The sequence below is a fragment of the Zalophus californianus genome, chromosome 16 (assembly GCF_009762305.2).
Source record: "Zalophus californianus isolate mZalCal1 chromosome 16, mZalCal1.pri.v2, whole genome shotgun sequence".
NCBI lineage: Eukaryota > Metazoa > Chordata > Mammalia > Carnivora > Otariidae > Zalophus > Zalophus californianus.
In genome coordinates, this window is record NC_045610.1 from 38,575,039 (window position 1) to 38,696,005 (window position 120,967).

Here is a 120,967-nt window from a genome sequence, read left to right on the forward strand (position 1 = left end):
GAGTGGGAGCAAATACTTGCAAAAGACATAGTTTATAAAGGACTGTTATCCAAAATATACAAAGAACTTCTAAAACTCAACTAAGAAAATGAACAACCTAACTGAACAATGAGCAAAAGACCTGAAGAGATACCTCACAGAAAAAGATACACAAATAGCAAATAAGCAGATGAAAACATGCTCCACATCATCATGTTGTCATCAAGGAACTGCAAATTTAAACAACCATCCCAGGACACACCTATTAGAATGGCCCAAATCCCAAACTCTGACAACACCAGATGCTGGTGAGTATGTGGAGCAATAGGAACTGTGATTTATTGCTGGTGGGAATGCAAAATGGTACAGCCATTCTGGAAAGCAGTTTGGTGATCTCTTACGAAACTGAACATATTCTTACCAGATGATCCAGGAATCATGCTCCTTGGTATTTACCCAAAGGAGTTGAAAGCTTATGTCACACAGAAACCTGCACATGAATGTTTATAACAGCTTTATTCATAACTGCCAAAACTTGAAAGCAACCGAGATGTCTTTCAGTAGGTGAACAGGTAAACAAACTGCGGTACATCCAGTCAATGGAATATTATTCAGTGCTAAAAAGAAATGAGCTATCAAACCATGAAAAGACACAGAGAAAACTTAAATGCATATTACCAAGTGAAAGATGTCAGTCTGAAAGGCAGCATATTGTATGATTCCAATTACATAACATGTGGAAAAGGCAAAACTATGGAGATAGTAAAAGGACCAGGAATTGCCAAGGACTGGGGAGGAGGGAGGATTGAAGAGGCAGAATGCAGAGGATTTTTAGGGTACTGAAAATATTTTGTATGATACTATAATGGTGGATACATGTCATGATACATTTGTCAAAACCCATAGAATGTACAACACCAAGAGTGAACCCTCATGTGAACTGTGGACTTCGGGTGACAGTGATGTATCTATATAAGTTCATCAGTTTTAACAAGTGTACCACTCTTGTGGGGGATGCTGATGCAGGGGGAGGCTGTGCGTGTGTAAGGGTGGGGCACGGGCATATGGAAAACTTCTATAACTTCCACTCAATTTTGTTGGGAGCCTAAAACTGCTCTAAAAAATAGTCTATTTGTAAAAAAAAAATTTTAAGGCCATTACTGAGCCTTAATTTTTTTAAGTTTTTTTATTTTAATTCCAGTATAGTGAACATACAACCCAGCCTTTAATTTAGGAATTTTTTTTTTCCAGTTAAAAAAACTAGACTCTAGGGGTGCCTGGGTGGCTCAGTCAGTTAGGCGTCCGCCTTCGGCTTGGGTCATGATCCTGGGGTCCTGGGATCCGGTCCCTGCTCAGTGGGGAGCCTGCTTCTCCCTCTGCCTCTCTCTCTCTCATGAATAAATAAATAAAATCTTTTTTAAAAAAAAGAAATCTTTAAAAGATACTTTAAGCAAAATATCTTTTTTTCTGTTCTACTAAATACTTTTTATAAGACCTCATGAATGCAACACTAATGGCAATTTTTTTGTTTTGTTTTGTTTTTACTAATGGCAAGTATTAAAGCAAATTCCATGTGAGTAGATTTGGCAGGACAGTCATTGCAAAACCCTGGACAAGTATAAAAAGTACATCCCTGTGGGAAAACCTGCTAAAAAATTAATTTCCAGATGGTCAAAGTTCAGGCTTGACTCATTTGGACTGTTTTACAAATTGAAAACACTGAAACTGAGAAAACTCAGAAAACTATAATTCTCATTAATTGACTGAAATTATTAAGTAAACAAGCCTCAGGATCAAGGGTACTGGCTGGTCACTGAACAGAGCGCATTTCAAGCAGAAATGGGCGCTGTAATTTTTCCGGCAGGTGGCAGCAGAGAGCCGTAAAAGATCTTAATACGTCGTTCCCCGCCCCGCCCGCCCCCCACCCACCCCCCCGCCGCCCCGCATGAGGCGTGGAAATCCCAAAGGTAGAGGACTGGAAAGCACGTTAGTTGTCACAAAACACCTTCTTTTCACAGATGAGGAAACCCAGCTCCAAAGAGATTATCTGACCTTCCTAAGGCAAAATTCATTAAAATTCCTTGAAACATGTCAGGCTATGCAGATTTCATTTATTATTACATTCCATGCCATGCAAACACACTTAATTAGATATAATAAAATATTTCACATGGAATATTAAGGTTTGATTAAAAAGCCTTTGGAGTATTTCCAGAATGCTCTCTTTTTTTAAAGTTTATATTTTAATTCCAGTTACTTAACATACAGTGTTATATTAGTTTCAGGTGTACAATATAGTGAGTCAACACTTCCATACATCACCCTGTGCTCATCCCAAGCACACGCCTTAATTTCCATCACCCATTTAACTCCCCCACCTCCCCTCTGGTAACCATCAGATTGTTGTCTATGATTAGAAGTCTTGCTTTGACTCTCATTTTTTTTCCTTTGCTTTTTTGTTTCTTAAATTCTACATATGAGTGAAATAATATGGTATTTGTCTTTCTCTGTCTGACTTATTTTGCTTAGCATTATACTCTCTAGCTCCATCCATGTCGTTGCAAATGGCAAGAGAACTCTTTCTCTTTTTGATTAAAATCTTTAAAAAAGCCATGTGAAAGCTTTCTGGTAGAAAGTGCACTGAGAGAGAGAAAGTACAGATTGGGGAAGCAAACTTGAATTTGATTCTTCATCCATCCCATGTCTGCTGTCTCACCTTGAGTAAATAACCAGCTTTGTGTTTACTTATAAAATGGAGTGATAAGATAGGACTGTGTCATAGGACTGTGGAGTGATAATATAGGGTTGTGCCATAGGACTGTGGCAAGATTTAAATGAGATCTCACTTGTAATGTACTTGGCTGATCCATAGCAGACACTCAATGAATGTTACTTGCTTTTTCTGCCCACGCCAGGGTACACAGAAATGGAAAGACTGAGTATGTCATTACTAGGGCTGCCAGATAAAATACAGGACACCCAGTTAAATTTTAATTTCAGATAAACAGTAAACACTTTGTTAAGTGTAAATATGTCCCTAATTTTGTATGCTACATATTCATCCAAAAAAATTACTTTATTTATCTGAAATTAAAATTTAACTGGGTGTTCTGTATTTTTCCTTGCTACATCTGGCAACCCTAAGTTTTAAAGTCTCCTGATTTATTACAAAATGAATAATTTTGTAATTATTCATTTAAAGAAGTGTTATAAAATTTGCACTAAATTTTTAAATGCTTACATTTAATAAATTAGAATTCCAAACAACCACTTTGCCATATAACTGCTGGTCCCAAGATAACGAAAGGACTCATAACAACTATTAATTCTCAGGACACCTACAGGAAGGGTGGCCTGGTATGGAGACATACACTTAAAACTGCGTAACAAATGTTTTTATCTCTTTTGTGTGTCTTTGTGACTGTATTGTAATCTCATTTGGAGATGAAGTCAAATATCTAAGTTTGAGCTCTTTTGTGACTGTGAGGGCTCAGCCAAATGGCTCTCTGGCCCCCCATGATAAGCCCTACTCACTTTCTGATAGAATAGAGATACTTGGTACTTCATCCTAGAAAAATGCTTCCTTTGTCAAATATGACAGGATCTTTTATGTGGTTGTATTTTCCGTATTGTTTCTTTGTTGATGTTGGGAAAAAGAGAAAGCTAATGGGCTGAATGCAGCCAAGGGACATAGTGGCCCAATTTCTACCCTGTAAGGAAATGATGGAGCTGCAGGAGAACTTTAATATAGCCCAAAGGAGGGCACGTTCTCCTTTTAACCACCTGCATAAAGGAGAGTGATCGTTTATTAGGCTCTGAAGTTGTCCGTTCATCACGTCTCAAGACCATGGTGGTCATCCAATGGCTTCACAAAGGTATTAGAGAAGAAGTAGCCTAGACAAGTAGCCCGATGAAGCAGCTGGCCTCAATGTTTGACACATGACAAATTTACCGGTAAAGCCGAACTTTATTATTTTTAAAGATTTTATTCATTTATTTGACAGAGAGAGAGTGAGGGAGTACAAGCAGGGGGAGCAGCAGAGGGAGAAGGGGAAGCCGACTCTCAGCTGAGCAGGAGCCTGACTCAGGACTCGATCCCAGGACACTGGGATCCCAGGACCCTGGGATCATGACTCGAGCAGAAGGCAGACACTTAACCAACTGAGCCACCCAAGCGCCCCAAAAAGTTGAACTTTAAAGATATACACATATATTAAGGTTTTCTTTAAAAATTACATTTATTAACTATTGAATAAATAAAATGAGTAAAATACATGTAAGGAGTGAAGAATCACAATGTAAGGGACTCTGGTGTCTACCCCCCCAACTCAGTTTTAGAAAAAAAATCAGCATGACCTCTGAAGTTCCCTAGGGTCCCCTTCCTTCCCTCTCCCCTCGGAGGTAACCATTATCCCGAATTTGTGCTTCTATATCTCCTTGTTTTTCATTATTGTTTTAGCACGGGTTTATATGTGCTTAAAATTTTAAGAGAAATATGGCATGCATACAAAATCATGCATGCATGCATACAAATCATGCATGGAAACATATGTTTACTTTAACAAACAACAATAGGGGCACCTGGATGTCTCAGTCGTTAAGCGTCTGCCTTTGGCTCAGGTCATGATCTCAGGGTCCTGGGATCGGGCCCCGCATGGGGCTCCCTGCTCAGCGGGAAGCCTGCTTCTCCCTCTCCCCCACTTGTGTTCCCTCTCTTGCTGTGTCTCTCTCTGTCAAATAAATAAAATCTTTAAAAAAAAAATGAAAGTACAATTTCTACCAGTAGATGGTATATAGAAATGCCCTTGATTTTCATTTATCGGTTTTTGTATCTAACACTTGCTTGCTAAATTCTCTTATTAATTCTTGTAACTATACCTATAGCTTCTTTGAGATTTTCAAGTAAATAATCCTATTATCTATGAATAATGACAGTTTTGTTTCTTTCATTCCAATTTTTTAAAAAGATTTTATTTATTTATTTGACAGAGAGACACAGTGAGAGAGAGAACACAAACAGGGGGATTGGGAGAGGGAGAAGCAGGCTTCCCACTGAGCCAGGAGCCTGATGCAGCGCTTGAGCCCAGGACCCTGGGATCATGACCTGAGCTGAAGGCGGACGCTTAACGACTGAGCCACCCAGGCGCCCCCTCTTTCATTCCAATTTTTATACTTGCTTTTACTCTGCTGGTCTCCAGTACAATATAGAAAATCAGCCATTTTTGTCTTGTTTCCAGCCTTAAAGGAAATTATTTTTATTTATTTATTTTTTATATTTTATTTATTCATTTGAGACACAGAGATACAGAAAGAAAGAGAGAGCATGAGGAGGGGGAGAGGCAGCCAGAGAGGGAGAAGCAGGCTCCCCGCTGAGCCAGGAGCCCAATGTGAGGCTCGACGCGGGGCTCGACGCGGGGCTCGACGCGGGGCTCGATCCTGGGATCCTGGGATCATGACCTGAGCTGAAGGCAGACGCTTAACATCTGAGCCACCCAGGCGCCCCAGAAATGATCTTTATATATCACCATTATGCTTGCTAATAGTTTTTCTTTCTTAAAATCATTAATGGATATTCAATTCTGTCAGACTTTTTCCCTTATTCAGTTAATGCGATAAATTTCATTACTTGGTTTTCTTTTTTGTAATTTTTCATTATGAATAATTTCCAATGTACATAAAAGTTAAAGAATAGTAAAATGAACACACATATATCTATGACTTAGGTACAAAAGTCGTTAACATTTTATTATTTTTGCCTTATCTATGTATCATATCTATCTATACATACATGTGTATAAATTTAATATATATATATTTTTTTTCTTAACCATTTGAAGGTAACCTGCAGATATCATTACACGCCACCCATGAAATACTTCAGCATGTAGCTCCTAAGTGTAAGGACATTTTCCTACAAAAACACAATATATTATCACACCTAAAAGAATGAATAATTAGTTGATTTCTTAATATTAAATCTATAAGGCATTCCTGGGATAAATCCAACTTGGTAATAACCTATTACCTTTTTAAATATTGCTGACAAGTTTGTTAATATTTTACTTATCATATTTGCATCTATATTTGTGAGTGAACTTGGTATATAATATTTTTTCTGCATTCTGTCCTTGTACAGTTTTGGAATGTTGCTTTGGCATTGTTCTATGTATATCCATTAAATTAAGCTTGGTGATGGTGCTATTCAAATTTCATAAATACTTACGATTTTTTTTTTTTTTTTTTTGCCTGCTTGGTTTATTGGTCACTGAAGAGTGGTATTGCTTACTATCTCCCATTATCATGATAGATTTTCAGCCTCCACTTTTGGTCTGTCAGTTTTTGCAATATATTTTTTATCATTATATGTATAGTGATCTAATAATATTTTTACCTAATAACATTTTTTTTTTTGCTTTCAAGTACATTTTGTCTGATACTTACATAGTTATATCAGCTTTCTTTTACTTAGCATTTGCTTAGTGTGTCTTTCCCATTCTTTTGATTTCAATCTTTCTGTTCTAGGTGAGTTTTTTTAATAAACTGTATAGAGCTGGGTTTTTCTCTACTCTGACAATCTTTTAACTGCAGCATCTATTGCATTGCACATTGCTAATAAATTATTCTTTTCTTTATTTTATTTTTTTTTGTTTTTTTTTAAAGATTTTATTTATTTATTTGAGAGAGAATGAGAGATAGAGAGCACGAGAGGGAAGAGGGTCAGAGGGAGAAGCAGACTCCCTGCTGAGCAGGGAGCCCGATGCGGGACTCGATCCCCGAGTCCTGGGACTCCTGGATCATGACCTGAGCCGAAGGCAGTCGCTTAACCAACGGAGCCACCCAGGCGCCCTATTTTATTTTTTTTAAGTTTATTTATTTAAGTAATCTCCACACCCAAAGTGGGCCTTGAACTCACAACCCTGAGATCAAGAGTCACATGCTTTACTGACTGAGCCAGCCAGGTGCCCCTATTTTTCTTTTTTAAATTGTTGTTTATAGTTGACCCTCGAACAACATGGGTTTGAAGTATGTGATTCCACTTATACATGTTCTTTTTTTTTTTTTTACAGTACAGTCCTGTAAATATATTTTCTCTTCCTTATTATTTTCTTAATAATATTTTCTTTTCTCTAGTTTACTTTATTGTAAGAATAGAGTATATAATACATATAAAATTAAGTGGGTTTTTTTTTTTTTTGAACGACAAAGATTTATTTCTTGGTCACATTATATGTCAAATGCTAGTTGCTCATTTAGTGACTCGGGGACCCAAGGCAGTTGGAGGCTGCATCTCAACATGATTCTATGACCATCACAGCAGAAGTGAGGACTGGATGGTCTCACATTGGAAATTAAATATGCTAGCATAGAAGTGACACAAGTCAAAAAATAAGTATTAATCGACAGTTTATGTTATCATTTAGGTTTCCGGTCAACAGTAGACTATTAGTAGTTGAATTTGGGGGGAGTCAAAAGTTATACGTGGATTTTTGACTGCATGGGGAGTCAGTGCCCCTAAGTCCCATGTCGTTCAAGGGTCAACTGTATTTGTTTCTCCCTTTTGATGCTTATTCCTCTTCTCTTTTAACTTTTTTAAAATTACTTTTTATCATTTCACGTGTCTTCTTTTTTTAAAAAAATATTTTATTTATTTATTTGAGAGAGAGAATGAGATAGAGAGAGCATGAGAGGGGCAAGGGTCAGAGGGAGAAGCAGATTCCCTGCTCATCAGGGAGCCCGATGCGGGACTCAATCCTGGGACTCCAGGATCGTGACCTGAGCTGAAGGCAGTCACTTGACCAACTGAGCCACCCAGGCACCCTCATGTGTCTTCTTCTATTAGTGTGGAAGCTAAGTATACTATTCTCAGACTTTAAGCCTTTGATCTAAAAATGTGTCTTGCCTACTTAACTCATCCAAAATAGATCTTCATTCTTTTGCCTTCTTCCAAACACTGTAAGGACGTTAAAACACTATAATTCCCATCACCCATCTTCTGACTTAAGTGTTATTGGGCTGTGTGTTTGAGTTCTTTCTTGCTAGTTTGTTTTTTCTGTAAAGCTTCTATTACTCACAGCGGGGAGGGGGCTTGGTCCCCTCGGCAGCTGCTTTCTTCACGGTGGCCAGGACACTGCTCAGTTCTCTTGTTTCCTCTTGGCACAGATAGGTGTCTCTACTGTTTTCTTGATGAACTTGAAGGCCTGCCTGTCCTTGGAGACCTTGAGCAGCTCCCTGGTGTGGAGTTCATGTACCATTTAGAGCAACATTGCACACCTCTTGGATGATGTCCCACAGGAACGTGGTGTGCCTGATGAGGCACCGGAGGCCATAGCTGTGCGTTGGCTTGCTCACGTTCTTGGTCGCCTCGTGCCCCTGGTTGAGATCCATGGCCATGGGATAGCACAGAACCATGGCCGGACCTATACTGCAACCCCGGGGGGCCAGATAGCCTTCTGTTAGTTTTTCAATGCCATGGGAATTTATTGTAGTTTTAAGCAGTAAATAGTCGATCAGTAAAATAGATAGTCCATATTTGACTCATTATTTTACCACTTTGGTCTCTTTTCACTCCTTCCTTTATCTCATTCCTTCCATCTGAGATTACTTTTCTTCCACTTGAAATACATACTTTGAGGGGCGCCTGGGTGGCTCATTTGGTTGGGCGTCTGACTCTTGATTTTGGCTCAGGTCATGATCTCAGGGTGGTGAGATTGAGCCCCGCCTTGGGGTCCATGCTGAGCGTGGAGCCTGCTTAGGATTCTCTCTCCTTCTCCCTCTGCCCCACCCACCAGATTGCATGCACCTGCTCACACACTTTGTCTTTCTCAAAAAACTCCCAAAAAACAAAAAACATACTTTGAAATTTCCTTAGGTGATGCTCTTTAGTAGCAAATGTTTTTAGTTTTTATTTGTTTGAAATTCCTTCTTTTCACCTTTGTTTTTTTTTTTTTTTTTTAACTAGGGTCCACACCCAACATGGGGCTTGAAATCACAACCCCAGAGATTAAGAGTTCTGTGCTTTATTGACTGAGCCAGCCCAGCACCCTTCACCTTTGTTCTTTATAGATTTTCAGTGGGTATAGAATTCTAGGTTGATTGCAATGTCTTCTCAGCACGGTGAATTCCATTATCTTTTTACTTTTATTGTTGCTCTTAAGATATCAGCTATCAGTCTAATTGCTGCAGCTTTGAAGTTATCTGACTTTTCTCTCTGCATTTACAATCTAGAGTCTGTCTTTGGTGTTCTGCAATTTTATTATGATGTGTTGGAATGCAATTTCCTTTTATTTCTAGTAGGGATTCACTGGGATTCTTGAATCTGAGTATCCTTCCATTTCCCATTTTTTTGGTCTCACTGTGCTCAGCCTGAAACATTTCTTCAGATGTCTTCTAGCTCATGAATTCCCTTTTCACTGTGTCTGTCTGCTATTAAATCTGTCCACTGAGTTTTATGTTTTAATTATTACATTTCTCATTTCCAGAATATTTTTTAAAGATTATATTTATTTGAGAGAGAGAGACTGAGCCACCCAAGCGCCCTTCATTTCCAGAATTTTATTTACTTTTTGCAAACTGCTTGATCATTTTTGCAGTCTCATTTACTCCTATGAATCCCTTTTTTTATTTCTTAAAAGCTCTAAAATAGTTATTTTATATCAAGTTTCTAATAATTCCTATATCTAAAGTCTGGTACATCTGAATCTGCAGTCTGTGTTTCAGCTTCTCTTGCTCGTGGTGTCTTGTTTCCTTGGGTTTTATGATTTTCACTGTGAGCTTACATTTCTTAAAATTTTACCTGTGGAATTTTTGGGGGGACCCTGAGATAAAGGTGGGTTCATCTAGAGAGGATTTGCATTTGCTTCTTCCAGCACTTCAGGCACTTAGGACCCCTTTCCGTTAAATTTTCTGCTGAAGGCTTTTCAGATCAAACAACTAATACACATATAGGCTGTAAACTTGTGCGGGGCCTAGCTTTGGGTACATATTCTCAAGAGTTAGTTTTACTTTCATGTGGTACCAATAACCAAGATAGCCCATTTTGGTTGCAAACCCTCCAGGTGGAAGCATTAGATTTCCAGATCTGCCTTCATTTACAATAGGGTAAACTTCGCGATAAACCCATGGTAAGTTGAAAATATTGTTAAGTCGAAAATGCATGTAATACACCCAACCTGTGGAGCATCATAGCTTAGCCTAGCCTACCTTAAGTGTACACAGAATACTTACATTAGCCTGCAACTGGGCAAAACACAGAGCCTATTATTTTATAATAAAGTGTTGAATATCTCATGTGATTAACTGAATACTGTACTGAAAGTGTAAAATGGTGGTATGGGTACAGAATGGTTGTAAGTGTATCGATTGTTTACGTTCCTGATTGCCCTGCCCAGCTTCATGGGAAAGCGTCATACTGCATATTGCTGGCCCAGGAAAAGACCAAAATGCAGAATGTGAAGTATGGTTTCTATGGAATGTGTATCAATAATATTCTTAAAGTTCCTCTAGAAAATCCTCAGGCTTTTATGTGTCAACCCTTTTCCCATCTCTTTATATCATTTTTTCCCTCTCAGCATCCTGTCCTTTGAGTATGACACCTACTCACTGAATTTTAGCATGTGAACCTGATAGCTTGGGCTGATGAAGAATTATGTAACGTTTAGACAGAGAAAAAGATTTCAAGGGCAACTGAAGTCTGCAATGTTCATGCAGTTTTGGATTTGTTTTGTTTTGCTTTTTTCCTCTTGTTTTCTTTTATGGTTTAAAATTCAATTTTGAAACACTCCTAAGCAGCCCGGCTATTTATTTTCCTTGTTAACATTTCTGGTAAAGAGAACAGTTTAATGTTTATCAAAGGAATATTTTTAAGGACAGCACGATCACATTGGATGGTCTCCATTTTTAGCATGTCTGGTTTCAAAGCACGTCACTGAAACATTTTGAACATCTGATTCTCAGCATTTCATCAAATAACATGCTTTATTTTCTATGAATGTCCTGATTATTGCAGCCGGAGTCAAGAAAACACGGCAAAGAGGAGACAAGGTGGTGTAACCCTCTCTTTCCACTTCTCAGCTCAAAAGGGCTTTTTTTTTTTTCTCACTTTCCTTCTGTTTCCTAAAAGCTTCTCTGACCAACCCAGAGGGAGTCATCTCCCCCCGCCCTGAAAAGGAATGAAGATGGTATTCTAGTCCTCCGTACATCTTCTCAGGTGACCCATTGTATCTCAGCATCTTCTGGAACATCCCTTTCTCTTTTTTTTTCTGTCCTACCTCTCTGGCCTCTCCTTCTGACCACCTTCTCAGGGGCCCCTTCTCATCCACCTACTCCTTAAGTGCCAATGCTCCTGAAGGCTGTGTGAGAGACCATTTTCTCTCCCCCAGCCACATACTCACCCCCATCCGTGGTTCCAACCACTGCCTTATGTTGAGATGTACAAAGATAGATCTTCAGGTCAGCCTCCCCAGGAGCCCCAGATCCCATATCCAACTACCTGCCGAGTACCTCCACCCAGATATCCATGGGTTTTTCAACCCAATATGTCCTGAACTCAACACCCCACCTCCAACCAATATCTGCTTCTCTTTCTGCTTCTGTTCAAGCCAGAAGCTGGGTGTCATCCTAGACCCTTCCATTTCCATATTTCCTTCTCTCCTTCCTCCTCTAAGGCTGGCCAATTTTTTCATCACATACATAGGAATATTCGTCCTCTAGTCCATTACAAAGGCCACAGCCCCATCCAGGCTGGCTTCATCCTTTCTGGCCTAGGCCACTACATTTGCATATTAACTGGTGTCCCTGCTTCCCATAATGTCTTGCTCTAACCCATCCTGGGGTGGCTCCAGGGGTCCTCCAGAGTCAGTGTGCTAGAACACAAATCTCATATCGTTCCCTTGCTTAAAACCCTTTGCTGGTGCTCTCACCTTAAGGATATGACTAGAGATCCTCAGGGTAGCATGCCATGCTCCCCCACCCTGGACTTGGCACATGCCTCTCCTGTACCTTGCCACACCTACCCTGTGTCCCTGCACAGTGAATTGCTCTTAGCTTCCAAAGGCTCCAGGCTCTTGCACGCCAATCTCCTTTGCTAGGCATGTCTTTCTCCCTGTCAGCCTCCTTGTCCACCAGCTCATTCCTGTTTATCCTTCCGCACTCAGCTCAACATCACCAATTTGGGAAAGCCTCCCTTGGGTCGTACCCCTCTCTCTTCCTCGGTCTGAGCACAGTTCTGTCTTGGAGCACATTGGTCAGTAGCATGGAGGCCAGTCTCCTGGGTTGTGAGCTCCTCGGGGGGCAGGAATCATTTCTGTTCTCTTTGGGAATCTTTGGCACCGAGCACAGTGCTGCCAGAGCAGACATTTGATCAATAAATGTCTCATGATGGACTTTCTGATCCTGGGTTCTTCTGTTTATTAGATGTGTGATCTTGGGTGAGTCATTTAACCTCCTTATATTTTAGTAGAGATAATAATATGCCCCTCACAAGGATTAAACGAGAGAAAGCACATTAAAATGCTCTGTAGATTGCATTTCACTGCTTTTCAATGTAAGGACTTATTGTTATCACTTATGTGCTGCTTTGATTGGTCGGCTTTTCCAAAATATATACTCTCTTGACCTCCCCCCCCCCTCGGGTTTTGCTCTGCTCCCGCAAACGCCCTCGGTCACCCTCCTGTGCACCTCCCGGCTCCTCTCTCTCCCGCCTCCAAGTCTGTTCTCCTCTTACGCGTTCCCAAAGCCCCTCTTCCTCCAGCCCTTGCTCCCTCCCCGCCGTGCTCCTGCTGCCTTTCTTCTCCCCCGAGGCTGCCAGGGCCCTTCAAAGAGCGCTTTCGCGGCCGCCTCCGGGCTCTCGCCGCCCACTCCCTTCTCACCAGGCGCCATCTGGATCCCGCCGGAGCATCGCCGTCGCTGCGCCCTCGGAGGGCTCCGGTGACCTCCTGCTGCCAAATCCCGCGCGCTCGCTTTCAGACCTCGTCCCACCGGACCCGTGAAGCATCTGGTCCTGCTGGTCACCTCCCCCTTGAAACCGCCCCCTCGGCGGCGCCAGGCGGCATCTTCCCGGTTTCCCTCTTGGGTCTCCAACAGCTGCTGTTCCCTTCCCGTGGTGCTGGCGTTCCTCGAGCCTCTGCCCCCGGGGCCTCTGGTCTTCTCCCTTCCCTGCCCCGCGATCTCACCCACTCCCACGGTTACCGCTGGATCCTCTCCGCGGATGCCTCGGCAGCCCCTACTTTTCGCACCCAGCTTCTTCCCGAGCTTCCGGACGGCTTCTGGGGGCGCACCTGAAACTCAAAGTGTCCAAAATGAAAATCATCCTTTTACTGCCTTTTCCCGCCGACCTGCTTCTCCTCCTGGTTGTCTTATTTCTGTTAATGGCCCCATCATTCTCCAGGTCGTCCTAGGTTCCTCGGTTTTTGCTTTCCTCCCACTCGCCAGGCCCCAGATGCTCTTACTGACCGATCTGTGGCTACCCCCCCACCCAGCACACACACTTTCCCACTTCTAACTCCTCCACCGCTGCAGAAAGGCCTCCATCACCTCTCCCCAAGCCCTCTTCATAGCATATCACAGGTTTGGCTTTATTTCTTCCTTCCTTCCCCCTCTCCCTCCCTCTCTATTTCTTTCTTTCAGCAGATATTTATTGAGCACCTACTATGTGCCAGGCACTAATATTTAATGAGCACCTACTATGTGCCAGGCCCTGGGAAAACAAAGAATGCGGTGCAGGCCCACTCCCCAAGATACTGAGAGCCAGTTGAAGGCTTACATTCCAGCCAGGGGCCATGGTAAGTGAGCAGAAGAGTGTACACCCTGGGCCTTCTAGCTGATCTCCTGGCCTGTTTTTACCCTCCATCCGAGTCCATGATACTTGCTGTACCAGAGGAACATTCCTAAGGTCTGGTGATAATTCTTCCAGGTCCCTTCATTCGCTCTCCATTATCTCTGTTCCTCTTTGGCATGCATTTATGGATTTTCATCAAGCGCCCAGCCTGTTCCTCCAGATGTGCCCCCACGGTCTGTCTTCCCCCATAGCCCATCCTCTAAGTGGGGCTCTCTGAAAGCACTCTGTTCCTGCCTCTGTGCCTTTCTGCTTATAGTTCCATTCCCCCAACACCTCTACCCGTAAAATTCCTAACCGTGGGTCTATTTTCAGCCCTGACTCCAGGAGGCATAACTCTTTCCTCCGACGGTCTTCAGACCCCTTTGTCATCCACACAGTGTGCAGAAAACCAGTGATTCGGTGAGCAAACCTTGTGCTGGAGACGCAGAGAGCTACAGCATCACCCAGCCTTCTGGGGTCAGGAACTGGAGATGGAGAGCCGTCACCAGCAGGCAACCAGGCTTCCACAGTAAGGGGGGGACAGCCCAGAGTAGTTAGGGGGCAGCTCCAATTCAAGAAGGAAGAATGTAGATGGACCAGAGCCAGGGACCCTTGGCTAGGACTAGCACCACTCTCGTGGTGAGGAGAAGCTGAGAGTAGACCCAGTGTGTGGCCTCTCTAGTCTGTTGTACGTGGCAACGTACACCTCACAGAGTCCTGGGGAACATTCTACATCTCATGTGCCACCAATGCTTCCCTGAGTTCTCCAGGTCACCCATTACTGCTATCACCTTTCAACTCCCACGACGTGTTATTTTTACATCTGCTGTGGCAGTTGGTGTGTTCTGCCTTGGAGATCTGCTTATTAGTGTACTTTGTCTTATCCACCCTACTAGACTTCTCAGGACAGGAACCACAAGCCCTGTGGCATGAGAAAAGGAGGTTAATAAAGTATCTGCAGAGTTCAATACAGAGCCATTTCTTCCTCTTGGTACTTCTGGGGTGACTCACGAGGTGATTTACACACGCACGTGCACACATACTTTCTCAAGAAATACTGCTGATTGTTGAATCCAACTCTTGAAGGGATTATATATAGTCCCTTTCATAATATTTCAGCTTAAAATGAGATTCCAAACCACATGGAAATTGGAACCACAAAAATCAAAGCAAAATTAAAAAAAAAAATCAAGGATTAGGTTCCTGACACATAAGAACTCCTAGTTCAGCGTCTGACACATAGTAGATGTGTTGAATAGATGTTAATGGTGTTTTACTTGCACTGGACAGCCAACACAATAATGTGTTCTGGAAGAGACTGGTTAGGTGCCATTTTCTTTAGCTAGATGTTGCTAGGGGTAACCGGCAGGAAAAGTCTGGCCATGTGGCCAGGTGAGCAGGTCCTCCTGGTGTTGGGCTGCCAGATGCGCATTCTTAGACTTAGCAGATAGTGACTGTAGTCTCCCCAAATTATGACGGAATGCCACAGGCAGCCAGGGAATGCTTCACTTCCCCCTGGGGGCGATGGAAATCTTGCAGTTTTTCTGGGCATTTCTGTGATAATCTCTCACTCAGGGTCAATATTTTGAGGGAGTCAAGAGCACAGATTTGGAGGATCTTTCTCTTTTAGAGATACAAACTGAACTATTAATGGATAAAATGACATGAGGTCTAATGTTTGCTTCAAGATAACCCAATAGGGGCACCTGGGTGGCTCAGTCGTTAAGCGTCTGCCTTCGGCTCAGGTCAGGATCCCAGCGTCCTGGGATCAAGCCCCGCATCCTGTTCCCTGCTCAGCGGGAAGCCTGCTTCTCCCTCTCCCACTCCCCCTGCTTGTGTTCCCTCTCTCGCTGTGTCTCTCTCTCTGTCAAATAAATAAATAAAATCTTTAAAAAATAATAACCCAGTAAAGGCGGATGGGTGAGCACAGAGCAGGAACAGGAGCCCTGTGCTGATGATTGTTATGACCTGGTGTCGGGTATGCGGCTGTTCACGGCACTGGTTCATGATGCCTTTTTTGTATGTTGGAAATGTTCCATAATAAAAACTGGGTTTTGTTGTTTAAAGCACAGATTTTATAGCATGGCAGACCTGGGAGACCTGGGTTCAAATCCACTCTCTGCTATTTTTTGGCTAGGTAATCTGGTCATTTAATTCTTCTCAGCCCACTTTCCATGTTTCTAAAAGGTGATTAAGGATAAATCCTGGTTCACAAATGTGTTGTAAGTGTACAAAGCCCTTGGGGTGAAGCCCCGGGACGTGGCTGGCGATCAGTAATGCCACTAGGGGTTTGCTTGAGCCTAACTGTGCTGGTGACACCAACTTTCAGAGCTGATCGTGGCTGCTGGTGGATGGCGGGCCTGCCGTCTTGACCGCACGGGGCCTGCCACAGCTTCGCTACTCGACCTGGGGATCTGGGGGTCAAATGATAGGCTTCAGACCCTTTACAAATCAAACTCCTGAAGGGCATTTCTTTTATTATGTTTTGATAGTGAAAGTGGCAAGGAGAGGAGGGAAGAGGCCATGGTAAGGTCCCGTATGCCAATTCCCTTGGCGGTAAATGTTCTGAGTTCATGGCTCTGTTGTCACTGGGAGGGGGGCAGACCGGGAAAGCAGGCCCCTGACGTACAATGTCAAGGGAGCGGGGGGGTCCCTTTAGCAGATTGCTCCTCTTGTTTCCTGTCCTCGGCTTTCAGCCATGAGCAGGCAGCCAGCAAAGCACCCCGAGTCTTCGGACTCGGAGTATCTGTCTCCCTGGACACATTTCAGTCTCGGGCTGGCGAAGTGGCCCCGTTGGTTTTTGCAAAGGAGCATGTAGTGGAATAAAGAGAGTGAGGTCACAAGGAATTCGTTAGCCTCCCAGATTCTTCCTCTTCTTCTCTCTCTGCCTCTCCCCTTCCCCGACCCCCAGTCCCTAACCCCCAGCAATGTCTTTTTTTCCCCTTAGATTCGCTGAGCAAATCTGTCAAAGCCGGGCCAGAAGCTTGCCTTTTCTAAAGACACAGCGTTCAGCCCTCACCAGATGGGAACCTGTCAGCACAGTGAGCAGATGATTATCCTTTCAGCGGTGGGAGGCCTTCCCATGAATGGAAATTCACACATTTTTGCAGCTGTGGCCCCGTAGCCAATCAGGGAGGCCGTCCGTGCACATCAAGCAAGTGAGATTTACCTGGGTCAGTCTGCGGGATGGGCTGGGCAGTGGAGGAGGTGGGAGTGGCGTGGAGGGCAGATTAGGGCTCCCTTCCCCATGAAGCAGTGACGACCCTGCTGGACCCACATCTGAGATCTCTCCCTAGAGGCCAGTGCAAGCCAGCCCGTCCTTTTGGCCTAAACTCAACTTGGCTGCCTCCTCTTGGAGTATCCGGAACTCAAGGACAGAATTTAGGATGGACTGATTTCTCCTCATTTAGTGGAGGAAAATCCTAATAAGCAGGTGGCCAACGATGGGGCAAGCTGCCAAGAAAGGTAATGAACTCCCCATTACCAGAGGTATTCAAGCAGATGCTAGCTGTCTGCCTTCCAGGAATACTGCAGAGAGATGGCCTGACATGGATGGGAGTTCAGCTCTTACGCCCTCTGTCAAAGGTTCAAAATAGCCAAAGTAAAAACAATGAAGCACTGAAGCAGTAAATAGGAAAAATTTATTGTGCGCACACCAAAAAGGCAGTTTGCAAACTGGGAGCACTCGAACCAAAACATGGAACGAGGCTCAGGAGTATATTGCTATAAAGCAGGTTATTATAGTGACAAAGCTGTGACTGTTTATTCTTCACACCAATTGGTTACAATACTACAATTTTCAGTGGTTCCCTCATATCAATCTGGGAAACAGTTCAAGTTTTGCTTATCATTTCCAGAGGCACAAGCAAGGAATAATCCAGGTCAAGTTAGCCTTGCATAATGAGCTAAATTAAGCTTTGTCTGCATGACTAAGCTGGTTCTGTCTGCTCAGGGAACCTTCCAGACTGGTCTCTGTCTACCCTTGATTTTAACAGGTCCCAAAGCCTTCTTACCGCTGTAGGTTCTCGTGGGGACAAGAACATGAATTTGGAGTTATCATAGGTCCAGAGTTCAAGTCCTGGCTCCACAGTTAGTTGAATGGATATGGGCAAGTCACTCAATGCCTTCATTTAAAATAAATTATATAGGCATATTTTATTTTTCTGATAATGGATGATCATTGTTAAAAAATTTATTATGGACACTTTCCATCACAATACACACGGTTTTTTTTAAAAAATATTTTATTTATTTATTTATTTTTTAGATTTTATTTATTTGACAGAGAGAGACACAGCGAGAGAGGGAACACAAGCAGGGGGAGTGGGAGAGGGAGAAGCAGGCTTCGCGCTGAGCAGGGAGCCCGATGCGGGGCTCGATCCCAGGAGCCTGGGATCATGACCTGAGCCAAAAGCAGACGCTTAACAACCGAGCCACCCAGGCGCCCAAAAAAGATTTTATTTATTTATTTGAGAGACAGAGAGCTCGAGCAGGGGGAGGAGCAGAGGGAGAGGGAGAAGCAGGCTCTCGGCTGAGCAGGGAGCCCGATGTGGGGCTCAATCCCAGGACCACGAGATCATGACCGGAGCTGAAGTAAGAAGCTTAACCAACTGAGCCACCCAGGCGCCCCCACAATATATGTAGTTTTTTTTTTTAAAGATTTTATTTATTTGAGAGAGAGAGTATGAGAACAGGGTGAGGGACAGAGGGAGAAGCAGACTCCCTGCTGAGCAGGGAGCCTGATGCAGGGCTCGACCCCAGGACCCTGGGACCATGACCTGAGCTGAAGGCAGTCGCTTAACCGACTGAGCCACACAGGCGCCCAATATATGTAATTTTAACTTACCCTTTATAATAGCTATATGATTAACTCCTTTAAATCATAGCTTCTTAATCTGTAAAATGGAATAATAATGCAATCATGGAAATGATTCAAAGATCAAATAAGGGAATGGACATAAAGTGCTTAGCACTAGTTTGGCATCTAAAACACATTGATGACAGATTATTTGAAACCAGAGCTGTCCAGCAGAAATATAATGTTAGTCTCATAGGTAATGTAAAGTTTTCTAGTAGCCACATTAAGAGAGTGAAATTAATTTTAATGATTTATCTAACCCAACACATCCAAAATACTATAATTTCATCATGTCATCAATATCAAAATTATTTTTTTTAAAGATTTTATTTATTTATTAGAGAGCAAGCGAGAGAGAAACAGCATGAGAGGGGAGAGGGTCAGAGGGAGAAGCAGGCTCCCCACTGAGCCGGGAGCCCGACGTGGGACTCCAACCCAGGACTCCAGGATCATGACCTGAGCCGAAGGCAGTCGCTTAACCAACTAAGCCACCCAGGCACCCTCAAAATTATTAATGAGATATGTTTACAATCTTTTCTCTGGTATTAAATTTTTAAAATCCAGAGTGTATGTTACACTTACAAGCACCTCCCAATTGGGACCAGCTCTGTTTTAAGTGCTCAGACCGAAGAGCGCAGCTCGGAATCCTCCACCTCGGCTCTCCTTTGAGCTACCGTAACTCTGAGAGTTTAGTCTGCTTACCAGTTTAGGCTGTAAATGTCCATTAGACTCTCTTGTCCTCTGTTTCATGCGATCTCGACTTTCTCACAGACTCTGCCTTAAGTACCATAAATGCAACTAGCTCTGATTTTCTGTATTTCCACAGCTCTTGCTTGGCGGGGCTCAGGGAAAGGTGCCCAAGAAGCGTGTTTGGATTGACAGCCTTGGGAATCCAACCATGAGTAAAAGTCATGGGCTTCCTTCTTATCTTCTAGTTGAAATGCCTGTGAGATGCTTAGTCCCGCAGGACCACAAAAGACGCTCCATCAACTCAGCTGTCCTTGCCATATTATGGGTAGTGGGTGAAGTGGGAGTGCTAATGCAGTGTTCTGGTCAGAGGCAGTGGGGCCTGGGAAAACCATTCGGCGCTCGGAGTTGATCCTTTATCCTTACAGTGAGATGCTAGTTTCCGATGAGAGAGCAGAAGGCAAGCTGAGGACAAAGCACAAGCTGAAATCCCACAACCTCCCCCAACCTCCCATTCCTGGGTGGGATATGTGTGATATTCCTCCAGGAAACCTCCAACTCTCTTAATGTTAATGTGTGGCTAGAGGAAAAAACAAACTTAGTCTGATAATAGCCAGGCCTCCAGGATCCTGAGGGTCTTCTTTAGCAGATGAAAGTCCTTTTGAGGGGTGGCTCAGTCGGTGTCTGCTTTTAGCAGCTCAGGTCATAATCCTAGGAGTCTCGGGATGCTCAGTGGGGAGCCTGGTTCTCCCTCTGCCCCTCACCCCACTCTTGTGCTCTCTCTCACTCTCTCTCTCTCAAATAAATATATAAAATCTTAAAAAAAAGAAAACAAAAACCTGGGAATGCAAGCTGGGGCAGCCACTCTGGAAAACAGTACGGAGTTTCCTCAAAAAGTTGAAAATAGAGCTACCCTATGATCTAGGGATCTGAAGGGGCACCTGTACCCCAATGTATATAGCAGCAATGTCCACAATAGCCAAACTATGGAAAGAGCCCAGAGGTCCATCAACAGATGAATGCGTAAAGAAGATGTGGTCTATATATGTGTGTACACACACGCACACGCACACACGCACACACACACAGGAATATTATGCAGCCATCAAAAAAGAATCTTGCCATTTGCAACAGTGTGGATGGAACTAGAGGGTATTATGCTAAGCGAAATAAGTCAGTCAGAGAAAGACAATTATCATATGATCTCACTGATATGTGGAATTTGAGAAACAAGGCAGAGGATCATAGGGGAAGGGAGGAAAAAATGAAACAAGACGAAACCAGAGAGGGAGACAAACCATAAGAGATTCTTTTTTTTTTTTTTTAAGATTTTATTTATTTATTTGACAGAGAGAGACACAGCGAGAGAGGGAACACAAGCAGAGGGAGTGGGAGAGGGAGAAGCAGGCTTCCCGCCGAGCAGGGAGCCCGATGTGGGGCTCGCTCCCAGGACCCTGGGATCATGACCCGAGCCGAAGGCAGACGCTTAACGACTGAGCCACCCAGGCGCCCCAACCATAAGAGATTCTTAATTTCAGGAAACAAACTGAGGGTTCCTGGAGCAGAAGGGGTGGGAGGGATGGGGTGGCTGGGTGATGAACACTGGGGAGGGGATGTGCTGTGGTGAGCGCTGTGTATTGTGTAAGACTGATGACTCACAGACCTGTACCCCTGAAACAAATAATACATTATAGGTTAATAATAAAAAAAAGAAAAAAACAAAAACCAAACAACAACAAAATCTAGCACATTGAAAGTTAAAAAAAAAAAAGTCCTTTTGGACACCTCTCTTTTTCCTTACCTCTCCCAACCCCAGAGTATATATATAATCAGCCATTCCTCACAGCCCTGGTGCAGCTTCTCTTCCTGCCCAATAGGTCTTGTCCCCGTGCTTTCATAAAATCTCCTTTTTGCACCAAAGATGTCTCAAGGATTCTTTCTTGGCCGTGGGCTCCAGACCTCACCTACCTTCGGAACCTACATCAGGTTCCAGCCTGGCAACTTGGAAGCACTATGAAACTCAAATGATCACTGAGGTACTGAGACAATGGTTTTGCAAAACTAAGATCAATCAGTAAAGAAGCACGGTTACACTTGTACTGACCTCAACATCCTGCTGGGGCTGGGGCTGGGGGGAAGACAGCCAGTAGCGTGTCCTGTGTCCCGAAGGTCCCCAACCTGTGTGAGCCCCACTGGCCCTGCCTTTGGGGCTTGGAAGTGTGAAAGTGTTTTGGAAGCTGTAAAGCCCTCCACGAGGGATCTTTTTATTCTGAGTGAGTGTGGGGCAGGAGAGGGGTCCCGTGCGAGCTGAAGGGATGGGGTGCTTTGTTTCACGGGGGTGTAGGAAGTACGAGTGGCCGGGAAACCCGTGCCCATTCAGGTGCCTGTAATTGCTACTTGTCAAATCTATACGGTTGCCTGAATAGAAGGAACTCAGACGGAAGGAACAGAAACCACCCCTGTGGTGGATATTTCTTTAACCATCAGACCCCAGTAGCAGAAGGTCAGGGGTGGGGAGGGGGGCGGGGAGCCTGGAGAAGGGCCCATGGGCTGGGCGCTGCTCCTCTGAGGTCTCAAAGGCAGTTCCTTCCTCAAAAGGCCTTTTTAGTAAATCATTCCTAACAAAGGAAGGGAGAAGTTCCTTTGTAGCCTTTCAGTGCTTGATTCTCATCCGCCCTGGGCCCTGATCCCACCCCACCCACTCCCCTAGAGTGTTTATATTGCAGAAAGTGATTTTCCCCAGAAACTGAGAATCCGAATTACGGAGACCAGGCCAGGAAGGAATTCGTTCCAGAAGTGCTCCCAAAGCCTCTGGCACTTTGCTTTGCATTTCTTCATTTTGTGTCCTTTCCTTGTGCCGGGGGCTGACTGTGAGTCATCTATTTGGGTGCCGAGCACTGCGAGTTAATTTGTGCTTTTTTGCCAAATAACCAGAAACCGGCAGACCCAGCCCTGGGGCCTGCAATGAGTGAGAAATGCTTCAGTGTCCAAAGATCCATTGTCCTCCTTCTGGAAGCTGCCGGAACATCAACCTTCTCCCCTGAAGGAGAGGAAGCTGGCCAAGGGAGAAATGAGGATTCTAAATTTGGGTCTTCTGGCTATTCTGTGGGCCTTGAGATTAGAGGTCCCCTCTTTAGCCAGGCTTGGAGGTTATCCCACCCTCCCAGGGGCCTGTTAGCCTGTAGCCCACCTGAACGCGAGGCCTGCAAGGGAGCCACAACTGGACTTTCTTGGCTTTATGTGCCTTTGAAAAAAAAAAAAAAAGAAGGCTTTTCACCTTTTTTCTTTCCATCAAAATATCTGTGAGGGTTTCTCAGGTGAGGAAAAGAAGAGTTTCTGTTTGGGTTGAGAAGCATGTCTCTCTGGATCCCTGGGTGGCTCAGTCAGTTGGGCGTCTGCCTTTGGCCCGGATCATGGTCCCAGGGTCCTGGGATCGAGTCCCGTGTCGGGATCCCTGCTCAGCGGGAAGCCTGCTTCTCCCTCTGCCTGCAGTTGCCCCGGCTTGTGCGCGCGCTCTCTCTCTCTCTCTATCTCTGACGAATAAATAAATAAAATCTTAAAAAAAAAGAAAGAAGCATGTCTCTCCTACATTCACCCTTTCTACAAATAGGCAAAATGCCTATTGAGTGCCAGACCTCAATGTAGGTGCTTTATTAGTTTAATCTGTTTTTTTTTTAATTCCAATACAATATAGTGATTCAACAATTCTATACATTACGATAAGTGTACTCTTTTTTTTTTAAGATTTTATTTATTTATTTATTTGACAGAGAGAGAGAGACACAGCGAGAGAGGGAACACAAGCAGGGGGAGTGGGAGAGGGAGAAGCAGGCTTCCCGCTGAGCAGGGAGCCCGATGCAGGGCTCGATCCCAGGACCCCGGGATCATGACCTGAGCCGCAGGCAGACGCTTAACAACTGAGCCACCCGAGCGCCCCATAAGATAAGTGTACTCTTAATCCCCATCACCTATTTCACCCATCACCCTCCGATAACCATCAGTTTGTTCTCTATTGTTGAGTCTGTTTTTTGGTTTGTCTCTTTTTTTCTTTGTTCGTTAGTTTCGTTCCTTAAATTCCACATGTGAGTGAAATCACATGTTATTTGTCTTTCTCTGGCTTATTTCACTTAGTATTATACCCTCTAGATCCATCCATATAGTTGCAAATGGCAAGATTTCATTCTTTTTTATGGCTGAGTAATATTCCATTTTATATATACACTATATCTTCTTTTTTTTAAATTTATTTATTTGACAGAGAGAGACAGCGAGAGCAGGAACACAAGCAGGGGGAGTGGGAGAGGGAGAAGCAGGCTTCCCACGGAGCAGGGAGCCCGACGTGGGGCTGGATCCCAGGACCCTGGGATCATGACCTGAGCTGAAGGCAGATGCTCAACAACTGAGCCACCCAGGTGCCCAATATATACCACATCTTCTTTATCCACTCATCTATCGATGAATATTTGGGTTGCTTCCATAGTTTGGCTATTGTAAATAAAGCCGCAATAAACATAGGGGGTACATATCTTTTGGAATTAGTGTTTTCATATTTTTTTGGGTAAATACCTGGTAGTGGAATTGCTGAATCCTAGGGTAGTTCTATTTTTAATTTTTTGAGGAACCTCCATACTGTTTTCCATACTGACTGCACCAGTTTGCATTCTCACCAATAGTGCACCAGGGTTCCTTTTTCTCTACGTCCTTGCCAACACTTGTTGTTTCTTGTGTTTTTGATTTTAGACATTTGACGGGTGTGAGGTATGCTGCATTGTGATTTTGATTCACGTTTCCCTGATGACAAGTGATGTTGAGCACCTTTTCATGTATCTGTTGGCCATCTGTATGTCTTCTTTAGAGAAATGTCTCTTCATGTCTTCTGCCTATTTTTTAATTGGATTATTTGTGGGGTTTTTTTGGTGTTGAGTCGTCTAAGTTCTTTATATATTTTGGATACTAACCCTTTGTCCGATGTGTCATTTGCAGATATCTTCTCCCATTCAGTGTCTTTTTGTTGTGTTGATTGTTTCCTTTGCTCTGCAGAAGCTTTTTTATTTTTGCTTTTGTTTCCCTTTCCTTAGGAGACATCTAGAAAAATATTGCTATGGCCAATGTCAGAGACATTATTGCCTATGCCCTCTTCAAGGATTTTTATGCTTTCAGGCCTCACAATTAGGTTTTTAATCCATTTTGGGTTTAATTTTTGTGTGTGTGTATGGTGTAAGAAAGGGGTCCAGTTTCATTCTTCTGCCTGTAGCCGTCCGGTTTTCCCAATACCATTTGTTGAAGAGACTGTCTTTTTCCCATTGCATAGTCTTGCCTCCTTTGTTGAAGATTAATTGACCGTATAATCTTGGGTTTATTTCTGGGCTCTCCGTTCTGTTTCACTCATCTATGTGTCCGTTTTTGTGCCAGGACCATGCTGTTTTGATTGCTGCAACTTTGTAGTAGATCTTGATATCTGGGATTGTGATACCTCCAGTTTTATTTAGTGTAATCTGTTTTTAATTTAGGTTTAAAGGGAACTAGAAAAATAAACTCAGTGCCTCAGCTGATTTCTTACAAAACAGTCAGCCTTGGGTATTGAAACCTTCCAAAATTAATCACCGAGGGAAGTTTTCAGCAGTTGATTTCTGTAGGGTGAATTCTGCAATATCCCTTTCTCATATTCCTTTTTTGCCCCCTAAAGAACATGAAAATAAGTTAGTGTTTTGAAGATAAATATAGAAAGCTAAGAACGAAGAGCGATGAGAAGTTTCAGTGCCTGTTTTGACCAGAGTCACGAGAGCCAGCCTGTTGCAAGGATGTCTGTCAACGTCTATCCCCAGCCTGGGGTAAGTGGGAGGCTTTCCGAGAGGAAGATGAGGCCTGCTGGAACAGGTCACCCAGCAGAGCACCACCATACCCAAACATAAAGGCAACAGAAAGTGCCCGAAAATCCCCCCCACCCCTCCCCGGCCACCGCCCTCTACCGGGGATAATAAGTCCTGCTGCGGTTAGTAATTAACAAATAAAATTCAACAAATAAAAAAAGAGCCAAGGTCTTCAGTGTTATGTTTGTCTCCAAATTCTGGAATGCTTAACCCTCACAAAGCCTGATGAGCCAGGTGCTACTATTTTCTTTCTCCCCACCCCCCCCCTTTTTTTAAAAGATTTATTTATTTATTTGAGGGAGAGAGAGCGCCCATGTGCAAGTGGGGGAAGGGGCAGAGGGAGAGGGAGAGAGAGTCTCAAGCAGACTCCTGCTGAGCAGGGAGCCCGACGTGGGGCTGGATCCCAGGACCCTGAGATCATGACCTGAGCTGAAATCAGGAGTCGGACGCTTAACCAACTGGGCCACCCAGGTGCTGCCAGGTGCTACCATTTTCACCACTTGCATTTAACTAATGCTGTAAGCGAGCAAGGACATGGAGTCATTGTGTAAGGTCACAGAGGTGGCATGTGGCGTCACCAGCGTTCAACTCAGGCTCGGTGGCATGAGAGCCCTTGTGCTCACCCACCACAGGTGCTAGCTCTGAGAACCAGCAGCCTGGGCTCTCCGGCTTTCTGTGTGGTTGTGGGCAAGTCGGTCCCGGCCTTCACGGCCTTTGGGGGTCTCGGTGTTTCCCTCTGTAAAACGAAGGGATTGGGGAAGTGAACAAAGCCATTCTTGTGGCCTGGGCTCTTATAGAGAAGAAAACATCAGGCACCAGTCTCTAAGATGTGTGGCTCAGAGGATGGGAGGAACACCCCCAGAGGGTTCATTTCTAGAGGGCTAACACCTAGGGAACTGGGGGTCGGTCACTCCATCTGTGGGCCCTCCGAGATTTAAAGCTTCCACTTGAAACTGAGGCAGATGTTGCCTCTTCCAAGCCAATTCCACTCCCTGGCTGGGCAGTGAAACTTCCATGGAGGACGAGATCCCCAGGGCCTCTGATAGAGGGCGGGTCCAGATGTGGAGGGTAGGAGAGCGGGCAAGCCCTGGCCGCAGGATCCAAAGCTGAGGAATCCCACCAAAGGCCAACTGACTTCTAATTACCTTTGCCAAGTTTTAGTCACGTGGCCTGAGTGACCTAGCTGGTGACCTTGAGCAGATCCCCTCATAGGCTTTGCACCTCAGTGGCTGCCTTGTAAGGTAGAGCTAACAACAGATCTGCCTCATAGGTGAGGATCCAAATAAATCTCGTAACACCCTGCCTGGAACATAGTCAGCACTTAGTAAACGTGAGCTGCTAGCCGCCCCCCCCCTCGTCACCTCAGAGGACAAAAGTAAATAGATCAGGGCTTCTGTAAGAAAGTTCCGCCAATGTCCAGTTTTGTTAGTTTTGGTTCCTCCTTTACCATGAAGAGGGCTGAGTGCTTGTATCTCTGGAGGCAGAAGGAAGAGCTAAGTCAGCTGGGGAGATTTTGCTCAGTCCATAGAGGCTCTGGGGGGAGAAGAGAGGGGTATGGGCAGCTCTAGAGAGGGGACAGGGTGGGCCCTGGGGCAGGCTGCCCTTTAGGCCTTGAGGAGAGGCTCTTGAAATGACTTACTGTTCCTTGGGAGAGGGGAGTCCAGGCAAAGGGCTCCCCATTAGGCGCTTGATGGACCACATCTGAATTTGTGGAGAGCCGCCTATCTGTGAATTCAAAATGGGATCTAAACCGAGGGGACTATGGGGTGGGTGAGTGGAAAAGAGATGGGACTTCTTACTTCAGGAGGATTTTCAGCCTTTCCTCAGCTGGACACGGGGAGTCTTTTTTTTTTCTTTTTAAGTTTTCATTTCTTTTTTTTTTAAGATTTTTTTTATTTATTTATTTGAGAGACGGAGAGAATGAGAGAGAAAGCACATGAGATGGGGGGAGGGTCAGAGGGAGAAGCAGACTCCCTGCCGAGCAGGGAGCCCGATGCGGGACTCGATCCAGGGACTCCAGGATCATGACCTGAGCCGAAGGCAGTCGCTTAACCAACTGAGCCACCCAGGCGCCCACGGGGAGTCTTATACTATACCTTTTGGACCCTGGATCTGATCCCATGGTGGTGAGCCAATTTCTGGAGAAAAAAAACTGTGAAAAGGACAGACCGAAGCTGGAAAGGAAGGTTGGATTGTATGACCGGGAGTGTACGCTGAAATATTATTGGCCTGCCTTCAGATATTTCCTTTTCGGTGCTTTTAACTTTGTGGAAAACTGTGGGCATGGTTTAGCTATCTCCAGGGACCAAATGTAAAAGTGTCCTGTGAACATCAGAAACCTCGCCCCCAAAGCCGTTCTCTTTGGTTTCAGCAGTTCAAGTGAGGATTCCCCCGACCCACTTCCTTTCTCTCCAGCCCCATCGTGGAAAATGAAGTCATCGGTGGTCCTCCATTCAAGAAGAAAACCAGCGCAGAGGCACTGCCTTGGGTTCTGTAAAGCCTTGTGGAGAGCGCTTCCAAATCTTCGTGTGAGGGGGTCTCCGAGTGGGGGAGGGGGGAGCCAGAGGAGGGGAGGCAGGAACAACGAAGACATTTTCACCAAGCTCTTGGGATCGTGGAAATAAATGCCTGATACGCTCACAGTTTCGGGGATCCAAGACCGAGGATCTGAGGTCATTGTTATGCCTGTTTTTGAGGCTCTCTCCAGGCCCGGGAGGACTCTGTATACCCCACAGCCAGCTTCCATACTTAACCGTGAGGTTCTGGTGCTGCCCGGTGGTCCCCAGGGAACAACCTCAGCTGGGAATCCAGAGCCCTAGTTTTGGGGATTGTCTCGGCGACTTACTAGCCATGTGACCTTGGGCCAGTCACTTAACGGTGCCTGGCACATGGTAGGTGCTGCATGAGTATGGATCAAATTAATAAATAAACAAGTAAACCACCTGTTTGAACCTCAGTTTCCTTATCTGGGAAATGGGGGAATAATGCCTCCCCAATAGGCTGTGATCATGTAGGTAAAATTGCTTCCTAGAAGTGCTTCCCAAACTTCCTTGGGCTTCACATGAGTCACCTGGGGAGCTACTCAAGCACAGATGCTGACTCAGCAGGTCTGGGTTGGGTGGGCCTGACTTCTGCATTTCCAGCTAATCCTTCGGGGATGCCTATCCATACCACACTTTGAGTAGCTAGGTCCAAGACCCTAAAGTCCTTGAAATTATTAACCTTATCTTTTTAGCCCATGGAGTCCGGACAGTTGATCTAACTAACCAGTTGACCCAAGGTGCCCATCCTGGAGGGGTTTCCTGGGACATAGGACTCTCGGTGTTGGAACCAAGAAAGTTCCAGGCAGACTAGAACAAGTTGGTAACCTTATCAGGATAATGGAAAGAAAAGGGGTGCTTAGGTCTGAGCTGCTGTGTGAACTAGGGCAAGAAAAAAACTCAGGAGAGGCTGTTTGCTAAGGAGAGGAGCATCTTCCTACCCAGAGAAGTTGCGTGACTTGGTCCACATCACACAGCTTCTCAGGAACAAGGCTGGGGCTACAGCTCCCACCTTCTGACCAGCTACGTAGCTCGGCGCTTTCTCCACCAGTCCTTGCTGCCTTTTCCAACACATTCCTCCCTATTCAGCGAACACAGCACGTTTATTTATAAATCGGCTTGTTTGGAGCCTGAAATTGGGCGCAGCTGATTTTGGCTGTGAAGAGTTCAAATTTTTCCTCCCTTTGTTTTGGTTTGCTTCACCGTGTTTTGTGAACGAAAAACGCAAAGTAATAAAAGCACAATGAGGCCGCTAAAGTGGTTTGACTGGGAAGCCTCCAGAAATGTGGCAGCCTCATCATATGCAGATGGATTTTGTGTCTGTAGATGGTAGATTGGAAGCCCACGAGGTTTACTTCCAGGGATTTACAAACCCCAAATAAATAAAGAGCTGGGATCTCTTTCCAGGCTGTTTCTCCTGGAGGTAGGATGGAAGGTTGGGGGAAGCAGCCCTGCTGGGCAGGTTGCTGGAGGCTTCTCTTAGGCTCCTTAGTCCAGGTCCTTAGAGGAGCTGCTAGTCATCGGGCCAAGGTAGGAGCTGCAATTTGCAGAATGCACTCAAAATTCTTGACACTTTGTTCTGCACACTGCAGAAGTCCTAGAAGAAAGTTGCTTTTTATTATTAACACTGAATGTAAGTTCAGGTTTTTTTGGGGAGGTGGAGTGGGGGAGAAAGGGGGTGGAGACAGAGAAAGAGAGAGAGGTTGGCTTCATTTTCTCTGTGACTCTACCTGGTGTGGGTTCCCAAGGCCAGGGAGTCTGCGGGCAGCCCCTAATCAGTGCTCTGTGCAAATCTGTTATCATTTCCAGGACTGGGAGAAGAGAGTCTTAGCCTTGCCCACAACCAGAGGAGTGATCAGCTCAAGTGCTGAACACTGCTTTTCAAACAATGAGGATGGCAGCTTTTTTGTTTGTTTGTTTGGTTTTTAAGATTTTATTTATTTATTTGACAGAGAGAGAGAGCACAAGCAAGGGGAATGGCAGGCAGAGGCAGAAGGAGAAGCAGGCTCCCTGCAGAGCAGGGGGAGCCTGATGTGGGACTTGATCCCAGGACCCTGGGGTCATGACCTGAGCCGAAGGCAGTCGCTTAACCAACTGAGCCACACAGGCGCCCAAGGATGGCAGCTTTTAAAACAGCTTTTACCAGTGTCTTAAGCCTGAACATAGCAACAACTTCATCTGATGTTATTAGCAATAAAATGCGCAAGTGTGCACATTACGTGTATGCATGCCTACATATATACACACACAGGGGTACTGTGCACAGGAGAGCCCTGATAAAACACACAAATTGAAAAACTTGCTTCCCGGGGCGCCTGAGTGGCTCAGTCGTTAAGCGTCTGCCTTCAGCTCAGGTCATGATCCCGGGGTCCTGGGATCGAGCCCCACATCGGGTTCCCTGCTCAGCGGGAAGCCTGCTCTCCCACTCCCCCTGCTTGTGTTCCCTCTCTCGCTGTGTCTCTCTCTGTCAAATAAATAAATAAAATCTTTAAAAAGAAAAGAAAAGGGCTCCTGGGTGGCTCAGTTGGTTAAGCGACTGCCTTCGGCTCAGGTCATGATCCTGGAGTCCCGGGATCGAGTCCCACATCGGGCTCCCTGCTCGGCAGGGAGTCTGCTTCTCCCTCTGACCCTCCCCCCTCTCATGTACACTCTCTCTCTCTCTCTCATTCTCACTCTCTCAAAATAAATAATAAATAAATCTTTAAAAAATAAATAAAAAGAAAAGAAAAGAAAAGAAAAAAACTTACTTCCCGTGGTCCATAGAGAAACTTGAATAGTGACCAAAGGAGATTTTCAACCTCAGGCTCCAGGCTGAGACCTGAAGAAGTGGCCTCCAGGGTCACAGGTCTGCTGGGGTGAGTGGGTGATACCTGATTCTGGCGGGAGGGAGATGGCCAGTCATTCAAGCTCGGAAACCCCGTTTACATTCTTGGTGCTGGGGTTGATGGATGGGCTCATATGCACTCATGTTCTAGGATCAGAAACCCCAGCACCTCACAGGACACGTCCACGCACCTGGCGGCAGCAGATTAAAGGAGTACAAGGGGTGCTCTCAGCCTGACCCCGGGCCCTCCTCATACCCGGCCTCTGCATTCCTCTTCTTTCCCTCACACTTAAGAGTTCTGGTATAAAACAGAGCTTCCCTGAGGACTTCTCATTCACAAGACAGCTCTGCAGAGCCCTGTTTCATGGGGTTGAAGTTTCCTGTCGCAGTGATGAACGTCCATGAATCCTACCCTCCCACCCGGCAGTGAGATCACAGTGAGGACACGCAAAGGCACCATGTGGGAAAGGTACTGCCAACCACCTGCTTTCCCTAGAGACTGGATATTCTGGTGGGGTGGAAGGTCCTGGAAGTCTGCAAGCATATGTGGGGTGCTACTTGGCCTTGCTGGACTGTAGGCAAATGTGGAAGGTTAACCACAAGACCCCTGTGTCTCCTCCTGGTCACTCATTCTCCAAGTGAGACTTTCTCTCTCGCTACCCAGCTAACCTGCTCTAAACGTTGGAGTAAACGCTTACCTTGTCACCGATCCTAAGGGTAGCTGGGAGCCAGCGTTAACTCTGTGAGATGCCTGGCTCTGTATCTTGGGAGCCCTGGGCTACGTGTTTTGGCTCGAGAAGTCCAAAGACTCTTAATATCCAGTGACACATCTTTAGCTCTTTTTGCTGTAAATAAACCAGGCTACCCGATGGCCTCACCACTGTCCTCCCTGGGGTCAGCCAGGCTCACTCTGACCTGGCAGAGGCATCTCAACTTTCTCCGCTTGCAGAGGTTACGGCATAGGCCTTACCGAATCCTCACACATTTCTTTCTCTTTTTTTTAAGATTTTATTTATTTATTTTTAAGATCTGATTTATTTATTTATTTATTTATTTATTTATTTATTTATTTATTTATTTATTTAGTAGGGGCAGAGGGAGAGGGAGAAACAGGCTCCCCACTGAGCAGGGAGTTTTTTAAAGATTTTATTTATTTATTTGTTTATTTATTTAGGAGGGGCCGAGGGAGAGGGAGAAGCAGGCTCCCCGCTGAGCAGGGAGCCCGATGTGGGGCTCAATCCCGGGACTCTGGGATCATGACCTGAGCTGAAGGCAGACGCTTAATTCAGCTGAGCCACCCAGGTGCCTCCCCGACCACCACACACACACTCACACACCTTTCTTCACTCTCAGTGTTCTTTCCCTTCAGGAATCACGAACAGTGAGCACAACTCCCACTGGGAAGAAGCTTGCTGGAGTTTGGGAGTGGGGCAAATGGTGCTGTGCCCTGCATTTGGCCACACTAGGAACCGCCCCACCAGCCACTTTAGACACATAAAGGTCATAGATGCTTTGCCAGTCAGGCAAGGGCAGAAATCACCCTCCTGCTGGCCAGGAGTGCTGGGAGCCCAGATCATTTTAGCACCTGGCTGCTCTTCTCTCATTAAGACAGCTCAGTTACAGACCTTTCTGTCCTTCAGAAGCTTGGAAAGAACCCTATTCTCTTGGCTGCCCTGTCTTTTTTCTTTCTCACATTCTGACCCTCCCCATAGCTCTTCCTTGTCTGGTTTATGAAAAAAAAATTACACACACACACACACACACACAACTGAAGTCCAGCATGTTTCCCACTCGGATTGTCAATGGTGGCCTCACAGAGGATAAACCACGAAGCATCTGGAAAACCATGGGTCAAGTGTTTGGATATGTCTGGTTATTTGTGGACTCCCTACCCACCACCTCAGGAGGCCTTGTACTTTTGCAGTGACGTGCATAAAAGGGCGTGACTCAGTGGAGACTGATTTAACATTTATTTGCTGCTGATATTCTTTACTTTGAATGAGGTTGAGCTATAGATTTTAATTTTAAAATTCTCTTCAGAAGCAGCCCCAACTCATCCCTGGGACAGAATTCCCTTAAAGCCAGGTGAAGTTTGAGAGCCTAAACACTTTGTTCCAAAAGCTTCCGGCAGAGCTGGGGAGGTGGGAGTGACTCTCCAGGTCAAGGTTTTCCACAGAAAGTCCCTCCTTCCCACGCCAGCTTCCTCTGTCCCATCCGTTCCAACAGCTTTGCTTCTCAACAGAATCCAGCGGAAGTTCCCTGCTGAGTACGTCTCCAGAAGCCCTCCTACCACCCTGTGTCTTCTCTTTAATGGCTATAAAAATCCAGCTCAGAGGAGGAAAGGTACTAGGCTGGCAGGCCCTGCCTTTGAAGGTACTTCCTGGCACTGACAGAAGGACAGGCCAGTGAACACTGTGGACACCACACGCGCCACTGGAATCTGGAGCCCCACACCACCTGGCTCGGCTCGCCAGGCCAAGGCTGGGTCGCAGTTGGGGTAAAGCCCATGAGGTGGGCTGCACACACATTCCCTGTAGGACTGGTTCTCAGCAGAAAGGGGAACTCTAGGGAGTAAAGCCTAAAAATGCAACTTTCGCCCCCACAAGTTCTTTCCTCTCCGCACATTTGGCCTTCCTCTGGTGACAACATGCCAGACAGAGCCGTACCTGTGTTTAGCAGATGGCTAGAACATCTTCAGACTTCCTAAGCCACCAAGGCTGGGGCAAAATACACTGAATCCATAGCCATGAGGACCAGCTCTGGAGTCTATGGACCCTGGAATGCTGCGGCCCCGATCGTGAGTCTTGTTCTCTGTGTCCTGTGGAGGGGCATTAGGTGACTCAGGTGGGAGGGGCCTCTGGGGCAGGACCACGGGAGGAGACCACTGAGAGACCCAGAAGGGGAGACCCCTCACATCAAAACAGGATGAAATTAGGTTGTTGTCCCTTAAGAACCTCACGTGGTTGGTTTTCTGCCCCCTTGCTTCAGTGCGTGGTATGCGATGGCCAAACTGTGGTTCTGGCACCATTAGCCATGGTCTCATCTCCATCTTCCCGGCCAGGGCAAGTTCAGAGGAAGCCAAGAAAAGTCACTTCTCCGCTTTGCTTTGACTGGTCTTCTTTGGGGTCCTGGGGTCTTCTTTCCTATCCTTCCATGGGGAGACCTGGCGCTCTCAGCACTGCTCAGCCTCCACGAAGCCCTCTTTCTCGTGGCCCGAGGGCTCAACCTCCGTGTAGGTGGAGTGGTTGGGGTGGTTGCGGAATCTCACTGCCGGCCAGTGGTGAGGTCTCCGCTGTGGGCAGGGGGTGGGGGGGTGGGGGGGTGGGGGGGTGGGGGCACAGAGTCAGTGGGTGTGGCCTCACCCACCTGGGACCCCACCCCCACCTCCTCCCTGACCAGGGACAGTGCTGAGCACGGAGACTCTCTTCACCAGGGCTCTGGGGCCTACTCTGAGCCAGGTGGAGTTCAACCCCCCTCCCCGGAAGCCTCCCACCATGGTGATCCCTCCACTGCTGGGAGCCTTGCTGGGAGCCCTAGGAGTCTGGGAGGAGGGCATTTTACCCCTCATGGCATGGACTGCAGGACACACGTGAGAGCCTTTAGCAACGTACCGAGTAGAGCCCTGAGACCGTGAAAGGTGAGGCAGTGGGTGAGAGAGGGAATGATCTGCGAGGTTCTGGAAATACCAAGATAACCCTCCAGACAGTACAGGCCCTGGAGACGGCTGGGGAGCTTATGAACATGCACCTTCCTGGGCCAGTTTCAGACCTGCCCCATCAGCATCTCTGGGGCTGGGGATCTGCAGTCCCCCGGGGTGATACCCAGGGAGGCTAAAACTTAAGGCTGACTGGTTAGGGCTTACAAGAAACAGGGGCTTCTAAGCAAAGAGGAGGAGATCCCCTGCGCCTCTGGGTGACCCCTGTGTGGGAGACTGTGGTCAAAGAGGCAGCCCCACTAGACCACATGCAGAGCTGGTGAGGAGCTGAGAGTGGAGGACAGGGCCAGGAGCTGCCAAGCCCTGTGGCCCAGAGAGAAGGGGGCTGGCCTTTACTTCCCAAGCTGTACTTCAAGCTGGTTCTTCCGAATTCTGAGACATTCCAAACCATAGCATCCTCCATGAAAGCTCCCAGAGAGAGCAACTCTTACGATTACTGTGTCTTGTCAATTCTAACCTAAGCACCCACACAACAAGCAAAGAGGCAAAGGTTTCAGTTCCCCTATGGCTTTGAATAAGCAGCCGGCCTGGAATTTGGGGTGAAAGACCACAGAGCATTAAAGAATGGCCGCACAATCTCTTTCTTTCCTCTGGGGATGCTTCTGATTTCACCAACGGGGGAGCGAAAGGCAGACAGGCTGTTCCACAGGACAGGAGGGGTGCAGCACTCCTGGGGGAGACTCGGGGAGGGGGGTTAGGGACTCCAAGGTGCGCCAGGATGGAGTCAAGGACGGTTCCTCAGGAAGGAACAGGAGCCGGGCATGCGGGCAGGGAGGGATGAGGTGGGGAGGGCCAGGTACTCCGTGGCTGGGGAGATGCTGATGCGGAGGCAGATGGCGGAGCTGGAGCCAGATTCTGCACTGACCTCGATGAAGAAGAGCGCAGCATTGGAGGTGGGGTGGCCGTTGATGTAAATCCCAGCCAGGATGATGGCTGCCACCAGGAGGACTGCCAGCATGATGCCCACGATGGTTCCCAGGTTCATGGGGGGGCCCCTGGTCTTGGGGGACAGGTTGTTCTGAAGGCCTGTGGAGAGACCGATAGGGGAGGGAGTGGCTACTGGGGAGCAGGGAAGGTGGGGCCATAAAGTCCCAGGTTCTGGCAAAATCTCAGAGATGAAAACTGGCAGAAACTTCGGGCATGCTTATGAAATAGGTAAAAAGGTGGGAATCATGAGTATGGCGTTCACATTGCACTGGGCAGGGTTCAGGTGGTTTTCCAAAATCACTTAAAAGTTGCCCGAATGTCTAATAAGGATTATAAGAGAAGTTCTCTCCAACACATGTGCCACTTAAGTGCTTTTAGGGAGTTCTCACAGGTTAAGTGATGGTGAGGTGTTTTGGATCTGGAATATGGCTCCCTGGTTCAAATCCAGGCTCTGCTGCTTACTAGCTGGGTGACCTTGGGCAAATTCCATAACCTCTCTGTGCCTCACTTATCACTTCTATAGAACAAGGATCATAATGATTACCTAATAGGGTTAGTGTTAAAGCCATAAGGGTTAAAACCGGATCATTCACGTCAACTGCTGAAGACCGGGGCTGGAATCTCAGATGACCTCAGTAAGTATTAGCTATTTTGATGACAAAATGACCATATTTTCATCTGTCACTGTCTACTACCAGACCGCGGCCTCCTGGAGGGCAAGGACTGTGTTTTATTCATCTCTGTGTCCTTAGCTCTTAGAAAAAATGGCAGGCCCCATGGTAGGAGCTCAATAAAAGAGTGTACCAGGTCCTCTGAGGGCTAATAAACCAGCAGGCAATCTCTGAGAACATCCTGAGCATTTGAAATACATCCCACGGAGGAGGCTGAGTATTGCCATAGACTATCAAGCTGGAAGGTCATCTAGTCCAACCCTTTTCTTGTATGACTGGAAATACAGAGAGGTAAAGTGATTTGCTCGAGGACAGAGTCAGCCGGCCACTAAGAAGCCTATATTCCCATATTTCCTGGGGTGGCTACTTGCTGCTTCTCCCTACCCTACAGGGATGTGGAGATAATGACGTAGAAAAGACTGATGAGCACATAAGCAAAAGAAGTAGCAAATCTTTTCTTACATGGGTCGTGGGTGAAATGGGAATCAACAGGAGGTGGGGACTTTTAATAGGATGTCGCACGCACCCCAGTCACTGTCCTCCCCTCCCCTCTTCTCTGCAAGCAGAAGAAAAACCCAAGAGAGAAACTGTCCCCGGGGCACTCCAGCGCATGGTCAGTGCCGCTATCTGCCAACAGGTGAGGTGACCCGCCCCACGCTAGCCTCCCCCGACCTGGCAGTCAGCCTGCAGCCCGCAGAGACCTTGGCGATCAGATGGTCAGGGTTTGGGCTGACCCAAAACCTGCGTGGTGCAGAGCGAGGGGAACGTGGCCCAGCCCCCACTCCTCACTCCCAGCCTGGGCACACGATGCACACTCACTCATGAGCAGTCATGCCTTCGTCTCTGGGGGGAGACTGGATCACACCCTGCTGTATCAACTGCCTCTCCTCCCCTGCGGGTGGGGATAGCAATGTCCCGGTCCCTAGAGTCTAGAAGGCATGTCCATCTCCCCCGTGCAGTGGTTGCAGTAAGGGCTCCAGCTGGCTCTGGGCCAAGGGCAGGGAGGTGGGCCATGTTATGTCACCAGAGAGCACATTATCCTCCCAGTTAATCTCGGGAGTGAAGGACCCCAACTTCTCGTGCCCTGTAAAAAGTGGGGTAGGGGTGCCTGGGTGGCTCAGTCGTTAAGCATCTGCCTTCGACTCAGGTCATGATCCCAGCGTCCTGGGATCGAGCCCCGCATCGGGCTCCCCTGCTCGGCAGGAAGCCCGCTTCTCCTTCTCCCACTCCCCCTGCTTGTGTTCCCTCTCTCGCTGTGTCTCTCTCTGTCAAATAAATAAATAAAATCTTTAAAAAAAAAAGTGGGGTAGACAACTTTTGTGTACTCTCTGTCAACCTGGGCAGGGTATCCAAGGAAACAGCGTGGGAGAAGCGGCTCTGCACCCCTCACTGACAGCGAGGCCCCTGGGGACAAGAGGTGGGGCCATTGGTGGCAGGCCACACACTGCCACGTCTGCTCTAGCCCCACTCTCTCTTCCTCCTCTTGCTCTTTTCAGGGCAGTGAGTAGTCAAGACAGATCTCCAGGAGGTTCCTGGCTGATGAGAAATGTCTAGATGTAGACATGTTCCTTCAATCTAGTGGGCCTGTGCCCAGGAGCCCAGCAGGAGGTGTGGGCCGCTGAGGCCGCTGTCACTCCCCTCCTCCCCACCTCAGAACCAAAGCAGAGAGGCCAGGTGCCTGCTGCACACTCTTGGAGGGCGGGTTCCAAGAGGCAGTGGGTCTGATGAAGAGTGGCAGGCAGCTCTGTACTCACCGTCTCCTCCTGCATAGGGATTCAACTTGGTGTCATCTTCAAAGAGAAGGAGAGAAGGTGTAATGTTAGTGGAATCATTATGGCCTTGGTCACTTTAGGTCCAGATGGGATTTTAGGGAGGTTTAGTCCAACCCTGCATTTTACGTGGGGGTTTTTTTTTTTTTACAATTCTGTAAAGATTTTATTTTAAAGCGATCTCTACACCCAACATGGGGCTCAAACCCACAACCCTGATATCAAGAGTCTCATGCTCTACCAACTGAGCCAGCCAGGTGCCCCTAATCCTTCATTTTAGAGGCAAAGAAGCTGAAGCACAGAGAGGGGAGGTGACTTGCTTAAAGTCACACAGCAGTGTAATGGTGGAAGTCCACCAACAAGCCAACTTTTCCTAGTCTCGTGTCATTCATTCAAGCAATATTTATTGGATGTATACTACGGAGTTGAGCCCTGGGAGTAGGCACTGGGGTTTGACAGGGTCTCTGCCCTCAGGGAGTTAACAAGTGGGGGAGATGGAGTGACAATTAAAACGCAGCATACTGAAGCTCTGATTGGGGGCCTCACCCAGACAAAGGGTGTCAAGACGGAGGGGCGAGACGTGGGGCCAGGGAAAAGGGTTCCAGACAGAGGAAGAAGCATGAGCAAAGGCCCAGAGTCAGCAAGGATTTGGCCAGGTGGGGATAAAAAGCAGTGCCGAGTAGCTGGAGGGTGGAGAGGGTGTGAGTGGGGTGTGGTGAGAGATGAGGCCGGGGGTGGGGTGGGGGTCTGCGAGGCCAAGGTGAGGACCTGGCACGTTCTCCTACGGGGCGCCAGGAGGCTGAGGAATGGCTGAGGAGGCTCAAAAGCAGCGATCTTGTGTCACAGATGCAGTTCTGCTTGAAGATCTCCCCTGGCACACAACTTGGAGGAAAGATTTCCACACCGCAAGGTGTGTGTCCTGTGGCTTCCTAAATAGGTTCCAATGGTTGACCCTCCCTGTGGCTCTTCCCCACAGACTGTGTTGGGGGCTGTGCCCCCAACAGCTTTTCTCCCACTCACTCCCAGCTGGTTCCCAGCTGCCGTCTTGCTGGGGGGGGGCGGGTGCATGGACTGCAGACTGGTTCCCTAATTAGTGGATTGCAGTAGAGTCCCAGGAAGACTCACATGGTAAAGAAATGTGTGCAACAGGTGTTGAATGAGTGGTCCTTTTTCTGAGTTAGTTGTCACTTCCTTTTTTTTTTTTTTAAGTTTTTATTTATGTGACTGAGAGAGAGAATGAGTGGTGGGGAGGAGCAGAGGGAGAGAGAGAGAGAGAGAGAAGCAGACTCCCCGCTGAGCAGGAACCCTGATGCAGGCCTTGATCCCAGGACCCGAATGGAGATCATGACCTGAGCCAAAGGCAGACACTTAACTAACTGAGCCACCCAGGCACCCCAAATAAAATCTTTAAAAAGGGGGGCACCTGGGTGGCTCAGTCGTTAAGCATCCGCCTTCGGCTCAGGTCATGATCCCAGGGTCCTGGGATCGAGCCCCGCATCGGGCTCGCTGCTCAGCGGGAAGCCTGCTTCTCCCTCTCCCACTCCCCCTGCTTGTGTTCCCTCTCTCGCTGTGTCTCTCTCTGTCAAATAAACAAAATAAAATAAAATAAAAAGTTTTTTTTTTCAGCACCAAGAAAAGCAGTCAAGGGGCGAGATCACTGCTTTTGAGACAAATGAGACCTGGCTCCTCCTCTTCTGGCTGTGACCCTGGACAAGTCACTGACCTCCCTGAACCTTAGTGTCTCCTCTGTGAAATGGGGATATAACAGCATCAACATGCAGGATTGTTAGGAGGACCAAGTGAGTGTTGATGCCTGCACAACGTTAGCACATGGTCAGGACCCTCAAAATGTTAGCTCGTGGGGCACCTGGGTGGCTCAGTTGTTAAGCGACTGCCTTCAGCTCAGGTCATGATTCTGGAGTCCCAGGATCAAGCCCTGCATTGGGCTCCCGGCTCAGCAGGAAGTCTGTTCTCCCTCTGCCCCTCACGCTGCTCGTGTTGTTCTTTCTCTCTCTCAAATAAATAAATAAAATCTTTAAAAAAAAATGTTAGCTCGCCTATCATGTGCTCCCTCGTCTAGGACTTCCTTCTGTCCAGACCCATGGGTCCATTCGCCAGTTCTTTAGGCTGCAGTGAGAAAGGCAGGGGGCACCGTAGAAAGAACATTCCACAGCTTACTTTTCAGGTAACCCCAAGAAACCAACTTTGCCCCTACGAGCCTGTTTCCATAGCTGCCAAATGGGATGGTGGCTGAATAATGTTTTAAAACATTTGCCTTTTTCTCTTCTCCTTTCCTCTGTTCCATTTGCCCCTTTCAAGCAGGTACATGGCTCCGTGGAGGTGGTACGAGCCCACGTTTTTCAGTGTGAGCCTAAGGGCAAAGGGCTAAAACCTGGCAGTAATGTACTGAGAGAAAGGATGAGAGAGAAATTTTTCAGAGATGGCCAAAGAATCCCGGAGGGGCCTGCACCAGGCTTCCCCAGATGCTGTGTGGTACCTCCGGGTAGACAGACCTTCCGGCAGCTTCAAGACCCCCAGGCCTTGGGATGGCAGAAGCCGCTGGGGGTGGGAGGGCAGCCAGACCCTGGAGAGGTGGGGACGGAGCAGCGGCAACACTCCTGGACACAGCTGCCCCACTCTGACCCTCTGTCCATACCAGGTCCCAGGAGCAGGAAGCCAGGCGGAGGTGCACCCCTCCAGCTGCGTGAGCATCGAGAGCCAGAAGCAGTTGTAGAAAAATCAGGCAGTCTTTCGCTCACGTCTGAGTGCGTGGACTGAGTTCATACCTGCCACAGGGCCACTAAGACCTCCCGGATTCTGTGGGGACGGCCACTAAGATGACCTGAGGTGGACCATATCAAATACCGGGCCCTGGGCTGGGACATTCATCTGCCTCCCCTTGCCACGGTGAATCCGTCCCACCGCCCCGACATGGGCCAGCACCTGGCTCTGCCTCTTCCCAGCAAGCTGGGGACTCCGGCTCTCTGAGCCTCGGGGCCCTCCTCTGTGAAAGTTGGGGCCATTCCTCTTCCCTGAGACCCCCCTCTGTCAGGGATGGTCGTGATGCGCCGGGGCCCGAGCCCGTCCCTTCCTCGTGGCCTCTTGCCCCTACTGCTCCCCGCCCGGGCTCACGCCTTACCTTCCGTGGTGAGGCTGTCGATGAAGAGGGAGGAGGAGGTGGTGGTGAGGTCGTCGTCAAAGGGACTGAAGGAGCTGTTGGGGGAGGCCGAGGAGTGGCCTTCGTCCCGGAAGTCCTCACACGTCCGGCGCTCTGCCTGCAGGAGAGACCCGGCACCACTGGGCACCAGACGCCACACGAGCCGAGCCGGCGTGCGGCACAGAGAAGAGTCCTCCCCCGGGGGGACGGAGGGGGCCCCTTCATCCTCCAGCGGCCAGAAACCTTCAGATGCCGGCGCATGGTTCAAGTGTGGTGAACTCACCGGAGCTGGGCCCTGAGTGCATTTACGCCTCTTCCACTTGATCCTGAAAGTGCCTTATCTACCTTACAAGGCAATTTAGCTGTCCGCTGCTTCGAATCCTTCCTCGAGGAAGGAGCTGAGATGCCAATCTTAAACAAATAAAGCAAATCCCTACATTCACCACAGCCAGCGTCAGAAGTGGGCTGCTAGACGAGATTTTTTTCAGGACATAGAAGGCTCATCTGGCCCTACTAATAAACAGAGGAGGCGGTGAGTGCACAGAGTGGGGTCTCGGGGCGAGGGTTATGTTTCAGTGTGGGGCCTTGGCACTTCCATATCCCACCAGTTGTGAGAGGCAGCTCAAGTCATTAAAAAAAAAAAAAATCTCTCTGTGCCTCAGTTTCCCGCTCTGAGCAGGGGGGCGGGGCACCAGCCCCCAGCTCCGGGGGCTGTTCAGATTAAGGCAGAGCAAGTGTGGTGCAGCGTGCCGCAGAGTGCTGGGCGCACACACCGGGCACACACAGCAAGAAGGGCTGGAGAAGGCAAGGGAGAGGAAAGGAGGCACGGATGAATGGGTCTGTCTGGGTCAGTGTAAGGTGTAACAACAGGACGCTGCCCACCCAGAATCAAAGTGGAACATTCTAGAAAACTCCAGCAGTGAGAAGGAACCTGTATGGGATTTGAAATGGGAGGGGCCTGGAATAATCCTCCTCCCTCTCAGAAAAGCCTGGCCTCCCTGAAGAGCCTGAGGGCTGGAGCCAGGGCAAATGCCCCGAGAATGTCACCAGCCTCCCAGAGGATCCAGCTGTGGCCAGCACCATGCCCAACGTACCCTCTGCAAACACCAAAGAGCTGCCGGAGAGCTGCCCACCCAAGGCCAAGCCACCAGAAGTGTTTTTCTCAGAGACCAGAGAACCCTCTAAAATCTCCCAAGTCTTCTAACTGGCTCAGAGCAGTCTGAGAGTCCCAGATGAAGGGGAGAATTTCACCAAGAGCCAAAGAGCTACGGTGGGAGGGGTCTGCTGGCAGCCCCGCGGTTCCCCACAACCTGGCTCGCTGAAGCTTCTCACCTCCTGGGCACAGCCGTAGGCCAGCCACTCCTGGCGGTAGCGGTCAAAACCACTGGAGCATCTGCAAGGGGACCAAAAGGTAAGAGATGTGATGGATTGACAGAGAATCCCTCCCCTTCACATCCCCCATTCAGTAACAGCTCTCCGGTGATGGTGAGGAGGGGGCCGACCTCCCAGGGCTGCACGGTGATCAAGACCACTGGGCAGGGGCCCTCCTCAGCACCAGGCAGCTGTGGGATCAGCAGTCAGACCCTTCTTCCCCAACTACTCCTTCCCCAAAAGGAAGGGAAGGTGTCTGTGGCATCTCTACCCTCCTTCGGACCCAGCTCCCCAGGACCAGGGCCACATCTACCCACATGTGTGTGTATAGGGAGCTAGATGGGCTGCATGACCTCAAATGAACTTTGAGATCCCCTTGACTCTAGGTTGCTATGGAACTGCTGAGAATCCAGGGAATTCACACAAATGTCTTCTTGGGAAAGCCTCGCTTATTCACAGACAATCCACCTCTTTCTTTGTGGAGGGGCCTAAACTTGAAAAGGAGAGGTAGACATCAGCAGAGTTAGCCAATGTCTCCTGTGTGATCATTAAAGGGCAGGAATGAAGGTCTTGCCAGAGGCTAGGAGAAATTAAAAAACTGGCTGATCAGTGTTCCAGGAAAGGCCACTGTGCAGCTCAGCTGGGTTGGAAGATGCCAAGTGCCTCCCTAGGGAAGGGGTGGGGGTATGAGGATGAACCAGGGAATGTTCTCCATGGCATCATGCTCAAATTTCCCTTCTTCACTCTGGTGCCAGGGGAATCCACCAAGCCCAACTCAAGCTCTGGGACATGTGCATGGGAAGAATAATATCATGAGCCACCAGTGCTGAGAAAGGATTCATGGCTAGTTAATTTTCTTCACTAGTAACCGCCCACCCATCTGCCAGAGACCTGGTAAAAAGGAGGATTTCCGAGCCCTGTCGGTGTTTCCTTCTGAAGATGCCCCCTCGGGCTCCGAGCTGCTTCTCCTGCAGCAGGGGGAGTGGTGATGAATGAACTAAGCCATCCCCACTCCCCCACTCTCAGGTCCTCTGTGCCCACGATTTTGGGGCATGGAGGATTAGGGGTCTCTTGGGGGCTGGGAGCCAAAGTTTCTTTTTAAGCCAAACGAACTGATTCTTTCAAGGACTGAGCCTTTGATATAAGTCTAAAAGCATCACATTCTAAGCCCTGAGCCAACCAACCCAGATGCAGAGAAGAAAGGCCTGAGATATGGCCACTATTGAGTGCCTCCTGAATGCCAAGTGCCGCCCCAGCCATATGCTGCTTCTGTCCTGTTTCATGGGACCCTCCCAGTGACACTGGAAAGCAAGGATTATGGCCCCTCATTCCCTGGGCCAAATCCTGGAGTTAAGGTCACCCTAAGACTCCAGAGTGGGCCCTTGGCAGGGTGGGGGCAATGTGGGTTGAAAGGAAGACACCGGCCATGGTAAGTGAAATTGTCTAAATCAGATCCAGCCCCAGCGCAAGGACGGGAAGCTCTGGGAGGCTGCGGAAGGCAGAGTGGGTGGCGAGGAAGGGGAAGCTGAGAACCCACAGGGTGATTGCAAGCAGCTGTGGGTGGGAGAGTCCCTGATGGCCAGCCCCTCGGCACCAGCCCTGCCCTCTGGCTCTTTAGGGACCTGGGGTCAGCTCTCAGTGGATGCCAAGGCTCCAGAAGGCTGGCAAGGAGGGGCCCATGCTGGGGTGAGTCCAGGCCCATGGGCATCGGGGGACAAGATTTCGGCCCCACATCAGCCTCACTTGCTCTCTGCTGGAGCTTCTCCCTCCCGGAACGGACATGACCACAGCAAAGGCAGTGTCCACACTCAAGGCCTTGCCCTCCCCCAACCTGACCAACCCTCATTAAGCTGTCACAGCCTCCGGGTTTGGGCATATGTGTTAAATGGGGATGTGTCAATGTGAGGGTTTTGCTTTCATCTGACCCATTTTGAAGCTCTCATGGCTCAGCTCTGGTTGGATGCTGAGTCATGCGGTGGCAGCCAGCCCCAGGATTCCAGGGCTCAACTGAGGTCATCTGGACTATCTCTCCACGCTGAGACAGTGGCTCACAAACTTGAGAGTGCCCGAGGTGGACCAGGCTGCAAAGCCACACTGCAGGACGGACCAAGCTGGGGTCTACCCTAGGTATTCTCTTGAGGCTCCATGCCTTTCGTGCACAGGGCCCTGCACACTTTGCAAAAATGCTCTTTGGTAGTTGAGAAATGAAAATGATGACATGTTCCTCACCCATTTTCCCCCAGGGCCACATCACCACAGCCCATTTTATGGGGAAAATAAACTGAGGCCCCCAAGAGAGTGAATAAGAGCACAGCTGGTGGGAAAAACACACAGGAGCTCCCTCTCTTCCCAGCCCGGGCTGTGCCCTGTGCTGGCCAGGCCGCCCATGACGGCGGCAGCTTCTATTTCTGCACCGGGATATTTGAAAGGAGCGAAGGAAACGCTGACAGATGCCCCACAGCTGCGTGGAACGCAGACTCTGTAATTTGCAATTTTCAAGATCGCCTCGTAGGCTCTCGGAGTTCATAGGGCTTCCCACTCTCATGAGAGCCCAAGTCCCCAGAGAAATTTTTTTTTCCCTCCCTGCTATTTATTTATTTTGGACGGAAGAACAGGGCTCGGATTCTGAGTCTAATCTGTGAGGAAATGATTTCAGGACAAGGAATGGAAGATGAGTTGGATTTAAGAACTTTATCCCTGAACCCGAATCTCATCCGGAATTTTCCCTGTTTCCAAAACCAAGCAAACACAGCTTTGTAGCCTGACCCAACCTTCCACAGATGCCTGCAATTTCCATAGCCCTGATTTTCCGGAAACCCCGTTACAGCCTGACAAGGATCTTAAGGTGGGGTCATGGGGCTCTCATCCAACGGCAATGGGACTTTGGAGATGGCAGGTCTCACACTTGTTTGCAGATGAGGCACCATGTTGAGATGCAGGCTCCTGGGCTTCCCTCCCAGAGATCCTGATCCTGGGGGCCAGGGTAGGGCCCAGGAATCTGCATATCTAACACAAGCCTTAGCTGATTCTGCGATCCTCACAGCTGTGAACCATTCTCTGAGAAGCCCTGCCCTAGGATGAACCAACCCTTCCGGGGTGTGAAGAGGAGCTGCCGTAGATGGGATTCCTGGATGGTCTTCCAGAAACCTAGCGTCACCACAGGGACCCTGCTACACAGTCACCTTGATCGGTCGCAGGCCTCACGGAAAAACTCACTTCTGCGACATTCTTGTCCTGGGGGCACAGTAGACAGGCTAGAGAGGCTCTCATGTTGGCAATGAGGCCCGAGACAGGGAGGGGAGCCATGTCACCCTCTGCCCCTCCTCCACAGTCCGCCCATGGGAACCAGAGGCTCAGCCGGGGCACAAACCTCTGGAGGACATGGCACCAGCTGCAGTTGAAGGTCAGGTCCGACGACACGCAGGTGTCACAGCTTTGATGCTGCAGGCAGGCTGCAAGAGAGAAGGTGGCAGTCCCTCAGACCCTCCATGGATCTCCATGGACCTCCAAAAGGCACAGCTCTCCCCAGTGCTGGGCCCTTACAGAAGTACGGAGTCCCTGACTAGCAGGGACCCTGGAAGTCATTAATGCCACCCTCACTTGACTCCAGCCCTAGATTCTTCCATCTCTTTCTCCCTCCCCCCATTTTCCTCCTTCCTCCTTCCGTCCCCAGGGGGTCGGGCCCTGAGCTGGTGCTGGGGATTGCGCAGTAAATCCTGGTGCCTGCCTTCTTGGGCCTTACAGTCCTATGAGCAGACAGACACTAAACAGATCATCAAGCAAACATAACTACGTAATTATCATTGTGATGAGGCTTGTGAAGGAAAATTACAGGGGCCTCGAAGCATGGACAAAGGGATCTCACCTAGCCTGGGAAGTTATACTGCTGGGCTATTGCCCACAATTACAGGCTTGAGAAGGATTCTTTGTCTTAATTGAGATATATTGGACATATAACATTGTATGTGTTTAAGGTGTATAACATTGATTTGACACCTTTATATTGCAATATAATTGCCATTATAGGGTTAGCTTCACTACTAATGTCACATCACTGTTTCCTCTCGTGACAGGAACAAGAGCTAGTCGTCTAACAAGTTTAATGTTTATAATACACTTTTGTTGGCTATAATCACAGAAAAGGATGTTTAAGATGTTCTGGTTTGCCCCCCAGCCAGTGCTAGCTGGGAGCACTCATTCGGTCCCTGTGAGGGGATTGGCGCCAGGATCTTCCCCTGGCCTGTCTCGGCCTCCTCACTCACCTCCCAGGGAAGCCTGAGCACTGGTCCGCGGGGGTAAACCAGGCATTCATAATTACATCCCTTTCTTCTCGCTCTCCGCTTGGCAGCAAGCTACCCCAGGGAGTATATGGGTCTCTCTGCTCACTTGGGTTTACATCTCACTTGGGAAGTTACTGAACCCCGTTGTGCCTCAGTTCCTCCTTTGTAAAAGAGGGATCCTGGTGCTCTCTGCTGGGCAGACGTGCAGTGAGGATGAGATGAGGTGACACCGAGTGAGGGTCTGTACGAGTGCCGGCCATGCAGCGAGCCCTGTGAATGCTGCTTGTGATTGACTGTGGTCTTACTCATTCCCCTCAATGTACTGACCAGGTATTCGTCCACTTACTCATTCATGCTTGCATTCATTCTTCTTTGTTTTTTAAAGATTTATTTGTTTGAGAGAGAGAGAGAGAGAGAGAGAGAGCACACGTGAGCATGGGGAGGGGCAGAGGGAGAGGGAGAGAGAAAATCCTCAAGCAGACTCCCTGCTGAGAGCAGAGCCTGCCACAGGGCTCGACCCCAGGACCCCAAGAGCATGACCTGAGCAGAAACCAAGAGTGGGATGCTTAACCTACCGCGCCACCCAGGCGCCCCGGAGCAATCTTTCAACAACTATGTATTGAGCGCCTGCCGCAGGCCCTGTCCCGGCTGCTGGAGATGCAGTGGTGGACAGGGAAAGACAGACAGACGCGCTGCCTGCACGGAGCCTGCAGTCTAGAGCAGGAGGCGGCCAGCAGTACACAGACAACAAAGTCTGCGCTAGCATTTCCGGGGGTGAGCTGCGAAAAATAGTGGCGCACAACAGGGAGGCGGGATGGTTGGCGAGCGCCTCTGAGGAGAGGTCGTTTGGGCAGAGATCAGGAGAAGGGAGGAAGCAAGCCTGGCCGCTCTCCTGGAGGAGGAGAAGTCCAAGCAGAAAAGCCCCTGTGCGCAGAGGCCCAGGAGGAGCCCATTGCAGCCGTGTTCCCAGCAGCAACCAGAATGCTAATGGGCTGGGCGGAGTGGACAAGCTGAGGGTGACAGGAACGAGGAGGAGCGACAGCTGGGGTCTGGCCCAGGGCAGGGCAGAGCCTGAGAGCAGAGGAGTTAGCGGGAGCGGGCTGCTGGACGGCGTGTGGACCCCTCTGGTGCCAGCCAAGCCCAGGAGCAGAGAGGGCCGGGGCGGGGGGCAGGGGGCAAGAGGTATGGGGGCTGAATTTTAAGCATTGCTCGCTTGCAGTTGAGCACTACTCTGAAGAGAACCAGAATGACCTCTGGGTGGCAAGCAGCTGCCACAAACCTGTGCGTTTTATCCCAAGGAGACCCAGGCCCTCACCCAGAATAACTGTGCGCAATAGAAAGGCTCCTCCGACGAGCAGCTGCATGGAACAGAACACACCGCTGGCAGCAAGAAGTGACAACTGACTCAGAAAAATAACCACTCAATACCTATCACACACATTTCCTCGCTATGTGAGTCTTCCTGGGACTCTCCTGCAATCCATTAATGCATTAATCCATGCACCCCCAGCAAGATGGCAGCTGGGAACCAGCCGTGGGTGAGTGGGAGAAAAGCTGTTGTGGGCACAGCATGTCACCTTCAGTCACTGTGGGAGCGACTGGCTGTAGGTGGCACTGCATCCTTTCAATTGAATGGAGCTCTCCAGCTGTTTTGTCCCCTGCTGTATCCAGACGGCATAGAACAGCACCCCATCACAAGCACGTGGTAAGCAGTTGACCAGTGTTTACGGAATTGGTGCCTGGGTGGTTTTGTTAACCCCATTTTACAAGGGAGGGAACTGAGGCTTAGAGATAGTCATGGAGCTAGGAGTGGTGGTCTGGGCTTGAACTGAGGTCTGTGGGAGCCAAAAGCCTGAGCGCTTAGCCTTGAGGTCCCACGGTGGGCTTCCCTGCTTCAGCTCCCACCCTCAGCCTGTGCCATCCTTTCATGAGTGTCTTCGAGAAGAGGGACCCGGACTAACCTGCCACAGAGCACAATGGCTTGGAGATAGCCCATCCACACCTCTGGACCAATCTTGGCTAAGTCCTCCCCCACCCAAAGGTAAGAGAGAAATCCTGCACTGGGGGATGCTGAGTTTTCTCGGGACCGAGTTAAACGGGCTTCCAGGGGCTCAAATCCTAGCCCTGGCAGCGCTGCCCCCTGCCCCACCAGCCACACCCACAGGGGTACCCACATGGGATCCCATGGCCTGCTCGTTCCCAGTGGCTCTGGAGGCCCATTAGAAGGCTCCAGGCAAACTGGCCATGAGAAAAAAGCCTGGGAGCCTCCGTGGGGTATGCGTACAACCCACTGACCTTTATTTCTCATCTGCATTTCAGACCTCCTGCGAGCTATTAAACGCTCACCAAATTCACTGGAGGGGTGGGAAGTGGCTGAAATGTACAGACAGTGTCCCAGAAATGATTCCCAGGACGCTTCACTTCCGCCCAGGCAGTTACCCTGCCCTTGGATGTCCTTGCTCCCAAGTGCAGTTTACTCAAGTCCTAGGACTTGAGGTTTGCCCTCGGCAGTCCTTGAGGAACCCCTGCTTCTCAGGCCCCAGGTGTCTCCTGCCTAAGAGAGAGGGCAGCTGCGGTGGGGGTGGGGCTGTGATCCGCAAGGGGCCCTAATCCTGCGACCCCATGGTGACTGTGTCCTTCCTCTTTCCAGGGGAAGACACCTGCTGAGCCCTGCAGAGACAGGCCTAGTGTTCAAGAACTTTCCTCCTCCCCTTATTCTTTCTCCACCCCCCTGCTCCCAGAATCCCCAGGGAAGAGGAAGCAGGGGGAGGCAAGGCAGGAAAGGCCCCAGAAGGCAGGGAGAAGGCCATGGCTTCAGAGGGAAGCCAGCAGGTACTGTGAGATGGGAGAGGAAATTAAAACTCTCTTTCAAAAATGCAAGAACGGAGGGCGCCCGGGGGGCTCAGTTGGTTAAGCGACTGCCTTCGGCTCGGGTCATGATCCCGGGGTCCTGGGATCCAGCCCCGCATCCAGCTCCCTGCTCGGCAGGAAGCCTGCTTCTCCCTCTCCCACTCGCCCTGCTTGTGTTCCCCCTCACGCTGTCTCTCTCTCTCTCTCTCTCTCTCTCTCTCTCTCTCTCTCTGTCAAATAAATAAATAAATAAATAAATAAAATCTTAAAGAAAAAAATGCAAGAACGGGGCTGCCTGGCTGGCTCAGTCTGGAGAGCATGCAACTCTTGATCTCAGGGTCATGAGTTTGAGTCCCACGATGGGTGCAGAGATCACTTAAATAAATAAATAAACTTTAAAAAATAAAAAGAAAGTAAAAATGCCAGAACAAGAATCCTGTCTTCTCCCTTGCTCTCCCCAGCTGCCCTGACCATATCCCAAAGAGCATCCAACCCACATCCAACTGTGGGGTCCACAGCAGTAGCTGGAGCCTTGGTCATGGACATGTGGCCTCAACTGCAGGTGAGTGGGGCACGGGGGAGGGCCGGAGCCATGGTTCTTGGAGGATTGCTGGCTAAATTCCTTTATTGCCTCCTGCCTGTGGACTCCGGCATTACTCCTCCTCTAAGGAAAATGCAACAAGAAATGTAAGGACCTATGGGGCACCTGGGGGCTCAGTCGGTTGAGGGTCTGCCTTCGGCTCAGGTCATGATCCAGGGATTGAGCCCTGGCATCTCAGGCTCTCTGCTCAGTGGAGAGTCTGCGTCTCCCTCGCTCTCTGCCCCTCCCCCCACTTGCGCACACATTCTCTCTCTCTTGCTCACTCTCTAATAAATAAATAAAATCTTAAAAAAAAAAAAAAAGAAATGTAAGGACCGATTCATTCAGTTCCTGGATTACCTTTCCTGGGGGCTCAGTCTAAAAATTCTCAGGGGTACACCTTTCCTGGGTTTTAATTGTGTGTCAATAACCATGGCTGTTCTGTATCAAGTACAAACCACAACCCAGGCCCAGGATGTGCCAGCTACTGTCAGAGCTGACATTTGTCCTCAACTCTACCTACCCTGCTTCTGACCCTTACCATAGCTCTGGGACAGAAGTGGGGTTAGGCCCATGTGACAAATGAGAAATGGCAGCCCAGAGAAATTAGGCGGCCACACCCACACAGGGGTCAGTGGTGGGCCTGGGAATGGAACCCAGATTGTTTGACTGAGAAGCTCTTTCCAGTGGAATGCTCTCCCTCGGTGGGGGACGACCCCTACTCACTGGGCAGTGGGGTGAACTCCACGGCTGACGTGCTGGTGACCTTGCTGGGATCCAGCTCCACACGATGGTATTCAAAGATGGTCCTTCGCCGAGATTCTGAAACAGAGGCAGAGCCCATCATCAGAAGCATCTCATGGCCAGAGGCCTTCGAGGCTTGTCCCTGGAGCCTGATAGGTGGGCAAGAGATTGCAGCAAGTGGATTGGGGAGGCAGGATGCAGCCACTGAGGGGAGGAAGAAACTCATCAACCTGGGACAATGATCTTGAAGCTACAGAGACAGGACAGGAGCTGACCCTGAGAGGGGAGCTTTGTATTGTCAACAGGTCAAACTACTCCACACACAGGCCTGGCTGCCCCTGAGGTCAGGACGTAGGAGCTCCCATGCTTCTGCATGGCTCTGTGTCTTCACAGCTGCTGTTCCCTTGACCCATAATGTTCTTCCACCCCTTCTCTCCTTGTCTAGCTCATCCTTCCAGATCCAGCTCAGAGCTACTTCCTCCAAGCAGCCTTCCTTCGCCAGCTCCTTCCTCTTCTTTACCCAGGCCAGGCACCCTGCTCCCACTGCATTCCCCATATGTGGGGTCATTAGGGTCTATTTAGGGCCATTAGACTGTGAGCATCTGGTCCTGAACCTGACCCACAGTGAGCACTCTGCAAATGTCTGCAGATGCACAGGTTGGACTTGGAGAACCTCTCCTGTCCTGGATGGAAGCCAGAGCGAGCTTCAGGGCCAGGCAGCCAGGGGCTGGGCTTATGTTCTGCCTCAGTCCCTGCAGGAACTCCCTGCAGGACATCGGTGTCAAGAGACTTGAGTTCTGATTCGAGTTCTGCTCCCAATCTTAGGGCCTCAGTTTCTTGTCTGTGATGTGGAAAGACAGAAACACCTGCTACAACACACTTGGTTGGAAGAAAGTGGAATTGAGGATGAAAAGACTTCTCCTAAAATGACAATCTGAGATGTTTGATATATCCCACTGCATCCCCACACCCACCCAAGAACCGTGACCTGGGGGGGGGGGTGTCCTGAGGCTCTGAAAGGCCAGCAGCCAACCTACGAGCTTCGTGAATGAATTTCCCTACAAGAGGAAGGAGTCATGTAGTGTTCTGCCTGCCCAGCACCCCTTCTTCCTTTTGGAAACAGCACTCCCTTTGGGGAACTACCCCGAGTCCATTCCTACATGTGATCTGCACCGGAGCTACCATCTTCCTCCAAGACCCTTCCTCCCTGGCTGCACAGTGATTGGTCCAGGGCTGGGCATGTGATGCAAGCGGACCAATCAGAGACCTTCTCTGGGGCTTTTCGACTGTAACCAGAGGCCCTTTGCTTTCTAGCAACGAAGCTGAGAAAATGTAAGCTCCAAGTCCGTGAATGACCCCAGGTCCAATCTCACGCACAAGCCTCATGAAGCAGAACATAAAGGTGGCTCTCCAGCCTCTGGTGTCCTGCCCTGGTTCCTGTCTCTCTGGCTCTCAGTTCTTCCTTTTTGTTCTTTGGGCTACTTCATATTACCCCTTCCACTTAAGCTAATTTGAGCTGGGTTCTTGGTACTGGAAGCCGAGAGTAGGCAAGAATGTAAGTTATTGTCTCTGCTGAAGGTGCTTTGGAGGAATCTTCCCCAGGGTGGCAGCACAACTCGTCAGGCCCAGCTGTGAAAGGAAGGGGTTCCTGTGCTGGGTGCCCCATCCCCCTGCCCTCCTCCTGAATCTGCTTAAAAGAACATCTCACCTTCGTTTCTGTCATTGGTTTATCCCTGATCTCGGAATCGATGCCTCCTACTTAACCCAGGACTGAACCGCAGTTGGTCTGGTGCTCTCTCCCTACCATACCACACTGCTGTGCTAGAGAGCAGTGATGCCCGCGTCAGCCGCTGAAACATTCCCAGCGGCAGAATGTCCGGAAACATCGTCCTATGCAATGAATGAGTCCTGACTGGTGGGTGGCATTTGCTGACTTCTGTGGTCTAAATACTCCCCAGGTTGATTTCAAGCTAACAATCTGGAGTCACTGGACACACCATCGGGAAGAGACGTGGTCACTCTGCTCTCGTGACTCTACACAAGGGACCCCGCCCCCGTAGCTTCTGGTTTCTTTGCAGTCGACCTCCGCATCCGCGGCTTTGCTTTCACGGTCTGTGGCCCCACACCCACTTCTGCCCCCCTACCCGCCGCCCCCCCCCCCCGTCAGCAACGCCACTCAACTCCCTCCATCTCCTCACAAAAGGAGGGTGAGTACAGTACAGGAAGATATTTTGAGAGACAGACCACATTCACTTAACGTTTATAACATGACATTACTATCATTGCTCTATTTTATTACTAGTTACTGTTGTTAATCTCTTACTCTGCCTAGTTTATAAATTAAACTTTATCATAGGTATGTGTGCATAGGAAGAAACATAGTATCTATAAGCTTCAGTGCTACCCCTGGTTTCAGGCATCCGCTGGGGATCATGGAAGGTGTGCCCGCAGATAAGGGGCGGACCACTGTATTTGTGTTTCTGAAAGGGTAGAAGGGAAACATTTACAACGTTTCAGTAAAAATAAATAATTAAGCCAACATCCCAAAGATGGAGTAATTGTGTGCTTATTGTTTTCCTAAGCAAGCCTAAGTCTGAAAGGGAAGGGGCCGAGAGGAAAACTTCATGTATCTCAGGCAGTCACTGCCCGATGTCTACAGGGTTACCAAGGTCCTTCGGAGGAGAGACTCCTCCGTCAAAAGCTGAGGGAGTGAGTTTCACAGAACCCTGTACACACACACAATTTGTTTGGTACAAGAAAGGCCCGTTGCCAAGCAGGAGGGGGGTCTGGAAAAGATTGGGGTGAGGAAGGTCAGCTTTCTGTAATTTTTCTGCTCGGTTTTTAATCTTTACTCTTTAATAAAGGTCCATAGGCGCTGCAGGGCCCTCCCCGTGCGGCACCAATTGCTATGGGAAGGTGGCCTGGGATTTGAGTGAGCCTAGGGGATGTGGGACATCTAGATAGAGGACACCCGGGCAGCCTTCCACAGCCCCGTCCCACACACCACCCCCAAGGGCCATCTCTCCTTCTGAAAAATCACCCCTTTTAGCACTAAAATGTAAGGGAAAGAAAACAAAGTGAAATTCCAGATCTTCCAAGGGGCCTGAGACCATGGGGTCTAGAGTCTATGTAAACTTTTCTTCCTTATCTGCTTCCTCCCTCAAGACTCAACTCAAAGGACACGCCCTCCCTGAAGGCTTCTCCACCCTCCCTGGGCACAGTTAGTGGCCCCTCCTCTGAGCTTCACAGCTTCCTGCATGATGTCCAGTGTTACCTGTCACACCGCTCCATCAATATTGACTTTGCTGGCCACCTGCCCCACCAGGCTGCGAGCTCCCTCCATCCCCCAGTCCCTAGCACCAGGCCCTGCACATAACAGGGCCTCAAGAAATGACTGTGAATGAATGAGTGGATTATAGATAGTCACAAAACCTTCAGCAACTTATTATAACTTCAGTCCACAGCCTAAAGGAAGAACGCCCTTCCTCCCCAGCCCACCAGACTATGGCCTTTCTCAAAAGGGCAGCCCCCAATGGGCTCTGCAGCCAGACATGCCCCTTCCCACCTTAGAGCTCAAAGGAGAGGAGAGCTGGCTTTCCGGATCTCTCCACCTGCAAGGATGTAGAGGACAGCTTGTCCCCAGAGTGGGAAGGAAGGTGAAATGGCAGCGACAAGTGGAGTCAGGGTTGGGCTTGAATGGAGACATGAACTTGTCAAGGAGGCCGATTTCAGGGATAGAGACACACAAGCAGCAACCAGGGAAGGCGAGGCTCCCAGCAAACCTCACACCAGAATCTAGGGATGGGTCTCCCCACCACCTGGGCCGAGGAACCAGAGCTGGGGGTGTGCTTCAAGGAAGGACACAGCCAGACAGGGTCAGATGTGCCCCAAAGACCGTCACTGATAGCCCTACCGGAAGGCAGGGGAGATGAGTACAGTAGGAAGGGAGATGAGGGTGGGCGTGTGGAAATAGACCTCTGATTAAAAATATTTGCTCACCTCAGCGGCCAACTTGTACTTGTTTGAGTGTATGGCTTTGGTAATATTTTTATTTCTCTATAAACAGAACTCTTAATATCCCTGCCTGAGTTATTTGCTTTTGGATTATCTCGCCAACATCTGGGGCTCGCCCAAAGATGATGACGTCCATCTGCATGACCAACAGATCCCTCCGGAACCAAGGCAGAGAGGCCGCGCCAAAGCCACATTTCTGGCAGTTTGAGACGTTCTGTTTTTATCTCTGCCTCCACTCATCAAAGATCCCAGAAATACTAAGATCCAGACGCAGAAAGCGTCTGCCCAAAGCTTCTGCCCAAACAAGAGACATTAGCAGCTCAAAAGAGAGGTTTACATGTCCCATTTTGTTTCAAAACCAGACACCGGTGGGGAAGAGTTGGATGGGTCAGAAGAAATCAGACTGACTAGTCCTGCCACAAATTGCCCTCCAAAATGGGTGGTTCCAATATAAAAAATATAACATGGTAGTTTTGGAAAAAGTTTGTGTCTTTTTGTTCATGTATTTCCTTTTTTAAAAAAGATTTTATTTATTTATATTGACAGAGAGAGAGAGAGAGCACAAGCAGGGGGAGGGGCAGAGGGAGGAGCACTCCCCGCTGAGCAGGGAGCCTGATGCGGGGCTCCATCCCAAGACCCCAGGATCACGACCTGAGCCAAAGGCAGACGCTTCACCCACTGAGCCATCCAGGCGTCCCTCATTCATGTATTTCCTTGCTCATTTGACTATTCATTCAATAATCATAAATGGAGCCCCAGCAGGGGACCCCAGAGGTGAGCACAATGAGGGTCCCATATCCCAAGGGGTGGGCTACAATTTGGAGCCCTGAATAATGAAATCCTCATGAACTGATTCCACTAATTCAGAACCTCTGTCAGTTTTGACATTGGCTACACTAAAGTTGCTTTTATCCTGTCCATGAAAGAAAGAGTTGTTTTTTAAGATTTTATTTATTTTTTTGAGAGAGAGAGAGAGAGATAGCGAGAGAGCACAAGCAGGGGAGAGGGAGAAGCAGACTCCCCACTGAGCAGAGAGTGACGTGGGGCTCAATCCCAGGAACCTAGGATCATGACCTGAGCAGAAGGCAGACACTTAACCAACTGAGGCACCAGGTGCCCCAAGAAAGAGTTTAAAAAAAAAAAAAAAAAGATTTCATTTATCTACCTGAGAGAGAGACACAGCTTGAGAGAGGGAACACAAGCAGGGGGAGTGGGGGAGGGAGAAGCAGCTTCCCCATCGAGCAGGGAGCCCGATGCCGGGCTGATCCCAGGACCCTGGGATCCTGACCTGAGCTGAAGGCAGATGCCTAATGACTGAGCCACCCAGGCACCCTGCCCAAGGAAGAGTTTCTTAAACAAATGAATAGAGGAAATTTTATTGACTTCTGGGGGCCCCGGAGGCCAAATAAAGAGCCTATAAGCTACCTTGTATGTTTTGTGTGCCTCTGCAAAAAGCTGCTGCTAATTGCCCATCGATCTTTTCTCTGCATCAGGCATGCTCTGCAGGCTCTCTGCTGCAAAGCCGGTGTAGCAGTTTATGTAAGGAAATAATGGTAAGATAAACTCTGTTTGCAGCATCTCCTTCTCTCAACCCCAAGAGTGAGACTGTGCTGAATTCCCCCCCGCCCCCCGACCCGCCGCCCTCAGCCAGGGGTGGGAGGAAAGTGGAGCCTGGGGAAAGAGACAGTCCCGCAGACCAGACACCAGACTGGGTTCAGTGGCTGGGGGATTCTGGAACAGTGGGGAAACCAGCCTCCACTTCTCATTGCACTCCAGGCAGGGAGGGGCTTGGGTACAAAGACAGCGATACCATCCATTCTGGTGGCAGTGTCCCAGGGAGGCTCGGACAATGGGGATATCTGTAGTAATAATAGGAGTTGCAGACCAGAGGGCTGCCCCTGAATTTGTGTCTCACTGAAGCCCCGGTTCACGGTTATTTGGGATTTACTGTTATCTGCAGCTCAGCCTAATCCAAACTAATTCCCTACTTGTGGGTTGAATAGCAGACCCAGAGGAATCTGACCTCTCAGCCACATAAAATCCATCACTCCCCAAAGCAGAGGTGGTGGCCCATTTAAAAACCCAATGAAGGCCATGGATGCTGTCCCAGAAAAATGCTTGCATATGAATATGCTCCATCCACCCCTCAATATTCCTCCTAAAGTCTATGCTCGGAGCCAGGCTAAAAACCTCGGACAGAGAGAGATGCAATTAATTACCAAAGTACTTCTTCCACCTCAAGTGGCATCAGGCCTCTGTTCTCATTTGGGGTCACCAAAGGGCAGAGGACAAGGTCTCTGCTGCTCCCATTCCCTTCAGGGTCACCCTCTCTTGCACTAGTCCTCATTTTTCCTGCCGCGGGCACTGAGCGAAGCCCTGGGGCCACGGTGAGCCCCCAAGGATCCCATGGCCAGTTGGGGAGAAGGGGCCTGAGGAAACCATGAGTTCTGCTGCAGGGAACAGACAACATCTGAGCTGGACCAATGGATGACGAGAATTTTGCCAAGTGACAAAAGGGTTAAAATGGGCGCCATTTTATACAAGAACTGTGTCATAGAGGGGTGCCTGGGTGGCTCAGGTGGTTGGGCATCAGCCTTTGGCTCAGGTCATGATCTCCAGGTCCTGGGATTGGGCCCCATGGCCCCATGTCGGGCTCCCAGCTCAGCAGGGAGTCTGCTTCTCCCGCTGTTTGTCCTCTCTATCAAATGAATAAATAAAATCTTAAAAAAAAAAAAAAGAACTGTGTCCTAGAGATGTGGACAGCCCTTGGCACGTTTGGGGAACAAGGCATGCAGACCAGTGATGCCTGACAGAGAGTGGTGGGTGATGAAGGCTGTGTCAGCTGCGCAGGACCTTGAATGCCACGTTAAGGATTTTGACTTCCTGCTGCAGCAACAAGGGGCCAGAGAATGACATAATCAGAACAGGCACAACTGCCCTCCTATTTTTGTAGGTGGGCTGTGCTTCCTCCCCCTGCCCCTCTTCCTGCCTCCCCACATCTCCCTGGCTTGCTCTAAAACAGCCTTTCATTCCAGAATCACTGACAAAGCTCAGATGCAGACACTCCCTGGGGGGATCTGACTTCCTCTAATTTAGCCTCATAGAACAGCTGGATCCAACACACATTTCCTGAGACCCCGCCAGCCCACAAAGCCCCGTGAGAGAGGCACCAATGAGACAGATGGGGTTCCGTAAGGCACACAGGCAGCGGGTACCTGGGCGCTAAGAACTACCCATCCCACAAAACAGCCTGGGATGTGCGCACATAGGGCTGTGGGTGTTTGGGGAGCTGAGGAAAGGATTCGCCCTCCAGCTGGAATGGGGCTGGGTTAGATTTAGAAAGTCTCAAAGGTCAACCCCAGGGTTTAAAAAAAAAAAAAAAAAAAAGGAAGATCTGGGTTTTAGTTCTCTCTCGGAGCTGTGTGATCACAAGAAAGTCACTTCACAAGTCTCTGAGCCTCTGTGTCCTCGTTTAGAAAGTAGAGACTTCACTTGCAGTGTTGGGAGGATGACCAAATAAGATAAAGCTCAGAGCCTGCAGATGGGATGGTAATCAGTGTGGTAATCAGGCAGCCTCCAATGTGGCCCCCAGTGGCCCCACCTCCTGGTATTGACACCCAGTGGAATCCTGTCCTGAGTGTGGGCTGGACCTAGTGACTTGCTTCTAACCCATAGAATATGGCAAAAGTGATGGGATGGCACTCCTGAGATTAGGTTACAAAAAGACTGGCCTCTGTCTTGCCCATCCTCTACGGCTGTCTTGCGTGCCTGCTCTGGTGGAAGCCAGCTAGCTCTCCTATGGGGAGGTCCACATGGCGGGAACCGAGGGGGGCCTCCTCAAGGAAGTCAATCCTGCCTACACTCATGTGAGAGTTCTTGGAAACACACCCCCACCCCAATAGGTGGTTGAGATGACTGTAACCTGGCAAGCACCTTGAGAGCTGCCTGGGCAAGATCCTGAACTGGAGGACCCAGCAAAGCCATGCCGATCCACAGAAACTCTGGGCTGATAATATGTTTGCTGTTTTAAGCTGCCACGTTTCAGGATAATTTGTTATGCAGCAAGAGCTAACTAATACAATCAGAGAGATACTGAACTAGGTAGCAGCCAGCTCAGTACAGGCGTTCACCAGCCAGTGAGAACTGGGCTATGGTGCGGGGTCTTGGTGAGCCGCTCGCTAGAGCACTGAGTGTTCAGGGAAGGTCAGGGAGGGGCAGGAGGAGTAGTGGGAATTTATCTTGCAGAAATACAACAGGGCATAAAAATAGCTACTTGCAAGAATATTCACTGCCGCATTATTTGTTGTAGCAAAAATGGGAAACAGCTGTAAAGCCTATGTCCAGGGAGTTGGCTAAATTAAGGTACATCTGTGTGACAGGCTATCAAGTAGCTATTAAAAGAATGAGGTGTGAGCTGATATGGAATGATGGGCAGGATATACTTCGTTCAAGGGCAGAACAGTGGCATCATATACCATCGTTTGTGTTAAATATCCAAACCTATGCTCACCTGTAGGCTTATAGTTCTAGAAATAAGCCGGTAGTGGGGTTGCCTCCAGAAAGGAGGGACTAGGGACAGGAGTCAGGTATGGGAGAGAAACCTAATTTTTTCCTTTTTTCCCCCATTGTCCCCCAAAACCTAACTGTTTCTATACAAACTTTTGTATCTTTTGAGTTTTAAACCAGGTACATTTATTCGTGCAAAAATATCATTTTATAAATTAGGATAAAGAAGAGCATTCATAGGGACGCCTGGGTGGCTCGGTCAGTTTGGTTTAAGCGTCTGCCCTCGGTTCAGGTCACGATCCCAGGGTCCCGAGATCAAGTCCCGCATCGGGCTCCTTGCTCGGCGGGGAGCCTGCTTCTCCCTCAGCCTGCCGCTCCCCCTGCTTGTGCTCTCTCTCTCTCTCTGACAAATAAATAAATAAAATCTTAAAAAAAAAAAGAAAAGCATTCATAATAACAGAACAGTAATTCATGTTAATGGCAAAAATCTCAAAGGTGATGTGTACATGGGTGAAGTTTGGAAAATTGCCCCTATGTACACGATTGTTTTCCCACTAGCTACAGAAGTCATGTGAAAGTCCTGTGGGCGTGGCATCTGACGTGTGACACACCAGCATCAGGACATCACATGCTCCTATTCTGCACTGTTTGCTACCATACCAGATGTCTTGCTGGACTATCGAACACTGTGTCGTGTGCTAAAGGCTAGCATAGGAAGATATCCTAAAGCAGGACTCACAGACTCGATGCGCCAGACGTCGGACCGAACGCTTCACGTGCATCATTGCATTCTTTTTCACAATACCTTAGCAGGTACAAACCACGTACATCCCCCACTACAGATAAAGAGATAAACTTTAAGAGGATAAGTGACTTGCCAGAGGTCAGATGCTTGTGGGGAGTTTGGACTCCATGCTTCCAACTCCAGAGCCAAGCCCCTCACACTGGACTGAACTTTGCATGTGGAAGGTGCTGGATAAAGGCTTGTAACATGAGCCCTGGTCCCTTCCCTCAGATTTCCGTTAGGGACAGAGGCTCTGCTCAGAGGATGAATCCCTCCATGATTTCCTCTTCATTGTATCTCAAGAGCACCCAGAACATAGTGTAGAGTAGAAACTCAGAACATGTGTATTGACTGAACTCAACCAACAGATGCAGGGAAGATACTTCCCCTGGAATCCCTGGAGTTCCCAGAATGGTGGCGCCTTGCCTCTCTGCAGGAAAGCACTTTGGTGCCTTCCACGCACGTCCTTTCATCCAGCCTGGTGTGGCTAGGGTGAAGTTCAGAATATCCCCTAGTCCCATCAAGTACAGATAGAGATAGAGGAGAACAGACAAGGGTCTGCTCCTCTTTGGGGTCCTGCAGGTTAGACAGAAGAACTTTTTTTAAAAAAAGATTTTATTTATTCGAGGGAGAGCGAGAGAAACACGGGGAGGGACAGACGGACAGGGAGAAGCAAACGCCCTGCTGAGTGGGTAACCCAATGCGGGGCTTGATCCCAGGATCCCGGGATCATGACCTGAGCTAAAGGCAGATGCTTAACCGCCTGAGCCACCCAGGCGCCCCTAGACAGGAGGACTTTGGCATACACTGCACAGCAGAAGAGCTCAGGTTCAAAAGTGCCAGGGGTCTCGAAACAGAGGGTGGTGTGTCTGTAGTGCCTCCCCCAGAAATGTGAATTCAAGACCCTCTTGGGAGTCCGCAGGGAGGTTAGAAGCAGAAGAGAAAGAGCTGTGATCCCCCCAAAATATCAGAACTGGAGGAGGACCAGGAAGGAAAAAGCGCTGTTCCAGCTACACCTCCCCCCATTTTACAGAAGAAGCAACTGAGGCTGGCGAGATCTGATTTGCTGAAGGACAGAGAGATAATGATGTGGCTGAGACTGTCTTCCTTCCCCTGAAGCATCCTGTGATGCTCCTATCACCTGGGATGGGTTTGCAATTATAGTTGTGTCCTGGGAGGACTCAAAAACCCTAATTTGGTGTTTTGGGAGATTTTCTAAATGGACGGGGTGCTGAGTAGCTCCTCTCCCCTCCAAAACCAGAGCAGCACCTCCCACTGGAGATTTCATCGGGGTGTGGGGGGAAGGGTTCCTCTGCTTTAATGAAGAAAAGTTGGAACTCGTTATGCTCCGTCTTCCCTCAGTTCCTGCTCAGCTCTCTGTCCTCCATCCAGCCCCTCCACTGCCAATCCCCACCCGCCTTCAGTCAGAGCTCAGTCCAAGCCCATCGAGAGCTCCGCTGGATCCATAGGGACTCACCTGGTACATCCGGGGAAGGGTTGAGAATCATGAAGGCATCTGACAGGCCTGCTTTGACGGGGTGCTGGGAGGAGCTGATTTCCAGGACGGACATAGGGATCTGCAGCAGGGCAGAAAAGGCTCCATCTACCTCCCTAAACACCGTTGGGTCAGCCTAGACCTCCCCTCTGAGCTCCAGATGCATCCGCCTGCTGTGCAGCACCTCTCGGAGGACTCAAATATATCCCAAATCCAATGGCCCCCCACCCAAACTGCAAGTCTCCCCCACACCATCTCCAGCACATTTCCTTTTTTTTCTTTGCTGTCAGTGGATGGCACCTCCGCGCAGGCCAGAAACCTGGGAGTCACATCCTTTCTTCCATCTCCGCCTTCCTCCACCTAACACATCTCCAAATCCTATTAATTCGCCTGCTCACTGGCTCTTAAATCTGTCCAGTTCTCTCCATCTCACCCCACCCTACTCCAAGCTGGCAACATCTCTCTCCGAAACCATCCCGCAGCCTTCCCCCTGAGCCACCAACACTCTGTTCTGCACTCTGAAACCAGAGTGACCTTTCTCAAGGGCAAAGCTGGGTGTTCCCCTGCCCTATCTTGCCCCCCACTCTCTCCCCTCCAGCCTTGCTGTCTTCTTTCAATGCTTTGAACCAGCCCTGCTCTGTCCTGCCACAGGACCTTTGAACGTGCTTCTCCCTCTCCTCATTGCTTCCTTGGGTCCTATGCATCCTGCAGATTTCAACTCTTTTCCTCAGGGAAGCCTCCCCTGACCTCTGCTGAGGTCAAAAGCCTCATGAAGAAAAAAAAAGAAGCCTTGTGAAAGGCGCTCCTGGCACCAGGCACCTCTACTTAGGAACACTTGTCACAGTGGTGATTCTACATTTGTCCCTGCAATTACCATCTATCTCCCCAACCAGACCTATAGCCCTACAAGGGCAGGGCCTCCGGCCATCTCATTAATTGCTGTATTCCTAGCACCGAGGCCTACGCCTGGCACATTTGCAGGCTCTCTACAGATATTTGCTGAATGGAAGACTCCAAGACCCAGCCATCTCCGCAGCTAAGCTCACTCACCTCTTTGTAGCCAAATACAATGCGGCCATCGTGGTACAGAGCTGCCTGGAAAGTGAAGCTGCCCCTGTCCTCCCGGCCTTGGAGGTAGACGTGGTCCCACTGAACAATAAAGACTGTCCCTGGGGAGGAGAGCAGAGACCTAGCTGGCCGGGGAGGCAGGGCAGGGAGGACCTCCCCCCTCTCATGCTCTCTCTCTCTCTCTCTCTCAAATAAATAAATAAATAAAATCTTTAAAAAAAAATAAATAGAGGGGCTGGACCAAGTGATCCCTGGAGCCAGTTGACGTAAACTCTGAGATCTGGTCTCACCATTGTCAAAGTAAGCGACTGTCGAATTCTCAGAGTAGCCAGGGTTGAAGTTGGCCATCAGAGGCGCCACGTACTGAGTCGCCGTGAGCATCCGATGGATCGTGTCCCCCATGAAGATGAAGCCTGGGGTGGGGATAAAGGCAGAGGAATCACCAGAGAAGGCCTAGAGGAGTTGCTTCCCTGTGTAGGAAGGGGCGGTGCAGATGGAGCTGGAGGCAAATCTTGGACCTCTGTTCCCCATCCCCACCTGCTGGGCTCCGGGTCTGTTGTGTATGGAGCAAAAGGGCTCCAGAGCAGAGAAGGCTCTCCTTGCCCCTCCAGGTGGGCATAGAATTCCACCTCTCCCTGTCCCTGGGAAAGTGCACAGGAATCTAAGATGGGCTCCTCATATCAACAAGGAGCCTGATCCCAAGAGCCAGACTCTCAGTGAAGTCTCCTCCTCCCTTTCATTCACAGACTGAAGCACAGGGAATACAGGGATTGCCCACAATCCTGGCCTGAGCTGGCCCAGAAGGACACACACACACACACACACACACACACACACACACACACACACACGCAAGTCAGCCAACGTCCCGGAGGTGGTCCAACACACACATTCATCTCCCTCCTGAGACTGGGGTCCCAAGAGAACCCAATGTGGGACCCCCCACCGTCTATCTGTACACCCCTGTCTCCAGTGACCCTTCCCAGGTAGGTCCCTTGGGTTCTGGCTGAGATCTCCAAGCCTCCCCCAGTCCCACCAACACAGCCTTACCTCCAGTTGCTATGGCGATCTGCCGCAGAGGATGCCCGTAGAAAGGAAAATCAAAGGACAAGACCACTCTCTGCAGGGCACGGGAGAGAATCAGCATGGGCCAAGCTGTAGGCTTGGAGGCCAGGAAGCTGGCCACCCACACTGCCCCCTGCTTGTCTGGACAGGGCAGGGGGCAGGCATGTCCAGGACAGGCCCCCAGCACCAGGGGTGGGCACCTTCACTCTGGCCAGCCCCCCCAGGGTTCCCCGGAAAGCACCTCCCGGATTACGGACCTCAGGCCACAACCACGCCCACCGACCAGGCCGAATGCCCTGGCCCCCGGCCTCCCCGCCCAAGGCAGCGCTGCCAGGGACTGGCATACTCACTGAAGCCTGCCGGTGGGTGTTGGAGAGAATCCTGTGGACCTTCACTTGGCTCTGGTTGGCCTTGGCCACGTCCACCCACAGCTCCTGACTCCGGGGCTCACTGGGGCCATACAGACGGGACACATAGTAGTTGTGGTTGTCCTCCTGCCCCGACCCGAGACAGAAACCACAGGAAGTATGAGGAGTCGGGCTGGCCAGGAGCCATCCTCTGCCCCTTCCCCGTACAGACTTCTGATGTGAAGTCACCGCCCTCCCTGGAGCAGGACCTGTGGCCTTGAGGGCTCGTTTCAGCCTGGATGTCCTGGGTTCCCCTTGGCCCCAGATGGTAGCTCAGTACCAGGCCCACAGCCATGCCCCAACAGCTCTGGCCCCAGCCAAATCCACACCTGCTGTACCCATGCTCAGCCCTGCCATTTCCAGATAGGCCAGGAGGCTTTCCCTGCAGCCCCTGAGTATCCACAGAGAGCATCCAGGCCAGAGTTCAGCTTGGGGCATCAGCGAGAAACAGACAGGGCATCCCCAAACAGCGCTCCTGTCTTCAAGGAGCTCTCAGATCGAAGGGGAGACAGTCGCTGCCCAGGGTTACCCTGCTTCAGGGAAAAGAAAAAATTGGATCTTAGAAGCCACCAGTCTAAAGATGGAGGCAGAGGGGTGCCTGGGTGACTCAGCTGGTTAAGAGTCCAACTCTTGGTTTCGGCTCAGATCATGATTCAGGGTTGCAAGACCGAGTCCCGCATCGGGCTCTGCTGGGCATGGAACCTGCTTAAGATTCTCTCTCTCCTCAGGGCGCCTAGGTGGCTCAGTCGTTAAGCCTCTGCCTTCGGCTCAGGTCATGATCCCAGGGTCCTGGGATCGAGCCCCGCATCCCCGCCCACTGAGCAGGGAGACTGCTTCTCCCTTTCCCCCTCCCCCTGCTTGTGTTCCCTCTCTCGCTGTGTCTCTCTCTGTCAAATAAATAAGATCTTGAAAAAAAAAATAAAGTAAAGCTAAAGATTCTCTCTCTCCTTCTCCCTCTGCCCCTCCCCACCCCTCAAAAAAGTAATAAAGAGATAAATAAAAAATAAAGATGGAGGCAGACCCTGGATCTTGGGAAGCTGCTAGTCTGATGGAGGAGGTACGACTTATGCAAGCGGGACACACAGACACAAACCCTCAAGCAGAGGGAGAACTCGGGGCCGACATGACAGTCACCAGAGGGCTGAGAAAGAGGAGAGAAGCAGCAGTGGTTCCTTCGAGACATTTCTAACCTCTACCATGAGCCCGATGCAGATAAAGAACAAGCCAGAACACAGCAGGCTGGGAGATAATTCTGTAAAGCCTCTCCTGCACAGAAGCATGTAGGGCCAGGATGTGAAAGAGGACAGGAAACAGCAGAAAGGGTGGCAGAGCCCCGGTGGGGGACGATGTCATAGCATTTCAGCCCACGTGGGAGCGCCAGCCATAGGGGAGGAGGCAGAGCCGTGGCTGCAGAGATGGGGCTGCTGCCCGTGAGGAGCCCTGGACACGGCGGGTCCTTAATCAGGCTGTCCAGTGCCAGGGGCTGCGGACACAGCAGAGCAGACCATGTTCTCCCTGCCAACCCGTCAGCTGCCCAGCTGGCCCTTGCCCTGGGCCCAGCACGAGCAGGGATGGAGGATGCCTGTTCTCTCCCCCTGCCAAGAGGCAGACTCTGCTCATCTGACAAGTGACACACTCTGGGGACCTGGGGTCAGGGCCAGGTTGGGGGGGAGGATGAGCAGAAGAAAGATGGTGTGGCAGGGGAGGGGGCCCTCCTCACAGCCACCACCTGGTTCCTCCCCTGCAGCCTCCAGACCGCCCACCCCTCCACCCGCCCTCCGTGCGGCTGTCAGACGACTCTAACGCCCGTGCAAGGCCACACCACTCCGCTCACAAGCCATCTGGGGCTCCCACGGTCCTCTCCTATAAGAACAGGCATCCCCCCCCCGGGTGAGGTCTGCCTTTATCTATGGTTATCTATGGGGGGTTAAGCACAGAGGATATGCCCAGCTGGAGGATGTGCCGACGAGTGAACGGTCACAAAGCATAGTCATCGAAGGCCTGCTTACCCGCTGTTTCCCTGCTACCACCACGCATTCTGGTGACCGGAATGGGATCGTGTTACCAAGCAAAGCAGGACAACCGCAGAGAACAGACACGGGCAGCTATGGTGGGAGTCACCCAAATGCAGCTCCCACGTGGGAACCGGAGCAGACCTGTGTTTAGAAACGGCTGCTTGGAGGCTTGGAGAAGGGTCTGGTTTCTATCACCTGCTTCCGGGGACTCACCCGGTGAGAGCTTTCGCCAAACCTCCAAGCGTCAGAAATGAGGGCCCCCTGGCAGAAGCCACGCTGCTCTGGTCGTTCGAGAAGCCCAAACAGATGCTAACGTGTTTCTGCTGCCTCAGCTAAGAGAGCAAAGGGTGGAGTGACTGGGGAGGTGTCGCATAGGCCCCCTCTGAAACCAGGTCAGTCTCACGCAAAGGCAAAGTCTTTTCCTCTGTCCGTTGTTTTCTCCTTGTTTCCTCCGTTGTTTCTTGTTACAAACTGCTGTTTGTAACTGTAGAGTTTAAGTATCCTCTGTCCATTGTTTCTCGGGTGTTTAAGCAACTGCTCCGACTGGAAGGGGATGTGGGCCACTTTTCGGTCATTGGTTAAACTCTCTTGCATCAGAAGGACCAGCGTGGGTCCTTTATGGGGCACAGAGCTGAGGGGACCGTGTCGTCTTCATCTTCTCACCCCAGCACCTCCCTAGCCCAGGGCTTGGCACCTGGCATATGGTGGGTGGTAGGATCTGCCTGCTGAATTAGTTCAGTCACGAGGATCCCACAGCTGATGGGGCCTGAGGTTGTACCGAGAACATGTGGGGTGGTGACAAGGACAGCATCTTCCCTCAGCACTGACAAGCCACTTATGAAGTAACCAGCTGCCTCCCCTGGGAATCCAAGTCTGTGGAAAGCCTTCCAAAGCAGGCACGTCCTGCACACAGGAGGAAGTCCCCTGACTCCTCAAGCTCTTCTTTGAGGAACTGAAGCTGGTGAGGGAGACGCTTTCCAAGCAAGGAAGAGAAACCCTGGCTCCACCCGACAGCAAGTGTAGGACACGGGTGTCTCTGTGTTATCAGGGCATTGTCCTAAGTGGGACTGCTTGTTCATAGAGAGGAGAAGGAAGAGCTTACATGTATTTGGCTTCGATAAATATACGCTGGGTGAGTGAAAAAGAGATGTGGGCCTGGAGAGAAAGAAAGAAGCCCTGGTTTCTGGCTGCTTTCCAGGACCCTGAGATCAGGCTGTCTGTCATCTCCAGCCCTTAGATCCCATAGTAGGTGTCTACCTCCTCACTATAGACCTTTCTCCTGACACAGCTCAAATAGCTCCTCAGAACCAAAAGGGCACTAACCAGAAGAGACTTGCTTATGGGGTGATCAGAGGGTCTTCCTGGGAGACCCCAGACAGTCCTTCACCAGCACAGACAGTGGGAATCTGAATGGGAAGAGAGAAGTGAGAAACCCAATTTCTGGGAGAATTTTCCCTGACAACACCCAGGCTGCCATGTTTTTCTTCTAGAAAGTCAATCACTGCTGGCTTCTTTTTTTTTTTTTTTAAGATTTTATTTATTTAGTAGAGAGAGAGCACACAAGTGGGGGGGGAGGGGGAGAGGGAGAAGCAGACTCCCGGCTGAGCAAGGAGGAGCCCAACGTGGGACTCGATCCCAGGGCCCCGGGATCATGACCTGAGCTGAAGGCAGACACTTAACGGACTGAGCCACCCAAGCATCCCACTGCCGGCTTCTTGACTGACCATGGAGGGGACAAGGGCACGAGTCATGTGGAAATCCCCCAACCTTGGGGGCACTTCCCATTTGTTACGGCAGGCCCCTGCTCACGCTGCTGCCAACACCCACAGTTTTGATAGAGGAAGTCCACCCATGCCAGAGATGGGTAAATGCTTCCCCATAACCATTCTCTCCTTCTTCCTTTAGTTTCCATTAGGCACATGGCCACCCAGCTAAGACTATGTGTCTGAGCCCTCCTTACAGCTGAGTGGGGCTACGTGACTACGTCCAGCCAATGTTAGACCAGCAGAACAGCTGTCCTCAGTAGGAATGGGCAAGCATCTTGGACCACAGCATAGAAGGCACGTGTTGCAGAGGGGAGAGCAGCAAGATAGAGGGAAGCTGTGTCCCCAACACCACGGAGACACCACATCAACCCCCGCTTACTTACACTCGCACTATTACATGTGGGAGAAGAATAAACTCGTGCCTAAGTCCCTCATCAGTTGAGCATTTGTTACAATAGCTGAATCTATGTCCTAATTAATACAAGCAAGATCCTGAGAGTCCTCCTTAGGCCGGTCAATCCAAGGGCTTCTTCGCCGTAATCCATATACATGCGTCTCCTAAAAGGGTTTAGAGGCTGTGCCTGATGGTGAACTTGTCCCAGGAATTCACCCAATTCAGGCTGGTCAGTGTGTTGGGCCTGCTGTCCGTGGGTCAGTCCCGTTCCCCCTGAGAGCAGCCCTCCAGACACTGTGGCCTGGAGGCTAGAAGCTAGGATAGGGGTGGCCTGACAGTACAGAGGGTCAGGGGGCATAGCCTGAGCCAGACTACTTAGCAAGTCCACCAAAGGGAACTGTGTTTCCTTGAAATGCGTGTAAGAAGCCCTGGTCAATAATCCACATTCGTTCTGGGAGGCAGCATGACGCGGATTTCAAACATTTTTGGTCATGAAATCCTTTCTTCCAATTAATCTTCCATGGAAGCTCAGTCCATAAATGACATCAAAGTATGGCCATTCTGGGGGAAGGAAGGAAGGGCCTGGAGCCCAGCCTGCTGGGCCACTTCCTCCTCCACCACCCTCCATCCCACGGCAACCCCTGCAGGAAGTGCTTCTGTGAGCCCTTAGGGTTCCATGGAGTGCACTTTGAAAACCACTGCTCTAGGGTCGGGTGCAGGGGCTGCGGAGTCAGACAGACCAAGTTCAAAAACTGGCTCCACTATATAGTAGTTAGTGCCAAACATTACTCTCCTCTCAGCTTCTGTCCCTCGTCAGTAACCTCCCGCACTGAGTACTTGAAAGGATTAGACAAAACATATCCATGTAAGCTCTTAGCCCAGTGCCTGGTCCACAGTAGGTGTTCGCTAAGTAGGAGCTATTACGATGATTTTATTGGGCCTTTCCAAGAAAGGTTTTGATTGTGGAGGCTGCCTCCTCCAAACCAACCCCAGCTCCATCCTAAACATCTGCTGTTACAGTGTTTCTTCTGCCTCAATTATTCATGCCTGGAGCCAGCCAGGCACTTCATTTCTGACAGCGGGGCAGCATTTACCTTGGCTGAGCTCAAGACGTTTCTGGACAGGAACTCCGGCTAAGCTGTCACCGTCGGCCTGTCAACTGCCAGCCAACTGGCAGGTGAAAAATGCTGGGGCAGGCCACCAAGGGCACCCTGCAGGGCCTGCTGGAGAGATCTGGCCAACCAGGCTTGTCAGGACGGTGCTCCAGGCAGCTGGGTCCAACCCAGGAGGTGCTGATGGGATTGCTGGGGGAGGGGGCATCCATTCTCTGACTCCACCATCCCACAAAGCCTTACAAGACCCATAGGAATGTTCTCCAGATCCCTGCTCCTCCAAATGTGCCCCAGACACCAGCAGCATCTGCATTACCTGGGAGCTCGTTGGAAATGCAGAATCCCGGGCCCAACCCCAAACTTTACTGGATCAAAATCCAAATTTGAACAAGCTTCCCAGGGGATTCTTTTGCACAATAAAGTTTGAAAAGCACTGGTCTAGAAGCAGCCCCTGTCTGGACCAAAATGCCAGGCATTTTCATCCACGAGGAGATGGTATGTTAAATCCTTTGACTCCTAAGGCAGAAAGACCTGGGCTCTTGTCCTGGCTCTGTCATTCACTAGCTGTGCAACCTGAGGCAAGCACTTCACCTCTCTGTTCCAAGACAGTATTAGACATACTCACCTCCTGGGATAGGTGGGTGAATTCCATGTCAGGCCATAGAATGAGGTCTGCACTCGGGAAGGGCTCCCATAACATCGCCTGTTATTATTATTTTCCCTTACCTCATGTATCCCCATAATAACCTCCATCTGCCCTCTGGAAGTATTCAAGTCTCAGGTTAAAACAAACACACACAGAACACTTGCCATCACAGAGTGGAGAAAGCGGGTCTATCCTGGAAAGGAGGGGACCCAGGCCAGACAAAGGGGCACTGGCATCAGCACTGAGGGCCCAGGGTAAAGAGGTGTCAGGATGGATGAGGCTGACCTAGGAAGGCCCTGGAATTGGGGGCTTGGACCAGGCTCAGAAAGAGGGCGGGGACCAGCTTTCTAGACAAGCATTTCTCAATGCTCAACACTTCATGGAAATGGAAGAATCATCCACTCCTGGCACGGATTCACCATGAGGAGGAAATATCAGCCAACCAGGGATTTTGACAGCATAAATATATATCATATCACCACACAGAGACAGGACAAGGCAACACAAAAACAAAAACAGACCTCCCCCATCCCTCATCTGGCCCCATGCTGGCATATTTCCTTCTAGCCTTTTCCATACGAATATAACTTCACATGGTTATCGTCCTGCTGATCAGCCAGTTGTATGGACTGCTTCTGTCAGGTTTCATGATATCTAAAGCGGTTTTTGATATTGAACATAGTCTTTTAACCATCACTTGTAATGGCTTCCTGGTCATCTACTCAGAAGAAAACCCACAATTTTCTTAATTATTTCCCTATTGTTGGAGCATTCAGGTAGCTTCTAATTTTTCTGCTCTCATAAATACTCCTGTGATGAATTTATTGATGTACTTTCTACCTCTAGGATTGTTTCCCCTGCTTTAAAGCTTTTGATACAAAGCAGTGCTTCTCAAACCTTAATGTGCATCCAAATCACCCGAGAATCAGATTCTGATTCTCCAGGGCCTGAGTTTCTGCGTTTATTTTATTTTATTTTTTATTTTTTTTAAAGTAATCTCTACACCCAGCATGGGGTTGGAACTCAACCCTAAGATCAAGAGTTGCACACTCTACCGCCTGAGCCAGCCAGGCGCCCCTGAGCGTCTGCATTTCTAATAGGCTCCCAGGTGCTGCTGATCCTGCTAACTTGGAGTATTGAGGATATGAAGCATAGCACCTGAAGTTTCAAGGCCAGGAAATCCTCTTTTGTTGCTAGCATACTATTTTTTTTTTTTAAAGATTTTATTTATTTGACAGAGAGAGATAGCGAGAGCAGGAACACAAGCAGGGGGAGTGGGAGAGGGAGAAGCAGGCTTCCCGCTGAGCAGGGAGCCCGATGTGGGACTCGATCCCAGAACCCTGGGATCATGACCTGAGCCGAAGGCAGACGCTTAACGACTGAGCCACCCAGGCGCCCGCTAGCATACTATTTTTGTACCTCTAGGTAAGATCTGGGGGAAAAGCACTACCTTCCCCCACCTACCTTTCTGGTTAGTTTTCTCAACCAATTAACTCACCTGATTTTTGGAACAACTCTACGAACTATTCTCAGTCCCACCTTATGGATGAGGAATCTGAGGTTTAGAGCAAAGATGTGGCAAGGATACCTGGTCTCTACCACACCTGGGACCACAGTAGGGTGACCAGCTGTCCTAGTTTGCCTGCTTCTGGAATTTCCCAAGATGCTGGATGTTCACTGCAGAAACCCAGGGACAATTCTGGGAAAACCAAGATGATTGGTCACCTCGACCAGAGCCTAATTCAGAGTCAGCTGTTTATCATTCCTGATCCTGTGCCAGGCCCTTAATATAGATTCCTGTAGAACATCTTTGCAATTACATTTAGACAATAGCATCCCCATTTGACAATGAAGAAAGGTTAAGAAATCTGCCCAAGACAAAAAGACAAACAACTCAATTTAAAAATGGGCAAAGAGGCAAAGAACTTAAGTAGACATTTCTCTGAAGAAGATATACAAATGGCCAACAAGAATGAAGAGATGCTTAACATCATTAGTCATTCAGGAAACACAAAACAAAACCACAGTGAATATCATCCTACAGCCATTAGGATGTTACCATTTAAAAAAAGAAAGACAATAACAAGTGTTGGCAAGGATGTGGAGAATTTGAAACCTTCATACATTGCTGGCGGGCGTGTAAAATGGTTTGACTACTAGGGAAAACTGTTTGGAGGTTCCTCAGAAAGTTAAACGTAGAGTTGCCATATGACCCAGCAATTCCACTCCTAGGTATATGGCCCAAATAGTTGAAAACAGGTCCTCAAACAAATACATGTACACACATTCACAGCATCAGTATTCACAATAGCCAAAAGGCAAAAACAGCCCACGTGTCTGTCAACAAATGAATGAATAAGCAAATTGTGATATATTCGTACAATGGAATAGTACTCAGCCATAAAATAGATGAGACTTGAAAACATTATGCTAGGTGAAAGAAACCAGACACAAAAAGTCACACATTGTATGATTTCATTTATATGTGAGACATCCAGAATAGGTAAAATCTATAGAAATAGAACAGAGATTGGTGGTTGCTCAGGATGAAGTGGGGGGGATGGGGAGCAACCGTTTAAATGGCACAGCATTTCCTTCTGGTGTGGTGAAAATGTTCTGGACCTAGATAGAGGTGATGGTTGCACAACATTATGAATATATTAAATGCACTTCGTTTTAAAATGGTTAATGTTACGTGGGCGCCTGGGTGGCTCAGTCAGTTAAACAACTTGTGATTTTGGCTCAGGTCATGATTTCATGGGTCATGGGATTAAGCTCCATGTGGGGCCCCACACTCAGCAGGAAATCTGTTTGGGATTCTCTCTCCCTCTCCCTCTGCCCCTCTCCCCATGTGTGCACTCTCTCTCTAAAATGAATAAATCTTTAAAAAAATAAAATGGTCAATTTTATGTTATGTAAATCTCACCTCAACATGAAAAACAGAAAGAAAGAAACCAACCAACCAACCAACCTGCCCAAGGGACAGGAAAAGGATCAATAAGAGTGACCTTTGTGGGAGATGGACGTCCTGGGGCTGAGCAGCCAGGAGCGGTCCTTGGCACCTGTACTGAACCCGGAAGGGGCGGGTGAGGAGATGATAGGGTCAGAAAACTTGCATTTTGCTCTTGAATGTCAGCCCTGTGAGATCAGTATTTACCACCCCATTTGGGAAATTTGCAGCTAGTGGAGGCTTGCAGGGATTCATTAATTGAGGGGTTAAGCATCCAGCCCAATGTCAGGCAGCTGGTACATGCCAGGGTCAAGACCAGGGGAGCCAGGACTGCTAGATTGTTTCCACAGCTCTGGAGACTAGACACCTCGGCTCCATGTCCCACCTTCCCAAACACCCCTTCTTCTTACGAAACTCATTATCTTCTCTCTTCGTGAGCTTCCCCTCCCTCCACCCGCCTCACACACTACTCCCAGAATTCTCCCAGGTTCAGCCTCCTCACCTCATCCCTTCCCCTGAGCCCACTGGCACGGTGGGGTCCTTTCACGAGCACCGCTTGCTCACCAGGTGTCTGGGTTATGAGTCTGTCTGTCCATGCCATCTCCCCCAGGCCCTCCCATCTGGGGAGGAGGCCTTCTAGAGGTCTCCTTTCGGGAACCGCGTCCTTTGGGAGGTTGCGGAAACCAGGCAAGCATCGCACTCATCCATCCCTCTCGCTGTCCACCATCTTGGACCACATGGTGACTGCCTGGATGTGGGGTCCCTCAGCACTCCTACGCCCCCCAGGGTGGGGAAAGAGCAGGGAAGTTTTGCTTGGCCAGAGAGAAGAGGAACTTAGGGAAGCGGGGCCCTAGGGAAGACTGGGGTGGGAGGAGGTAGTCTTTCCTACCATGGAGAGAACTATTCTATTACAGGGGAACGTCCAAATCTGAACGTTCTCAAGCTTGGTTCCTCCCAAACTCTGGGCTAGATCTGAAACCCAGAACAAGAAAACCTTGAACTACGATTGGAAGTCACCAGGATGGGAGAACTTTGTCCAAGGCTTCCTTCCCCTTTTTAGCCTCTCAGACTAAACTGAGCCACAGCCCAGGGTCTCTGACTTCTCACTATAGCTCCCTCCAACCCCCAACCCACCCCCTCCAAAGAAGGTGCCAGTGTTCCAGGGCCTCAGAATTGGTCTTGGTGGGGGGCGCCTGGGTGGCTCAGTTGGTTAAGCGTCTGCCTTCGGCTCAGGTCATGATCCCGGGGTCCTGGGATCCAGCCCTGCGTCGGGGTCCTGGGATCCAGCCCTGCGTCGGGCTCCCTGCTCGGCGGGGAGCCCGCTTCTCCCTCTCCCACTCCCCCTGCTGGTGTTCCCTCTCTCGCTGTGTCTCTATCAAATAAATTAAAAAAAAAAAAAAAGAATTGGTCTTGGTGAAAAATCTCTGGAAAGCCTGGTCCAGACAAAGAGTCCTATTTCTTTCTCTTTTTTTTAAAGATTTTATTTATTTATCCCAAGACCCTGGGATCATAACCTGACCGAAGGCAGACACTTAACAAATGAGCCACCCAGGCTGCCCTAGAGTCCTATTTCCACTGGGGCGTGGCGGTAGAGCGGGTGTGAGAATAAAATCTAAGGAGAGGGCTCTGGCCTGGGGCCTCAGAGCTGCCTCTGAGCAAGAACGTCTGAGTCGGACAGAGCATTGTGGTGAGGTGGCCAGCCCAGGGTGCTGGGCAGAAGGAGCTGAGCAGAGGACTCTGATTAGGGAGGCTGGGCAGAGGGGCCGGGCAGAAGGGCTGCGTAGGGAGTCTGGGCAGGGATGTGGGGAGAAGGGACTGGGAAGAAAGTGTCGGGCCAGCGGGGGCAAGACAGGAAGACGGTCAGAGAGACTGAGCAGGGAAGGTCTGGGATGGGGGCTGGACAGAGGGCCTGAGCCAGAAGGGAATTCCATGGCCCAGAGGGTGTCCCGGGGACCAATGAAAGAAGATGAGAGGCCTCCAGGGTGGGTGTGTGGGGCAGCAAAGGAAATGGAAGCCCACCTGCCAGGCCCTCGGCCCTTTGATATGGCCCCAGAGCAGAGGCATGCAGGCTCTGATAGGTAAGTAGCAGAAACGTTTTCCTGGTGAGACTCAAGAAAACCTTCTGAAACAAAACAAACCAAATCCACTGAAATATCTTCTTCCGGCCACTCCCCTCTTGCCTAGTCCTTTGCTACCAAGTCTTGGTCTAGATTGGGTTTCGTCCGGCCAAACAGACCCCAGCTCTCAGAGAAGCTGAGCAGAGACTCGGGAGAAGCAGGCGTCTCCGGGGCCCTTTTCTGGGCTCCCAAGTGGCCGAGGCCGCCCACTGTCCAGGGCAGAGTGGGCACACAGCCTGGGGGTGGGGGTGGGTCCTGAGGCCCTCTGTGCTGAAGGGGGTGATCATCAGTGTCCCCCATCGAACAGCGATCAGGGCAAGGCCTAGTGCACCCACGTGTTCTGGCGTGTGTAAGCTCCGCTCTTCTCTTATGTGTGAGGGAACCCAAGAGTAGAGTAGAGTTGGGGTCCTTGCAGGCACTGAGTCCAAGGACGGACCCGAGCACGACCTCTTCTCCTCTACAACCCCGTCTTCTGAGGTTTCTGGGGAGGGAGACGTCCCTGCTTCCTCTGTTCCTTCAAAGGAGGAGCTCCTCCCGTGTGTCAGGCACCGGTGGCAGAGTCCGAAAAGTCTCGGGCCTCACGGGGCTTCCGTTCCGTGGGGAGGACAGGCAATATAAACAAATGCATAGATAATTTGGTGCAGGAAGTGTTAAGTTCTGTGGAGCAAAACAGTCTATTCCCTCTGCAGCAGTCACAGCCTCTGAGAAAACAGCCATCTCTCTAGAGCCTTCTCTATACCAGGCTAAATACCCGCAAGCTCCACCAGCCATTCTGGACTCCCCTGATTTCTAGATAACCACCTAAAAGGGGTCACAAGCCCCTCAGCATATGGTCAGGCCAAGAAATGCCCTGCACGATCTCTAGAGCCCTAGCCCCGGTTCCCGGGTTTCTGTGGGTTTCCATTGGTTTCCAGTCAGCTTTCCCACCTCCATCCTTGGCAGCCACTTCACACTCCTGACTCATCTCCAGCCTACAAGCCGCGAGGAGCCCCACATCTTTTCCTCATGGACTACCACTAAGACCCATCTCCCCCACCTTATTTTAAACTCAAGGGCCAGGATTTATATTTATCCTCGTAGTTTCATCTGGCGTGAGGCTGACTATCACTTAGCCTGCCAAGGCCGTCTTCCGGATCCCAATCTGACATCTGAACTCTCTTCCAGCTGAGGTAGAAGTCTGATTCTCCTGTCGCTCAGGCAGAGCTGGGCGCAGCCTCTGGGGCAGTCAGAGGGGTCTCCTGCCAGGGGGGACCTTGCTCCTTCACGTGGACTCTCCATGTGTGGCTGCCCAAGGGGCCATGACGCTCCTGGGATGGTAGAAGTCGTGTTGTCAAGTACAGCCACGTGGTACCTGAGAAAGCTTCAGGTTCTGCTGGTCATTCTAGTAACTGATTTTTAAAATTGGTTTGACATATTACAGATCAGAAGTTCCCACACCTAGATGACCATCAGAATCACATGGGAACTTTTATTTTTTTAAAAAAGATTTTTTTTTATTTGAGAGAGAGTGAAAGTGAGACAGATCACAGAGGGAAGGGAGAAGCAGACTCTCCGCTAAGTGGAGAGCCTGATGCGGGGCCCGATCCCAGGACCCTGAGATCATGACCTGAGCCGAAGGCAGACGCTTAACCAACTGAGCCACCCAGGCGTCCCAAGTACCAGTTCTTTAACTGATGGCCCAACAAAGCTGTGGGGTAGGGAAGGGCGTCCAGGGGCCCCCTTACTCAGGGTACTTCTCCCCCCTCCCTGGTCTTCCACTCCATCATCCCACCATGGCTCCTTGGTTCTCCAGGATGGAGAAGACAGGGCAGAATGGGAAGTGACTTGGGGCTTTGTTCTCTGAGGTTCTACCAGGTTCCATCTCAAAGAGGGATTAGGTGAGGCAGTGGGGCCCTGACCTCAGGTACAACTTTTAAGATGGCACCAACAAACCCAGCCATCAAGATAGAGAATATCTTCATGCAACATTTTAAAATAGAAATGAGAGCAAAAAAATCCATGATGAACAAAATATCAAATTGTAAATAGACAGGATTGGTACTAGCGCCAAGCCATGTCAGAGCCTGGTAAAAGGTAAAAGGAAAAATAAGTCATGGAGACGATGCGGAAGGAGGGAGAGTTCAGAGCATTTATGAGTCTCCCAGCTCCCTCCCTACCAGGCTGCTGGTTGGCTCTGGTTCCTCTTCAGTGCCCACTGCAACGGTTCTTAGATTTAGTCCCTCTTGCTGGTTTGGGTCACCCCCCTCCCTGCCGGCTCCAGTGTAGAGAGGCCTTAGCTGCTCCTACTCTTGCTGTTCCCAAAGCACTCTACCATCCTCTGCTGCTTTCCTTCACCCTGCCCACTCCTGGGTAAGCTGTCCCTGCATTAAACTCCCCCACTGGAAAGAAAGACAGAAAGACAGGAAGGAAGGAAAGAAGAAAGGAAGGAAGGAGAGAGGGAGGAAGGAAGGGAGGGAGGGAGGGAGGGCAGAGCAGGAAAAAAAATTTTAATTTTTAAAATATCCTAAGACAGAAAAGATATTACATCCATGACACAAGAACAGAATGCTTTTTTTTTTCTAAGAAAAGAAAAAAAATCAGAAAAGAATACAGAGTTCTTGGAAATTGAAAATATGATAGTAGGGAAAAGATCAGTAACATTAAGAAAATGAAGCTGAGAAAATCTTCCAGAAAATGGACCACCACCACCACCAAGCAAACTACACAGACAAACAAAGGCAAAAGGCATGGACAACAGAAGAGAGAAGGAAATTCAAGGATCAATCCCTAAGATGGACATCTAATCAAGAGGAATTGTAGGAAAAAAAGAATAGGCAGAGAGAAGATTGTCAAAGAAATAGAACAAGCGGACTTTCCAGACTGGTGAATGTAAGTCCTAGGTTGCAATAGTGCATCACATATCCAGCACGGTGGGAGAAAAAAAAAGCCAGAGGCAGGGCACATGACCGCACTTCCAGAATACTGGGGTTACACCCCAATGCTTCCAGAGGTTGGGGGAAAGCCGTAATAAACAAAGAACAAGAGTAAGAAGGACATCAAACCTCTCAACAGTGACTTTGGAAGCCAGAAGATAATGCCTGCAAACTGCTGAAGGAAAATTATTTTTAATCTAGAATTCTATATTCAGCCAGACCATCAATCAAGTGTGAGGATAGAATAAAGGCATTTTCAGGCATGCGAGCTCTCTAAAGAACTTTCCCTCCTGTGTAACCTTTTTCAGGAAGCTAAACAAACAGGGGGAGAAGCAGGGAAGAGAAGACACAGGGTCCACAGAATAGGGCGCCCAACACAGGAGACAGACAAGGGGGGTTCCAACGCCAGGAGAGGGAGGTCCCACGATGAAGGTGGCGCGGGCGGGTGGGGCAGCAGGCAGCCCAGGTTGGAGCAGGACAACAGGAGAGAGAGGAGAGAGAGAGGAGAGGGGTTGGGGGGGGATAAAAACAGGTTGGACCACTCCAAAAATTCTATTTGAGGCCAGTGAACATATAAGAATATATAACCATGGTAAGTACAGAAAACTAAGCAAACGGGTTGGGACAAGGATCCAGGAAAACCAAAAATTACACAAGAAAGTAAACAATGATATTACCCTGCTTGGGTTAGTGGCGAGCAATATTTACATGATTATGTTATAAAGCAGAGCATATGAATTTAACAAAAATATTGAGAGTAGGATGACACTCGAGGGAGTCTATAAAAGACAGATCTTCATCTACACAACAGGTAGTCAACAGATAATGTCTGAATGAATTAATCAAGAGTCAGCAGCATAAGCAAATTACTTAGAAATATGGTGGTAACCGCCAGGAGAAGCGGCCCCCAGTGGTACCTCGGGAGCAAGGGGCGGGCAGGTGCGGAGGGGCGGGGCGGGGAGGCGCCAGGGGCGGGCAGGTGCGGAGGGGCGGGGCGGTCTGCTGTGCTTTGTTCTCCGATCTTTGCACTGTTTGACCTTTTTGACTACCTGCACGCACTTCTTTGATGTAAAAAGATCATTCTTGAACATAAAATAAAGAAATGTACGCCAAGAAGCACATCCTGTTGTTGCTTCCTCTTGTTTCATAGTTTTTCTACGTCCTCGGAATTCAATCTCAGCTATAGGCGCCTATACACACGGCCAGGGGCACGCTCACACTTGTACGGTCGCACACATTCATCACACACACGCACAGACAGCCCACGGTGGCAGACAGACGGGCAAGCGTACGTAATACGCAAAAACCCTCAGGCACCCGTGCAAACACACGCACACATGGTGACGGATTCACCCACAGACACGCAGTCCCCGCCAGCCTCCTGTAAAGAAAGCCGGGGGGCGGGGGGGGCAGGGCCAGACATTGCAAGGACAGCGCCTCCTCTGGGCCTCGACCCTCCAAGCCTCCCTTCAGCACCGCCACCAACCCCGCCCCCCCCCCGCAACTGCCCCCAGGCAGAGGACGTCTCACCCTTGAGCTTCACCCTAATTTCCTCCTCTGTGCTCTGCCCCGCCTGATCCTCTGCAGCCTTTAACCCTTTGGGGCTACGGCCGTCTGTAAATGGTGCAGAAATGGGAAGGGAGAGGGGCCTCGGCTGGCAGCTGGATGTGACTAATAATGCCACCTTCATTCAGCTTTCAGGGGAGGCCTCAGGCAGTGGAAGAGTCCAGTGTCACGAACCCTGTGCACATACTGTGCATCCTTGGGCAAGTCACTTCACCTCTCTGGGTGCACAAGGAGGAGGGCAATCTATGAAGCTCTGAGATGTGAAGATTTCATGTCCCGGGCTGGGCCCTGCTTTCATCCCCTCCCCTGGGATCCTTCTGGCCATGCTGACATCCAAGGCCAAGCCCAAAGGATATGTGATTTGTGCATCTGACAAATACACATAGGGCACCTGGGGAGCCTCCCAGCGCGACTTCCTTCCCCTTCCCCGTTCCTCCAGCACTCACCACCACCCTGGTCCTGTTATCCGGCAGTCTGTCAATGGCCAGCATGCCCCCGCCCGGGTCTTGGCTCAGCTGGGTCTTGTCCGACTCTGACACCTGCCCAGGGCTCTCTCGGGCTCTCCGACTCCAGCCCTGCGTGGTCCCCTTGGCAGCCCATGCAGAGCCTCGGCCTGGATCCTGACCTGGGAGAAGGAGACAGAAAGCTGAGTCCCAGCAGTCAGAGTGAAGGTCCAAGGAGGGGACCAGCCCACATAGTCTACAAAAGCCCCAACCCCACGCCATCCCTGACTGTGGGGACACCCCACGTGCATGAGAGCCCCGTGCCAGTCCCACACCACACACTCCACACACGGAACACGTTTAGTCCCTCACCCCGGCCCTCCGCAGTAGATAGATGTTCTCCATTTTGCAGACAGGAATCAGGGGCTCACAGAGGTTAAAAAATGTCACACCTTGGGTTAGGTATGGAGACAAGTTCCGAACCTCCAAAGGGGTAATTCTCAACCTCTGCTGCACGCTCGTGGAGCTTTAAAAATTCCTCGTGTCTGGGTCCCACCCCCGAGATTCTGATACAATTGTTCTGTGGTGTGGCCTGGGCATTAGGAGTCTTAAATGATCCCCAGGGGAGCTTTTGAGAAGCCCTGAACGGAACTCTATAGACAAGAGTGAGAACCATTGCTCTGGAACATTCCAAACCCGTTCCTTATTTCTCTGTCAGAAATGGCACAAAATCTCACCTTCCAGGGGACTCCGGGGACCAGAAGCTAGAGAGTAGAGTTCTTTTAGTTCAAGGCTATCAACATTCTGGACTGGAGAATTCTTTGCTATGGGGGCTATCCTGAGTGTTGTAGCAAGTCCAGCAGCATCCCGGCCTCTGCCGACTAGATGCCAGTGGCACCTCCTCCCAGATGGTGACGATCGAAGATGTCTCCGTGATGGGGACCACTGTTTAGTCCTATGACTATTTGCAAACCCCTTGGGCAAGTCCCTTTCTCCCTAAAACATGGAGCTTCGCCACCATCAAGGATGGCAAATAGGTTTCATCTCAAAAGTCATCTCCAATCGATTAATGACAGCCAGGAGCACTCTAATTGAGACAAACTCGGAAGCTCCATCTGTGTGCAGCAGGAAAGATTGTCATGATCAATTAACAATGTCTGCCGGGGACACAGGATTGGAAAGACGCTGCACACCAGCCATTTAGCAGCCATTCCTAGACTCGGTGTTCTCTTCTGTCTCCTCTCGGTCATTAAATGTATTCTAAATATCACAGAAACCATGCTTTTCCTTTTCGGAAAGATTTGCGCCCCCAAAGATGTGTCTTATATTGCTACTGCAATTATCACCCCTACTATGGACATGTGTATGGCACACAGACCACCGGAGAGATGGATTTGGTATTTCCTGTGATATTCATCAATTCCAGGCCCACTGGCTTCGGACGCCTTTCTCCACCTCTGCCTGCCCCACCCTTCCCCAGAGCTCCTGGATATAACACTCTTTCCTAGAGCACCCGATGGTGTAACTACATGCCTATCTCCCTGGTAGACAAGTTCCCCCAGGATTCTCCCCATCTTCTGCAAATGTGTATCCTCAGTGTCTAGCAAACAGTAGGTGCTCAATCACTGTTCAATTGAGGACATGATACTGGAGTTAACTCTTGGGAGCCAGCAAGGACAGAGGTTGAGACAAGGCTTGGCCAGCACCAGGCCTGAGGCTGGGGCCAGGACTCTGCTGTGGGGCCCTGGTTTGTCATTAGACATTTTATCCAATTAAGTCATTCTTGGCTGCCGGTGCTTGCTGGACCCTTGCCGCCCCCCCCCCCCCCCACTTCTCTGCCCTTAATCGCAACCAGATGCTCTGGAGAAGGTGGGGAGAGGGGCGGCCCCCAGGCCCCTTCCCCAAGTTGCCCACTGGCTGAGATGGGCCTGCGCCCAGACCTGGGAAGCCAGTCTGCCCATGGCTCCGACCCCAAGCCAGGGCTGTCTTGCCCCTCTCGGGTGGGGCCCACAGCTGCCTCTGGAGATAGAACTGTTTGCGCTGGGCTGCTTTGCCCAGCTCCGCAGGTTGTCCTGCAAGCAGCCCTCGGGCCTGGGCTAGAGCCAGAACAGGAAAGGAACGTGTGCAGAGCGAATGGAGGAGCTGAACCGGTGTGGAAGGGGACGCTGGAGATCTGCAGACATCACAATCCTGCAACTGAGACAGGAGGATACTTGCAAAGTGGGGGTCCAAGGCCTGAGAAGAGGGCTGGAAAGGGGGGCCCAACCAGCTGTGGGGTCAGGAAAGGGACACCTGTACCCACAGGCTGTGTGACCTTGGACCTGTCCGTTGACCTCTCTGAGCCTCCATTTCCTCATCACTAACACGGGGATGACAGTCATGCCTACAGCACAGGCTGCCATGAGCATCAAGTGCAAAATGAGAAGGCTTTATAATCAGAGAGCTCAGGGCCCAGGTCAGAGGCAAAGAGTCCATGGGGCAGGCAGGGAAGGAGCTGGAGAGGGAAGCGGCCCAGGAATCTGCCCTACCCTGGCCTAGCCCCAGTCTGACCCTCTCAGCCCCACCCCCACATCTGTCTCCCTGCCACCCCGCCCCCTCCCAGAGGGCTAGAACAGGACATCACCCCCTCAGCCTGCAAAAGGAGCCAAGACAGCTGGTGACTCGCATGTGTGTGTCGGGGCCCACGTGCCTGTGCACGCACACACTTGCCCCAAGGGCCCGGCCCTCCTCCCTGCATGCTCCATACATTGTCGCCAACCTGTCCGACCCTCGGCCACACTCTGCTCTACCTTCTGTCCTGCACCGGAGAGCTTCACCGGCTCAGCCCCCATCTCACGCCTCCACATGTGAGTGTAGCTGCCTGTGAGCACCGGCCAGAAGCGCCCAGAGCACACTCCGGGCATGTATCCACCCGTTCATTCACCCACGGCCCCAAATCGCCCACCGTCTAGTGGGCCGTCACAACAGTAATAGGGAGAACAAGAAATGACAGCTAACTTTTCGAGAATGCTTAGTCAGGGCTAGCCCTCTTCCAAATGCTTGAAACCCATTAACTCATTTACTCCCCACATTAACCCCATGGGATGGGTGCTAGGTTTGATCTATTGTACAAATTGGGAAACTGAGGCATGAAGGTGTCAAGGAATCTCCCAAGGTCATGCAACTAGTCCGTGGCAGGATATGCGCACACGGGTGGGCTGACTTCCAGGCAGGCTGACTTCAGGGTCTGCTCAGGCCACCACAAGGGCAACAAGAGGGGATTTCCTAAGGTGCAGGGACAGCCCCGGGAAGGACCGGCATATGGGCTGGGCTCACTGGGGGCCACTCGGGAGTCCTGTCCTGGGAACCTGTGTCCCCTGGCACGCAGGGGGACGGCCCATCAGTACTGTCCCAGATCCCCTCCATGGGCCACTGCCCTGCTCTGGCGCAAGAAGCCCTGCGCTGACTGCAGGAGCCCACGTCATGCCCAGCCCCAGGGCCTGGTCGAGCCACCCTCATCCCACCCGCCACCCAAGCTTGCCCTTCGGGTCCCACAGCCACCACACAGTCCAGGAGCTCCTGTAGCCTCCACCCTTAATGCCTTCGAGCTAGTCTCCCATACACCCAGGACAAACTTGATTCCGTCCCTCCCAGGCTTCAAGCTCGCCCCAGCCTTCCAGCCGAAGGCCCTTCATGACCGGTGACCGGATCCCTGCTCTCTCCTCCAGCTTCCTGTCTCCCTAAAGCCCTCTCCAGGACCCAGCCCAGCTCTCTCTGGCCACAGGGCCTCACACAAATGGCTTTCCCAGCCAGGACCACTCTGCTCCATAAATGAACCCCTCTGATGAGTTTTTGCTCATCCTTCAAGTCCCATGAGATGGCACCTCTTCCCAAAGCATCCCCCAACATCTATCCCCCATCACCCCAAATGCTACCTGCACCGTCCCATCCCTGATCCCCACGTGTAGTTGCTGCCTGTGGATCTGTAGGCTCCAGGCACCTGACTCAGAGCAAATGCTCAGTAAGCACAGATGGAGGAAGGAAGGAAGGAAGGAAGGAAAGAAGGAAGGAAGGGAGGGAGGGAGGGAGGGAGGGAGGAAGGAAGGAAGGAAGGAAGGAAGGAAGGGGGGGAGGGAAGGCAGGAGGGAAGGGAAGGAGGAAAGGAGGGGGGAATCTTCAGAAGCTCTGAGTCCTTGAGATCCACTGGCGGAGAACACACTTCCCCTGGGGCCCAGCCTAGAAAGCTCACTGCCATGCCACAGCAATAAAAGAGCACAGGTTTGGAATCATACAAGCTCTCGAGGATGAACCCTGAATCTACTACTCACTGACTGTGACACTGGACAAATCACATAATCTCTCTAAGCCTCAGTTGCCTTATCTGTAAAATGGGGATAACACTTGGTAGGTTGTTTTGAGTCTTTAACAAAATAATATACGCAAAGCACCCAGCAAAGTCCCCCTGCTTTCCCCAGGTTTAACGGGAGGACTGACTTTCCTAGAGGCTTGAGAGAGTCTCCAGACCCTGAGCTGAAATCCTGCGTCCTCGTTACAAAGCCCCCAGTTGCATCCTCTTGCTGGGAAACCCGCTGAGGTTCCCAGTGAGGACCCTCCCCTGGGGAGAGGGAGGTAGGCACAGGGAATTGGCAGAAAGGGACCACCAAGTAGTCAGAGGAGAAGAGGAGAGGAGAGAAGAGCTCGGCTCTCTGTGAGTTTCTCTCTAAGGGAGAGTCTGGGGTCCGTGACCACCTCCTGATTCACTCTCATTCAATACACATTCACTGAGGCCCTACTGTGTGCCAGGCACTGCGCTGGGTGCTGGGGTGACAGTGAACTTGCGGCGGACACAACCCCTGTGCCCAAGAAGATTCTAGTTGGAAAAGACCCATGAATGAATGAATGAATGAATGAATGAATGAATGAATGAAGAATGTGGCGAATAAGAATGTGACATGGTGATGAGTGCTATCAGGCAGACAAAAGGGTTGGGCTTTATTGCTCTTCTGGGCAGAGCCATCAGGGTAGGCCTCTCTGAGGAGGTGGCCCTTGAGCTGACTGAGACCTGGATGAAGAGACGCCAGGACTTGAAGACCAGCGTCCCACAGCCTGGATGTGTTGAGGGATGGGGCTGGGGAGAGTGAGAGCAGGTGCGGGGATGGCCGGAGGCTGTCTGACAGCCGCTGGAAGAAGTTCAGATTTTGGGGCACCTGGGTGGCTCAGTTGGTTAAGCAACTGCCTTCGGCTCAGGTCATGATCCTGGAGTCCCAGGATCGAGTCCCGCGTCGGGCTCCCTGCTCAGCAGGGAGTCGGCTTCTCCCTCTGACCCTCCCCCCTCTCATGTACTCTCTCTCTCTCATTCTCTCTCAAATAAATAAATAAAATCTTAAAAAAAAAAACTTTATAAAAAAAAAAGAAGTTCAGATTTTAGTCTTGGTTTGTCTGGAAGTGTCTGGTGGGCAGAATCATGGCTATAGGAGCCCTAGATGTAATCTGGTCCAAACCCCATTTTATAGAAGAAGAAACCCAGGTGCAAATAAAGAAGGAAGTTGCCAGGGTCGCCAGGGATAGGTGTTGGGTCTGATCTCCTGACTCCTGGACCAAAGACACGCCCTCCAGCTGCCTCTTCTTTCTGTTTTAGGCAGCTCCCATTCCCCTTAGGCCAGACCCTGCTGCCCCTGTTGCACCCCGTGCATCCTAAGGCCATCTTCCTGTCTGTCCATCCATCTGTCTATCAGCCTCTCGTGGTCTTTCCTCACCTCCCGACTATATCTTTGGGCCATTCATCTTTCTCCTGCTCCCGTTCTCATGATGGATGAAGTTTCAAGACTCCAGTAAACAAACCAACCCATCTAGAGGGAGGGGAGATCTCAGCTCCCTCCTGAGGGCCCCCCAGCCCAGAGAGCTTGGAGTCTTGGGGCTGGATGGCACCCCTTCAAGTCCAGCTCCCCGCTGCCCTTTCATCAGGTCTGAGGGCTCCACCACTGATCCGAGCCAGGCTTAGCAGCGCCCCCAGAATGCCCTACCCCCCACATCTCTTCTTCCCAAAAGACACCCCCGCCCCCACCTCCACACAGGCCCTTCCTCAAATCCAGCCAGGCCTGGTGAAAAGAACCGCTGGACTGAGAGTCAGCAGCTGCCCACCCTGGCTTCCTAGTGCTTCCTGAAGTCCGACCCATCTCTCCTGCCGCAGAGAAAGGTCCATTTTTCCAGGCTGAGTCTCTGGCAAAGCCGAGAAGACAAGGTGTCCTCTACTTAGAAATTTGATTCAAGTCTCTGCCTGCCCCTCTCTTTCTGGTCTCCCCAGGTGTCTACTACCCCAACCGGACTCTGAAGAGGCAGCCCTCAGCCAGGCCCCAGGCTGGCCACCATCCCCCAGCACAGGCTCGTTATCTCCCAATTCCCCTTCCCCAACCCTTTCCGTGGTTCTCTCAACTCAGTCAGGGGTCCAAGAGCCCTTCCTCATCGCCCAATCACATTCTGAGTTCAGAAGATCTCACCAACTTTGGGGCTGCAGAGGACCTCAAAATCTGACCTGTCCAACCTCTTCCTTTATATATATATTTTTTCAATTACCAGTTACCCACATATATCATAACAGATCTGAAAAGGAAAGACAATCCTAAAAAAGAAGAAAAAAATCTCTCATAATCCCACCACCAAGAGTCAAAGATTTTGCTCACAGCCTCACTTTAGAAGTGGAGAAATAGGCCCAGAGAAGGAAAGTAACTTGCTCAAGGTCACACAGCAAGTGAGATGCTGGGACAAGAAGCCAAGTCTCCGGCCCTTCTCTGTGTGGTCTCCCTGAAAACTGGTGCTTCTGTACCACCAGCCTCTTGCCACACCAACTTCCACTGCTCTCTGCCCGCATTCCCACCATCAGCACCCTTCCCCACCCTCCTTCTCCACAGGGACCCAGGCCTGTCTCATCTACACACGAGGACTGAGGACCATTAAAGTCAAGAACTCTGTCACAGATGCTGTGCCTGATGCTATCACACTCCAGAGACACAGCACCCCAACTACAGCATCTCCCTGGACAAGCCCGTGCCCCTGCTCCATCCCATTTAAGGGACACCTGTGTCCCCGAGGCATAAAGTTCTACCTTCCCAATTCTCTCTGTCAAGAGGCTACACTGCAAATTACCCACCTCCCCAACCCCAGAGAAGTTCTGGGTGCCTGAGGAGAAAGGAAGGGAATGTGAAATTGCATGCTGAACAATGGTTCTTTTATAATACAAGAGACTCAAGGTAGACCTCAGAAAGGACTTCCAGGGCAGAGAGATAATTGTGGAGAACTGGTGTAGGGGAGAGGAGTGTGCAAATAGGAGCCCCCCACCATCCACAGCCAGAGCAGCTGATGGCCAGAGGCCACCAGGAGAGCAAGGCGGGAGACCAGGAGCATCCTGGAGACTGGGGAATGGGGGGGGGGGGGGGCAGGGGAGGGCTTCTTCCTGAGCCCAGGGCTGTTCTCCGGGCTCTGAATAGGGAGAGGAAGACAGTAGGACGGGCTGCTACAGAGCTTCCTCTGGGAGAGATGCTGGGTCTCCACCATCCCCCTGGCTGCTCGCACCCAGCCCCCAAATCTGAAATCCGACTCAGACCCAACCTGGGTCAGCTTGGGGCTGGGGTGGGGCGTAGGGGGAGGGAAGAGAAGGAGGTGGCAAAGCTGGGGCAGGAGGCACCCCAGACTCCCCATCTCATCAGAATTCAGCCTCCCTCGGTGTGACCAGGGGTCCCTATGACTCCCCCACTCTCCTCTTTCGGGCCAGAGGCCACTGCCTTATGTAGCCCCCTCTACTGGGGTGCCTCCAGTGTCCTTCCAGGAGGGAAGGAGAGGTGGGAGGCATCAGGGTCTGATGCCTCCACCCTCACTCACACACCCTACCTGTTTAAGAAAGTGGGTCCCTGTCCACCTGCCACAGCCCACAGAGCTCCTGACCCTCCGCGGACAGTCCCCGCACCAGCCCGACATCGCCGGCCGGTGGGTACTTGCCCGCGCCCGCGCTCGCGCCCGCCGGCCAGCCCCCTCCCCGCCCCCCGGGCCACCCCGACCAACTCCGGCTGGTCCTACCTGCTCCGGGCGGGGGGCTCAGCGCCCGGGCAGCCTCCCTGAGCACCAGCACCAGGAGCCAGAGCTCTGCCCGCATGGTGGGTGCCAGGACCCGCCCCCGGCCCGCTGCAGGCCCCGGCGAGGGAGGGGCCGGGCCCGGGCGGCGCGGTGCCCGGGGCCGGCGCGCCGAGGGGAGGGCGGCGAGGAGGCGGCGGAGCGCGGGGCCCGGCTGGGCGGCGGGAGCGGCGCGGGCGCCGGCGCGGGCGGGTGGCGAGCGAGCCGAGCAGCGGCCTCCCGGAGCGCGGACGGGGAGGGGGCGGGGCGGGGCGGGGGGGGGCGCGGCGCCTCCCGAGCGCTCCCCGAGTCTTCCCGGAGCGCTCCCACGGCGGGGTTGGGGGGGGCGGGGGGGCTGGGGGCGGAGTAGGGGACAGGGCGGGGGACCCTGGGCTGGGAGAAGCGGCCCCCCCCCCCCCGCACCTTAGCTCCTGTCTCCCTTCCCCTCCTCCACCCCCGTGGGAAAGCCGCGGAGACAAGACCGGGGTGTGTGTGTGGGGAGGGTGCACACCCCAGGAAGGGACAGGCGCCCAGTCCCTCGGGCGGTGGACTCCTGCCATACGCACCCCTCCCCCAGCTCCACCAGGCTTCCCGACTTTCTGGGCTGTTCCTCAGAGTTCTGTGGGTCTCTGATGCCCATCCCCACCCCAGGAATCTCCCCTTGCAGCACAAACCCCCCAGCTTCTCTCGCCAACAGAGGCCCGAATTACACTCCCCTCCCCAGGGCTCCTCTCCCTTTTTCCCATCACCCCCAGTTCCCAGCACCGTCTTGCCCACCAGCCTGGCGGACACGGGGGTGGAGGGGCCCGGCTTACTCATACTTCAACCCGGACTTCCCCTCACCCCCAGAAGGTAACTGAGGCCACCCTTCTCTCTGGGGACCCCGGGACTGTTCAAGGTCCCAATCAATCCTCAAAGCCAGCCCCCAGGGCAAGAAGACGTCTCACCCCACCTGCCACCACCTTATGACAGAATCTGGGGATAGATCACCTTCTTTTTTTTTTTTTTTTTTTTTTTTTTTCTTTTTTCTTTTCTTTCAGGACAGAACAAAAATACCCGCAATTTAGGAGATTTAATAGACGGCGGGGAATCAGGTCGGGACACGAAAGTGCCTGTTCCCTCCCCTGACCTACTTCGTGCTTTGGCAAGGAGCTGGAGCACTCCAGGGTGGGAGAATGAGGGGTGAGGGGCACCTGGTTTCTCACGGGGCTGGGGCCTAGGGACTGGACAGTCACGGACAGGTAGGGGATGGACGCGAAGAGCCCTTCAGGGAGTTCCCCAGGAAGAGGGATACGCGCGGGGACAGGAGTGTGGGCTGGAAGAGGGGGGTTCCCTGACACTGAGGCCAAAGACAGGAACTGAGAAGGGAAACAAGAACTAAAGACTCCCTAATCTCTCAGAATCCCAGTTCCTCCTTCCTCTGGATCCAGGGTCCCAGAAACGACCTCCTCCAGCCCTAAACGCTAAGCCTTTACAATGGGACAAGGCAAGGCCTGTCTGTAAGTTCTTCTTGCTGTCTAATTCAAATCCCGAGTTTTCCGACTCTCAAATAGGAATAGGCCGCCGCCTCCAGCTGCGGCTTCTTGCTGCCCTCTAGCGGCCAAGTGGCGAGCCGCGGTCTGTCTTACAAGGTCTCTTTAAGGGCTCGGACTGAAAACAGCAGCTTGGAAATAATTCGAAACAAGTGACGTGTAAATTTTTTTAAATGTAAGCCTCTTGAACTTGCGCGTACATCAGAATCACCTGGGGGGCTTATTAAAAATACAAATTTCTGGGCGCCACCGCCAGATTCCTAATTCAATGGTTCTGGGAAGAAGCCGAGAATCTGCATTTCTAACACGCTCCCAGGTGGTGGTGCTAGTCCGGGGAACCACATTTTAAGAGCCATTGCTTGAGATTTCCCGCTTCTTGCACTCTCTCGCGCCTTTCTTGCACCAATTGTCGTCTGCTCACAAGGGAGGTGGCGAAGGCAATGTCAACGTAAAATGAGGAAGGGGGAAAAATGACGCAGGGAGACCAGGACCTTTGCGGCCACGTGAAAACGACAAGCAAGGGGGCACCCGGATTTGAACCGGGGACCTCTTGATCTGCAGTCAAATGCTCTACCACTGAGCTATACCCCCTCTGCTGACGTCTGGGCGCAGCAACCTCTTAGTGCTATGAGTGCGCAGGCGCTGTAACGAGGTTGTGAAAAGAAGTGGGGTCCAATGTTCGCAAAAGTTGAAAATAATATAATCTCAAAAGATTACTCGCCTGGACGCACAACTTGTTTCCCGAAGCTCTGAGCTAAAGATTTCTACTGAATGGTGTAAGCAAAGTGGAGTTTGGAAAAATCCCTCGAGATCCTTCGAGATCCCTGGTTTCGGGGACATTCCCCGCGCCGAGGTCCCCCTCTCCTGCCCTGTCGGAGCCCCTTTATTGCCTCTTGGCGCCCGTCTCTCCGTCCTGCACGCTCAGGCAGGCTTCTCTGGGCCTTCCTTCCCCAGCCCAAGCCCAGCCCTTAGATAGTCGGCCTCCCTCCCCGGGAAGAGCCGTCGGGTCGCTGGCCAGGCCCACCTGGGGGTGCACCCGCCTCCGCCGTAGCACTTCGGGGGGTGCGCAGTCTGCGCTGTCTCCCTAGGGTTAACCAGCAGCTTCTCGCCCTCGCGCTACATCCCACCCGTAAACGCCCACGCGGGTTGAGCGCGTGGATCTGCGGGGCCAAGACTCCAACGTCGCCTGCCTGCAAAAGGGGGTGGCGGGCCCCGAGACTGCAACCCCTCCTCTCCCCTGCCAGGGCACTTTGAGCGGTGGACCGCAGGACAAAGAAAACACGAAAAGTCTGGCACGAAGAGGGGGCACCCGGATTTGAACCGGGGACCTCTTGATCTGCAGTCAAATGCTCTACCACTGAGCTATACCCCCGTCACACTGCCTATTACTTATTAGAATGAATTTCTGTAGTTGTAAGGAGAATATTAAATTATGTTTTCGTCCAAGGGTTGTGTCGAAATGGCCTCATGAAGAGAGCAGGTTGTGGGCTGGGTGGGGATAGCTAGAATTACTGAGCTCTTTTTCCATCATCACACCTCAGGAAAACCACAGGATTAAGGAATCCTGGGCTTTCTATAACTGTCCAGGCTGTCCCCAGTATGTCCACAGCCTGACTTGGGAAGGGGAGAAACCCATGGACTCCAGGACCATCTCAGGTCTTACGGGGTAACAGCAGGTTTCCGCATAGAGGCTGTCTTCGGCTCTGCCTCCACAGAAATCCCCAAAGGCCCCTCCCCCAACTCCATGAGTCAGCATCAAACCACTCCCACCCCTAGACCCAGGTAGAGCCAAAAGCTCCCAGTCCCGGCAAGTCAGGAGTGAGTTACCTGGCAGCGGATGGTAGAGCCCAGGACCAAAGAACCAGCCAGTGCCCTAGTCCCAGGGACCCTTGAGGCAGTACCCCCTTCATTTCCAAGGAGGATTTCCCCCGGCCCTGTACAAAAACCAAAAGCCAGTTGGAAACACAGGTAGCAGGAGCAGGCCGAAATAAGAGGTGAGCAGTTTTCAATGGCATTTATTATACTTTTATAAAAATTCTAAAACAGTGACAAAATCATGACAAAAGATAGTCGAGATGGGCACGCTGTAGGAACTGGAGACATGTGGGAGGAGTGGGATTCACACTGGAAGGAGCGGAGGGCATAGGATGGGATGGCTTAACGCTCAGAAGCTGTGGTCAGAGCCAGCATCCCAGAGGGAAATGAAAGGCACGGGAGGAGCGGAACTCCCCGAGGTGCAAGGCGTGTCCCCATCCGGGATGTCCCGTCCTTCTTCCTCTCCCTTCCCACCAGTTTTTGGCTCTGTCCTCCTTGCCCTGAGCCTGCCCCTTCACCTTTCTGGAATCTCCTTTGCTCAAAGATGGCTAAAGGGCCAGAAAGCTGGGGCGGGAATCCACGGATAGGGGGTGGGGTTCTAGGAAATAAAGAGCAATTCCAGGGGGTCTCTTGCTCCGTCCCCCATTCTTTTCCCTCAAAGAGGTTGCGGGCTGAGGGGATGGGGCTCCACTTCCCAATCCCTCACATGTCCAACGGCTCGCCTGTGCCTCCGAGGACACCTGCTTCCCTGGAGTGAAGGGCAGCTCTTCTGCTGTCCTGCCTGTCTGCAGCAGGTCAGGGCGGGCAGTCTAGCCCCTCGGTGGCGGGGCTGGGTTGGGTGGACTGTGGCGATCTCACTGTCCAGAGCTGACCCAGCTCCCATCAGAGAATCGTAGAAAAGTAATCGTCACTTGGGCTTTCCACCCATGTAGTCCAAGCAAAACCCCCCGGAGTCTTTGGTTGGCCTCAGGTCGGGGCATCAGTTGGCAGTGGCCTGAGATTGCATCCACTGGAGCCCCGCGGGCAGCCTGCGGGGAGGATGGAAGAGGGCAAAGATCATTATATCCCATGAGGATGATGGCCTCCAAGCCCCCAGCCCTACCCAGAGCTGATGGATTGGATGTAACAACCAAAGTTACATCCCATCTCTCAGTTGACAAATATAAACGTACTGGGCTAGGGGCTGGGGTGACTGGTGAAAACACAGACATGCCATCTGGGGCTTACAGTCTAGCAGAGGAGATGGATGTGGGTTGGAGGAGGGAATGGCAGGAACGCTACCAGAAATGTGTGGTTCCTTGGGCAGACCTGCCTGCAGACTCCAGGCACCCGGGTCCCCAGCCCGCTGCAATCCCACTCAAGAGAGAGAAGAGGAAAGAGAATTTTCCAAGCCTGATGCGAGGCCCTTTCTATGTGACCATGATTTAGCTACTTTCTCAGCAGCCCCCTCCCTGGTACCTTAGCAAAAATTGCAACATTTGCCCACATACTTTCAATCTCCCTTTCCTACTTGATCTTTTTTGAGCACTTTGCCATTTTTTAACTTACTGTAGATTTTTCTTAATTTTATTGTTTATTGTAGGCTCCCTCCCACCAGAAAGTAAGCCCCATGAGGACAAGGGGTTTTTGTGTTTTGTTCACTGCTGTTTCTCTGGCACCTGGAAAAGTGCCTGGCACAGAGTCGGTACTTGATAAATGTTGAATGAATGATACCGTTTACTCTCTACAGAAACTCTAAGAGAGAGTCAGTATAATCGCCCTCCTCTATACAGATGAGAAAACTCAAGGTCAGAAAGCCTTAGTGACTTCTGCCTGGAAGGCTTGGCCCCCAGGTCTTCCCATGGCTGTCTCCTCTCCCTTCAGGTCTCAGCCCAAAGGTCACCTCCTAGTAGAGGTTGTCCCTGACCACCAGTGCTAAATCAGACCCAACCCTGCCCCATCTATCACTGTTAATTCAATTTCACTCTCTTCATGGCACTTCTCAGTACCTGAAATGTTTGTGCTTAGGTGGAAGGTCACCTCTCTCCCCACTAGAATACACCTCCCGAGAGCAGGCACTCTATCTCGCTCACCGCTTACCCACAACATCTCAGCTGTGGGTGGGTGCTCGACTGACTGGGCCCAGGAGCTAAGTGTGAGCCAGATTCTGACAGCAGGGAAACAGGAGAAGGTTCTGATGGTCAGCTGTTCGTTGGTTGGGCCAGACCCTGGAGGTTCCAGGTGGGGCAGCCACTAACCCTTCCCCGGTGAGGGCACAGCAGCCCTGGATGTGCCACGGGTGGTCCTTGATGGTGCTCAGAGTGAGGAACTGAGAGATCTCCATGGTGGTCATGGAGTTCTTCATATCCTGCTTGTTGGCAAAGATCAGGACAGAAGCATCTCGCAGAGCCTGTGCACAGAGGAGCCCAGCCCCAGTCAGCCGGCCAGGGCCTAGCCTCCCTTCCCCCTTCCCCCACCCCCGAGTCCTCCCTCGCTCCCCTGCTGTCCCAGGTGGGACCAGCGTGGGGCCACCACATGCGCGGACACCCACAGCTCAGGGAATGCCTGCCCACCAGCTCATATGATCCTTACGACAGTGCCATGAGGCAGGAATTTGGTGATCCTCCCCATTTTGTACTTGGGGAAACGGAGAGAAGTGAAGTGACTTGTCTGGGGGTCCCGTGGTGAGTGAGAAGTGGGGTCATGACCTGGACCAGCAGCTCTGGCTTCTGCGATCAGTTGTGCGGAGGGCATTGTGGCCCTTCATCTGGGATAAACTAGCCCCATCCAAACTGCTGGGGAAGCGGCTCTCAGACACTGGGGACTCAGGAACGAAGCTCAGAGAGGCTAAGTGAGTAGGCTGAGGTCCCACAGCTAGTACACCGGGCCCTCTCCCAACCTCAGGGGCCTTACCTCATGGGCCAGCATCTTATACAGCTCCTCCCGAGTGGTCGGCAGCCGGTCCCGGTCCGTGCTGTCAATCACAAGGATGATGAACTGGCCAGCAGAGAGCAGCTGTGAGTGGTGGGCTTTCTCCCGCCCACTGTGCTCCCCGACCCGGCCTCGGCACCGCCCCGTGTAAGCCCCATGGAGCGCGTGTCTGGTCTCAAGCTTTCACTGTCCTAGTCCCATTTTCATTCCCTTTTCCATCCAGACGGTGGGGGAACACAGCACGACTCTGATTGCGTGCCAGAGGCGACGCCCTGGTCGTTCGTGAGGCGGTCGGGTCCCACCACAGCCCTGGGCGACTAGACTAGGCTTAGCGCCATTTACAAATGAGATGGGTTCAGCGAGGCGACAGATGTTGCCCCAGGACACACAGCTGGTGAGTAGCAGCGCTGGAATTCACCTTCAGTCTCACTCTGGGAAGCAAACCACCAAATCTTGCAAGAGTGAGAAAGGCCCCGGAGCCCAAGGGCCTACCCCATGCAGAGCGGCACACAGAAAGCTGCCAAGAGGTATTCGGACATTTTTAAAAAACACTGTGCTGCATTAAGGATTCAAAATGTATGCGTTAGCTGTTGTTTATTATGTAATTTTCACAACAATTCAGGGCAGTCGTTATTACAGTCTCCACCTCACAAAGTGGGGGAACCAAGGCTCAGAGAGGTTAAGTGACTGGCTCATGTCACACAGCAGACTTCAAGGCCCCTCCAGCCCCAACACTCTGCTCACCTCGGTGTTGGAGTAATAGGTATTCCAGGTAGAGCGCAGAGCCTCCTGCCCCCCTATGTCCCACACGAGGAAGTGTGTCTTTCGCAGAACGATCTCCTCCACGTTGCTACCGATGGTGGGAGATGTGTGGACCACCTCATTCATCAGGCTGGGGAGGGAGGAGAGGGCACCAAGAGTTCAGCCCATTCTGCTCCCAGCTCTGGGCCCCCCACCCCTCGGCTCCCGAGTCAGGCTGAATCTAACTCAGAAAAACTCGGCCCAAGTTGGCCAAGCCTGTGGGCACAGGGGAATGCAGACAGGAGTGGGACCAAGTCCTGCCCTGGCGTGGACCCCAGAGACAGGAGTCATATTAGAGCCATGTCCCCAAACTTTATTTTTTTTTAAAGATCTTATTTATTTATTCGAGAGACAGAGAATGAGAGATAGAGAGCAGGCGAGGGAAGAGGGTCAGAGGGAGAAGCAGACTCCCTGCTGAGCAGGGAGCGCGATGTGGGACTCGATCCCGGGACTCCAGGATCATGACCTGAGCCGAAGGCAGTCGCTTAGCCAACTGAGCCACCCAGGGACCCTGTCCCCAAACTTTAATATGCAGTTGAAACACCTGGGAGTCTTGTTAAAATGCAGATTCTAGGGGCACCTGGGTGGCCCAGTCCTTAAGCGTCTGCCTTTGGCTCAGGTCATGGTCCCAGGGTCCTGGGATCGAGCCCCACATCCGGCCCCCTGCTCAGCAGGAGGCCTGCTTCTCCCTCTCCCACTCCCCCTGCTTGTGGTCCCTCTCTCGCTGTGTCTCTCTCTGTCAAATAAATAAAATCTTTAAAAAAAATGCAGATTCTATTCCAGTGAGTCTAGGCTGGGGCCCAGTGTTCTGCATTTCTAACAAGCTTCCAGATGATGGCAATGCCGCTGATGTGTAGACCACACTTGGAGCAGCAAGGGATTGGGAAAACGAGACAGATACAAGTGAAGGCCATCAGAGAGGTGCTTTGTTTAACAGAGAGAACACACATTTTTTTATGTGTAGGGGGTGCCTCTGGACGATCTGGGCATCAGGGGTGATTGGGAAACTTACTTTTCACTGTATGTGCTTGTAATGTTCGATGTACTCTTCTGGTTTAAAATAAACATTTACATATATTTCTTTTTCAGGGGAAAATTTTCCTACGTAAATACTCTGGAGGTTCCAAAGGGGGAGAGATGCCATCCAGAGAGTGAACATCGGGAGCTACAGAGCTCAGCCAGACTCAAAACGAGCCCTCCCCTGTGGGTGTGAAGAAGGGGAGAAAGTTAAGAGGCAAAGTTCGGGCGCAGGAGTTAGAAATGTGGAACCCGCCACTAGGGGGAGCGAAGAGCAGGGAGGCAGGAAGTCAGTTTCTGACAGCCTCAGGCCTCCAACAGGGTCTGGTAGGGGCGGGGGTGGGAGGGGGATGGCGGGGACCGTTCGAGTCGCCCATATCGGGCAGGACTCGAATGCCAGGCGAGGGACCACAGAACTGAAGGGTCACTATGCCAGGAAGATCACAGAGCTCCCCCCACCATCACTCCTCCTGTCTCCTGGAAAACCCGGGAACCCAGGGAAGGGCTCCGGCGATTGGTCCAAAGGTCAGTCAGTCTGATGGGAAGACCCAACCCCCACCTCTTTCCATCAGAGAGTCACTTACAACTGGTAGAGAATGGTGGTCTTTCCGGCATTGTCCAGTCCCACGATGATAACCTTGTGCTCTGGAGGCATGCAGGGGAGGAGGCAGGGTCAAGGCCAAACTCAATAACCAAGGGACTGAGTGCCCCATCGGGCTTCCCAGGAAGGAGATGAGTGTTTCCAGCGAGCTGGGAGACCTCTGCCCGTTGTATCACTTCTGCTCCCCTGCACTCCTCCCCGACAAAAACCCAACAGGACAGGGTTCCTCCCCCCACCCCCAGACCCCGGAGAGCCGCACCAGCCCCCCGACAGTGGAAATGATTGCTGAGCCCCGCCTCCCTCGCTCCACATTTCCAGAAAAGCGGTTGCCGGAAAGGTCCGGGTCGCCCTGGGCTTAACAAGAGAAGGGGCCTGGAGAAAGGGCCACGATCGCAGGAAACCCGCGGCAGCTTTTAGCCAGGAAGACGGGGGCTCGCCGAGCCCTGCACCCCGGGGTGCACCGAAAGCGCGCCACCCGCGAGGAGCAGGCGGGGAGGGGCTGTGGGAGGGGGCAGGGGAGGCCGCGGAGCCTGCAAGGAGTGCCCACGCAGGACCTTCGGAGCCCGAGGTCCCCCAGCGCATCCGCCCCGACCCCAGATCCGGGGAGCTCCAGGTGGGAGCCGGATCAAAGCGGTCGCTTGAATGCGCTGTGCGCCCTTTACCCTGGTTCCCGAAGATGCCCATCAACTTGGCGATCAGTTGTCCCATGGCGCGTCCCAGGCCGGAGAGGGGCAAGACTCAGCGACCTTCGGGGGCCCGGGTCGAGCCAGGGTGCTTAGAACCCCGCCCCCCGGGGAGGGCCGAGCGAGTTTTGCCTATGAGGTCACGCAAGCCTGAGGAGTCACCTGCGGGACCTGGGAATCCCCTGGGACGGGGCCCCTCGCCAGTGCTATGAATGTCACGGCGACAACGAACAGGCTACTTGTCTAGAGTCCTGGAGGTGCAAGGAAAGTGGGGTCCAGACTCCACATCCTCCTCTTTGCCTTTGCCCCGAGAAAACTCCAGAGGTTCTCTGGGTGAACTGCTCCCCCACTGCATCAAGGAGGCCCGGCACAGTGACTCACTACCAGGTCCCTGCTCTCCCTTCTCCAAGTGGCATGTGTGGGGCACTAGACTGAAGCAAAACCCTACCTTCTGCACCGGCCAGCTGTGTGGAGCAGGCGGCTCACTGATCCTCTCTGAGCAGGGAGAATATTCCAACCCTCAGCAGATCCCTAGTGTTTTCACTAGTGTGGCTCTTGCAGGCCCACTCAAAGTGAGTTCCCTTAGGGGAAAGGCAGAGTCTCCCTTTTGGAGGTCCGCTGGTGATAGGCAACTTCTAGGAATAAATCCATACTGCTTCTGTGATTCATTGGCAAACTGACTGCTCAGGCACAGCTCCCAGATCTGGGGGGTTGGGCATCTGAAGATAAGGACGGAGCAAAAAGAGAGATCTCACAGCCAGAGACCCTACAGAGGGGTACCAGATGCCAAGAGCCAGCAGAAGAGAACCTGGGCCAAGAGAGAGCCAGGCTGGAGGAGGGAGAGGGAGGAGGGGACTCTTTGTTGTGAATTTCCTTCTTTGCTTAAACTGGGAAAAACCAGAAAACAAAAAGAGAAGTGGGGAGGCAAGCCAGCCTCAGGCTGAGGGGGCAGTTAGGAGGAGCCAGTTATCACACAGGAGAATCAACTCCTTCTGCCCCCGACTGCCACGGCCCTCCTACAGCCCATTAGTGCTCCCCTCCACTAAGGGAACAACCTTTACTGGTCTCCCTGCCTCTGCCTCCCTGATTCAGCACAGCCCTATTCACCTTCGTAAAGCACAGCTCAGAGTCCGTCACTCCACAGCTCATAAACCTTCAATGATTCCCTATTGCTCACTGGATTCAGATCAGCCACTTCACCTGACATTCAAGAGCCTCCGTGAACAGCCCCCACCTGCCTTTGCAGGTGATCTCCCACCTTCTGCATCCACTGGTCCTTGCCCACACATGCCCAGCTCCTTCCAACAGTGCTTTTGCTTCTGTGTTTCCTCCACCTGAAAGACTTTCACCTTCTCAGAAAGGTGGCTTCCTGAAAGCCTTTAGCTGCCTGCCATAAAAGCCACCTACTTCTCAAGTCCTGGCCCGGTTCTCCAGACAAATGGGGCTTCTCTCTACCCTGAGATTGGACACTGGCCTGTTTCCACCAATCAGCTGTGAGGCCTGGAGTGTGGGGTTCGGGTCTTGTTCACTTGTGTTCTCCCTGCACTCCCAGCCTGGTCCAGTGCCTGGCACACAGTAGGACCGTGTTGCTACTGGAGTGAAGTACAATGAGTTATGCTAGAGCCTGGTATTTTGAGCATTAAAGAAGTGTGAGCACAAGTTGAAGAGGAATGAAGAAGGCTGGGAAGCGTATGGAGAGCAGAGGGAAAACAGTTGGCTAAATAAGGAATTCTTATCCCACCCGCCTTGGTGCCTGGAGTTAGAGCGAAGGAGAATTGACTACCAGAGCGCATTTCAGCCCCAGGAAAGAAGGAGAGCTGGGTGCGATAGGGTGGGGGTGCAGAGGGGACTGGGGGAAGCAGTAATATTTTAAGCACTTTTACCATCTGTTTCCTGGGGTGGGGAGGAACCCCTAAGTGCATCCTGCCCCCTCCCCCAACTACCACCGCCAATTGCAGAATTGAAAGTGATATTCTGCTAGCTGGAGCACAGTCAGTAAACAGACGAGAGCTGCCTCGGCTGCCAGGCCTAGAGCCTGGGTCTTAGGGGGCATTCATTCATTTATTTGACAAATATGAGTCAGGAGTTAGGAAACAGGCCAAGTAGACAAAACAGACCCTGTCTGGGTCTTTTGGAGCCTTTACCATCTAGTGGGAGAGAGAAATATACACATCAAAAAATAAAACCAAAACAAAACCCTGAGAGACAGTAGGTAGGAAGGCACACTTTTCTGAGTATGTAATTATTGGCGCTAAGACAAGATTTTTCTTTAGGGCACCAGCTGGAACACCCATTGCTCCCGGGCCGTGCAGGGAGCTCAGCTTCCTTGATTTTTTGGAAGGTGGAAACCTTCAGCCACACCCAGGACTGAGGCCTCTCTGACCTCAGCTCAGAAGCTGGACAGAAGCTACTGGTCAGGGAAGGAGACGGGGGGGTCCCCGATAGGAGGGGTCCTCAGCGCCTCAGTTCCCAACTCCCTGAGGTGGTGGTAGCCCCAGCCTCTGGAGACCTAATCCCAGCTGACTTTACGGTTGTTGAAATCCTCACATGCTGACAACCACCAACGTGCTGAATGTACATCAGTTGAGGGCTTGTGGTTACCAAAAGATAGTCTCTCTTCATCTCTCAACACCTCTACACCACCTAGAAATGCCCCCGCCTGCAAGTTCCCAGCAAATGCAGTTTCAGGCAGAAGGCACATGAAGAGGAGACAAACATATTCAGACACCTGCTTCTTCCTCCCCAGCCCTCCTCCCCTTGCAGAAGCCAGAGCAGGGGAAGTGGCATGAGACTTGGAGTTCACAGGCACCACACACAACTTGAACTCCAAAGATCTGAGTTCAAGTGCTTGCTCCGTAGCTGTGTAACTATGGATGTTGCTTAGCCTCACGGAACTTTTATCTGTAAACTGAAGTTAGTAATCCCTGCCCTTGATTCAAAAGATCGGGCTCCCCCCCAGACGAAGCTCTCTGCAGTTCCGATTCTCCAGACTAAGCACCCAGCTGTCTTCTGTTCCTCTCCTCTTGGGTGTCCTTCCACAGGCACCATAAACCCACCTTGTCCAAAGCTAGACATTGTTTCTGATCTGACCTGGTTTTTCCACCTGCTTCCTCTATGTCTCTGGGAAGACCATCACCCATAGTCACCCCCAGATGCCTCCCTGTCTCTCACTGTCCACCTCCAATTGCTCTCCATGAGCCCTGGATTCAAACTGCTAGATGTTTCTGACAGCCATTGCCTCCTTTCCCATCCCCCTGCTATGGCCTACTGCAGCCCACCCTTGTTTCTTTCTTTCTTTTTTTTAAAATTATATTATGTTAATCACCATACATTACATCATTAGTTTTTGATGTAGTGTTCCATCCACCCTTGTTTCTTACCCAGAGTATTGCAGCTCTGTCCAAGCTAGGCCCGCCAATCTATGCTCCAAACCGCAACCAAGGCAACTTTGTCATTGCTGCTTACAATCCTTCAATTTCTGCACAGCAGCTTCAGGACAAAGCCCAAACTCCTTCACATGACTCAAGGTCCACCGTGATCTGCTCCTGCTGGCCCTTCTCTGACCACCCCCTTGAGAGCACACTTTGCTGGTGAAGTACCAGGAACATGCCATGCATGTCACCAGCTTCCCCTGTCTTGAACACTTCCCCCCTGCCCACCCAGGTTAACTCCTAACCAGCCTTCTAGACTTCACTCAAGCCTCACCTCCTCTGAGAAGCCTCTCCTGACCTCCCCAGGCTAAGGGAATTACCCTTCTACCAGGTTCCTGCAGAACCCAGTGCTTCTCCCAGCAGAGAGCTCACCATGCTGTCCTGAACGGTCTGTGGCTCCCTTTTAGACTTGTGCCTGGTACATGGTAGGTGCTCAATAAATGTCCAGTGAGTAAACATGGGAATAAAGGATTGATTCCATTGAAAGGCACTGGGGTCAGAGCGCTAGGCTGGGAGGCAGAGACTGGACTCCAACCCCAGCAGTCTTTGCTGTCAACTCCCTGGGACCTTGGGCCAGCCACCTGACCTGCGGACCTGCCCAATTCCTTTCCTTGGGTCTGCTAATGCCTCACCTGGGAAGGTCTAGATGTCTGCTGCCCTACACCCCGCCCCCCCCCCCCCCCCCCCCCCCCCCCGCCACACACACACTTTGAACAGAAGCATTCAGGTAAGGGACCCAGGAGCTCTAGTCCTCCAGGTCCACCACCCCAGAAACAAGAACCAGGAGAGTGGCGACATGGTTTGTGAGTGCCACATGAGGCAGGATACAGGTGCCAGTGGCGACAGCGGTCCGGGGTCCACATCCTGCCAGCTGGGGATGACGAAACTGACATAGTCCCCTGCCGACTCTCTCACTCTTGATGTTCTCAGCTGGAGCTGGTGGAGCCCCCATTCTCTGCCCCCCCCCCCCAGTAGACCTCTTCCATTCCCCAAAGCTGGTTAGCAGGGCCATCAGTGGAGGAGGGAGCCGGAGGGGAACTCAGTCACTCTCTCAGGAGGTGCTGGGCAGCAGCCGACGCCACAGGAGCAGAAAAACTGGATCTCACCCACGGAATCATGCCTGCCACCCCATTTCTCCACCTCAGCTTCCCATTCTTTTCTGGCTCTACTTGTGGGGAAACGGGTAAGACTTGGGACTGAATGGGAAGCGGCAGCTGAAACTGGCCACACAGGACCGTGAGGCCTCAGTGAGTCGCCAAACAAAGCACCGTCTGTCCTGGTGAATCAAGGGTTCGGGGCACGGCTTCCTCCCGCGCCCGCCCCTTCCCACTCCCCTGCGTGGCGGCAGCTCCCACCTGCCCAGGCTGACCACGTGGCAGGAACGAAGAAGCAGGCTCGGGAGGCGGCGGCCAAGGACAGGACGGCGGTTTTATATGTGGCCAAATACTTCTACGGGAGTACAGACGGACAGACAGACAGACTGGGGGCACAGGACACCAGACAGGGAGGGGGCTGGGGGAGACTGGGCAGTGGTGTCTTCTAACCAGTGAGTGGAAGCTGTACCCCACCCCAGGTGGGGGGGGACCAACACTGGCACAGGAGGTGGTGAGATGGGCATGAGGTGCCCATCCCCGAGGCGGGCAGCCGGGCAGGGCCCAGTCCTCGTTGGCACAGTCGGCTCTCTGGCCCCACTGCGTGCTGGGGAGGGGCGGGGCTGGGGGGCTGCAGGGAGGCTAGGCTGAGAGGACCACCGGGGGGGGGAGGCCAGAGGGGGTACCAAGGCATCTCCTGGGGGGGGAGTGGACGTGGAAGGAGGACAGGATCACAAGAGGCAAATGCAGAGCAAGACCAGCAGCAGCCAAGCCCCCAGGGGAGATCCAAGGCCCCCAGGTGACCCCTGGGGCAGCGATTACCTCTTGGGCACCAACCCACAGGGCCTCTCCCCTGGGGCCTCCGGGCAAAAGTGAAGGAGCAGTTTTTTTGGTTTCAAAATGAGGCGGACTAGAGTGTTCCATGGGTGCCACACCCAGGTGAAATGGGGTGGGGGGGCTCAGACGCACAGGGGCCCCCTCTTCTAATGGCAGTAGGCAAGGGAGGTTGTAGGCAAAGCTCATTCCTGGCGCAGGCGGAGGCTGAGGCATGGAAGTGGTGGGGTGGGTAGCAGGGTCTCCGGCTGCCCGCTCCTCAGGGGTCCGGGTCTGGCAGAGGGCACTACATTTGATGCCTGCCGCTCTCTACCCAGACCCCTCCCCAAGACAAGTTCCCCATGGGGCTTCTATTCTGTACCTCTCACCCACCAGACAATGCTGCCAGGAAGCTGGGAGAGGGGTGGGCATGGTGAAGGAACCTGGATCTGGGGTTCAGGGAAGAGAACCCTCACGGGAAGGAGTCTATGGAAGCCCCCTTACCCTTCCCAAATACTCCAGGTTGGGGAAAGAAAGGGCTACCCCATTTAGGACCCTTATTTAGAGCCCCAAGTATAAAGAGTTAAAGAAGTGCACCTTTTCTCTGGGAGTGAGCAGAGAGAGCCCCCTGAGGTGGGGAAAAGGGACACTGCAGAAAGGTGGGCATCCCCCCATCCATCCACAGCAGTAAGTGAAAACCTACAGCTGGGCTTTAAGGGAATCCCAGGAGCTGGGATGCTACCACCAAAGAAACCCCAAACATCCAGCGAAGGCATCTGAGAGGGAGACAGCGCCCCCTGGAGGAAAGATACACCCCCGTGGTGACCCCCTTGGTCCCTCCCCTACCCTGGGCCACTATGTGGCCCCTGCTTCTCAGCGGATGTAGACACCTCGCCCCCAGCCTTCCAGCTCATTCTTGTTGCGCCCCAAAACTGGGCCCCCACCCTCTGCGCAGTAGCGGGCCTTATTCCGGCCACGGTTCCGGTTGTCGGTCAGCTCCTCTTCATAGTCTTCCTCATCCTCCCAGGATCCCTGCTGGGCTGGTGGGGTGCTGCCCCCTGCAGGGTCTCCGAGCCCTGGCCCCTCTGAAGGGTCCGTTTCCATGTCCACACATGAGTCTCCCAGCTCCGTGTAGGCAGAGTTTCGGTTGCCAGGGGTGTCGGCATCAAACGTGTCTTGGCGAGACAGTGCCCGCAGGGTGCCCGCCCGGCCTGGTGGGTGGCTGCTGGGGTAAAGGCCCGGGGGCTGGCCCAGCTCCCCAGGGTACTCGTGCACACTGGCGTGCTCCCCGGTGGCCCGTTCCAGCGACTGGTCCCCGGAAGCAAGGTAGGGTCCCTGGTTAGCAGACGGACAGCACACACCATGCAGATCAGGCAGGGGTGAGAGAAACACAACAAAGCAGGGCAGGTTAGTGATGGCGCCAGGACACCCAATCTGGCTAAAGGAGGTGGGTGCTGGCTCTACGGGATGGGCAGCTGGGCAAATGGCTGTACAGCCCAGCCAGAGGACAGACCTCAGGGCATTTGCTCCTCTATTGGGACAGGAGGCACCCAATCTTCATAAGACAGGAGGAGGCATGAACTCTTCTGGTAACCATGGTAGAGAGCCCACGAATAATTAGTCATTGCTTCCTCAATGCACGTCATTAATCTGTCTTGGGCTAAATCATCATTAACAGCTCATTAGCTTCGCCACTCGTTAGTGGTTGATTGGGTTAGTCACTGCCCCAGTTTTCCAAATATACTAAGGGGATTTCAGCTTGAGCTCACTAACCCCAGCTCCTTCAGCCCAAACCAGACCCTAATCACAGGCTTCCAGAGCCCCACACCTCCCCCATCCATTCCCTGGTCAGATGACAAAGTCTCCAGGGTTGATAGGATTCCTCCCCCGCCCCCAGCAAAAAAACAAAGCAGCAGCCTGGGGAAAGGTGATGGGTCTCCAACCCCCTCCATACACACTCCCCACCCCCTCCCCCAGAGACAATGAGGTGGCCCAACATCCTCAGCACCAAATGCCACATAAAGGTGATCTGATGGTCACGCCACCATGGAGGAGGCTGGGTGGGGTGCAAAAAGGCCTAGGTTCTAGTCCCATTCCTTGCCACTTCAAGCTGTGTGACCCTGAGCAAATGACTCCTCTCTATGGCCCAGTTTCTCTGCGGTGGTATCATGGGGATTAGACCAGCAGTTTCCAAACCGTTCCCTGGAGACCCGAGGTGGCGGGAAGGGCACAAAAGTGCTTCAGGGGTCCCTGTAGAGGAGAAACGGAAGCCAAGCCCCCAGCTCCCTCTGAGCAGAGCAAGGCCACTTTATATACTGAGCTTCCTTAGAAGTTTCAATGAACAAATGAGCTCTGTTACTGAAAACAAATTTGAAAAGCAATGGTCTTAGAATGATTTCATGGCTCTCTTCTGGCTCTAATCTAGAACCAAATACTTAATGGTGTGAGCCTAGAGATGGGAAGCAGCTCCCAGGGGAGGAGGTCCAGCCAGGGCAGGGCACCCACAGGAGGACCTTTCCTGGAATCTGTTTCACTGGGAGAAGGATGGAAGGTAGGGCATCAACTCAGAGAAGATGCTTCATTCTGGGTCCCCTCTGAGGAAACTCCTGGGATTAGGGCTCTGAGAGAAGGGACAGTCTCTCTGGGCTTAATGGCCCTGCTCTGTGGGAACTGCCTGGGGTTGATAGCCCTTGCTCTGCTGGGTCTAAAATGGATGTGGGGGCGCCTGGCTGGCTCAGTCGGCAGAGCATGCAACTCTTGATCTCTCGGCCACGAGATCCAGCTCCACATTGGGTATAGAGATTACTTTAAAAAAATAAATTTAAAAAATAAAACCAAAATGGGTGTGAAGTCCAGTGAATGAAAATATCAGTCTTCCTTATGTTTTCCTCCTAATCTCCTATCTTATAATAAGGCCCCCATCAGGCCTCATATCCAAAAGCCCCTAGGGCAGCAGCTGTAGACCTATGGGACCAGGCCCAGGGGGGCACCACCAGCCAGCCCCAATCCCATCAAAAACCACAGACACCAGAAGCTGCCACTCACCACATTTTTTACAAAATAAAGCTCTTCCCTTCCTTCCCCATGTTCCCTGCGCTCCAGTTCGAGCCCTGGTCAGGAGGGGCAATGGGTGGGACACCTACATGGCGTGTTCCTGCTGCTGGGGCACCGACCTGGCCGGCTGAGAAGTCTCCAGCCCACCCCAGAAGCTGAGATTTCTCCTGAGTGAGGTGAGCACCTGTACCTGGAGGTTGGAGACAGGGGCAGGGCTGGCGGCCAGAGCGGCAGTAGCCATGGTACGGTTCAGCAGCGGATTGGGCGGAGTGCTGCTGGGTGGGTGTGTGGCCTTCCAATAGGCTTCCAAGTATTCGGCCAAGTGCTCGCAGGCGTCCTCCAATTGGTTCTCGTCCAGGATGATGTCAAACATTTCCTGCGGAGGCGGGGTTAGGGGCGGGGCTGGGATGAGCCGGGCGTGACTAAGGGGTGAGGGTGTGGCCTGGGTGCAGTGGGTGGAGTCAAAGGGTTGAAGGACAAAGTTAAAAAGAAACCTCTGGATGTCCAGGAAGAGGAGGACTCTCAGATACATACACTGGCAGAACTACAAAAGGTCTTGGCACCCAGACAGTCCAACTCTCTCATCCTGGATATAAGGCAACCCCGGCTTGACCCCACAGAGAAGTGGGGCTTCCGGGGCCCGAACGCAGTGTCTGACTGCCTGTCCGGCGCTCTTTTCCCAGGAGACCAGTTCGCACCTATAGACCCCACCCTGGTGCTCCTGGTCACTCTGTCTCTCATGCAGGCCAGAGGAAACAGGAGAACCCAAATAGCTCCCCTTTCCCAGGGTCTGAGCACTCACGGGGGGACACTGCGCCAGCTTCTCGGAGGCCGCTATTTGGACATTGAGGTGTTTGGACTGAGACTTCCCTCGGGACTTGATGAGCCTCTGAAGTACCTAGTTTGGGGCAAGAGAAGCAGAGCTAGAGGGATCTCTCAATGCACCAAATCAGAGAAGCAGGTCCTGGGTGGAGCGAGCGTGTCAGGGCCGGGGGGTGGATGTTGGATGACTCTCAGCCCTGGACACCTCTTCAGAAATGACCTCACCAGCCCTGTGTCCCTCCTTACACAGTGCTCAGGCTCACTCCAGGGTCTCATGCCAGGCTCTCCTGGGAAGGGGCTATCTGAAAGGCAGTGATTCGCCTTCCTGATTCCTGTCACCTTCTTTACAGGCTTCATTCTCCAGGCCAGCATCCCCACGGGAACGGCAGCAGCCATCTCTGATGGGACACTTGCTACGAACAGGCACTGGTCTGTGCTTTCCACATGATCAGTTCATTTAGTCCTGACAATAATCTCATGAGGTAGCCACTATTATTATTCTCATCTCCACAGCAATCATGATAACGGTAATAACAGCTAACCAGAAAGCCACGACCTTAACGAAATGATCAAAGTTAATGTCACCAATGACACAGCAGACACCTCGTGCTTCTTGATGCAACATGCTCAGAAAGACACATCGCACCAAAATGCAAAACCGAAGCCTCATCACAAGGAAACATCAAGCAAACCCACACTGACGAACAGTCTACAAAGTAGGTGGTCTGTACTCTTCAAAAACGTCAGCATCATAAAAATCCAAGAAAGGCTGGGGAACTGTTCCAGTTTAAGAATGTGAAAGAGAGGGGTGCCTGGGGGGCTCAGTCGGTTAAGCGTCTGCCTTTGGCTCAGGTCATGATCCCAGGGTCCTGGGATTGAGCCCCGAGTTGGGCTCTCAGCTCAGTGGGGAGTTTGCTTCTTCCTCTCCCTCTGCCTCTCTGCCTCCCACTGCTTGTGCTCTCTCTCTCTCTCTCACTCCTGCTCTCTCTCGCTCGAATAAATAAATAAAATCTAAAAAAAAATGTTAAAGAGATAAAGCAACTAAATATAACACGTGATCCTGGGTTGAGGGAGAAATTGCCATAAAGGGCATTATTGGGACAATTAAAAAATGGAGGACTGGCGCGCCTGGGTGCCTCAGTCGTTAAGCGTCTGCTTAGGTCATGATCCCAGGATCCTGGGATCGAGCCCCGCATCGGGCTCCCTGCTCAGCGGGAAGCCTGCTTCTCCCTCTCCCACTCCCCCCCGCTTGTGTTCCCTCTCTCGCTGTGTCTCTCTCTGTCAAAAAAATAAATAAAATCTTAAAAAAATTAATAAAAATAACAAAGAAAGAAAGAAAAAAGAAAAATGAAGGACTATAATATTTCTTGAATTTGGCAACTGTACAGTGGTTATGTAGATTAATGTCCTCAGTTCTTAAGAAATACACATTGAAATATTTAGGAATAAAGACATGGTATCTACAACCTACTCTCAAATAATTCAGAAAAAATATATATTCACATATACATAACACATACATAAAGATAAATGTGGCAAAATGTTCAAAATTAGTGAATCTGAAGAAAACTAAATAATATACTTTAAATGGCTGAATTGAATGGTGTGTGAATTATCTCAATAAAGCTGTTTAAAAATTACTGAATCTTGGGGCACCTGGGTGGCTCAGCCGTTAAGTGTCTGCCTTCGGCTCAGGTCATGGTCCCGGGGTCCTGGGATCGAGCCCCGCATCGGGCTCCCTGCTCCACGGGAAGCCTGCTTCTCCCTCTCCCACTCCCCCTGCTTGTGTTCCCTCTCTCGCTGTGTCTCTCTCTCTGCCAAATAAATAAATAAAACCTTTTAAAAAAAAGTACTGAATCTTAGTGAAGGGCATTCAAAGAATGGCAGTTCTTGGTAGTCTTCTGTCAACTCTTCTCTAGATTTGGAATTATTTCAAAACAAAAACAAAACAAAAGAACAGATATAGTGCTTAGTAGGTCCTGGGCACTTTGCATGGTTAACCCACCTATGTCATCCTCACAACCACCATGTGAAGATCTCTATTTTGCAGGTGAGGACACGAGCACAGAGAAGTTAGGGGACTTTGCCAAAGGAGCACAGAGCTGGGAGTACAGTGCTGGTTCATTAACTCCGGGCGCCCTGGCTCCAGAGTCCCCACCCTTCACCTCGGTCAGTGCCCCTGGGAGAAAATGGAAGGATCGGTTACTTGCCAGCTCCGAGTGTTTTTGTATCCATTATCTCATTAGATCCTGTCAACCACCCCAGGAAGGACTTCAATCCTATCCTCCCCTTTCTGCTCACTAGAAACTAGAAAGGTTGGGGTACCTGGGTGCTCTGCTCATAGGGTGTGTTCATAAAATGGGAACAGTTACCACCCTTGGTTGTCAGTCATGAGTCAGACAGAACTCAGGGCTCTTTCCATCATTACCTCAAATCCCCTCAACAATAACAGGGGAGAGATTTCAATTCCCATTTCATAGGTGAAGAAATTGAGGCTCAGAGGCTAAATAAATCCTCCAGAAATCCCAAGCTCAATAACAAAACAACAACCAAACAAACACCAAAAGTGAGTGAATGAATGAATGAATGAGTAAGTCAACCAGAGCAAAGGCTTGAACCCAATGCTGTTTTCTTACTTCAAATCCTTCACCTAAACTCTCCCTCCATGTTTCTCAAACCCCCGCTAACATCTAGGAGGGGAAACTCACAGAGCCGCAATACGAACAAGAAGTAAACCAGCCTTCCTACTGATTCATTTCTATCAAGGTCCAAGCGAGGACAGTGCAGCAAAAAGGGACAAAATCAAATGACAGAAAAGACCTCCCAACTGCCAAGTAGTTGGGTGACACTGCAAAAAAAAGCAGAGAATTCTTTCAGTTTTCTGGATCAAGGATGGGAGGTCAACCAGAGCGGACACAGGGGGCTGGCCTGCATGACCCTATAATGATATTTATACTAGCTAATACATGATAAGGCACATTATCCAGATCCTTTGCTAAGGGCTAAGCATTCACGTTAGGTTCGATTTTCACAATGTCCATGTGATGGAGTTTTACAAAGGAGGAAAATAAGGCTTGGGGAGATTTGGTCACACAGTTAATAAGCAGTTGCTGGGATTGAAATACAGGCCACCCAACCCGAGTGTTCCTGTCCCCACTAGGGTCAGGCTCTCGCACCTACCTTTGGAGAGGTGATCTTGATGTAAACAATGATGGGGGCCAGTGAGGTCTTAGAGAGCTGGGCTGGGTGGTTGATGGTGTCAGCATCCAGAGCAACCAACTGAAGGGTCCGGGCCAGCTCGAAGATTCGCTCGATCTCGCTCTGAACCTCAGCTGGGGGACACGGAGTCATGGGGAAGGGGGAATGTAGGGGGGCCTCCCCAAGAGGCGATGGACAATCCAACCCCTCTGGAGATGCACCCCCCCCTCCACGTCGCAGGGTGCGCTTACCCAGGCTGGAGCGTGTGTTGGAGCGCTCAATGATGATGTGTTTGCTGGGGTTGTTGAGAACTGAGCGCTTAGCCAGGGAAATGTCTGCCGTCACACGAGTGATGGAGATCCTGAAGGATGGGGCAAGGGGAGTGAGGGGTCAGGGTGGGCTTGAATGCCCTGCTCACTGCCCAGGCTCCAGGCCTGCCTCCTAGCCCTCAGTGCAAGGAGGCCCAGGATCAGCATTCAAGCCCACCCTGACCATCCGCAGCAGCCCAGGACCACAATGGGGTTGGGGAGCCAGCTCCCAGGGTCTTACCTGCCATCAAATCGATGCTTCAGGAAGTCAAATAAAGCTTTCTGCATCATGTCTGTAACCTGAGGTTGGGGGGTGCGGGGCGGGGGGGAGTGAGGTATTTAAAGCCACTCAGGAAGGGTGGGCTGCCAAGTATTTACACCCTCACATTCCATTTTCTTCTCTAATTCCTGAGGTAAATGGGCCCCTGGGGGAGGTGGGGGGTTCCTTCTGGGTCTGAGGAGCCTCTGATGGGGTCTCTGATTCCAAAGGTTCTTCTAGGTGGATTCTCTGGGAGGAACCTTCTCGGGGGTGTCTTGGGGGAAGGGGACTGAACCCTTCTGAGTGAGTCTCCCTGTGGGTCAGGCCCCTCTGGGGGCTTCTCTGAAGGTCTGTAGCCCGCTGGGGAGATACCCTGGGTATCTGGGCCCTTCCAGGGGATCTCCCTGGGGTCTAAACCTTTCTGTAGCATCTCTCTAGAGATCTGGGCCCCTCTGGGTCCACACCCCTCTAGGGGCTCCTACCTCATAGCCCTTGAGCGACGGTCCCACCAGGATGATGGGCCTCATGGAAGGTACCACGTCATAGGGGGGCACATGCTCTGTCTGAGGGGGAAGCAGGGAGGGGAAACCCCAGAGTGGAGATGGCATTAGCCCCTCTTCCCCAGCCTCCAGGCTCCCCCATGCATTCTTTCCTCCCCCTGCTCCCAGAACCCAGATGTGGGGGATTGGGGTGGGGGTGGGGAGGGATGGCCAAGGAGAACCAGGAAGGGTGAGGGAAATGGGGGGTGGGTAGGGAGGGCATGAGAAGGGTGTTAGAAGGTCCCACTAGCTCATCCCAGGGGGTGGGGAGGGGGACACAGAAAGCTGTGATACTCACCGACTTCTGCTTCTGTTTGGCTGGGTCCAGAGATTGCCAAGAGTAGGGAGGCGGGGGAGAGAGGGGAGGGCACCCAGGCAGGGGCAGAGGCAAGGAAGAAGCCAGGACAAGAGAGGGAGGGAGAGTGGGCAGACGAGGAGAGATAACAGGGCATGCGTGTTAGTGACAGACAGAGCCAGAGAGAGGGGACGGGACCCCATGCCAAGAGGGAGCCAGAGATGGCCCTAGGTCAGGGCTGGGAGAAGGACTGACAGTCCAGTGGACTTATAAATATTTCCACCTACCCTTCCCCTTTCTGGGTCTTGGGAAAGTTCTGGAAAGGGTGACAGCCCCTAATTTGGTGCCCATCTCCTGCCTCTAGTGCAGTCCACCCTGCCCATTTTAAGGGTTCCTTAAATTGTCCTGCTGTGCAGCCAGTAGACCCCCATATGCCCATCCGAGCCCCACGGAGTCCAAAAAAGACCAAGAAGGGTTCACCATTCCACTCTCCCCATCACATGCTGGGGTGGAGGGCAAACATGGAATATCCCTGTTTCGTTACCACCAGCCCCTGCTTCCGGGGGCGGTGGGGCAAGGGGTACAGCCTTCCAAGGGAAGGGGTGCTTCGGCTGCAAGAAACATCCCTTCCTGGGGGTGGGCCACAGAGGGGTGGTGCGTGGAGCTGGACGTGCCCGCTCCTGGTGCCATGCCACCCCTCCCTGCTCCTTGGCAGGAGGCCCTGCTCCCCACAGAACGGGGCCAGCACTGCGTCTGAATCTGACCCGGCCCCTCCCCCTGCCAAAGAGCCGGGCCCTGACCCCCTGCCCTCTTGGCAGAACCCAGCAAGAATTACCTTCTTGAAGAAGGGGATGCGTTTGCCATGGGGTGGCGGGGTGGTGACACTGCTAACACTAGTCTTGGCAGAGCCGCTCTGCTCCCCGAGCTCTGCCTCCTCGTCCTCTAGCTCTAGGGGGTCTAGTTCAAAGGCTAAGTTAGTCATCTCATTACCTGGGCCGCAGTCAGGAGACAGGAGGGAGGCGAGGTGGGGAGGGGAGGGATGGACATGGAGACACAAGTACGGAAGGCAGGGACGGGGTGGGGAAAAAAGAAAGAAGAAGTGAATGGAACAGAGCTAGGAGAGATGAATGGGGCTGGGGCAGGGGCTCAGGCAGAGAGATGGAGCTACCAAAGAAACGGGAAGGAGAGACACAGGAGAATGGGCGCTGACGGGCCCCGCTTGGGGGGCATCCTACTCTTCACGGAGGGGGTACCGCTGGGTGTGTTTGGAGGACTCAGGTCTGGGGCGCCCCCTACTGCAGGGAAAGGAGGGGACAGGCAGTGCAGAGACCCCCCCCCCCCCATCCGGGAGCTCCCCCACCCCACCCCCGCCGTTCCCTAAGGTGGTAGCAGCTCTTACCACTGGCAGGGGGTGTGGGGCGGCGGGTGCCAGTCACCACGTCTCCTAGGCTGGAGCTGGAGTTGTCACCTGATTTGCTGTGTGGGCAGAGAGGCAAACGGAGCTGTGAGCAGAGGGGTGGGCGTGAGGGTGGGGGAAGCTTGTTCTCTCCTATGCTGCCTGCCACCCTCCCCCCGCCCCCGGAGATTCTCCAGCGCCACGGGTGACAGTGTACGTAGCTATGCCCTCGGGGCAATGGGTCAACCCTTGCAGCCCAGTCCCAGGTGGATGGCTCCCTCCCGGTCCCCAGCTAGACACCTGGAGCTGAGGCGGTTCTGGCGCAGCTTCTGTTCCTGCAGGAGGCGCAGGCTGTCCAGTTTGACAGGGCTGGGGATAAAGCCCACCTCACAGCCCTCCTTCACCAGTCGCCCGATCCACCAGTCGTTATTATATTTCTGCAAACGGCAACAGCAGGTGGGGTGGGAGAGACCAAGAGGGAGACTGGAGGGGCAAGCCAGCAGCCACCCTGTGAAGAAACCACCCTGGGACCTGCTACGCCTCCCCAGGGGGTGGCACCTCTGAAGAGCTGGCCCCTGGCTCTAGCCTCTGAGCACAGCCCCCAGTCCTCAGAACAACTCCGTGACCTGCGGCCCCTTGGGCCATGGACCACCCTACCGCCCACATGTCCCCGTCCCACCATGTGCCCACCCCACCCTGGAAAGGCAGGGAGAGGGGTGAGTGCTGACACCCACATGTGCCTGCACACTATCACCCCACTTACAAATCTCATCACAACCCTCTCGACATCCATGGGACCTTGGCATCACCACCCCATTTTACCAATGAAACTCAAGAGGCTCAGAGAGGGGAAGAGATATGTCTAAGCTCATACAGCAGATTCAGCCGAGCTCTGCTTGGCTCAGAAGTCTTTTTCCGCTAGAGCTCCAGCTGCCCTTCTCCTGGCCCCCACTACCCTGCCCTCCTTCCAGACACCAAGTGCTCTCTCCACCTCTTTGATGTGCAGGAAATCCTTGGGCTCGAAGGTGATGGCCACTCCCTGCACCGGCACCTCATCCCCGGGAGATGGGTTGTAGCCGACATTTGTTCGCACAGCAAATGCCACCGGCTTGGTCTAGAGGTACACAGGGAGAATGACAACCAGAGGGTTAAGCCACGACGTACCGTAGTGGGATGGGGATGATGTGGAGGTTTGTTGTGTTGATCATTAAAAAGTATACTGAATTGTCTAAGTAGTTTTCCTGTATGTACACTAAATTTCACAATTAAAAAAAAAAAATAGAATTCAGCCTTCTCAGAATGGAGGGGGCCACTGGGGATGGTAAGTATTAGCCTGGAATAACATCCAGAAAGACTATCAGTAATGATAACAACAACAACAACAACAATAATAATGACCAAAGCTATGGTTTACTGTGCCAGGTCCCGTGTTAACATGTTTTACCAGCATTACCTCATTTATTCACCACAAAAACCTTAAGAAGTCAACTACTAGGGGCGCCTGGCTGGCTCAGTCAGTGGAGGACGCAACTCTTGATCTCAGGGTTGTAAGTTCGGGCCCCACACTGGGTGTAGAGATTACTTAAAACAAAATGAAATAAAATCTTAAAAAATAAAAAAGTTAACTACTATTATTATCTCCATTCTAATGAATGAGGAGACTAAAGTTCAGAAAGGTTAAGCGGCTCGCCTGAGATCACACAGCTAATCAGGGTCAGCCCAGGATATTTGACTCCAGAAAGCAGTGAAGAGTCTCAAGTTCCTACTATGTGTGGACAACACTACTAAGCACTTACACTGTATGAGAAGGCGAGTAATATAGCCCACATTTTACAGCTGTAAGACAGAGGCACATCGAGGCCCTGGGGTACACCAGCTGAAGAGTGGCTGGGCCAAGACTTGACCCTTGGTCTGTTCAGGCCATCCCTAAGGCCTGGGGGTGGGAAAATAGAGCCAGCGCAGCCCCCTGACCCTGTATTTCTCACCTTGGCTTTCTCGAGCTGGGCTAATGCCTGGCGCTCTGCCTCCTTCCTTAGGGCTTCCCGGTCCTCCTCCAGAGACACGTCAGAGTCCGATGGTCGGCTGGTGTAGGACTCCGCCGAGCCCTGAAAACGGACCGGGCCGGCTCAGGGCCTGCCCTGCCTCCTGGTTTCTGGGCCTTGGGAGGCACAGAGGGGCCACCCATCATGAACGCCTCAAGCCCCAGCCAGCCCAGTGTGATGCCACAAGGGCTAGGAAAAGGTGGTATGAAATGAGAGAAGCCAGGGACTGAGATTGGCAGGCCCCTGGGAAAAGTGTGGCCCTAGGAAGGGTGACAGCAGCGAGCAGGGGGTTAAAGCAAGTCCCAGGACAGCTGCTTGGGGCCCAGGGAGGGGTGGGAACCTGATAGGGGCACAGTGCAGGGGAGGAGTGCCAGGGCAGAGTCTCCACTCCCTGTTCCTCCTTCCCTCCCCTGCCCCCAGCACCGTACCGGCTGAGATAGACTCGGGAGAAGCCCACTGAGTCCTTCCAGGGCCAGTAGCCACCAACATAGGCCTGAGCTCTCTACAAAATTGGCAGTGGGCAGCCTGCTCTGCAGGAAGGGGCCGCCAAAAATTTTGCTATCTTCTGCTCAAAGGTGAGGGGAGATAGAATCCTATTTCCCTGGCCAGAATCAGAGGAACCCCAACCCTCAGGCTCTCACAAATCCAAAAAGAGAACCTAAGATTCCTAAGGTAGCGCAGGCAAAAGAGGCAAGTGAAGAGCAGAACATGGGGCAGGCCTCTCTCTAATTCTAGGGCTGCTGGCTGCTAGGGTCTAGGCAGGCCCAGAAGTCTGGCTATGCCAGGAAGCTGGCCTTGACCACACGGACCATCCCAGAGCACAAGGAACTCCCTCAGGGATGCAGGCGCATGAGTGAGGCCCGACGTGTCAATGAACATACTTATCCATAGGCGTGCTTGGATGTGCAACTTCAAGTGCATTAAGGAGGCTGCGTTCTACGGTTGTGTGCTGGATATGCACGACTGAATGCATATAGGTGCACCTCAGCACAGGCAGGGGGCACCCTAGATGTGAGCGTCCCTGACCATGTGCAGCACATGAGGGCAGGAGCCAGGGGGTGTGCTACTACACAAATGTGGCGGTGTTGGGACAGGGGCAGGAGGTGCTGGAGGAAGGGCAGGACTACACACGTGTCGGGGTTCTTTCCTGAGGCCATGAAAGGGTCACTTGGCCAGGAATGCCCAGGGGACCTAGGAAAGAGAGAAAACACAGTCCCACCTCCCCCAGAGGGTCCTGTCATTAGCTGGTGAGGTTGCCCGCTCCTTTCCCAGCCAAATCACAAAAGTAGGAGACTCATGAAGGGGCAAGACTGGGGTGGGAGAAGGGTCACTAATGGAGGCTGGAAAAGAAACAAAAGGGAAGGAGAGTGAAAACCAGCTGATCTACTACCCTCCACCCGTCCTGATGAGAGCACTAAGAATCAAGGAGACAGATGCCCAGAGAGCCCGAGAAACAGACCCAGAGACAGAGTGGCAGAGAGGCATTTACTGGTCCTTACAGACATGCGTGTACGCACGCGTGCGCGCACACACACAGACATGCACACACATAGACGTATCAGAAATGGCAGGAGCAGGGAAACAGCGAGGAGGCAAGGAGACAGGCTGGAGTGAGGGCCCCCCCATCAGCTTTCCCACTGGGGCTGCTGCCACCCACCCCGACTCCCACCCCATCCCTGGCTCACCACTACGAGGGTCCGGCTGGGCGCCTCCATCCCGGCGCCCTCAGTGCCTGGCCCTGCAGGCCTGGGGGGGGCCCAAACTGCCCGCTCCCCCAGGGGGCTCAAGTTACAAGCAGAGTTGCTACATGTGCAAACTGCTAGGGTATATTTAGCTCAGAGATGTGGCAAGGCCTGCTCCCCCACTCCCTGCCACCTACTGGGGGTCAGAGCTAGGGAGCTGAGAGGAGGAAGGACTGGAGGCTGGGGTTTGATCCTCTGGGGGTGGCAAACACTGAAGGAACCAAGATTCTTTTCTGTCAAGAGGAGTTAGCCCCGAGCACAGCGTCATTCCTCCTATTCCTGGCCCTGGCCCTGGCTGAGTCCTGCAACAGGAGGGATGAGGAAAAGACTGAAGAAAGGACTTCCCGTCTATCTGTGTGCTTAGAAGATGCTGGGATGAAGGGCTGCTTGTCTGATCCTCTCAAGTCAGGCCTGGGCTCACATGTGCCAAGTGTTGTGGAGACACAAGAGGCAGAAAGGGCCTCACTCCACAATCTGCGGTGGGTTTGCCTGGCACCACCCTCTCTCTCCAGCCCAAGGGGGTACGGGGGCTGACCTCCCTACTCTCTGCTCTCCTATGCCCTGCCCATTTCCTCTTTCGACATACTCCCTTTCCTTGTCTGATCCCAAGCCTCCCTCGCCTTTTTTGGGTACCAGGTTTGGTTGAGATGCTCTGTAGCCATAGCAACCACATGCCTCTCTGGCTGCCCCTCCCTGAGCCCGAGACGGCCTGGGGTTGAGAGTGAGAACAGAGATGAGAATGGCATCTTCCTGACTGAGAAAAGAAGACCCCAGAAAGCTATCCAGTCTCCTTCAGCCAGGGGTGCTGGGCTACCCTCCTCTCTAAAACCAACGCCCTCCCGCCCTCGCCCCTTCCAACACACTTTCTCTCTGCGTATTCAAGAGCAGTCAGCTGGATGGGAGGAGGCGTTTCCTCGCCATACCCCACCAGGGCTCCAAGGACCCAAAGGACCTGGCTCCTCATCTCTTAGGCTCTGCCTCTACCCCACGCTGTCACAGGTTCTGGGGGAGGACATGGAAGCAGACAGCCGGCAGGGGGAGTGGGTGACAGCCCAAAGCAAGCTAGGAGGAGGCAGGCCAGGCTGTCCCTGAATGAGATGACGCAGGCAGGCAGCAGGGGCTGGTGCCTGGGGCTGGGGGAGGGGCAGGGCGGGGGCTGAGGCAGTGGGTGCAGGCTGACAGTGTGTGCAGGAGAGGTCACGGGGGTAAGGGTGATGGGGTGGTTCCAGGCAGGTGACAAATGACATGGAGGAGGGTGCCTGGAGAAAAGCCTCCTAGCTAAATATACCAGCTCACCAATGCTGGTCTCCACCAACCAGCCACCTCCTTTCTCTCAGCCCAGCCTCCCCATTACCTGGCGGACAAAACTGTTGGATGTCGTATCTGAGGACGTGCTCCCATCCGACCTTTTGAACCGCCCTTTCCTCTTGCTGTATTTGCCCTGGGGAAGCCAGGAAGGGACAAGAGTGGAATCAGAAAGGGCCGTTCCCAACCCTCATCCCATCAGGCCCAGAGCTCCTGCCAAGCTTTGGGAGTATCATTGCCTGATCTGAACAGCCCCACCCCCCATCTTCTTCCAGAGATGGTACAGCCCGGGGGGGGGGCCCAGACCACAGCCTTGGGGTGGGGGGACAGTGGGAGAGAACCTTAGAAAGCTCGCACAGAAACCCCCAAACCAAGCCAGAGAGGCTGGGAACAGGGAGGCGCTGAGAAGCTGGAGGCTCATTAGGCAGCAAAGCTAATTAAGATGCTGGGCAGGCTGCAGAGGCCTCCGGGGAAGGGAGAGGCTGCCTGCAGTGTGAGGGGGGCAGAGAGAGCTGGGGAAAGTCCCCCTCCCTTTCCCCCTCAGCTGGAGCAGAGGGGGGCTGAGTGTGCCCGTGGCCCCCAGGGTGAAGAGGAATCGCCAACCTGGGCCCAGCTTGGCTTTTACCGCGCCCGAATCTTGCCTTCATTTTTTCCGCAGAGTGGGGAGGGGAGTGGCAGCTCTCAGTTCTTGGAGACCCAAAACCAGATTTCTGGGGAGGGGGCTAAGGGGGGCGGATGGAACTGTATTTGGAAAGGAAACATCTAACCCCAACCCAGCCCAGTGTCATGGGGGCAGATTTAGCAACACCTCCCCCACCCACCAACACTGTCACGACTGTTTCTCAGCCCCCTCTTGATCATCGCAGTGATCACACCTCTCCCCAAGGGGGAGAGAGCTCAAGCTTCCACTCTCTAAACCCTGGCTGCCACTGTCCATGACCGGTCCCCATGGTAACCACCAGGCTGCATCAATCTAAATGCCCCTTGGCCCTGCCCCAAGACAAGCCTAGGACACAGCCCCCACAAGTCCCTGGGGTAGGCTGGCTCAGCCTCACTGCCTGGGTTCCTGGGTTGGGTGCAGTGGACACTGCTTGACCTCTCAAGCAGCCACACATTCAGGTATTTCCAGGCCTCCTGTCAAGGGGGCTCATCCTTGCCCTCCCTAACTTACATACACACTTGGCCCCAGGCCAGTCCAGAGTCATGGGGAGGGGAATGATGGAGGGTTCGGGCCCTCCAAGCCCTTGCCCCCAGCCTCCATCCTAGAGTTTCTATGCCCAAGAAGCTAGATAAGACATGATCAGACTAGGGCCTCTGGTTCCTTGGGCCTGAGTACAAGAAGGAGCATGGATAGATGGGAGAGAAAGGTACCTGGGAATCCTTCAAAAATCCTCCCTCCCAACCCCTTCTCTCAAACCAAACACATCCCAACCTCTAGGATTGAGGATCCCTACAAACTTAAGAGGATCCTCCAGGGAGCCCCAGACTCTCTTTCACACCACCACCACCACCCCAGGATGGGAAAAGGGAGTGGCACCCAGAGAGACAAGGGACAGCTGAAAGGAAGGCCCCAGTCAGCTGCCTCCCAGGCTCCAAGGGGCCTGGGGTGGAGAAAGGAGGTATTTTTAGGTCTAACCTGACCCCCTCCCTCACATGCCCATCAACCACATTTTCACGGTGGTTACAGTTGCTCCAGGCTGGTCACAGCAAGAAAGAGTTAATGGTATCCTAGCCTCGGGGTATTGCCAGATTGGAGAATGGCCTTGTCCCAGAAAAATCCCTTGGCACGACCACCCAAGACCCTGACCAGTCACCCCAGACCCTGCTGGTCACTCCGTGGGCACGCACCACACCCAAGAACGCCCCTTCCTGGGGATAACCCGGGGCACCGGAAAAGTGTGACTGGGGGTGGGGAGGCAGACAACCCCCTAACCCCCAGGTAACACAGCTTCCTCCCCTCCAGGACAGTGAGTTGGCATCCATACAACTTTCCAAACTTCGGAGGCGTTTTCTAAGGCTGGGGAGGGGAAGGGGGTGGAGAAGGAAAGATAACGTGGGTGTTGGGGGAGGGAAGGTGGTCCAATATGAGGATGTAGCTGAGGTGCCAGGATGGGGGCCTAGCCCGGGGCCGGCCCCTTCCCCACTCTCGAAAGGCCAGTGTCTGCGGCTCCGAAGGCCTGCTGGCACCGCCCTGACCACCGCCTCGGCCATCGCCCAGGGCCACCCCCGCCCCACCCACCCCCGCCTGGCGCCCCCGAGCGTGCGTCGCCCCCTTTGCCCGAGCTCGCTCTCGAGCCTCCCTCAACCCCCGGATGCCCCGCCAGCTCCCCCACTCTCCAGCCCTGGAGCAGGGACCCTGACGCGGGGGAGCCGAGGCGAGGGTGACAGGCGGCCCGACCGCCCCCTCCCCGCTCCGCCAAACCGCAGCCCAACTCCCGGCCAAGCGCCCATCAATCATTAACCGGCAGGGACTGGGGGCGCGCAGGCGCCCCTCCGCGCCGGGCGCCCGGCACCTAACTCCTTCTTCCCCGCGAACCTCGAGCCGACCCCACAAGGTCCGCGGGAGCGGCCCCCTGCCCTCGGGCCCGGCCACCACACCTCACCTGCGGGCTGGGGTCGAAGACCTCCATGGGGATCTCCTGGGAGGGTGGGTAAGGGCTCCGGGACATGCTGGTCTTCTGGACCATGGAGAGGAGCCTCCCCTCCGGCTGCCGGCCCGGCCCAGCCGGGCGCCCTCAGCGAATGAGAGAGGCCGTCGGAACCGAGAGCCGCGCAGCGCAGGCGGCACCCGCTCCAGCCACCTGGCCCGGCCTTCGGCTGCCCTCTTCCTGCCTCCCGTCCCTCCTCCCGCTCTCTCCTCTGCCGCCGCCGCCTCCTCCGCCCCTGAAGGCTCAGCATCTCCCCCCGCCCCCTCCGCTCCCACCTGCCCCTCCCTCCGCCCTCCCTCTCTCCCTCCGCCCGCCCCGGCCCCGCCCCTCGCAGCCCCTCCGCGGGCTCCGCACAGACAATGGGAGGGCGGCCGGAGGGAGGCACGCCCCTCCTGGCTCTGGAGGAGGCTGAGCGCCGGCCTCTGACTGGCCTGGGGTGAGGGCGGCCCACTCTGAGTCGGGGCGGGGGGGACGGGGCGGGGAGTGAAGCCCGGCCTTGGGGCAGGGGGCGGGGGCCGCGGTTTACCAGTGGAGGCAGAGCGCTGATGGAGGTGAAGCGCGGTTTGGCACGCCCCCTCCCCGTCCGTCCCAAACCGCTCTCCCTTCGCGGGTCGGCTCGTTCCACTCCAGTTTGGCCCGCCGGAACTTCCCGATCCCGTTGATCCTGGGACCCGGCTTTAACTCCTTT

At 51.8% G+C, this 120,967-nt stretch overlaps 3 protein-coding genes, 1 long non-coding RNA gene, 2 other non-coding genes and 1 pseudogene across 10 annotated transcripts; 1 reads left to right on the top strand and 6 right to left on the bottom strand.

Annotated features, from left to right (window-relative positions):
* Positions 1–8,043: 8,043 nt before the first annotated feature.
* Positions 8,044–8,388, bottom strand: LOC113939067 (annotated as a pseudogene).
* Positions 8,389–32,530: 24,142 nt separating this feature from the next.
* Positions 32,531–88,062, bottom strand: PLXDC1 (plexin domain containing 1). Its single transcript, XM_027626243.2, has 14 exons — positions 87,945–88,062; positions 79,899–80,077; positions 63,918–64,061; positions 63,553–63,622; positions 62,793–62,915; positions 62,485–62,603; positions 61,417–61,516; positions 50,618–50,713; positions 45,552–45,633; positions 42,143–42,203; positions 40,793–40,928; positions 37,639–37,674; positions 35,152–35,312; positions 32,531–33,863 (listed from the first exon to the last, which is right to left on the bottom strand). The coding sequence occupies exons 1-14, from the start codon at positions 88,018–88,020 to the stop codon at positions 33,744–33,746; spliced, it is 1,503 nt and encodes a 500-aa protein (XP_027482044.2). The 5' UTR covers positions 88,021–88,062; the 3' UTR covers positions 32,531–33,743.
* A 1,966-nt stretch (positions 88,063–90,028) lies between these two features.
* Positions 90,029–90,100, bottom strand: TRNAC-GCA. Its single transcript has one exon. It is a non-coding gene; the product is annotated as a tRNA-Cys (tRNA).
* A 709-nt stretch (positions 90,101–90,809) lies between these two features.
* Positions 90,810–90,881, bottom strand: TRNAC-GCA. The gene has a single exon. It is a non-coding gene; the product is annotated as a tRNA-Cys (tRNA).
* A 631-nt stretch (positions 90,882–91,512) lies between these two features.
* Positions 91,513–101,414, bottom strand: ARL5C (ADP ribosylation factor like GTPase 5C). Of its 4 annotated transcripts, none has more exons than XM_027626055.2 (7): positions 100,717–101,414; positions 96,637–96,697; positions 96,048–96,236; positions 94,979–95,126; positions 94,217–94,300; positions 93,562–93,713; positions 91,513–92,352 (listed from the first exon to the last, which is right to left on the bottom strand). In XM_027626055.2, exons 3-7 carry the CDS (start codon positions 96,101–96,103, stop codon positions 92,304–92,306), a joined length of 489 nt encoding a protein of 162 aa, XP_027481856.1. In that variant the 5' UTR covers positions 96,104–96,236; positions 96,637–96,697; positions 100,717–101,414; the 3' UTR covers positions 91,513–92,303. The 4 variants fall into 4 exon arrangements, with proteins under 4 accessions (XP_027481856.1, XP_027481857.1, XP_027481858.1 ...); XM_027626056.2 differs by lacking the exon at positions 100,717–101,414 and adding an exon at positions 97,316–98,076; XM_027626057.2 differs by lacking the exons at positions 96,048–96,236; positions 100,717–101,414 and adding an exon at positions 98,571–98,625.
* Positions 101,415–101,752: 338 nt separating this feature from the next.
* CACNB1 (calcium voltage-gated channel auxiliary subunit beta 1) lies at positions 101,753–120,531 on the bottom strand. Of its 2 annotated transcripts, XM_027626052.2 has the most exons (14): positions 120,235–120,531; positions 117,681–117,767; positions 114,528–114,647; positions 113,534–113,656; positions 112,843–112,979; positions 112,546–112,622; positions 111,150–111,169; positions 110,795–110,875; positions 110,295–110,353; positions 109,997–110,106; positions 109,728–109,879; positions 106,528–106,623; positions 105,916–106,101; positions 101,753–104,006 (listed from the first exon to the last, which is right to left on the bottom strand). In XM_027626052.2, exons 1-14 carry the CDS (start codon positions 120,316–120,318, stop codon positions 103,545–103,547), a joined length of 1,794 nt encoding a protein of 597 aa, XP_027481853.1. In that variant the 5' UTR covers positions 120,319–120,531; the 3' UTR covers positions 101,753–103,544. The 2 variants fall into 2 exon arrangements, with proteins under 2 accessions (XP_027481853.1, XP_027481854.1); XM_027626053.2 differs by lacking the exons at positions 101,753–104,006; positions 111,150–111,169 and adding an exon at positions 111,982–112,136 and having other exon boundaries at positions 105,811–106,101.
* On the top strand, positions 103,878–107,468 carry LOC113939639. The gene is made up of 3 exons (XR_003525308.1): positions 103,878–103,997; positions 105,774–105,901; positions 106,898–107,468. It is a non-coding gene; the product is annotated as an uncharacterized LOC113939639 (long non-coding RNA).
* Positions 120,532–120,967: the final 436 nt, after the last annotated feature.

Bases quoted from the DNA above. Each gene is read 5' to 3' on its own strand.
- PLXDC1 (XM_027626243.2), bottom strand. From the start codon at position 88,020: ATGCGGGCAGAGCTCTGGCTCCTGGTGCTGGTGCTCAGGGAGGCTGCC. The intron at 80,078-87,944 runs GTAGGACCAGCC...TCCTTCTCCCAG, and splicing joins GAGCCCCCCGCCCGGAGCAG to GTCAGGATCCAGGCCGAGGC. The intron at 61,517-62,484 runs GTGAGTGAGCTT...GCCCTGCTGCAG, and splicing joins TTGTATTTGGCTACAAAGAG to ATCCCTATGTCCGTCCTGGA.
- ARL5C (XM_027626057.2), bottom strand. From the start codon at position 98,625: ATGTGTGGGCAAGGACCAGTGGATGCAGAAGGTGGGAGATCACCTGCA. The intron at 95,127-96,636 runs GTAAGTGACTCT...CTCCCTCCCCAG, and splicing joins ACCACCATTCTCTACCAGTT to CCTGATGAATGAGGTGGTCC. The intron at 94,301-94,978 runs GTGAGCAGAGTG...TCTGCTGGCCAG, and splicing joins CCTATTACTCCAACACCGAG to TTCATCATCCTTGTGATTGA.
- CACNB1 (XM_027626052.2), bottom strand. From the start codon at position 120,318: ATGGTCCAGAAGACCAGCATGTCCCGGAGCCCTTACCCACCCTCCCAG. The intron at 112,980-113,533 runs GTGGAGAGAGCA...TGCCGTTTGCAG, and splicing joins ATTTCCTGCACATCAAAGAG to AAATATAATAACGACTGGTG. The intron at 110,354-110,794 runs GTAGGAGCCCCT...CCCCAACCTCAG, and splicing joins CGTCGCTCAAGGGCTATGAG to GTTACAGACATGATGCAGAA.